Below are 144,179 nucleotides of genomic sequence, written 5' to 3' on the forward strand. Positions count from 1 at the left end.
AAAAGTTGTTTAGCCTGTCTGGGAGCAAGACATCCTGGTCCGCGACGGGGCTGGTTTTCTTTTTGTAATCCGTGATTGACTGTAGACCCTGCCACATACCTCTTGTGTCTGAGCTGTTGAATTGCGACTCGATTTTGTCTCTGTACTGGGACTTAGCCTGTTTGATTGCCTTGCGGAGAGAATAGCTACACTGTTTGTATTCGGTCATGCTTCCGGTCACCTTGCCCTGGTTAAAAGCAGTGGTTCGCGCTTTCAGTTTCACGCGAATGCTGCCGTCAATCCACGGTTTCTGGTTTGGGAATGTTTTAATCGTTGCTGTGGGTACGACATCGTCAATGCACTTCCTAATGAACTCGCTCACCGAATCAGCATATTCGTCAATATTGTTGTTGGACGCAATGCGGAACATATTCCAATCCGCGTGATCGAAGCAGTCTTGAAGCGTGGATTCAGATTGGTCGGACCAGCGTTGAACAGACCTGAGCGCGGGAGCTTGTTGTTTTAGTTTCTGTTTGTAGGCTGGAATCAACAAAATGGAGTCGTGGTCAGCTTTTCCGAAAGGGGGGCGGGGGAGGGCCTTATATGTGTCGCGGAAATTAGTATAACAATGATCTAGGGTTTTTCCAGCCCTGGTAGCACAATCGATATGCTGATAGAATTTTTTGTGTTGTGTTTAGTTTTGTGTTTAGATTAGCCTTGTTAAAATCCCCAGCTACAATGAATGCAGCCTCAGGGTGTGTGGTTTCCAGTTTACAAAGAGTCAGATAAAGTTCGTTCAGGGCCATCGATGTGTCTGCTTGGGGGGGAATATATACGGCTGTGATTATGATTGAAGAGAATTCCCTTGGTAGATAATGCGGTCGACATTTGATTGTGAGGAGTTCTAGATCAGGTGAACAGAATGACTTGAGTTCCTGTGTGTTGTTATGATGATCACACCACGTCTCGTTAATCATAAGGCATACCCCCCCGCCCCTCTTCTTACCAGAAAGATGTTTGTTTCTGTCGGCGCGATGCATGAAGAAACCAGCTGGCTGCACCGACTCCGTTAGCGTCTCTTGAGTTAGCCATGTTTCCGTGAAGCAGAGCACGTTGCAATCCCTGATGTCTCTCTGGAATGCTACCCGTGCTCGGATTTCATCAACCTTATTGTCAAGAGACTGGACATTGGCGAGTAGTATGCTAGGGAGTGGAGCGCGATGTGCCCGTCTCCGAAGCCTGACCACGAGACCGCCTCGTTTGCCCCTTTTACGGCGTCGCACAGGGTCGCCGGCTGGGATCAGATCCATTGTATTGGGTGGAAGGCAAAACACTGGATCCGTTTCGGGAAAGTCATATTCCTGGTAGGAACCATGATGAGTTGACGTTAATCGTATATTCAGTAGTTCCTCCCGACTGTATGTAATGAAACCTAAGATTACCTGGGGTACCGATGTAAGAAATAACATATAAAAAAACAAAATACTGCATATTTTCCAAGGAACGCGAAGCGAGGCGGCCATCTCTTTTCGGCGCCGGATGTATCTTAGTGCCAGCCTCTGACTGTGGTGGTATGTAAACAGCTAAAAAGAATAAAGATGAAAACTCTCTCTGTAGGTAGTGTGGTCTGCAGCTTATCATGAGAAACTCTACCTCAGGCGAGCAATAGCTCGAGACTTCCTTAGATATCGTGTACCAGCTGTTGTTTACGAAAATACATAGACCGCCGCCCCTTATCTTACCAGATGCCTCTGTTCTATCCTGCCGGTACATCGTATAACCAGCCAGCTGTATGTTGATATTGTCGTCGTTCAGCCACGACTCCGTGAAGGATAAGATGTTACAGTTTTGAATGTCCCGTTGGTAGTTTAATCTTCCCAGTAACTCGTCCATTTTATTGCATGTTTGCTAGCAGATTTGAGGGAAGTGGGGGTTTATTTCGATTGCCTCCGACTTCTCAGAAGGCAGCCCGCTCTCCGGCCTCTCTTTCTCCGCCTCCTCTTGAAGCAGATCACTGGGGTCGGGGCTTGTTCCCGAGGGAGCCGTATATCCTCCACCTCGGGCTCATTAGAGTCGTGAAAGAAGAAAAAGGATTCTGCTGGTCCGTAGTGAGTAGTCACAGTCCTGATGTCTGGAAGTTATTTTCGGTATGTAAAAAAATTGTAAAAAAATAAGTTACAAACAACGCAGATAAACGAACACAAAACAGAATCGGTTGGTAAAATGTAAAACGTCTGGCTCCTGCTCCGGGGCCATCCGTGTGCAATAATAGTGTTTACATGATTTTTAAATTACTTTATTGAGCTTCACAATCAATTTGAGATACTTTCGGATGATTTGGACATGATATGCGAAAAATGCTAATATCGGTCCCATGACTTGAATGGGATTTGTGCCACAAATGCTAAAACGTTAGCATGTGGAAACTTCCCCACTGGGATTTACGATTTCACAACCGGTAAATACCACCTTACCACTTGGTTGGAACGCAGCATTAGCCACTTGACATCCTGGTCAAAACATTTGGATGACGTTTCATATCCGTGTGGACAGAGAAAATGGCGGAAGTGGAGGAGACAAGTAAACTTATGGTAAGAAGAAAGCACATAATGTAACTATTCGTGTTCATATATACAACATTTACATAGTATACATTAATGTTTTTATAGGCGTGGTGTTAATATTAAATACAGATGAGGGAATGTCAACATTGGTGTTGAAGTTAGCTAGCACTACACAAGGAAAACGCTTGCAGTAACATTGTTGTATGTTCAGTAAAGTCACCATACATGCAAAAGTTCTCAATGGCTTCCAAAACCTAGAGAGAGAATTGATTAGTTTTTTAACGAGCCATGTAAACAATGGCTCGTTGCAGAACGAAGTAAGAGGGAGAACAGTAGCTATCTAACGTTACTGTATTATCTGTCTGTTTAGCCAAGCTAGCTCTCCACCATGCATGTGCCAACAGCAGCACCCAAACCAAATATTGTAATAAGACCGCATTGAATTATCATGAAGAAACTAAATTTATAGCTAAGCTGAAATAGAATAATCGGTTGTCATTATTGAGAGCCAAATGTATAATTTATTTGTATCTATGTTTCTTATTTCCAGTTTGCAGGTCTGTCAGATGTGTCCATTTCAGGGGACATTCCTGTTGAGGGGGAGATCAATGTCCCTGTTGGAACACCGAGTCAGGACAAAGAATACTCTACACTGGATGAACCTGTCAAAGACACCATAGTAAGATTTCCCTCTTTGTGTACATACTTGAATCTTTAAAGGCCTAGTGCAGTCAAAAATGTGATTTCCCCCTGTGTTTTATATCAAATTGTACAACAGCTGATGAAACTAACACTGTAAAAGTGTGAAAGATTTATATCAGTGTTATTGCCTGATAGTTGCTGATTGAAAATACAATCTACACAGGACCTTTTAATCAGCAGGTTTGCATGGATGGGAGTGTCGGCTTGTAATTATTTCGCCACTATCGCCTATTTATTGCCTTACCTCCCTTATCCTACCTCATTTGCACACATTGTATATAGACTTTTTCTATTGTATTATTGACTTTTGTTTATTCCATGTGTTGTTGTTTGTGTCGCACTGTTATGCTTTATCTTGGCCAGGTCGTAGTTGTAAATGAGAACTTGTTCTCAACTAGCCTACCTGGTTAAACAAAGGTGAAATAAAATAAAATTTGATTAGTTTGATTTTATCCTTCCACCAGACGATATAGTCGGGGGCAAAGGCCAGTTGTTAGTTGTGAAGTTGCTAACCAAACAGGCTGGTCATGAATTATTTTGGGATGTTTTGACTAGAGGTCGACCGATTATGATTTTTCAATGCCGATACCGATTATTGGAGGACCAAAAAAGCCAATACCGATTAATCAGACAATTTTTAAAACTTTTTTATTTGTAATAATGACAATTACAACAATACTGAATTAACACTTATTTTAACTTAATATAATACATCAATAAAATCAATTTAGCTTCAAATAAATAATGAAACATGTTTAATTTGGTTTAAATAATGCAAAAACAAAGTGTTGGAGAAGAAAGTAAAAGTGCAATATGTGCCATGTAAGAAAGCTAACGTTTAAGTTCCTTGCTCAGAACATGAGACCATATGAAAGCTGGTGGTTCCTTTTAACATGAGTCTTCAATATTCCCAAGTAAGAAGTTTTAGGTTGTAGTTGTTATAGGAATTATAGGACTATTTCTTTCTATACGATTTGTATTTCATATACCTTTGACTATTGAATGTGCTTATAGGCGCTTTAGTATTGCCAGTGTAACAGTATAGCTTCCATACCTCTCCTCGCCGCTACCTGGGCTCAAACCAGGAACACATTGACAACAGCCACCCTCGAAGCAGCGTTACACATGCAGAGCAAGGGGAACAACTACTCCAAGTCTCAGAGCGAGTGACGTTTGAAACGCTATTAGCGTGCACCCCGCTAACTAGCTATCCATTTCACATCGATTACACCAGCCTAATCTCGGGAGTTGATAGGCTTGAAGTCATAAACAGCTAAAGAGCTGCTGGCAAAACGCACGAAAGTGCTGTTTGAATGAATGCTTAAGAGCCTGCTGCTGCCTACCATCGCTCAGTCAGACTGCTCTATCAAATCATAGACTTAATTATAACATAATAACACACAGAAATACGAGCCTTAGGTCATTAATATGGTCGAATCCGGAAACTATCATCTCGAAAACAAAACGTTTATTCTTTCAGTGAAATACGGAACCGTTCTGTATTTTATCTAACGGGAGGCATCCATAAGTCTATATTCCTGTTACATTGCACAACCTTCAATGTTATGTCATAATTACGTAAAATTCTGGCAAATTAGTTCGCAATGAGCCAGGCGGCCCAAACTGTTGCATATACTCTGACTCTGCGTGCAATGAACGCAAGAGAAGTGACACAATTTCACCTGGTTAATATTACCTGCTAACCTGGATTTCTTTTAGCTAAATATGCAGGTTTAAAAAATATATACTTCTGTGTATGGATAATTTAGAAAGGCATTGATGTTTATGGTTAGGTACACGTTGGAGCAACGACAGTCCTTTTTCGCAAATGCGCACTGCATCGATTATATGCAACGCAGGACACGCTAGATAAACTAGTAATATCATCAACCATGTGTAGTTATAACTAGTGATTATGATTGATTGTTTTTTATAAGATAAGTTTAATGCTAGCAAGCAACTTACCTTGGCTTCTTACTGCATTTGCGTAACAGGCGGACTCCTCGTTAGGCAGGTGGTTAGAGCGTTGGACTAGTTAACCGTAAGGTTGCAAGATTGAGCTGACAAGGTAAAAATCTGTCGTTCTGCCCCTGAACAAGGCAGTTAACCCACCGTTCCTAGGCCGTCATTGAAAATAAGAATGTGTTCTTAACTGACTTGCCTAGTTAAATAAAGGTGTAAAAAATAATATTTTTTAATTAATTTTTTTGTAAAATCGGCGTCTAAAATTAGCGATATCCGATTGTTATGAAAACTTGAAATCGGCCCTAATTAATCGGCAATTCCGATTAATCGGTCGACCTCTAGTTTTGACCCAGTCGTTCATTCTATTCATCCCATGTGTAACGGCAGCCTTCCTCCTCTTCGTCTGAAGAGGAGGTGTAGCAGGGATCGGACCAAGACGCAGCGTAGTAGGTGTCCATGTTTTAATAATAATCAACTGAACACGAACACAATACAAAATAACAAACGTGGCAAAACCGAAACAGTCCTATCTGGTGCAGAGAACACAAAGACAGAAGACAACCACCCACAAACCCCAACACAAAACAAGCTACCTAAATATGGTTCCCAATCAGAGACAATGACTAACACCTGCCTCTGATTGAGAACCATATCAGACCATACATAGAAACGGACAAACTAGACACACAACATAGAATGCCCACCCAGCTCACGTCCTGACCAACACTAAAACAAAGAAAACACAAAAGAACTATGGTCAGAACATGACACCATGATGCTATGCTAAACAAATCATTGGCATGTAGCTAGCTAGCATAGGTTCAATGATGATGAGAGACAAGAACTTCAATAAATAATGTTTTAATAAATATTGTATAAATGGGCAACAAGAACTTCATCAAATAATGATTTGTTAAATAATGTATAGATAAGCAAAAACCAGCAGATTGTCAAGTCAATAATATAATATAACATTAACGTTACTTATGAAGGCTAGCTAGGCAAATTATGTTACTCCTCCTTTGCTAGCTAGCTAGCCAACTACACACAATCGCATCAAGCAACTGAAATAACAGCAAGCTATGTGCATTTTCTTTGGATATATCCATTATAATGATCCCGATAAATTAATTATCTTGTCTCAGAGAAGCTGCCAGTCTCGTCACAGTCATACATGGCACGGTGGAGACGGCAAAAATAAACTGCAACATGTTGCACAGGTCAGATGGGCACACAGCGAGGCTTACATTAACCTCCGCTGTACCAAACCAAATGCTAGGCAAGAAGCATGCGGAAATAATGTCTTGACTCTTTTTTTTTTCAGGGGAGATTAAGTTTATGAATGCCTGGTTGGGCTGCGGGACAGTGGATGCCCATTGTTACTTGAATTTTAATTTAGGCATCTTGCGGGAATTATTGCGAATAACTCCCTGCTATCAACCAATCAGCATCCAGGATTTGAACAACCTGTTTTATAATTAAGTGATAATGCCCGACAATATGGTGTTTGGCAAACCGTGATAATATTTCCTCCAAACACCAGCTAAGAGGGCATTATCACTTTTATACAACGGGTTACCAACGTATTCAAATAATGATTGACATATTTTCTTTTCAAAACTATTCATACTATTTCATCCTTCCACAAGATATTGTCCCGACACAAATCTAGGGTTGCTACCCAAGCCGGCTGGACATTCGTTCTATCAGTTCGGTTGCCAGAGACGCGACCCAGTTGTTCATTGTTTTTGTTCTGTATCTATGGATGTGACCCAGTCATTCTTTCTAAATGTTCCATTGTCATACTGGCTGGCAACATTCTTATCCCATGCTTGCTAGCTAGCCAACTACGGCTAGCAAACAGTCACTTCAAAAAGTGCATGAAGAATAACAGCTGCATTTGCATTTGTTTAAGCTGTTTTCTAGTAACATTTATTTGGATACATCCATAACAATGAGCTAATGAGGTGTGATTTCGCCTGACATAGAAATTGTGCTCTCTCATCAGGACACTGTTGTTTAGTGGAGCTAGCTAACAAGACCGCTAACACAATCACTTCAAACTGAAGCTGGAAAGACTGCAAACTAGCTGCACTTCGTTTCTTTTTACCTTTTTTCAATTGACATTTCTTTGTATATATCCATAAAATGATGCCAGCTGATGCATGATTTCTACTCCCGACACGTTCATTACTATGGGACAGCAGGAGATGGAATTTGAATATTGAAACAATGTTGAAATGTCAGAGAGACAGTCTGCAAGATTTATACAAATCTCCGCTGTTGAAAACAAGATGTTAGTTTACAAAACCTGAGATAATGTCTAGATGTTTTTTATAGTGGAGATCAAGTTTATTAAGTGCCTGGCTGGGCTGATGAGACAGTGGATTGTGCTGTCAGATGGAACAGAGTAAATCAGCATTTTAACATCAGATTTAGCTGGTGGTAACTTGTGGAATAGACACCAGCTGGAATGCACTTTTAACCAATCAGCATTCAGGATTAGACCCATCTGGTGTATAATAGACCAATAACAAAGAGAGTTCCAAACCTCTCTGCCAATAACGGCTAGTTTTCAGTTTTCCCCTCCCACTCAGACCACTCTTATTCTTGCTTGAGAAATAGTTTTTTGCTAAAAAGCTATTTTTGCCTATTTGAAATCTATTACAGCAAGGTACTTTTTACCCGGAAATTATTTGATAGTGATATAAAAATGTATGCATTTAATGACACCTTTAATTTGGCCCTTCCCTGATACATGGCATTTTAAAATCTCTTCTAAAATCTCCCTCATGCCTCATTTACAGTTGCGAGATCTGAAAGCAGTGGGGAAGAAGTTTGTTCATGTGATGTATCCCAAGAAGAGTTCAGCGCTACTGAGAGACTGTGAGTACTGTGTATTTTGAAAGATGAATTCATCTTTTAAACTATTCCAACACAATGAACAAGTGGTGTTATATGATGTGACATAGCTGTATCTAACTTGGTAATATATTTAACCAATGTGTACAAGGATAACAGTATAATGATATGAAAAACATTATATTAAATGACATTTGTAGTAGTACCTAGGAAAATGTGTCAAACAAAATGTGCCAGGTGTTTTAATATTATTTTAGCTCTCTCCAATACTACCTAGGGAAATGTGACAATGCTAAATGTGTTTGATGTTTTAGTAGGAATATTGTGTTTACTTCGTCTTCTTTTCCAGGGGACTTGTGGGGACCGTTATTGCTCTGCGTGACACTGGCTCTGTGAGTATTCACGTTTCAATGTAGTAGCAGAATATAACTGCTAACACTCTTTGAGAATGAAGGATGACTACAGAAGGATGAGCTATGGATTGATAATGTTTCCTTCCTGTTTTTTTAGGATGCTGCAGGGGGGTTCAGTTGACAGTAAGGATGACGGAGGGCCCCAGTTTGCAGAGGTGTTTGTGATCATCTGGTTTGGATCTGTCATCATCACACTGAACTCGAAGCTGTTAGGAGGCACCATGTACGTGTCTGTCATTTCCAACTGCCCAACTTTATAGCTGGCTTCCAATCATTATAGTGAAATTATTCCAGTATAAAAAAATTTGACATGAGAGCATTTTAACATGCAAATACTGTAATATGATTAGTTCCTTAATTTAATTTATTAATTGAAACCTTGTTTAAAAATGCCTGTTTTCCCTCCCTCTCTAGATCTTTTTTCCAGAGCCTGTGTGTGCTAGGCTACTGCATCATGCCTCTGACCGTGGCAATGGTTGTCTGTAGGCTAGTGCTGCTAGGTGGGTCTTGGGGGTTCAGCTTTATCGTCCGACTAATTGTGGTCACAGCATCATTCAGTTGGTCCACGTTTGGTAAGGAAGGTCCTTTTCATAAGGAGACAATTATATTTGTTTAAATTTAGTTGGCTATATTTATTGGTGCAAACACACCTCTACAAACACATTGACTGTTTGCAGTCATACTGACTTCCAGTAGGTGGAGCTGTTGTATAAAGATTCACCTTCTAATGTTCCTCATAACATTAGTACTACATTTGAATATATTATTACTGTCTAATCTTATCATAAAACAAGTCACTGATAACTCATGAGTGTATGTATGTATATGATTTCCCCCCAGCCTCTACAGCTTTTTTAGCAGATTGCCAACCTCCCAATCGCAAAGCTTTGGTGGTGTATCCTGTCTTCCTTTTTTACTTCGTCATTGGATGGATGATTTTCACATTCTCACCATCTGCGCAACGGTGGACTTATCTCTAAACTGAACTTATCCCAATCCTTTTGGAATAGAAGGATACAAATCAACACCATGCCATTTGTGAAAGCTGAGTGGAGTGTTGGGAGTACTTTTGATGGAAAACATTGTATGTTTCTTTGGAGCAACAAGGAAAATGGTGAGATATTAACCATAGTGCACAATGCTTTGCCTTTTTCTCTTTTTTGTGGCTCTATTATTGCTAAGCATAGCTAAGAAATACAGTGGAGTACAATGGACAAAAGAGTCAAAGTGAGTCCCTATAAGGATGTCAGAAAAGCCTATCTGCTTGATTAAACAAGCTCTCTGTGTCTCACATGAAGAGATTACTTATCTAAATTTTTTCCTGCCTTGAAAATGATCTTACAATACCAACTAAGGTTCCTACACTAAGCACATTCCCCACTGTAATGTTAATAATTCATAATAACATGTAGACTAGCAGGAATAATGGGGACCATGCGATCTATATTGTATGTGTCATGGTCTATTGCCATTTACTTCTGAATATGTGATGCCAGTATGTATACAGTACACTGCCTCACTACATCCTACTGCATATGTCCTATCACTCAAACATTGCTTGGAAACAGGTTTCTGTTTTATTTGGGAATAAGTAAAACATTTTCAAGTAGTATTATCTTATTCAGAAGGTAGGATTTGATTATCCACGGATAGTAAGTGGCAGTGTTGCTTGATTTTGATATGAGCAACCTAAAAAGTATGTAGGTGGCTGTAGTTTACATTTTCACATTTTTACTTTCACAAAGTTATGTTAAAATATATCTATACATTTCCAGTTCTCTTTCAATATTTGAATGTCATTCTATTAAAACAGAAATGCTGTAAAAAAATAAATAAAAAAAATAACAATGGCACCCTCCAAAACCTGACTCATTTCTATTTGTTTCTATAATTGTGTTTTTATTTCAATTTTGTAATACGGTACAAAATCAGGGATTCCTGTCTAAAAGACATTGATGGAATCAGAAGCTAAAGGGGGAATGATGGTGGAATAAGGTTGGTATACTTGGTACACTTGGTATACAAATTTCTTCTGTCACTAGCGATATAGCTCAAATTTTATGCAAGAACTCTGGACTACACCAGCAGCAGTTAAACTGAAAAGTATATTTTGATTAGTTTGATAGCCTGTCAGAAGCCTCTGATTGTTATGGGTAAGTTTGCCAGCATATGTGTAGCTCCTGACTGTTGACTCAAGGCCTGTGTGTGAAGAGAAATTATTTATTGGGAGTATAACCTCCCCAAATACCTGCCCTGAAACCTCTTAAGTTTGTATTCTGTTAAAATAAAGCCCCTCTAGAGATTTTTTCTTCTGAAAATCATAGCACTTTCAAAACTCCAAGCAATGCAAATGTGTCTGTTTCCATGATGTTTGTACTTTCATATAACACTGTAAACCTATAATAACTAACGGGAAGTAAATGCATCCATTTCCTTTCAAATTAATCGTTTTTGTGAAGCTACTTAGGCTACATGGTGCTGAATTACGGTGAGTAGTCCCTCCCCACAGCTGCCCATGTCCCTTAATGTTGATGATATGGTTGTTACTGACAAGAAGCACATGGCTGAGCTCTAATCACTTCATTAAGTCAGGATTCCTATTTGACTCAGCCATGCACCTTGCCTGTCTAACATTTCCTCATCACACACCCCTTCTAATGCGACAAGCCCCGATGCTCCTCCCTCTTTTCCCCCTGCCCCGCTACAGAGTTTTTCCCTGCAGGCAGTCACTGAGTCCGAGGTGCTAAAGGAGCTCCTTAAACTTGACTCCCAAAAACCATCTGGATCAGATGGTTTAGACCAGGCCTGGGCAATTATTTTTCATGGAGGTCCATATTAGAATATATTTTTTGCCATCGCGAGCCAGAATTATATTACAGGATTATACATCATGTGTATGACTGTGTTGACAGATCTATCTACTGTAAATCACATCCAGATATGCAACTTATTTAACTTTTTTAACATGCACAGAAATAAACCACATCCATGTTCCCCTCTTGGTAGGTATTTTCATTATTAAACATGCAGTGAACTACACAGAGGCAAAAGTACGCTGTGCATTCAGCACCACAGACAGAACTCTTGTTAATGGCTATGCACAAAAACACAAGAAAGAGAGAGAGCTCAACATTACATTTAAACTACTCAATCAGTGTGAGGAGTGAAGTCTCTGATGGGTATTGAATAGAGCAGTGAAGTCAGTTTCTAATGTCGCTATGCGCATGATTGCTGAGAGGTGAGAGACAGTAAAATAAGATCTGTGCCTTGACTTGTTATATTTCATCACTGAAAATGTCTGTTCACATACATAGGTTGACCCAAACACTACAAACATCTTCTGAGCATGACTACTAATCTTTGGAAAGTTTTGTTCATCGAGAGATGTATAGAACCTCATAAGTGACATTGTTTTGAATAGTTCTCCAATCACTTCGTCAGACTGAAGATCGATAAGCTGAAGTTGCAGGTCAGTGGTGGCGTTATCCACATTGAAGATGAAATGAGAGGAAACCAACACCATGCCATTTTCCAACACTTTGAAATCCTCAAAACGATGAGAAAACTCACCGTTCAATTCTCGCAGCAGCAATGTATACTTCTCCCGCTGGTCATCTGATAGGGAACATACTAGTGGTGTCGGAAGGTGGGTGAGATTGTTGGCTTCTACTTGGCGGGACAGGAGTAGTACATTTCCCTTGAAGGCGTTGACAAGGCTGTATATCTGATGTGCAAAAAGGCCCTTCCCTTGCAGTTTGGAATTCAGTTCATTCATGAGGGCCAGGATGCCCACGGTGAAGGAAAAATCAGCCAACCATTTATCTTGCAGTTGAGGGAAATCCACATATTTTCCTTTCATTTGCAAAAACTCATCAATCTCCAACTTCAGGTCAACACCCTTTTAAGCACCTTCCCAAAACTCAGCCATCTCATGTTTGTGTGGTAGGGGAGATCTGCATGACCCGACTATCTCTTCCAACAGGGAGACAAACTGCCTGTGGTTTAAAGATTTTGCTCTTATGAAGTTTACCACTTTAGTGACTGTATCCACAACATGGCTCATTTTCAGAACACATTTACAGAACGAACACCTGATGAATAATGCAATGCAGGAAAATCATTTTCTGATCTGGGTTGAGTTCAGCTACTTGATCTTGTATCCTTTTCAAAAGGCCAACGTTCTTTCCTGTCAGGTTTGGGCACCCGGTGCGAGTGGTCAGACTGGATAACTTTTCAAAACGTATTAACCTCCTCCAATAAACCTTTCCCTGTGTTTGTGTTCTTCATTGACAGCACTGAAGCAAGCTCCTCTGTAATTTAAAAGTCTGGGGTTATGCCTCGTAAGAATATCAACAACTGCGCCGTGTCATGTGCATCACTGCTCTCATCCTGGGCCAAGGAGAAATAGATGAAATCCTTTACCTTTCAACTGTTGTTCCATATTCTCTGCGATGTCCTCAACACGCCGTGTCACTGTTCGTCTTGACAGGGAAACATTTTCAAACAGCTCTTTCTTGTCGGGACAAATTATTGCTGCAGAGTCAATTAAACATTCTTTAATGAATTCGCCCTCAGCGAATGGCTTGCTATGTTTAGCAATTTTGTGGGACAGTACATAGCTAGCTCTCTCAATTCTGTCGTTTGCTGAATGCAGTTGCTGAAGTCCTTGCTGCTTTTGCAACTGAAAAAGCAACTCTTTCGATGCACTTGCCCTCTCCTCAGAAGACATTTTCCTATGCTTCATCTGGAATTCATCTTGGCCATGTTCTGTTATAACCTCCACCCGGCACAGCCAGAAGAGGACTGGCCACCCCTCATAGCCTGGTTCCTCTCTAGGTTTCTTCCTAGGTTTTGGCCTTTCTAGGGAGTTTTTCCTAGCCACCGTGCTTCTACACCTGCATTGCTTGCTGTTTGGGGTTTTAGGCTGGGTTTCTGTACAGCACTTTGAGATATCAGCTGATGTACGAAGGGCTATATAAATAAATGTGATTTGATTTGAATAGTCAGGAGAAGTTGTAGTCTTTAAGACAGCGATGCTCTCTTTGCACACTAAGCACACAGCTTTCCCTGATACCTCAATAAATAAATATTTCGATGTCCACTCTTGCTGGAACACCCTACATTCATTGTCTACTTTCCTTTTCTTTGAAATCTTAAACTCATTTTTGCACGATTTCTAGCTAGCTACTATTTGTAACTGTGACGTGTGTCAGCCTGTCAGTCACTCTGTCCTCGTGCAGTTGTTATTTATACGTGCCTTCAAAATAAATGTTCCACAAGCGGTGGGAGTTGAATCATTACACAAAGGCGAGTATTCATTGGGCTTTTCATTTGAATAACAAATATGTTTTTCAAAACTTTACTATTGCAAATTCTTTATGTGATATGAGAATGATTCCGCGGGCCGTATTGAATCAGGTCACGGGCCTCATACGGCCCCTGGGCCGGCCTTTGCCCAGGCCTGGTATAGACCCTTCCTTCATTAAGGTTGCTGCCCCTATCATTTTTAACCTGGCTCTTCTCTGGGGAGGATCCCATTGCTTGGAAGGCAGCCATGGTGTGTCCTTTATTTAAAAGGGGAGATCAAGCTGATCCTAACTGTTATAGGCCTATTTATATAGTGCCCTGTTCATCAAAAGTGTTGGAAGAATTTGTCAATAATCAACTGACTGGCTTTCTTCATGTCAATAGTATTCTCTTTGGTATGCAATCTGGTTTCTGCTCAGGTTATGGATGTGTCACTGCAACCTTAAAGGTCCTCAATGATGTCACCATTGCCCTTGATTCTAAGCAATGTTGTGCTGCTATTTTTATTGACTTGGCCAAAGCTTTTGATACGGTAGACCATTCCATTCTTGTGCGCCGGCTAAGGAGTATTATGTCTCAGGGGTCTTTGGCCTGGTTTGCTAACTACCTCTCTCAAAGAGTGCAGTGTGTAAAGGCAGAACATCTGCTGTCTCAGCCACTGCCTGTCACCAAGGGAGTACCCCAAGGCTCGATCCTAGGCCCCACGCTCTTCTCAATTTACATCAACAACATAGCTCAGGCAGTACAGTCTGGCCTCTCCCCGGATTTTGTGTTAAACACTCTACTATTAGTGTCCAATAATCTTTCTCAGCCATTAACCTTGTTCTGAACACCTCCAAAACAAAGGTCATGTGGTTTGGTAAAAAGAATGCCCCTCTCCCCACAGGTGTGATTATTACCTCTGAGGGTTTAGAGCTTAAGGTAGTCACCTCATACTAGTACTTGGGAGTATGGCTAGATGGTACACTGTCCGTCCTTCTCTCAGCACATATCAAAGCTGCAGGTTAAAGTTAAATCTAGACTTGGTTTCCTCTATTGTAATCGCTCCTCTTTCATCCCAGTTGCCAAACTAACCCTGATTCAGATGACCATCCTACCCATGCTAGATTACGGAAACGTAATTTATAGATTGTCTGGTAAGGGTGCTCTCGAGCGGCTAGATATTCTTTACCATTTGGCCATCAGATTTGCCACCAATGCTCCTTATAGGACACATCACTGCACTCTATACTCCTCTGTAAACTGGTCATCTCTGTATACCCATCACAAGACCCACTGGTTGATGCTTATTTATAAAACCCTCTTAGGCCTCACTCCCCCCTATCTGAGATATTTACTGCAGCCCTCATCCTCCACATACAACACCCGTTCTGCCAGTCACATTCTGTTAAAGGTCCCCAAAGCACACACATCCCTGGGTCGCTCGTATTTTCAGTTCGCTGCAGCTAGTGACTGGAACGAGCTGCAACAAACACTCAAACTGGACAGTTTTATCTCAATCTCTTCATTCAACGACTCAATCATGAACAGTGTTACTGACAGTTGTGGCTGCTTTGCGTGATATATTGTTGTCTCTACCTTCTGGCCCTTTGTGCTGTTGTCTGTGCCCAATAATGTTTGTACCAGTCAAGCAGTGAATATCAAACACAGATTCAACAACAAAAATGTAAATCTAGGGTAAGAGCTGAAAATGGTTGTCTAGCAATGATCACCAACCAATCTGACAGAGCTTGAAGAATTTTGAAAAGAATAATGGGCAAATATTGCGCAATCCAGGTATGGAAAGGTCTTCGAGACTTACAGTGGCTTACGAAAGTATTCACACTCTTTGGCATTTTTCCTATTTTGTTGCCTTACAACCTGCAATTAAAATATAGTTTTTGGGGGTTTGTATAATTTGATTTATACCACATACCTACCACTTTGAAGATGCTAAATATTTTTTCTTGTGAAACAAACAACAATTAAGTACAAAAAAACTGAAAACTTAAGCGTGCATAACTATTCACCCCCCCAAAGTCTATACTTTGTAGAGCCACCTTTTGCAGCAATTTCAGCTGCAAGTCTCTAGGGGGTATGTCTCTATAAGGTTGGCACATCTAGCCACTGGTATTTTTGCTTATACTTCAAGGCAAAACTGCTCCAGCTCCTTCAAGTTGGATGGGTACCGCTGGTGTACAACAATCTTTAAGTCATACCACAGATTCTCAATTGGATTGAGGTCTGGGCTTTGACTAGGCCATTCCAAGACATATACATGTTTCCCCTTAATCCACTCAAGTGTTGCTTTAGCAGTATGGTTAGGGTCATTGTCCTGCTGGAAGGTGAACCTCCGTCCCAGTCTCAAATCTCTGGATGACTGAAACAGGTTTCCCTCAAGAATTTCCCTGTATTTAGTGCCATCCTTCAATTCTGACCAGTTTCCCAGTCCCTGCCGATGAAAAACATCCCCACAGCATGATGCTGCCACCACTCTGCTTCACTGGGATGGTGTTCTCAGGGTGATGAGAGGTTTTGGGTTTGCGCCAGACATAGCGTTTTCCTTGATGGCCGAAAAGCTCAATTTTAGTCTCATCTGACCAGATGTTATAACATCTTCAACAAACAGTGTTCTAGAAATGTCCCTCAAGCAACACTGTTCTTTTTCTGAGTGGACATGTGCATTTACTGGTACAGGTCTGTTCAATTACCAATGTGCTTTTGTATTAGGCCTGTCTCTTATAGCAAGCAACACACATACACATTGTTTGTAATGAAAACAAAGACATGTAATGAATGCATGTAGTGTAGAAAAATGCATTGCCAAAAGGCACTGTGATGAATTCCAAGAGGACCTGAAAATTTCTAATTATGACTGGCATGCAATCCCCACCAGGTCAAGTGTTTTCGCATAGATGACAATGATTATATTGTTGCCATCCCCACAATATAGAAAAAAATCCATTATTGTCATTGTTGTCAGCTCGCCATTAATTCTGCATTATGTTTGTCATTCTGCAAGGTGCTTGCTTCTCTATGCATTTACGATAGTGCCACAAACAATACATGTGTGTTCTATATTCTGCATGTAGTCAAGAGTGAAAGACATCTGATTGAAGATCACAAATCATTAGTCATTTCAAATTCAATCAAATGTATTTTTTAAAGCACTTACTTCAGCAGTTGTCACATAGTGCTATACAATTCAAGGGTTCTTTGAGGACTCTATGACATTGTAACCACGTTTATGCTATTGTTGGGGATAAAAACACCAGATTATGCAGTCTTTGAGTTTTGTTGACTTAATATATTGGAAATCCATAAAAATACAAAATATTCAGATACTTGGAAGCCAAAGACACAATGTTGATCGGCATGCTTGCTCTCATCATGACAGGCCTGAATGACAATATTAATCAAAATATGTGTGCTATCCTGGTTAGTTGAACACACAGTATTGTATGTGAGATGGGGCATAGAAATATAACAATATTGTCCATTGTTCTGTTGTAACGCATCACACGGTGTGTGGGTATAGCATGGTTCCAGAGGACATTCCGTGGCCTTCGCACATTGAGACTTCAGTGCATTCTATATCAGTCAACAGTTGTTTATGTGTTCACTCGTCATTGAGATTCGTAAATTTTGTATTTTCCATTACTGGGGGCTGGGAGGATTATGGTCTTAAATTGCTTAGAACTGTCATGAAATCCCTTCAGTAGTTCTGATACACTGTGCTTCCGCTCCTGAACAACAGAGAGAGAGACAGATACTGCATGCCGAGCCCCGCCTAAGCCACAGTGAATCCAGCCATCTATTGGTTTCAGAGCTACATTATACTGTATGCTGTTATTTGAGTGTCTTTTTTTTTCCATTTCCATAGTCCAGTGCTTCAGCCATTGGTATGCATAAAGCATCCTTTGGATCAGGCTTGTGCTACTGCTGTGATTTACTGTCCCAAGCCCTGCCCACTTCCCTCAGCCTGCTTCTCAACATCCTGCCTCCCAGCTCCAGCTCCAGCTCCAACTCCAGCGCTGGGCTGTGGTGGACACTGAACAGCCATGCAGGACCCAGCACCTTTGGCCCCCCTGTGAGTTCGGATACAGGACCTGGGACCTTTCATAGGACACCTGAACATGGCCTTTTTCAGCTGTTTGTGCTCATTGTTTGGAAGAGCAAAAGTAAGAACAATAAACTTTTAAAAAGTGTAAAATATGTTGGTACATTGTTTGAAATGTGTACCGGTAAAGATAAGAATGAATGTGATAAAGATAATCGGTTTTTAAATGTAGATTTAAGTATTTATCATACTCCAACTGTGTTTTGGTCATGTATGGCTCAGTTGGTAGCTTGCAACGCCAAGATTGTGGGTTCGATTCCTAGGACCATCCATACGTAAAAATGCATGCCCGCAAGACTGTAAGTCCCTTTGAATAAAAGCGACTGTTAAATGACATATATTATTACTATATATTTTGTATTTAATGGGTTCCTCTGCTTTTTAAGAAGTCATTCTAACTCCTTGTAATAAGAAACACCTCACTTATTTTTTTAATAAACTACATATGTATATAGTTGCAATTATATACTATTGTTCAGAAAGAAACATTTAAATAGGAGAGTTCTCATAACTTGCTACAGTTTCATAGAAGTGGTCTGTTCAGCATGTGACTCCCAAAGTAACGGACATTCCGGGCAGTTGGGAGTGGGTGTAGGAATGGAGTGAAGGCTGGCTTGTTTTCAGTGAGCATGCTCTCAAGGAGGTGTTAGCCCAGAGTTACCGCAGCAACGGGATTCAAATGTAGCCTTTCACAAGCTTCCACTTGCAGCCAATAGTGCTCCTTTTAGAAAGTTCTGACATCATTGAAAAGGTAAGATCATAATATAAGGCTGGAACTACACAGAATAGTTGATTCTTTGTTGAATAAATGTCACAGTCTACTACATTTCTCAAGTCTTACTTAATTTGTCTAATTTCACTTCAAGAATGTTGTGCCTATGACCCATATATAACAAAGTTGTAACTTAAATAATGTTTTCTAACAATGTATTGACAACACATTTCAAATACATATCATACGTTAGAAAATAAATAAAGAGTTACTGCACTTGATGCTGCAAAACATTCCATCTGAAACATTCCAAGTATGGAAATGACATGCTCTATTTTCCTTCTTTCAGGTGATGTCCTCATCATGGGGCTACAAGAGAGCAGGTAAGGATAAAAGACTGACTATCATTCAGAGAATTTTTTTTTTTAGAGCAAAGCATTGAGAGCAAAATATGTGCATCTCTTTTGTGATTGTTGGTTAATCAAATTGTCTACTCTATCTAGAAGTGTATAACCATCAGCTGGTCTTCTCAAAGAAAAACATAGCCTGGTATTAAATAAATTGCAAATAGTAGCCAATGATTTATATATAAACTACTTGACTGACAAAGAACGCTGTTTTGAAGTCACCGCACCTCCATCTTGGCACTCCTCCCACCATTGTAAAAAATAGTTTGGATGCTATAGAAATGCATTTACAAATGTCTACATTTGTTTTTGCCATAAGTATTATATTACAAACAGCTAAATGCATACATTTAAATTATATTTGTAAGCTAAACAAACAAAAAATATTATATACAGTACCAGTCAAAAGTTTGGACTCACCTACTCATTCAAGGGTTTTTCTTTATTTTTACTATTTTCTACATTGTAGAATAATAGTGAAGACATCAAAACTATCAAAAAAATATTTTATATTTGAGATTCTTCAAAGTAGCCACCCTTTGCCTTGATGACAGCTTTGCACACTCTTGGCATTCTCTCAACCAGCTTCACCTGGAATGCTTTTATAACAGTCTTGAAGGAGTTCCCATATATGCTGAGCACTTGTTGGCTGCTTTTCCTTCACTCTGCGGTCCAACTCATCCCAAACCATCTCAATTGGGTTGAGGTCGGGTGATTGTGGAGGCCAGGACATCTGAGGCAGCACTCAATCACTCTCCTTCTTGGTCAAATAGTCCTTACACAGCCTGGAGGTGTGTTGAGTTATTGTCCAGTTTAAAAACAAATGATAGTCCCACTAAGCGCAAACCAGATGGGATGGCGTATCGCTGCAGAATGCTGTGGTAGCCATGCTGGTTAAGTGTGCCTTGTATTCTAAATAAATCACTGACGGTATCACCAGCAAAGCAACATCAAACCTTGACTTCCATGCTTCACGTTGGGAACCACACATGCAGAGATCATCCGTTCACCTACTCTGCATCTCACAAAGACAGGGTAGTTGGAACCCAAAATCTCAAGTTTGGACTCATCAGACCAAAGGACAGATTTCAACCGGTCTAATGTCAATTTCTAGTGTTTCTTGGCCCAAGCAAGTCTCTTCTAATTATTGGTGTCCTTTAGTAGTGTTTTTTTCGCAGCAATTCGACCATGAAGACCTGATTCACACAGTCTTCTCTGAACAGTTGATTTTGAGATGTGTCTGTTACTTGTGAAGCATTTATTTGGGCTGCAATCTGAGGTGCAGTTTACTCTAATGAACTCATCCTCTGCAGCAGAGGTAACTCTAGGTCGTTCTTTTCTGTGGCGGTCCTCATGAGAGCCAGTTTCATCATAGCGCTTGATGGTTTTTGCGACTGCACTTGAAAAAACGTTCAAGTTCTTGAAACTTTCCGGATTGACTGACCTTCATGTCTTAATGTAATGATGGACTGTCATTTCTCTTTGATTATTTGAGCTGTTCTTGCTACAATATGGATTTGATCTTTAACCAAATAGGGCTATCTTCTGTGTACCCCCCCTACCTTGTCACAACACAACTGATTGGCTCAAATGCATTAAGAAGGAAAGAAATTCCACAATTTAACTTTTAACAAGGCACACCTGTTAATTGAAATGCATTCCAGGTGACTACCTCATGAAGCTGGTTGATAAAATGCCAAGAGTGTGCAAAGCTGTCATCAAGGCAAAGGGTGGCTACTTTGAAGCATCTAAAATATTACATACATTTTGACTTGTTTAACACTTTTTTGGTTACTACATGATTCCATATGTGTTATTTCATAGTTTTGATGTCTTCACTATTATTCTACAATGTATAAAATAGTAAAAATAAAGAAAAACCCTTGAATGAGTAGGTGTGTCCAAACTTTTGACTGGTACTTTTGACCGAAAAGTATTCAGACCCCTTGACTTTTTACACATTTTGTTACGTTACAGCTTTATTATAAAACGGATTAAATAAATAAAAATCCCCAGCAATCTACACACAGTACACCATAATGACAAAGCAAAAACAGGTTTTTAGAAATGTTTGCAAATGTTTTAAAAATAAAAAACAGAAATACCTTATTTACATTTTCAGACCCTTTGCTATGAGATTTGAAATTGATCTCAGGTGCATCCTGTTTCCATTAATCATCCTTGAGATGTTTCTACAACTTGATTGGAGTCCACCTGTGGTAAATTCCTCATATTCTAAAATGGATTAAATAGCTTTTTTCCCTCATCAATCCACACAAAATACCATATAATGACAAACCAAAACGGGTTTCTAGAAATATTTGGAAATTTCTAAAAAATGTAAAACTGAAATATCACATTTACATAGGTATTCAGACCTTTCACTCAGTACTTTGTTGAAGCACCGTTGGCAGTGATTACAGCCTTGAGTCTTGTTGGGTATGATGCTACAAGCTTGGCACACCTGTATTTGCGGAGTTTCTCCCATTCTTCTCTGTAGATCCTCTCAAGCTCTGTCAGGTTGGATGGGGAGCGTCAATGCACAGCTATTTTCAGGTCTCTCCAGAGATGTTCGATTAGGTTCAAGTCCGGGCTCTGGCTCGGCCACTCAAGGACATTCAGAGACTTGTCCCGAAGCCACTCCTGCGTTGTCTTGGCTGTGTGTTTAGGGTCGTTGTCCTCTTGGAAGGTGAACCTACACCCCAGTCTGAGGTCCTGAGCGCTCTGGAGTAGGTTTTCATCAAAGATCTCTCTGTTCTTTGCTCCATTCATCTTTGCTTCCATCCTGACTAGTCTCCCCGTCCCTGCCGCTGAAAATCATCCCCACAGCATGATGCTGCCTCCACCGTAAGAATGGTGCCAGGTTTCCTCCAGACGTGACGCTTGGTATTCAGGCCAAAGAGTTCAATCTTGGTTTCATCAGACCAGGATTTTTGTTTCTCATGGTCTAACAGTCCTTTAGGTGCCTTTTGGCAAACTCCAAGCGGCCTGTCATGTGCCTTTTACTGAGGAGTGGCTTCCGTCTGGCCACTCTACCATAAAGGCTTGATTGGTGTAGTGCTACAGAGATGGTTGTCCTTCTGGAATGTTCTCCCATCTCCTCAGATGAACTCTGGAGCTCTGTCAGAGTGACCATTGTGTTCTTGCTCACCTCCCTGACCAAGGCCCTTCTCCCCCGATTGCTCATTTTGAGTTAGTAAGACTTAGGTGGTTCCAAACTTCTTCCATGTAAGAATCATGGAGGCCACTGTGTTCTTGGAGACCTTCAATGCTGCACATATTTTTTAGTACCCTACCCCAGATCTGTGCCTTGACACAATCATGTCTCGGAGCTCTACGGACAATTCCTTCGATCTCGTGGCTTGGTTTTCACTCTGACATGCACTGTCAACTGTGGGACCTTATATAGACAGGTGTGTGTATTTCCAAATCATGTCCAATCAATTGAATTTACCACAGGTCGACTCCAATCAAGTTGTAGAAACATCTCAAGGATGATTAATGGAAACAGCATGCACCAGAGTTCAATTTCGAGTCTCATAGCAAAGGGTCTGAATACTTATGTAAACAAGGTATGTTTAGGTCTGTTTTTTATTTTTAATACATCTGCAAAAATGTCTATAACCCTGTTTTAGCTTTGTCACAATGGGGTATTGTGTGTAGATTGATGAGGACATTTAAAAAAAATAAAAAAAAAATTTAGAATAAGACTGTAACGTAAGAAAGTGTGGAAAAAGGGAAGGGGTCTGAATATTTTCCGAATGCACTGGACAATTTATTGAATTCTGGACATGGGTTATATTAGCTTCTGACTGAACATCACTTGTTGTTCTTCTTCAAAGTAAAAGTCTACACTGCTGTTTTAAATCCGCTATGCATCAGGATTTGAAGGACAATTATAGCCATGAACTTAATATCCCACACCACACCAGAGAGTACTGTAGTAATCTATGCATTGTGTGCCATTCCTTTCTTGGAAGGTGCACATTTCCATTTTAGAGTGAGCTTTATTGCAGCAGGAAAGTCTGAGAGATGAATTCAGTATATCTTAATTGAATACAGGACATAACTACAAATGACTTCACAGACTACATCTGGAAAAGGCTCTAGGTCATGAAGTTTCAGAAGTCAAAAGAAAGTTATAACGGACAAGGGTTGCTGCTGAGAATGGATAGTGAAACTTGTAATGGTTTTAAATCAAAGTCCCCAACTTTTCAAACTCAAGACTGCACGCATAAAACAAGTGCTTTATTGCAAAGGAATTTAGACCACCAACATGTTGCAGGTAAATTGTGAAAGTAGGCTATGCCTAAGTCTGTAATTGCTTAATCTATTAAATAGGCAACTACCGCAAAACATCAATTATGACATTTTTTACTACCAGGCGGTCTTCACAGCTACACTTTCCACTCAATTAATGGCTGCAAATCCTGATCAACCTATTCATTTTAGTTTAGTTACTGGGAAAGGATTGCACATCAATTTAAGCTATGGTATTGTCGCCTACAACAGAGTGCTGTTGAAGACAGAGCTATAGGCTATATTAAAATATGGATGCATCCAGATGATCCTGTAATAGCTTTAGCTCTGTCTAAAGAAGGCTCACCTTTGATCGACAGCCTCCAAATAGGAAGCTACCCAGGGCACCCATTCATAATGCAGCATTCACAACACAACTGTCTCTCATGAGCTAGCTGTGTTATCATGTATGTATTTGCTAATAAACAGAAAGACATGCTTCTCATACTGTGAAATGCAACAAGATGAGCAGTCCCATTTGTTTCACATTTTTTCATTATATTTGTCATTTACTCTCATCCTTTTCCTTTGAGCCTATTTGAACTCAGTTCCATAGAAGATATATGATAGGCTTAATAAAGCAACAGCTGCTCTCCAATCACAGGCTCAGGTTTAAAGGCCATGGTTTCCCTAGGGACAGCCCAGTGCCATTAATAACATAGTGAAGGGCTGAGGGTGGTGCTTTTTCTACTATAAAAGATTTTAGAGATTTAAAAAAAGCATAGATCTAGATGAGATTAGAATTGTCTCCTTTAAATAACACTTCAATGACCTTATTGCTACTATGGTCTTCAATGTTTAGGGAAAAAGCTATATGGGTGGATTCTGTCCTAGTCTCGTGCATAGGACTTGATGTCAGAATGTAAATGTACTGCAAAGCAGGCCTACCTAGCTGTAATTGCAAGGGCTCTGTTCAGTGAACATTATAATTTAAACCTCTTATTTATGGTAATGCTCTTTCTCTGACAGTTGCACAGGTGATTACAATCATGTGGAAATGTTGTTGATCATTGTCTCTATTCTATATCCCTCTTGTGAAAGTGTTTCTCCTCTATAATATCACAGACAAAGCATATTCTATAAGAAGTGCAGGAGCTCAAGCAGTAGAATATTTGAGGTGCTAGTACTCAGCTCCGGTGAGCTCTTACCCAAGTTAAGCACTAGGTGGGCACACAGCATCACATGGACTACCCACTCTGAGGAATGACAATGGTGTGAGGTATTGGGCACATGTCATCCTGGTAGAGGAAGAGATATAAACAGTGTATGGTCTGTTCTTTATGATTGATTTATGATTGATTTGTAGTTACTCCTTCTGTTCCAAAATTGAAATTTGAGGAGCAGGTTCATGACCCATGTGAGAAATGTGAGTGTTTGTACATATTGAATGTTTGTGTGTTGGAATATTACCGCAGGGTATATACAATTTTTTGGAACAATTTTTCGAAAGTAAGGTTTAATTACGCAAAGAAAAAGATCAGAGAAGCAGACCGGTGTTTAGGAAGATTATGACATTATGACATGTTCTAGTCTACCAGCCTCCTCTAACAACTCATTTCCTGAGAGGTCAGCTCTTCTGTACCACACCTTTTCCTTTTGCTGTCTGTGTTACATATTCACTGTAGTTTCCCAGAAGGCCATATCTCCCTCTGAACCCATCTGCCGGTATGCAAGGAAATGTCTGTCATGGATTAGTCATAGAAATGGAAAATGAAAAGAGAGAAAGTTCCAAACTGCTTCTGAACTTTGATCTGATCATGAATATCAGGCCCTAATGGCCTTTCCTCGGGTAGATTTAGCTTATCTGGAAACAGTTATGAAGAGTATGCCATCATATAGTGTGCTATTTCAAAGCTTTATGTGGATGGTTGAAGGTTAAACTTGTTTTGCTCTACAATACGATAACAGCTAGGTCCGCTGGCCTTGAGCTTGACCTCTCAAATGGCAAAGATACTGTACAGACAGGGACAAAACAAGTAGAAGGAAAATGATGTGAAGAAGACTGCAGACAGTATTTCAGTATGTCATTTAACCCCACAAACCCCACACAAACACCCCCAAGAGTGATGTCAAGTATTTGTATTTGTATTTATTATGGATCCCCATTAGCTGCCAAAGCAGCAGATACTCTTTCTGGGGTCCAGCAAAATTTAGGAAGTTTATACAATTTTAAAACATTACAATACATTCACAGACTTCACAACACACTGTGTGCCCTCAGGCCCCTACTCCACCACTACCACATATCTACAGTACTAAATCCATGTGTATGTATAGTGTGTGTGTGTGTGTGTGTGTGTGTGTGTGTGTGTGTGTGTGTGTGTGTGTGTGTGTGTGTGTGTGTGTGTGTGTGTGTGTGTGTGTGTGTGTGTGTCTGTGTCTGTGTCTGTGTCTGTGTCTGTGCCGATGTTTGTGTTGCTTCACAGTCCCCGCTGATCCATAAGGTGTTTTTTAAATCTAAATTTTACTGCTTGCATCAGTTACTTGATGTGTAATGGCTCTGTGTAGTACTGTGTGCCTCACATAGTCTGTTCTGGACTCTGGACTGTGAAGAGACCTCTAATGGCATGTCTTGTGGGGTATGCATGGGTGTCCGAGCTGTGTGCCAGTAGTTTAGACAGACAGCTTGGTGCATTCAACATGTCAATACCTCTCATAAATAAAAGTAGTGATGAAGTCAATCTCTCCTTCACTTTCAGCCAGGAGAGATTGACATATTAATATTAGCTCTCTGTCACGGTTCTCTAAAGTAGAACCCAGAAGCAGACCAGGACAAGGAGAGTAAGACGAAGGTGAGTATTTATTTACAAGTTTAAATGCAGTGATAGAAAAATCCAAGTAGCGGAGCGGGCAGCGGAGGTGAGTTGATGGAATTGAGTAAGCAGATCCAAGGAAGTAACTGAAGTCACCGACGACCAGGTAGGGATGGGATGAGTGTTCCGGGTGAATGACTGTAGACAGAAAAAACGGAGGTAAGTTCAAGGCAAGCAAGACGTACAAAACAACAAAACAAACTCTATCAAACTGGAGGCTGATACGCTGGCACAACATACTGTTCATGGCTAACGATCCGGCAGGGAATGGATGTCAGGTCAGCGCTTATGAAGTGGAGGGGTGATGATCAGGACCAGGTGTGCAGATAGCTGATGGGATACAGGTGCGGGTACTCAGAGATCCTCCAACTAGCTACGTCGCCCGGCAACCAGACAGGGTGCGTTCCAGGACACCGGAAAAAACACTCCAGGACAGAACACAGGCAAAAACAGACTCAGGAAGCGGGATTCGTGACAATACCGCCCCTCCGACGAACGCCACCGGGCGTACTACCCGGAGCGCCAGGGTGAAGGCGATAGAAGTCACGAAGCAGGTCAGCATCAAGGATCTGACGCCGAGGAATCCAACTCCTCTCCTCTGGACCATATCCTTCCCAATCCACAAGATACTGGAACCCTCGACCCCGCCGTCTGGAGTCCATGATGCGGCGCACCGTGTAGGCAGGACCACCTCCGATCGTCCGAGGGGGAGGAGGACGAGGAGGAGGGGGCAACAGAGGACTGAGGAGAACCGGCTTGAGGCAGGAGACATGAAAGGTGGGATGTACTCTAAGCGTTGCAGGCAACTTGAGTCGAACCACAACAGGATTAATGATTCTCTCTACCACAAACGGACCAATGAACTTCTGTGACAGTTTCTTCGACTCAGTCCGTAGAGGAAGATCCCGTGTTGTCAACCAAACCTTATCTCCGACGGTATAAGCAGGAGCAGGAATACGGCGACGATTCGCCTGGATCTGATACCGGTCCGAAACTCTAAGGAGGGCCTTCCTGGGCCTATGCCAGGTCCGGTGGCAACGACGAATGTGGGCCTGGACAGAGGGAACCGAGAGATCCCTCTCCTGAGAAGGAAACAAGGGAGGTTGGTAACCATACAGGCACTGGAAGGGAGACATCCCAGTTGCAGATGAAGGGAGAGTATTATGGGCATACTCGACCCAGGGTAACTGAGAGGACCAAGAGGTGGGATCAGAGGAGACAAGACAGCGCAGCGTGGACTCCATCTTCTGGTTGGCTCTCTCCGCCTGACCATTAGATTGGGGGTGAAAACCAGATGTGAGACTGACTGTAGCTCCAATGGCCAAACAGAAAGATCTCCAGACAGCAGAGGTAAACTGAGGACCACGGTCAGAAACAATGTCACTGGGCAATCCGTGGACCCTGAAAACCTCCCTAACAAGGATCTCGGACGTCTCAGTGGCAGATGGAAGCTTGGAGATGTGGACAAAGTGAGCGAACTTACTGAATCTGTCCACAATGGTCAGAATGACCGTGTTCCCAACAGAAGAGGGCAACCCTGTGACAAAGTCCAGGGCCAGATGCGACCAAGTTCGCCGGGGAATAGGTAGGGGGTGAAGAAGCCCAAAGCTGGGCCGATTGGTACTCTTATTCTGCGCACAAACAGGACAAGCGGCAACAAACCTCCGGGTATCTTCTCCCATGGCAGGCCACCAAAATTGTCTGCGCAGTAGCGCCATAGTCCGGGCAACGCCAGGGTGACAAGCTATCTTGCTGGCGTGGGACCACTGAAGGACATCAGAACGGACCGACTCAGGCACGAACAACCGACCGGGTGGACCGTTACCGGGGCCGGGCTGCGTCCGAAGGGCCGCCATCACCTCCTCCTCAATCCTCCATGTAACGGCTCCCACGACAAGGTTCTGGGGAATAATCGTCTCAGTCTTGGCCCCACTCTCCTCCGTCTTGGAGAACATCCGGGACAAGGCGTCCGCCTTGCCATTCTTCGACCCAGGTCGGAACGTCAGGGAAAAATTGAAGCGTCCAAAAAACAAAGCCCACCTGGCCTGACGGGAGTTGAGACGTTTAGCCGATTGCACGTAAGCCAGATTCTTGTGGTCAGTCCAGACCACAAACGGTTGCTCCGCTCCCTCCAACCAGTGACGCCACTACTCCAAGGCAAGCTTCACAGCGAGAAGCTCCCGGTTACCCACATCGTAGTTTCTCTCAGCTGGTGAAAGACGACAAGAGTAGAAGGCGCAGGGATGGAGTTTACCGTCAGTGGAGCTACGCTGGGACAGGATGGCGCCCACCCCCACATCAGATGCGTCCACCTCAACAACAAACTGACGGGAAGTGTCAGGTTGAGAGAGAATCGGGGCGTTGGTGAATCGGCTCTTCAAGTTCAGAAATGCTCGGTCTGCCTCAGGAGTCCAACAGAAAATTCTGGTGCAAGACGTCAGAGCAGTTAAAGGGGCGGCCACCCGGCTGTAATCACGGATAAACCTCCGATAGAAGTTCGCAAATCCCAGGAATCTCTGGAGCTGCAATCTCGTACCGGGCCGGGCCCAATCCCGAACCGCCCGAACCTTCTCTTGGTCCATCTTGATCTCACCCCTGGAGATGATGTACCCGAGGAAGGATGTAGTGTGGGCGTGAAAATCACAGTTCTCTGCCTTCACAAACAGACGGTTCTCCAATAACCGCTGCAGGACCTGCTTAACATGCTGGATGTGGCTGGAAAGCTCCTTGGAGAAAATCAGGATGTCATCCAGGTAAACGAACACAACCAGACCGATCATATCCCTCAGCACGTCATTCACCAAACTTTGGAACACTGCTGGAGCGTTGGAAAGTCCAAACGGCATCACCTGGTACTCGAAATGTCCCATAGGTGTATTGAACCCAGTCAACCACTCGTCCCCCTCTTTGATCCGAACCAGATGATACGCATTGCGTAGATCAAGCTTCGTAAACACAGTAGCACCCTGTAAAGAATCGAAAGCGGAGCTCATCAAGGGCAGGGGGTACTTGTTCTTGACCGTAATATCATTCAACCCCCGATAATCAATACACGGTCGAAGAGAGCCATCCTTCTTACTCACAAAAAAAAATCCAGCTCCCAGGGGTGATGACGAGGGACGAATGAGACCTGCAGCAAGAGACTCCTTTATGTAGGTCTCCAGGGCTTCCCGCTCAGGTCGAGAGATACTGTATAACCGTCCCTTGGGAAAGGCAGCTCCAGGGAACAGATTAATCGTACAATCATAAGGTCGGTGGGGAGGAAGTGACTGAGCCTTCTGCTTACTGAACACCTCACCCAACTCGTGATATGTTTCAGGAACCAGGGACAAATCAGGAGGAGCAGACTCACTGACCCGACTGGGGACAGCATGAGAACAGGCAGTCCTGAGGCAGTTAGCATGGCACTCAATGCTCCAACTAGTTACCTTTCCAGTCACCCAATCGAACGAGGGATTGTGTTCTCTTAGCCAGGGGTATCCAAGAACCAGAGGAACATGGGGGGAAGGCAAAATGAAAAAAGAAATAACCTTTGAATGATTCCCCGACAACAACATCTTAACCGGTTCAGTCCTCATAGTGATCCGTGCCAGACTACTGCCGTTCAGAGTGGTTGCTTCAATGGCTTCCGGTAATTGCTCCTTGGAAAGCCCCAACTGTTCCACTAAGTCGGCATCAATGAAGCTGTCATCGGCACCTGAATCGATGAAAGCGTTAATCGCTAAACTCTGATTCTTATTTATGAGGGTAGCAGGAAAACGAGGTCTGACAGGGCTCTTGAGAGGTTGAAACTGGCTCGCTAACAAACCTCCCAAACTTAACGAGCCGAGCAGTTTAACGGGCGCTGAGGACAAACGGAGATGTAATGTCACGAGCTACCACAGTAGAGGCAGCTGTTGGTCTACGTTGGCGCTCGTCCTTAGTTAACCCGTGCCGCCCCACTTGCATAGGTTCAGGATCTGGCGGCAGGACTCCTCCACTAATCCCGTGTGAGGAAACATGATTAACACCTTCTGGTCCACCTCCTGACCCGAATGGTAACCGAGTAGCTGATTGATTGGACCGGACCCACTGCTTCTCCCTCCTTCTCTCTCGAACTCTGTTATCCACCCTAATAGATAATGCGACCAAACTGTCCAGGTCACAAGGCTCCGGATAGGAGATCAGCTCATCCTTGAGTTTCTCCGACAATCCCTGGTAAAAAGCCGCTTGTAGTGCCTCCTCATTCCACCCACTCTCCACAGCCAATGTCCAGAACTCAATCACAAAGTCTGCCACGTAACGAGCTCCTTGGCGAAGAGAGAACAACCGCTTAGCTGCGTCCTTACCTCGGACTGGATGGTCAAAAAGCTTTCTCCATACTCCTGGTATGACGCCATGCAGGTGTCCTGTTGTTCCCAAACAGCTGAAGCCCATTCCAAAGCTCTACCACGCAGCAATTCAATAACAAAAGCTATCCTAGCCTTGTTTGTGGCGTAAGAGTGGGGCTGCAGATCAAACACTAAACCACACTGCATAAGAAATGAACGGCATCTTCCCAAATCCCCTTCGTATTTATCAGGCGTCGGTACCTTGGGCTCACGGAAGGAAACCGCTCCAGAAGCGGCAGGTGAGAGGGGTGAAACAGGTGGTGGAGAATCCGCCGGCAAACTGAGCTGATCCTGGATACTCGCCAAGCTAGCAGAGAAGTTCTGGACTGAAATCGCTATCTCCTGTAGCGCCGTGCTGTGTTGTCCCAATATCTTCCCCTGATGGGTAATGGCATGTCGAACGGAGTCCAGGTCCGCTGGGTTCATTCCGGGCCGGATCGTTCTGTCACGGTTCTCTAAAGTAGAACCCAGAAGCAGACCAGGACAAGGAGAGTAAGACGAAGGTAAGTATTTATTTACAAGTTTAAATGTAGTGATAGAAAAATCCAAGTAGCGGAGCGGGCAGCGGAGGTGAGTTGATGGAATTGAGTAAGCAGATCCAAGGAAGTAACTGAAGTCACCGACGACCAGGTAGGGATGGGATGAGTGTTCCGGGTGAATGACTGTAGACAGAAAAAACGGAGGTAAGATCAAGGCAAGCAAGACGTACAAAACAACAAAACAAACTCTATCAAACTGGAGGCTGATACGCTGGCACAACATACTGTTCATGGCTAACGATCCGGCAGGGAATGGATGTCAGGTCAGCGCTTATGAAGTGGAGGGGTGATGATCAGGACCAGGTGTGCAGATAGCTGATGGGGTACAGGTGCGGGTACTCAGAGATCCTCCAACTAGCTACGTCGCCCGGCAACCAGACAGGGTGCGTTCCAGGACACCGGAAAAAACACTCCAGGACAGAACACAGGCAAAAACAGACTCAGGAAGCGGGATTCGTGACACTCTCTGTGTATACTACCGTTCAAAAGTTTGGGGTCACTTAGAAATGTCCTTGTTTTTCAAAGAAAAACACATTTTTGTCCATTAAAATAACATAAAATTGATCAGAAATACAGTGCAGACAATGTTAATGTTGTAAATGACTATTGTAGCTGGAAACGGCAGATTTTTTATGGAATATCTACATAGGCGTACAGAGGCCCATTATCAGCAACAATCACTCCTGTGTTCCAATGACACGTTGTGTTAGCTAATCCAAGTTTATAATTTTAAAAGGCTAATTGATCAATAGAAAACCCTTTTGCAATTATGTTAGCACAGCTGAAAACTGTTGTTCTAATTAAAGAAGCAATAAAACTGGCCTTCTTTAGACTAGCTGAGTATCTGGAGCATCAGCATTTGTGGGTTCGATTACAGGCTCAAAATGGCCAGAAACAAAGCACTTTCTTCTGAAACTCGTCAGTCTATTCTTGTTCTGAGAAATTAAGGTTATTCCATGCGAGAAATTGCCAAGAAACTGAAGATCTCATACAATGGTGTGTACTACTCCCTTCACAGAACAGCGCAAAGTGGCTCTAACCAGAATAGAAAGAGTAGTGGGAGGCCCCGGTGAACAACTGAGCAAGAGGACAAGTACATTAGAGTGTTTAGTTTAAGAAACAAACGCTTCACAAGTCCTCAACTGGCAGCTTCATTAAATAGTACCCGCAAAACACCAGCCTCAACATCAACAGTGAAGAGGCGACTCCGGGATGCTGGACTAGAGTTCCTCTGTCCAGTGTCTGTGTTCTTTTGACCATCTCAATCTTTTATTTTTATTGTTCCAGTCTGAGATATTACTTTTTCTTTGCAACTCTTGCAAAAGGGTTTTCTAATGATCAATTAGCCTTTTAAAGTGATAAACTTGGATTTATTACAAGATTTAATTGAGGTTCAGGGTTTAGTGAGTGTTTTGTTCCAAATACAATGCTTTTAATATTAGAAATATGTAGGGCTAACTTATTCCTTGTCACCCACTCTGAAACTAATTGCAGCTCTTTGTTGAGTGTTGCAGTCATTTTAGTCGCTGTAGTAGCTGACGTGTATAGTGTTGAGTCATCTGCATACATAGACACTCTGGCTTTACTCAAAGTCAGTGGCATGTCGTTAGTAAAAATTGAAAACAGCAAGGGGCCTAAACAGCTACCCTGGGGAATTCCTGATTCTAACTGGATTGTATTTGAGAGGCTTCCATTAAAGAACACCCCCTGTAACTCTTTATCCACATTATAGCAGGGGTTGTAAAGCCAAAACACATTTTTCCAGCAGCAGACTATGATCGATAATGTCAAAAGCTGCACTGAAGTCTAACAAGACAACCCTCACAATCATTTTATCATCATAATTTCTCTCAGCCAATCATCAGTCATTTGTGTAAGTGCTATGCTTGTTGAGTGTCCTTCCCTATAAGCACGCTGAAATTCTGTTGTCAATTTGTTTACTGTGAAATAGCATTGTATCTGGTCAAACACAATTTTTCCAGAAGTTTACTAAGGGTTGGTAACAGGCTGATTGGTCGGCTATTTGAGCCAGTAACATGATGATACAAGTGCTGAAAGCACCATTTTATCTTGAACAATAGTATGTGTATTTTGTCTTGGTTTTTGTGATTTCCAGATGTTTTCCCAGTCGTACATGACAGGGATGTACAGTGCCTTCAGAAAGTATCCACACCTCTTGAATTTTTCCACATTTTGTTGTGTTATAGCTTGAATTTAAAATGGATACAATTTAGATGTTTTGGTCTCTGGCCTACACACAATACCCCATAATGTCAAAGTGGAATTATGTTTTTTGGCATTTTTACAAATGAATAAAAAATGTAAAGCTGAAATGTCTTGAGTCAATAAGTATTCAACACCATTGTTACGGGAAGCCTAAATATGTTCAGCAGTAAAAATGTTCTTAACAGATCACATAGTAAGTTGCATGGACTCTGTGTGCAATAATAGTGTTTAACATGATTTTTGAATGACTACCTAATCTCTGTACACCACACATACTAATGGCTGTGATGGGAGAAAACTGAGGATGGATGAACAACATTGAAGTTGCTCCACAAGTCTAGCCTAATTGACAGAGTGAAAAGAAGGAAGCCTGTACAGAATACAAATATTCCAAAACGTACATCCTGTTTGCCACAGGGCACTAAAGTAATACTCCTGAGTGGCTCCCGAGTAGCGCAGCAGTCTAAGGCACTGCATCTCAGTGCTTGAGGCGTCACTACAGACACCCTGGTTTGAATTCAGGCAGTAACACAACCTCCCGTGATTGGGAGTCCCATAGGGCGGTGCACAATTGGCCCAGCGTCGTCCGGGTTTGGCCGGTGTAGGCCGTCATTGTAAATAAGAATTTGTTCTTAACTGACTTGCCTAGTTAAATAAAGGTTAATTAAAAAAAAAGTTAAATACTGCAAAAAAATGTGGGGCAAATCCAATACAACACATTACTGTGTACCACACTCCATACTTTTAAGCATAGTGATGGCTGCATCATGTTATGGGTATGCTTATAATCGTTGAGGACTGGGGAGTATTTGAGGGGGGAAAAATACAGAATGGATCTAAGCACATGCTTTCCACCAGACACTGGGAGATAAATTCACCTTTCAGCAAGACAATAACCTAAATCACAAGGCCAAATCTACACTGGAGTTGCTTACCAAGAATACAGTGAATGTTCCTGAGTGGCCGAGTTACAGTTTTGACTTAAATATACTATGGCACGACCTGAAAATGGTTGTCTAGCAATGATCAACAACCAATTTGATAGAGCTTGAAGAATTTTGAAAAAAATAATGGGCAAATGTTGCACAATCCTGGTGTAGAAAGTTCTTAGAGACTTACAGCTGTAATCACTGCCAAAGATGCTTCTACAAAGTATTGACTCAGGGGTGTGAATAGTTATGTAAATTTGATATTTCTGTGTTTCATTTTCAATAAATTAGCAAAAATGTCTAAAAACATGTTTTCACTTCGTCATTATGGGGTATTGTGTGTAGATTGGGTGAGAAAAAAATATTTAATCCATTTTGAATTCAAGCTATAACACAACAAAATGTAGAGTAAGTCAAGGGGTAGGAATGCTTTCTGAAGGCACTGTATATTGTTTCCTCTCCTCAGATCTGGCTTGTTGGCTTGTTTCAACAAGTCTGCTGTGTGAACAGAGCTCACACAGCCTACAGTTCCTACCCCTTGGTTTGATAACATTTGTGACAGCTTCAGAGATATGTTTAAATAGTTGAAATAAATAATTATTTCAGAGGTGTCATAGATTTTAGAAGTTAAACAAGAAAGTTATTTACTGAAGCTCTGAAAGGACAGCCAGGGAAACAGTTTTAGGCCTAAATTTAGGGTAGTTAAGTAAAAGGAATAAAACATATTATAATTATGCAATCAGTTATAGTTTGAAAGGAAGAAATTGAATCATCTTTCTGTATTAAAGTTGTGGTTTTTAGGGCTGTGTTAGAGTTTGCGAAAGCTTGTAATTCACCCCCCCCCACTAGCTCAAATGGTATGGCCTTCCTGGAGGGGGGTGGGGTGTCTGAGGTGGGACAGTTGTTCAAGAGGAACCAGATGGTTTTCAGCATGAATGGGGTCATGAAGGGCAGGTTCTGTTAGGCTGGTACAGTTGTTCGCATATAGAAAAGTAGCGATAACTGGAATCCCTGGCTTCAGTTCCCTTGCTTGGTTTCTTTTGCCTGCTTGAAACTATTCTTCTTGGATTTTTGTAACTAACTCTCAATCACTTATGGAATCTGTAAAGTTTTGACCTCCACCACCAGGCTACTGTTGAGTGTTTTGGGCTTCAATTCCCTTTTTATTTGTTAATGAGTGGTCGGACTAAGTTTCAGCAACTGCTCGGAAAAAATGGTGAGTATGAGACTTATCCTTTCTGAAAATATGATCTTATTTTTAGTTAGTTTATTTACATGTCAGTATATTATGGAGACCCATGGAGAGAAAAAGAGAGGGACAATTTAGAGCATATGATTGATTTCTTCTTATTAAAAAAAGTTCAGAAAGATCTATTAAGATTTTACTGATTAAGAATTAAAAACATAGAATGAAAGGTATGATTTAGAAAGGTTATGATGTGCTTTGAAAAACATCATGTTCTGTCTTCTAAAGAAATTATATTTTTAGAGTCATTATACAGCTGTATCTACTTCTAAATACATTCTGATTCATTTTTAAAGCCCATTGTAGTGAACAATTAAGCAGATTTGAACCTTATGCTAATTATATATTATCATGTTATATGCCTAACCATAATGTTAAAGCCATCTACTGTGTCGAGAGAATGAGACCTTTGAACTCCTGATGTCACCACACACGCTGAATCCTGCTGGAATTTTAATCAAATGGAAATGTACAGTAAGACTTGTTGATCGTGTGGGCTTTGAACCCTTGGTGATCAATGGCTTGCATTGTGGTAGCTTAGCCGTCCACTGGAAAGTTGGGTATGAAACAATGGCAGCCTTACATCTCCTGCGAACAATACCAATTATTCAGTTTTGAAAGAGAAATGGGAATACAGGGATTTGTGGTCACTGAGAGAATATCCCCTCTCTATCTTTGGACCACTGTGTTTTTCTTGTGTTTATGGTGAAGTACTGATAATAACATTTGCATTAATTCAGTGAATAATAAAAGTTGTTTGAAATCGAAAGTTAGATTTTTTTAAAGGTATAAAATGGTATCAAATATAAATGGTATGAAAAAAGGCACACGCATTTCATTCTTCTATTTGTAGATTTTTAGGTAATACATTGAAGAATGGGGACCTTGAACCACAGCAAGGCTTTTTAGGTCAATCACAATGTTGCCTAATTTATTTTCTGGTTTTAATAGTCCTCAGAACTTCCCCTGAGAAGTACAGCAGTCAGAGAAGAACATGATCATTAGATAGCACGTAAACGATTGGTTATATAGTAATTGATGCCCTCAGCAGCACAGAGAACACACTATATTATAAAATATGCAGAGCACCTTAGGACACTCTGTGGTATAAACGTCTCCCTTTGTGTCAACACTCCCTCCCAGTGCTGGGGATTTCCTGTCGGCCATTAGCCTCCCATCCATCCTACCCCAGTCTGCCCCGCATGGCTCTCTCTCTTCTCTGTGGTGTCAAACCATCTTCTCCTCAGATGAGGAGTTTAAACAGAAGCAACACCTCCACCACCAGAGAGACAGACACCTCTCCTGATCAGTACTCTCTCCCCCAACCCAACCCAGAGATAGGCACCGACCGTTCTGCCCCTTTGCTCACCTCACACCCAGACAGGGAAACAACAGCTCGCTCTGTGGTTAACCTTCACTTCACTCTTGATAAAAAGGCAGCACTCTGCTCCCTCATAGAGAACCAGGTCTTCCCTGTCTAACCTTCAAGTCAACTTGACAGGCAGGCAGGAGAAAGATAGGCAGGCAGCCCTCCTGCTCACCTCTCACCCCCAGAACGATAGTCCTCCCTTCTGTTCACCCCCAACCCCTGAAGAGACAGCCACATTTACATTCAGACACAACAGTCATAAAATCTATAGAACGTGACTGGTCAAAACTCACAGTCTAATCAAGCATAGCAACAAGTCTCATAAAAATGCTTTGCGTCACCTTCTGTCCAACTTTCAAAGTGCTGATGAATGAAAAGACTGTTGTTGAAGTGTCTGTAATATGATTTACAGGAATGCAGCAAATCCCCTTATTTTTTTGTAAACATCTGCTAGCAATTTAAGGAGTTCAATCATCACTTGTAGAAATTCAGTATGGCATCCATATTATATACTTAATTAAGCTTGTTGATGGCGGCAGTGAAGTGCAGAAGTCAGAGGAGAACATGATCAGTGTTCCCTTGTAAGGAGCTCTGAATGACGACTTGTTAATACTGCCCAAGTCTCAGCTGTTCAGGTATCTGATGGTGTCAATGTTCAGTGGTCGGCTTCAAGCTTCAGCATGAGGGAAGGGCTAGACTCCAATTGGCAGGGGGCTCAAATGAAAACCGTAGAGAAGGAAAACCAGATGGTAGCGCTGGTCAGGATGCTGCACTTTCCTCAAGGCAAATCTGTTTGAAGTTTCAACAGCTTTCCTGCTGCTTCTCTGACTGATTACAGGGGAGGGACAGTCGATCTTTAGAGATGAGAGGAAGGATATGGAATATTATACTATTTTTGCAGTGATGGAGCTTTCTGACATACAGTACCAATGGGGGATTCCTCTAAACGTCAGTCACTGTAGTAGTTTCTTTGTTTTTCTTCTTGGGTGTCTTAGGTTTTGACTTTCCTGTTGGAAATTAATCATGTTGCTTACTGACCTCAAAGCAGAGAGGATTCTGTTGGTTTGGCTTAAATACGTAATAGAAACCCATGAACTAAGAAGGCATGAGGCTAACCAAGTCTCAATGGTAGAAGTGTATGTCATGTAGCTATTTTAGTTTCAGTGGGTGGCTTGTACTGTTTGAGTATGTATTCAATGAGTAATCCCAATGAGTCTGCATATAGGCCACAACTGGCCTTTTCCTGGAGCCAGTTTGCTGTAGGGTAGGGCAGTTAGGGAGGAGATATCTGCATGGGAAGGAAGCATGGCTTCCCCGGGGACCCACACAGCTCACTCTACAGGTCTTTCAGCTTGGAACTCATGAATTAAAGAGAGGTTCCTTACAATTATACTCATCATCTCAATAATGATATAGGCCACACAGATTTAGTTCATGTTCCTTTGATATCAATTGTGATGTTCTGAATAACTGAGTAGACTGGTAATTTGGCAATTGTTCAGATAACGCTCTATACCTTCTGGAAGTTGGTGTTGCGAAGACCTATTTCACAAATTCTCTTTTACTGCTGGAGTTTCAGGCTTTCCCTGGTGGATAGCACAGTGCTTGAGAACACAGGCCTCAGTTATGATATCCAGTCGGAGCTCTGGGTGTATGGGAGTTAAGGAATGTCATAAGGAGGTGGAGTCTCCCGGAGAGGAAAAGAGAGGGACAATTTAGACGTGAGTCAAACATACAGAGTAGTCTATAGTACAGTAAACTGATGCAAGAGGTCTTTGTGGGAAAGGCTCACTGGTTATTGTATGTCCATTCATTACCTTTTAGATAAACTATCTTCATATAGAGCGAGGTACTCACACACACAATCTATCAATTGTCTCTCCATTAAAAATCCAACGTTGTAGGCTACTAGTTAAATATTTACTAAGCAGGAAGATGAATGTACAATTTTACCATCTTAACCATTTTCTGAATTTTCAAAGCATGGGTTGAATTTCATGATGGGCTTCATTTGTACCCTTCCGAGGATATGTTCTTCACATATTAGAATTTTGTGTTCAGACCTCATAAATATGTTCTATTTACCTCGTATGTTGCCAGGTAGTTATCTGAACCAACCTTATTGCTAAAAGGCCACATTGACAATCTACCAGAGGCAGTAATATCAGTGCATCCACATATCCCACCCAGATGAGGTCTTACAGACGTGTTTAGTTTCTATGAATTTTTGCCTGTGTCAAGCCAATGTCATGTACCAGTAGTGAGAGTATTGTTAAAGTGTGGCAAGTTGTAAAGCCAAATAAAATGATAAACCAACTTGATAGATAAGCCTCGGCTTTGCCTCTGTGCATTGGGGTCTTTCATTTGGCCATCATAATTGCCTTCTATCAGGCTCTCCGAATCTGGTTGGAGGAATATGTATAGTGAAACTATTGCGGAACTTTTGGCTTTATGTAACAAGTCAAGTCATAGCAAACACCTAACTTTTCATTTAGAAGACATACTTAGGTTGTAACTGTAGTACAATACATCTGTCTGTGTATCTTTATGCGTTATATTTTTTCCTTTTCAGAACTGGAGGCTAAAGAAGCTTGTAATTGGCTGCGGGCTGCTGGATTTCCGCAATATGCCCAGCTCTACGAAGGTAATCAATAGATGTCCCTGTGGTTTATGGACTCTAGACTCTATAATGGTCAACCAAATTAATATGACTACTATGGTCCAGAGAGACTCGTTGTGTTTGGTTAGCTCCTACAGTACAGACAGGTTTGCATCAATGAATGCACAGTCCTATAGTAAAATGAAACAAACCACATTTGCTGCTATATACACAATGTAATCATCTCCCATCACCAATTACTGTACTGTGTTAGAGGATGTTAGAGCTAAATTTGGGTACCAAAATATACCTGACTGTAGGCCACAAGTCACTTATGATGCAGAAGCTGTCAATGAGCAGTGTTATTTGCCTCCACTCAGCAGTCTTCTAATCAAGCTATCCCCATGTCTAGCAAACACGATCATTTAACATGCTGCTTTCATCAGGTTGAAAGCTAATTTACAGTGGGTTGCAAAAGTATTCACCCCCCTTGGCATTTTTCCTATTTTGTTGCCTTACAACCTGGAATTAAAATAGATTTTTTTTTGTATCATTTGATTTACACAACATACTTTGAAGATGATAAATATTTTTTCTTGTGAAACAAACAACAAATAAGACAAAAAATCTGAAATCTTAAGCGTGCATAACTATTCACCCCCCCAAAGTCAATACCTTTTAGAGCCACCTTTTGCAGCAATTACAGCTGCAAGTCTCTCGGGGTATGTATCTATATGCTTGGCACATTTAGCCACTGGGATTTTTGCCCATTCTTCAAGGCAAAACTGCTCCAGCTCCTTCAAGTTGGATGGGTTCCGCAGGTGTACAGCAATCTTTAAGGTCATACCACAGATTCTCAATTGGATTGAGGTCTGGGCTTTGACTAGGCCATTCCAAGACATTTAAATGTTTGCCCTTAAACCACTCAAATGTTGCTTTAGCAGTATACTTAGGGTCATTGTCCTGCTGGAAGGTGAACCTCCGTCCCAGTCTCAAATCTCTGGATGACTGAAACAGGTTTCCCTCAAGAATTTCCCTGTATTTAGTGCCATCCATCATTCCTTCAATTCTGACCAGTTTCCCAGTCCCTGCCGATGAAAAACATCCCCACAGCATGATGCTGCTACCACCATGCTTCACTGTAGGATGGTAGTCTCGGGGTGATGAGAGGTGTTGGGTTTGCTCCAGACATAGCATTTTCCTTGATGGCCAAAAAGCTCAATTTTAGTCTCATCTGTTTGGGGAGTCTCCCACATGCCTTTTGGCGAACACCAAACGTGTTTGCTTATTTTTTTCTTTAAGTAAATGTTTTTCTTCTGGCTACTCTTCCGTAAAGCCCAGCTCTGTGGAGTGTACGGCTTAAAGTGGTCCTATGGACAGATACTCCAATCTCCGCTGTGGAGCTTTGCAGCTCCTTCAGGGTTATCTTTGGTCTCTTTGTTGCCTCTCTGATTAATGCCCTCTTTGCCTGGTCCGTGAGTTTTGGTGGGCGGCCCGCTCTTGGCAGGTTTGTTGTGTTGCCACAGTCTTTCCATTTGTTTATAATGGATTTAATGGTGCTTTGTGGGATGTTCAAAGTTTCGGATATTTTTTTATAACCCAACCCTGATCTGTACTTCTCCACAACTTTGTCCCTGACCTGTTTGGAGAGCTCCTTGGTCTTCATGGTGCCGCTTGCTTGGTGGTGCCGCTTGCTTGGTGGTGTTGCAGACTCTGGGGCCTTTCAGAACAGGTGTATATATACTGAGATCATGTGACAGATCATGTGACACTTAGATTGCACACAGGTGGACTTTATTTAACTAATTATATGACTTCTGACGGTAATTGGTTGCACCAGACCTTATTTAGGGGCTTCATAGTAAAGGGGGTGAATACATATTATTTTTAGAATTTTTTTGAAACAAGTTGTTTTTTTCATTTCACTTTACCAATTTGGACTATTTTGTGTATGTCCATTACATGAAATCCAAATAGAAATCTATTTAAATTACAGGTTGTAATGCCATAAAATAGGAAAAACTCCAAAGGGGATGAATACTTTTGCAAGGCACTGTAATTGCAATACCCAATCATTATTGAACGAATCGCATTCTCTCAATTTGTTGGTTGTGCAATGCATATTCTATGGAGAATGAACTCCACAGGTAAATCATATATCAAAGTCTGACAAATTTGAATTGCCCAAAGTTCAATGTTGATAATTCACATGAATCAGACATGAAGGAAATGCACCACTGCCAGTCAGAATAAGCTGTAGTGAAAGACAAGAGTGAAAGCATTATGACTAAACCTTGTTTATGCTTGCAGTTGGTTGGTGGTACTGAATATGTTAACAAATAATCTCCTTATTCTCAGCCTTAATCTTAACAATCTTAATTGTTTATCAACTTTGTTCTAAATGCCAGGAGGTAGTACTCATCAGATATAAGGAAAGCACCCTCTCCTAACAGTGTAGCCTCTGCAAAAGGGAAGTAGAGAGAAACAAAAGCTGGAAATGAGAAGCCTCTGGAATGTTGTGTGACGAACAGTTTTCTTTCTCTAATATCCCTACGCACACAAAAATAGCCCCTCGTAAAGCCACATAGAGTTTTTAATCACTTTTTACAGTTTTAATCAAACTGTTGTAAAAAATTTATGAGATTTGGAGATTAGTCCATAGCATCCAGTCATTGATCAGTATAATGTCAAACAGTATAATTTTGCTGATTTAGTCGCGAATACATAATACTGTATAAAATGCATGCATTGCCAAGGACTGCAGGCAGCATGTCTCAAAATGAATGTCTGCACATGCCCGGTTGGCATGAATTTTATATCATAGACATTTACATTTTAGTCATTTAGCAGACACTCTTATCCAGAGCGACTTACAGTCGTGAGCGGATACATTTTTATACTTTTTTCGTACTGGTCCCCCATGGAAATCGAACCCAGGACCCTGCCGTTGCAAGCGCCATGCTCTACCAACTGAGCTACATGGGACCACCTTTAATGTTTAAAAGAGAGTAATATTTATGACCTCAGAGGTTGGTCGTGTTTTCCTAGAACCTGACCAAATCACCCAACAGTATAACCTACCCGCAAAACATACATTCATAAATTTGATGTGGCCATATGTTGTTATTCTGGTGTCTTTGGTGCCGAGAGAGTAAAGTTCCCATAAATAAAAAGTCTAAACACATCTATTAACATATCCACCTCTCTTGATCTGCAGCAGGACAGTTTCCTTTAGACATCTCCTCTGTGAAAAAAGACCATGGGTTTCTGGACCAGGATTCACTGAAGTCACTATGCAGGTAAGACATTCACATTTCCATTACCTTTCACGTCTGCATCCAAGTCTCATGCTATGAGGTATGCTTTGCATTGTTAGTAATGATTTTGCAATTCTTAAAAATGAAGTTGAATTCAAATGATTTGTATTTGTTTTCTGGGAAGTATAGGAGTCCCACTATAATGATGTGGATTGTTATCGTTGCTATTATAAATACAATAAATTATTTTAAATTTTTTGTTTAGAATATTTACAATAATTATACATACCCATATACATCTTTTGAGGTGTGATAAAGCGGGTTTTCACTGCTGGTCATTAACTCAAACATCAGTTGCACAAATCTATAAAAAAAATAATAACTCTGTTGAACAGCGTTCTGGTTGGTGGCAAACTATAACTTGAGTTGATAGACGTGTGTGTGTGTGTGTGTGTGTGTGTGTGTGTGTGTGTGTGTGTGTGTGTGTGTGTGTGTGTGTGTGTGTGTGTGTGTGTGTGTGTGTGTGTGTGTGTGTGTGTGTGTGTGTGTGTGTGTGTGTGTTTCTGTGTGTGTAAGAGCAGTAGAGACATGGTGACTGAATTTCGAATCAAATCCCAATAAATCACCTGAGTTCCCAGAGTCACCATGCTGCCAGGTTGTCCTCAGAGGAGTAGCTATGAATCTATGCTCTCCGAATACAAATATACACTTCTAAAACATATAGGACAGCTGGGCATTCCAGTAAATATGTAATTGAGAACATGGCATGTATTTTTTTTATTTTTTTTATTTTACCGTTATTTTACCAGGTAAGTTGACTGAGAACACGTTCTCATTTGCAGCAACGACCTGGGGAATAGTTACAGGGGAGAGGAGGGGGATGAATGAGCCAATTGTAAACTGGGGATTATTAGGTGACCGTGATGGTTGAGGGCCAGATTGGGAATTTAGTATGACTAATCAAATGTTTTTTAAGACAGCACATTTCTTATGAAAAGAAAATGATTGAGTGATATTGTTACATTGATTAGCATTAATCAGTGATATGTTTAAGACCAGTCTTATATCTCAATAATTATTGGAAAAAGATTGTCAATGTCTTAGCTTGTCTTCAACACCAGAATAAATAATGAAGGCAGAGAGAGGCCTTCGATATGATACGATACGATACAATAATGATAAAGACAAACTTTTTTACTGTCTACCAAGTTCCAACTATGGAAACTTTGAGCTGTAAGAGAAAGGTTGAACTGCTGTCTGTCTTCAGAAAAATGACATGAATCAAGCATAAAATTAAATGTGTTAAAGTTCACTGTAGACTTTCTGACTTGAAATTTATGAAATATAATTTGACACATTTTTCCTAAATAAACCTGTTAGTGAAATGCCTCACATACAGACTCATTTAAATCTGTGGTGCAGCAATTGACATAGTGTGAAATTCAGTCTGGGGTGGCGTGATGTAAAAATAAAACCGCCTGGCTCAAGGCCTGCATATCTGCATACTCTTGCTCTGAAAAAGTAATGCATTTTGAGCCACAACGATGTGTGAGCCTTCTTGATTTTTTTTTTTCTGGGACGGGGGGACGGGGGTTGGCATATGTGTTTTCATTCACTATCAAGTCGTGTGGGACCTAAAATAACCCCTTAAAAATATAAACTAATGCATGAGATGCCATCTGATCTGCAACACAATTACTAAGGGGAGCCATGGGAGTAGTCCTTGAAAAACATACAAAATATTACACATTGACATGAAAAACATAATGTTTTGTTTTTGTGAATAGTGACAATTCTATTTCTTATCAACTAACAAGCTAAGCGACCTATCTAACCAATGATATGACCCTATTTTTTTGTTATTGTTAAGAAATTTGAAACAGAGAATACTGCTATTGTCAGATAATTTATAGATAGCTATCTACACTGAACAGAAATATAAACGCAACATGTAAAGTGTTGGTCTCATGTTTCATGGGCTTAATTAAAATATCCAAGAAATGTTCCATATGCACAAAAAGCTTATTTCTCAAAAATTGTGTGCACAAATTTGTTTACATCCCTGTTAGTGAGAATTTATCTTTTGCCAAGATAATCCATGCCAGGTGTGGCATATCAAGAAGCTGATTAAACAGCATGATCATTACACAGGTGCACTTTGTGCTGTAGAAGGCCACTCTAAAATGTGCAGTTTTGTCACACATCACAATGCCACATATGTCTCAAGTTTTGAAGGAGCATGCAATTGGCATGCTGACTGCAGGAATATCCACCAAAGCTGTTGCCAGAGAATTTAATGTTAATTTCTCTACCATAAGCTGCCTGGAACGCCATTTTAGAGAATTTGGCAGAACGTCCAACCGGCCTCACAACCGCAGACCACGTGTAACCACGCCAGACCAGGACCTCCACATCAAGCTTCTTCACCTGCGGGATCGTCTTAGACCAGCCACTCGGACAGCTGATGAAACTGTGGGATTGCGCAACCAAAGAATATCTGCACAAACTGTCAGAAACCGTCTCAGGGAAGCTCATCTGCATGATTGTCGTTTTCACCAGGGTCTTGACCTGACTGCAGTTTGGCGTCGTAACTGACTTCAGTGGGAAAATGCTCACCTTCGATGGCCAATGGCACGCTGGAGAAGTGTGCTCTTCACAGATTAATCCCGGTTTCAACTGTACCGGCCAGATGGCAGACTGCATGTATGGTGTCATGTGGGCAAGCAGTTTGCTGATGTCAACGTTGTGAACAGAGAGGTTATGGTATGGGCAGGGATAAGCTATGGACAATGAACACAATTGCATTTTATAGATGGCAATTTGAATGCACAGCGATACCGTGCCGAGATCCTGAGGTCAACTGTCGTGCCATTCATCCGTGGCCATCATCTCATGTTTCAGAATGATAATGCACAGCCCCATTTCGCAAGGATCTATACACAATTCCTGGGAGTGGAAAATGTCCCTGTTCTTCCATGTCACCAGACATGTCACCCATTGAGCACGTTTGGGATGCTCTGGATCGACGTGTATGGCAGCGTGTTCAGTTCCCCCCAATATATAGCAACTTCACACAGCCATTGAAGAGGAATGGGACAACATTCCACAGGCCACAATCAACAGCCGGATCAACTCTATGGAAAGGAGATGTGTCACGCTGCATGAAGAAAACGGTGGTCACTGACTGGTTCTCTGATCCACGCCCCTACCTTTTTTTAAAGGTATCCGTGGCCAACAGATGCATATTTGTATTCCCAGTCGTGAAATTCATAGATTAGGGCCTAATTTATTTATTTACATTGACTGATTTCCTTCTATGAACTGTAACTCAGTCAAATCTTTGAAATTGTTGCACGTTGCGTTCATATTTTTGTTCAGTGTAATTTGAATTGGCACTGCACTTGTAAACAAACCAAATATTTTGATATTTCCTGTGTTTTTTCATTTGATCTCTTTCATTTCCATGTAGGAGGCTGTCAACCTTGAACAAGTGTGCCTCCATGAGACTAGAGGTCCATTTTCAGTGCAAACAGGTGAGTAGACCTGCACATAAGATCTGTCTGTCTCAAAGTTTGTTGTGTGCAGGCCAGCCACTAGATCCACTGCTATAGCTTGTTACATGTCTCTCTGACTTTCACAGTATATCTGAGTTTGCTTGACGGCCTTGTATATTACAATTGTTTTATTTTACATTGTACATGCACAAATAAGTATATATTTGCTTTGCACTTAGACATAGCCCTTGTCAATGCAAATGATAATTCCATAAACATGTTATAAAATGGTCTCTAATTTGTCTATCATCTGATGCAGAGTGAAGACTCTGAGGAGGATGACCTGTGTGCCATCAGTGACCGCTGGGCATTCCAGCGAGAGAGTAAGACATGGTCCCGTCTGCGTACCCTCTCCCCACACATCTCCCCTAGCATGGAGGTCCACTCCTCCACCACCCTGCACCCATTGAGGGCCTCTGCCAGTAGTGAGAGCATCCTGAGTGACTTCAGCAACCTGGAGGTCACCTCCACCCACAGCAGTAGCAGCCTGAGTGTGAAGAGTGACAGAGGTACCACGTCCAGCAACCCCTACAGTCAGGTCACCAGCACGGCAGAGCCCTACACCCTTACCTCCCACCATGACTCCCATGGTTCCCACTCTCCCAATGGATCCGCCTGTGAGGACCAGCCTGTGTCTCCCAAAGACCTACTTACTGTTCCTGTCAGCAGAGAGAAGACCAAGAGGTGTTCCAATACCTTCCTGAAGAGAATGGAGTCGTTCAAGAGAAAGGATAAAGAGAGGGAAGTGACAGATGGCCAAGTTGTGACCTCTCCGCTGCAGTTCCCTCTAACCCCTGGCAGTTTGCATTGCACTTCCAATGAAAGTCTACCTGGTTTAAAAAACAACACTACAGAAAAGAGCAGTGTAAATTACAGCAGAAAAGCCCATACTATCTGTCGTACAGGCCGTAGGTCCCCAGTTGTGGACAGAGCTAATGCGAAGAGCAGTTGGCTCTATCTAGAGGACTATGACATGGCAGGGTGGAAGGGGGCTAAACAGGTTATTCAGAAGAGTGGCTATAAAAATGGACTGGATTGTCTGGTTCATCTGCCAATGGACCACAAGCCAGGCACGTTCCCCAAGTCCCTATCCATCGAGAGCCTGTGCACTACTTCCACCTCTCATGAGCTGCGTGAATGGCAGATGGAGGACGTAAACCTCTCCCTGGGCAGCAGTCACGAGTCCCAGGAATTCAACATGTTTCCTATAAGAAGAAACTCGTGTTCCTCAGTGGGGAGCATCTATGACAATGTAAATGAGGCTAGTGGCAGTTCAGACGAGTTGAGAGAAAAGGTCTTTGAGCACCTGGATGATATCCTTCAACATGTCCATGGCCTTCAGCAGAATATAGACCAGTGGTCCAAGAAGGTGTGTCAGGAGCTCAGTGACAAGCATGAGGAAGAGGAGGACACTGACGAGACCAGAGAAACAACATTCTCCTCCAGCCTCCATTTTGAGGAGCAGTCTATGTCAGATGTAGGCACGATGGCCAGTGACTACGACAGCACAGGAAACTCTTTGAATGAGGTGGAGGATGTTGAGACAAGAGAACGAAGGGACTCAGGAGTGGGTGCTTCCTTAACCAGGCCAAGCAGGTAAACATACATTGTTAAACATAAAGATGATAACATGTTCAGGTTCATCAATATTTCACCAAATGTCAAATAGCTCTTGACATTTAGACAGTATAATAGTAAAAACACATAAATTAATTGATTTAATCGCCTCTAAGATATACCACAAATGGACACTCATAGCATCGCTACAGATCAAAACATTGACCTTTATTCCCAATACATTTCCCCTCTCTCTAGGAAGCTACGGTGGCATAGTTTCCAGAACTCCCACAGACCGAGCCTGACTTCAGCCTCCCAGGAAATGAACCGCCAGTCAGCCGCTCAGCTCAACCTTCTGCAAAAGTTCTCTCTGCTCCGGCTCACTGCTATAATGGAGAAATACTGCGAACCCAACAAACATGGCTGGAGCTGGTGAGTGGAGGGCCCTTGGGTGTGGAGAGTGGAGATTGAAATATAGATAAAAGGCAGAGACGTAGGGAAGTGCACTCTATTATACTGTCCTTTTCATATGCATTTAGTCAGGGCAGAGAGTATTGTTTTGTGGTAAGGATATTGCTTTTTAAAATGCATCATATACATTTTTCCATATGGCAAGGTCTTTGATCTACATTTATGCAGCTAATGTATAGTAGTATAAAAGGAAAACCTGATTTCCATAAAGAAAGCTGTTAAAAAGTTAGATTTGTAAAATTTCGCAACTGTGTCTCATTCAGCCTCTTATTTCTCATGCGGATGACTCTTGCTTCTCAAGAATCAATCACATCATACACAAAGAAACCATTATCTATAATTGCAGTGGCCGTTTTAGCACACGCTCAGTTAGCAGGTTTTATTCTCCACCCTAAAAGGTTCAAACTTTAATTTCTCTTGCATCATCAGCCATGTGCTGTCACCCAATTAGGCTTCATCCCTTAGTGTAAAAGCATTATGTGAATATGCATCAGACAAAATTGAAACCGTTTTGTTCCAAAATAGACTGATTAGGATTTGGAGATAGACCAAACAGTTTTCATCCAAAAAAGACATCAGGTGTCCAAGGAGAATATCTAATGCTACCTGTGGTGCTGTTTGGGTAGTTTCTGCCTTTTTTCCACTCATTTGAATGACTACCAATTCACCCACAACTCATCCAAACAGATTTCATCCAAACAGTTCAAACAGTTTTCATCCAAAAAAAGACATCAGATGTTCAAGGAAAATATCTAATGTTACCTGTGGTGCTGTTTGCATGGTTTCTACCCCTTTCCCACTCCGTTTAGACTACCAAATCACCCACAACACATCCAATTTGACAAGATTACATGTATTTCAGGTAACAACCTTTATGGTGATATCTAGATGAAAAGATTGAATCTAGTCCCCCTTTTCCTGTGTTTTGGCAGGTCTATTCCTAAGTTTATGAAGAGGAGTAAGGTCCCTGACTACAGGGACAAACAGGTTTTTGGTGTTCCACCAATCATCAATGTCCAAAGGAGTGGACAACCCCTACCCCAGAGCATCCAGCAGGCCATGCGCTACCTCCGCAGCCAATGTCTGGAAAAGGTAGTCACTCTCATCCCCTCAAAGTAAACGTTCCCTCATGCTACAGTGTGTGTATAACCTTATGATTTTAGTATGTGTTCCACTCCAGATATGTTATGTTACTGTATTTCTATTGTAGTGAGATTTCATGTACTTGGTGATACATTATATATGATAATGCATTGAAGTTTATGAATAATGCTAATACACCAATGACAGTATCAACTGTTTTTTTACTCCTATTCCTGTCAAGGTTGGCATTTTCCGTAAGTCTGGGGTGAAGTCTCGGATCCAGACTCTGCGGCAGCTGAATGAAAATTCCCCAGACCACGTGAGGTACCAGGGCCAATCAGCCTACGATGTGGCCGACCTGCTGAAACAGTACTTCAGAGACCTGCCTGAGCCTGTCCTCACCACCAAGCTCACTGAAACCTTCCTGCAGATCTACCAATGTGAGTCAGTGGCTCTAAGTGCTCCCCTCTCATCCACTCTGGGAAGCTCTGAACCCCTGTGTCTGGTTTAAATTGCCCTTCAGCATACACTTATCAGATTGAAATCATTGACTAGATAAAGTCTCCTTTGACAAGTCAATCAACTAATTGATAGGCACAGTAATCATACTGTACTCTATGATGTCCTCCAGCTAGGATTTTACAGCTAGAGTTAGGGTTTATCGAGGTTTTGCAAACATGGCATTAAGTTACTGTCTGTATTTGATGTCTGGTTATGATGTACATTAAATGTCTACTGCTATAATTACCAGGTGCATTCAAATGTCATCAGTTTCGTCATCAGTATCATGCTAAGATCTTAAAACCAACATAGCAATTCACATTCAGATGTATCTGTCATGTGTGTTTCCCAGGTGTCCCGAAGGACATGCGACTTCAGGCGGCCCAGGCTGCAGTCATCCTTCTGCCTGACGAGAACCGGGAGGTACTGCAGACCCTGCTCTACTTCCTCAGTGACATCGCCTCTGCTGAGGAGAACCAGATGACAGCTGGTAACCTGGCCGTGTGCCTGGCCCCCTCCATCCTACACCTCAACATCTCCAAGAAAGAGGGCACCTCCCCTAGGTATGTACTGGTATTCGTGTTTCTGTGTATGTTTTCATCATGGCATGTTTTGATTTGAAACTCCCTAGAAAGGCCAAAACCTAGGAAGAAACCTAGAGAGGAACCAGGCTATGAGGGGTGGCCAGTCCTCTTCTGGCTGTGCCGGGTGGAGATTATAACAGAACATGGCCAAGATGTTCAAATGTTCATAAATGACCAGCATGGTCAAATAATAATAATCACAGTAGTAGTCGATGGTGCAACAGGTCAGCACCTCTACCGCTCCTGCTGTCTCTAGAGAGTTGAAAACAGCAGGTCTGGGACAGGTAGCACGTCCGGTGAACAGGTCATGGTTCCATAGCCGCAGGCAGAACAGTTGAAACTGGAGCAGCAGCACGGCCAGGTGGACTGGGGACAGCAAGGAGTCATCATGCCAGGGAGTCCTGAGGCATGGTCCTAGGGCTCAGGTTTTCCCGAGAGAGAGAAAGAAAGCAAGAAAGATAGAGAGAATTAGAGAGAGTACTTAAATCACACAGGACACCGGATAAGACAGGAGAAATACTCCAGATATAACAGACTGACCTTAGCCCCCCGACACATAAACTACTGCAGCATAAATACTGGAGGCTGCGACAGGAGGGGTCAGGAGACACTGTACCAGTCAAAAGTTTGGACCCACCTACTCATTCAAGGGTTTTTCTTTATTTTTACTATTTTCTACATTGTATAATAATAGTGAAGACATCAAAACTATGAAATAACACATATGGAATCATGTAGTAACCAAAAATGTATTCTTGATACACGCGGGAAACTGTTGAGCGTGAAAAACCTAGCAGCGTTGCAGTACACAAACTGGTGCGACTGGCACCTACTACCATACCCTGTTCAAAGGCACTTACATTTTTGTCTTGCCCATCCATGTCTCAGTTGTCTCAAGGCTTAAACATTTTTTGTAACCTGTTTCCTCCCCTTTATCTACACTGATTGAAGTGGATTTAACAAGTGACATCAATAAGGGATCATAGCTTTCCTCACACGTAAAGGTGGTAGAAGTTTTAGGGAATTAAGTCAGAATACGGTGTATCTGTAGACACCAGTGGCAGTCGGTGCCGTTTAATATGAAGGAGCGTGATAAAAAAACTATTATGAGCATTGCCTTATTTTTGTTACAGCATATTGGATGACTGTCATTCATATTCCATTCACCCAGCACAATGTAACATCGATAAGCTTGGGCTACTACATGAACATTTCCTGTACCCATCATGAGGTTGCTTCAACCTAGCTTGTGAATGAAAGTTTACAATGTATGTGCACAGGTTGAGAGAATTTTGAGTAGTCAAGGTGACAGACAGTGACACATTCAATAGCGCCTTGAACACTCTTGCCTGCATCTACAGTAGCTGATCTAGGGTGTGATCATCAGTCCAACAGTTGTAAATGAGAGCTATTATTGGACAAATTCAGTTATGTTCATTCCCGTTTCGTTACGTTTGTTTCCATTTAAGAAGCGTTTTTCAACAGAATCTGCGGAATGAATACACCACAATCACACGGGAACAGTTCACTTTCATAGCAGCCACATAAAAACAGCATGAACATTTTGCTCATGTATATATAATTTCTTCTCACAACTATCTACGCGCTCTCCTCCTCTCACCTCTTCCCTTCACTTGTAGACTTCAGTGCACAACACATCAGCTGTCTGTGACCAGGCAAATAAAACTTTCCAAGCCAAACCATATCATGACAGCTAAACGCTATACACAGCCTACATCATTGTCAAGTCATAGTCAACTAGAACTGACGTGTTAGTAAACCCACTACAATCATGCAGTACAGTGTAAAGTCAAAAAATGGTTTAGCAGTTACACAGGCAGGACCCGGTGGCAAGAAATTAATTAAACCAAAAGCTTGCCTTGACTTGGAAGAGTTCTAGTGTTGGATAGCCATAGCCAGCTAGCTAACATAGCATCCCTCTTTGTTTGAGCCGGGTGTTTGAGTAGGCTGAGCTAGCTAGCTGCATAAGCAGTTTAGCAGTTACACCGGTCGGCCCCGGTGGCAATAAATGAATAAAACCAAACGTTTACCTTGACTTGGAAGAGTTCCAGTGTTGGATAGCCATAGCCAGCTAGCTAATATAGCATCCCTGTTTGAGCCTGGTGTACACTAAACTTGCTAGCTGCATTGGCTAGCTAATTGAAAGTTTTTTAAAAATACAACTAAATACAGCTAGCTCTCTCTCTTGCTTCTCCTAAATTTTGGAAGAAATTAATTTGTACAAAACTGTTCAACTCTTGTCTTTCTCTCTCTTTGAGTCAACTACTCACCACATTTCATGCACTGCAGTGCTAGCTAGCTGTAGCTTTCAGTACTAGATTAATTCAGAGATTAATTCTCTGATCCTTTGATTGGGTGGACAACATGTCAGTTCATGCTGCAAGAGGTCTGATAGGTTGGAGGACATCCTCCGGAAGTTGTCATAATTACTGTGTATATCACGTTTCAGGTAAGACCCAAATGCAGACTGTGTTGAAGTAACAGTGTTTATTACAGTAACAGGGGCAGGCAAACGACAGGTCAAGGCAGGCAGGGGTCGATAATCCAGAGTAGTGACAAAAGCACAGGATGGCAGGCAGGCTCAGGGGCAGGCAGAGGGGCAGGCAGGCGGGCTCAGAGTCAGGACAGGCAAAGGTCAAAACCAGGAGAGCGAGAAAAAGAGAGACTGAGGAAAAAGAGAGACTGAGGAAAAGCATGCAAATACAGTATGTCTTGACAATTAACTCACAGTGTAAAGCACCAAGTTCCTGACATCTACCACCACTTTCACTGTAAGTTCAAATCCCTCAGGGAGTGATCATTCTTCCTTCTAAATTTTGATTTTCAATTGCAGTCATCACCTTGAAAATTAAGAATGAAGATTTCTTCAGCCTTGTTCACAAACACTGCTAGGGCCTTATAATCATACAGTATTATAATACATATATTGATTGCATAGATGTGTATACCTAAATGTAGGCCTATATATTTTTATATGCATTTTTGTAATTATGTACTTCGTTATTTGACTTCAGGACCAAGAGTGGAGTGACATTTCCTTAAAAAAACTTACCCTAAATGGGTTTTGAACTCAACAACTGTCTTAGCGGACTGTGCCACCAACCAGTTATGGTAGTTGGGTGAAAAAATGCAAACACTTGACAAGACTACCATCGTCTTTGATTTCATTTTACGATGGATGTAGCTACGTATAATCCTTGTAGATGTTATTTTTTTGTAAAAGCACATAGATGTGTACGAAACGGTAAGCAAAAACATGGAATTCTGTCATATATCCAGAAATGTGCATTACGGCCTTTTGAATTTTGTGTAACATCAGTAGCATTGTCAAGGAAGCATCATGCAAATTAGGGCTGCCAAACAGTTAACATAATTAATTAATGATGATATGATATTACGGTTTGTTTCACATTCATCTCTGGGGATCATCTAAAACAATTGCTAAAGGTATTTAGAATCCCCTTCTCCAAACGGATTACTCATTTACCTAGCTCTTATCAATAGCTCATAAATTTGAATGTTTTTCATGGCATTTTCACCATAAACAACACAAAAGTCACTGTAACATACATCTATTAATGCTCCCAATGTTTAAGTAGGCCTACTTCCTCTGATCAATGTTCTTGAAGTTAAACACTTGCGTGCAAGCGCGCACACACACACACAGTACGTCCAATCGGCCTCACAACTGCAGACCACATGTAACCACACCAGCCCAGGACCTCCACATCCAGCTTCTTCACCTGCGGGATTGTCTTAGAAAAGCCACCTGCAAAACTGAGGAGTATTTCTGCCTGTAATAAAGCCCTTTTGTGGGGAAAAACTCAATCTGATTGGCTGGGCATTGCTGCGCCCCTGCCCAGTCAAGTGAAATCCATAGATTAGGGCCTAATGAATTTATTTCAATTGACTTATTTCCTTATATAAACTGTAACTCTGTAAAATTGATTAAATTGTTGCATTTATATTCTTGTTCAGAATGTTAGGAATTCCACAGAAGATATTAACAACAGACCAGCTAGGTCTGAGTTCATGTAAAATATAATAGCTACAGCTTTTAGATCTAGCCTAGGCTACTTATCCATGTTCTTCAACTTGAACTAGTCACAAGCTGCTACTTCTACAATTGGGATAACTTGCCAAATCTTTTGATCTGAGAAATAAAAGTTTTCCTTCAAAATTGTTCTTCAAAATTTGCAGGCATAGTGAACCAAAATAGACTAACAGCACTACCTGAAAAGGTATCTGTGCGTTAGAGACCTGCCTAACGGTTTCCACTAGTCACAGTAAAAATTGGCTATATCGAGAGAAAAATGGGGGAACAAATGCTTTTTGGTTAGGTTAGGCATAAGGTTAGTGTGGTTAAGGTTAGGGTTATGTGTAAAATCAGATTTTAAGAAAATAAATGGTAAAAATAAGCAGGGCTTGTGGCAACTAGTGACGACCCTCTAACGCCGAGAAAGCCCAGATTCAAACTCACTAGCTCTGCAACCATTATAATGCCAAAATACGTTCTTTGATCACCAAATATATGGAGTTTCGGTGCGCAACTATCTTAATTTTGTCCCATTACGGCCGGTATGTACTTCCAAAATACTGTGTGCTGAATAGTCATTTATTTCCGGCTGCTTGTAAAAATAAATGTACACCTTTTTTGCAAGTACATACCGGCCGTAACGGGAGTAAATTAAGATAGTTGCTCACCGAAACTACATATTTGGTGATCAACGAACACATTTTTACATAATAACGCTTGCAGAGCAGGTGAAGAGGAGTTTGAATCTGATATTGTGGAGCGTTAGAGAAGGAGTTCAGGGCATTCGAGAAGTCTAGATTCGTTTACCGCTACCGAGCCTGTCATGTGCTGTGTTTAAAAGGGTCCGTGCGGAAACACGTGCGCTTAAAAAGGTCAGTGCAACCCGCAATTCGGGGGGTTCCAGCATGTGGGCATTCCTGCATCTACAAGAACACCCCAACATCTTTATGCTTGTGTGACACTTTTGATATTCTGGATTTCCCCTGATTGTGGGATTAAAATGTGGGTAAAAATGGAAATAAAAGTATTATCTGATTTTTTCAGGGACAAAGGACACTGTCTACCGCTGTACTAGCTAGCTACCACTGTTGCCCCCAGCTCCTGTGTACCGGAGTCCTTTTTGCTAGCTATATATAGCTAGCACAGTGTCGCCCCGCCTGCTTTGTAACGGAGACCTCCTACTAGCTTGCTAACACATAGTGTCTTTCGCTCCTGCCTGCCGAACATCTGCCCTCCCTGTCTTTACCAGAACTGCAGGAATACAGTGCCAGAAAGGCGAAAGCGATGGACACTGTCTACCGATTTACTAGCTAGAGAGCTAACTTCTTCTGTGGGGTTTATCGGCAGTTGGCATCCAACGTTATAGTGCAACACCACGACATACCGTACTGGAAAACCCCCACCTCCCCCCTGTCCACCGGAGTCTTAGCTTAAAAATGGACCAATAAAAGTATAAAGAGGGGTTCCTGCAGATGCAGGAATGCCCACATGCAGGAACGCCCCGGTTTGCAGGCCGCAGTTGCAGCCTTCTCATTAATGGCATCCCAAAAAATCACGCCATTAAAAATGTTGCGTGTTATTAACGCTTTAACTTTGACAGCTCTATTCAAAATATATCGGCACACTCCAGCACATTCCACTTATCAAGACCATTGGTAACAAACTAATCCAAGCAGTTGGATGGTTTAACATTCTCCCTCTGGTGGCCAACTTGACCTTTAACAAATGCAATCGATGATAGCTCTACCGTTTAAAGTATAGGATAGGTTAATTAATTATTTAGTTACCAGATTTAATTATCTGCTCAGCATCGTGGCTAATTGTGCCAGGTTTTCCTATGAGAAAAGCTAGCAGCTATCCATTTAAGACCAATGGCTTAAACCAATGGTTTTAGCAAAAGCGTTGGATCAGTGGTTTTCCTCTGGGCTAAAGAAATGTACGAACTGCTGCATATTAACATCCTCATGGATGTATCATGTCAAAATAAAGCCCAAACAAAATTACAGATGACTGACAGTGTTGGACCATTTCATTTCCTCTTGACTATTTCCTCATCAAAATGCTGCATATTAACAACATTGTACTGCTGTTGAACTCAAAGCTGAGAGAAGGATTGTGATGTGTGTTGACTATGTTCCATCTTTGTGGAAGATTAATCCACCAAAGGGGGGCAGGGGGAAAACCGGACCACAAGGACCTGAGTGAGAACATGGCTGCCACTCAAGGACTCAGCCACATGATTGTGGAGTGCAAGAAATTATTCCAGGTATTATACATAATATATGCACAGTCCTTGAAGTAAAATAATCTATTTTCTGAATAGGATGATCCCTCAGAACAATCAATCTCTAACGAAACACCACCCACATGCATTGACTATTTATTGTCCAAAAAATGTGAGCCATTTGAAGAGTGGTTTATTTTTAGAAAGCATTTATTTAAGAATAAATGAAATAGACATGGTTTCACAGTTTACAGTGTATAGAGTAAATGCTATGTCGGATATGAACTTGATGTACTTTCACAGAGGAATTCAGTAGGCTGCTCTATATGCACTGTACATGACAACCGCTTTATATGTATTTTTATTAATTTAAAAAATAACCCAGTTGACCTCTAATTTGGTGCGACAGATCCCTCATGAGATGATGCTGCAGTCGCGGAACTCCTATGTCGCAGCAGATGCCCAGCCACTCCCTCTCCACGGCTTGGGCCTGAACATGAAGGGCGAGCCTGTGGATTACAGAGCCTACCTGGAGGATAATATCCAGGCTCTACTGCGGGAGTCCACAGAGAAGAGCAAAGGATGGCACAGCGCCCTGGGCCCAGAAAACACAGAGCTGACATACAAGAAGGTACTGCTCAGTGACACTGCTGCATACTGATACTATGCTGTCTGTTATCATACAAAACCAGAATGTACTGCTCAATAACACACTAGTGCAGAGGTCGGCAACAGGCCCGTAGGCCAAAACCGGCCTGCAAGTGATTTTATTGGGCCCAAAAAAATTTTGCTATGATTTTAGTTTTTGGTCAACATTTTGTTTTTCTTTAGGAAGTCTGTTCCCAAATATTCCCACAAAAAAAAGAGACATATGTGATCATGTCTCAATGTTATCAAGGTATGAAATTATTGTTATTTTCAAATACAATCTCTCTTTGGGCTTAGTTGTGGTCAATTTGCAGTGTACACATTTTATAATTATTTTCTACCCCCCAGACCATTCGCTCCGACAACAATCAGCTCGCAGCTGGATCTAGTTGCCTCCCCCTGCACTAGTGCATACTAATATTAATGTTGTCTGCAGGTCATTCAATCACAGGTCCATGTTTGTCAATGTTGTTATATTGAAGATACATTTTGCTTTGATTTTGCCCTGCATTGTCACAACAGTATGGCCTTCAATCATAGTATGATTGGAAAATGTTTAATTTCCTTTTTTACCTTAAGCCTCCATGGATCATTTAATTTACCATTTGGCATAGCTTCTTTGGCTGTTAGAATGAAGTAAATTCTGTCCATTTTGAAGAGTGATGGCATGTTAGCTCGCTTGTTAAAGCTACAGTATACTTTTCAGTCCTGAACAATAATCTCACAATCCATTTGTTCTATTCAGGTAGGGGACGGCCATCCCATCCGTCTTTGGAAGGTGACCACCGAGATCGAGGCCCCGCCCCAGACAGTGTTGCACAGAGTTCTGCGTGAGCGCCACCTGTGGGATGACGACCTGCTCCACAGCCATGTAATCGAGGCTCTAGAGAACAACACAGAGGTGTATCACTATGTGACAGACAGCATGGCACCTCATCCCCGCAGGGACTTCGTAGTGCTGAGGTACACATGGAGGACGAGATTAGCTCATCAATAATTGTTTGTCTTGCCTGGGGCTCTATCCAAGGCTTCATTTGGAGACATTGGTGGAAGGGCAGAGTGGCCAGAAGCCAATCATACATATGTCTGCCCTTTTCGCAGGGGTAGTCAAGTTGTCAGTTCAGTAAGGTGCGGTATTAAAGGCCCAGTGCAGTCAAAAATGGTTGGAATAATACTGTGAAATTGTGAAACTTATGATAATGCCATTTTAGTGTAAGATCTGTTGAAAAGACTGCCTGTTTTGGTGGGATGGAGTTTTGGCCTTCCATGGGGATATCAATATGTTGTAAATTAGTTAATACACCAATAGGAAAGAGAGTTCCAAACCTCTCTGCCAATAACAGCAAATGTTTTGTTTTCCCTTTCCCACTCAGACCACTCCTAGAGAGTTCATGACATTTTCACCATAAACAACACAAAAGTCACTGTAACATACAGCTATTAATGCTCCCAATGTTTAAGTATGCCTACTTCCTCTAATCAATGTTTTTGAAGTTAAACACTTGTGTGCACACACACACACACACACACACACACACACACACACACACACACACACACACACACACACACACACACACACACACACACACACACACACACACACACACACACACACACACACACACACACACACATACTCAAGTACTGTTAAAGCTTCAGGCATTCTAAATGAGTGTTCTCCTAATTTCTGATTGGAGGGTTGACTATAAGAAAGAATAACTGGCTCTTGTTTGAGAAATTGCCCTTTGCTAAGAATCTATTTTGTTTCTTTTATTACCATTTTAACTGAAAATAATCACAGTAAGGTACTTAATTGTAACCCAGAAATGATTTCATATTGAGATGAAAACTGCTGCATTGGACCTTTACATCTTGCCTCAGGCTGTTGATTTAAACCAAAGATGACAGTAATGACCCTTGCTGTATTTTTCTCCTGCTTAGGCGGTGGTGTAGTGACCTTCCTCAGGGCCTGTGTCTGCTAGTGTCCTCCTCTGTGGACCATGACAATGTGCACCTGGAGGCAGGGCTACGGGCAGTGCTGCTCACCTCACGGGTCCTGATTGAGCCCTCAGGGATGGGCCGGTCCAGGCTGACGCATTACTGCAGAGCAGACCTCAGGTACGGATCCAGCTTCTCATCTATGCATTCATTTCCATTGGACTGGACTCATGTATTTCAATGATGATTTAAATGGCTAATTGATTAACTGCCTATGAACATAGTCGGTACATAGTTCATCTGTAAATAGCCCACCCAATCTACCTACCTCATCCCCATATTGTTTTTATTTACTTTTCTGCTCTTTTGCACACCAGTATCTCTACTTGCACATCATCATCTGCTCATTTATCACTCCAGTGTTAATCTGCTAAATTGTAACTACTTCGCTACTATGGCCTATTTATTGCCTACCTCCTCACACCATTTGCACACACTGTATATAGACTTTCTTTTTTGCTGTTGTGTTATTGACTGTACGCTTGTTTATTCCATGTGTAACTCTGTGTTGTTGTTTGTGTCGCACTGCTTTGCTTTATCTTGTCCAGGTCGCAGTTGTAAATGAGAACTTGTTCTCAACTAGCTTACCTGGTTAAATAAAGGTTAAATAAAAAATAAAATAAAAAACAACATGTTGACCTAGATCTCATGCAATTAATTTGGAACTTTCAAACATTGGCATAATTACCATTCAAATAATTATGCAACATAAACATGTTGTGTGAAAGCTCTAAAAAAAAACTCTAATTCCATTGACATTTCCTTCTGAGGAGTGGGGGTACCTCCCCTGCTATTGAATTGTGTAACTGTATACACATTTCTTATTTGACCCTTTGTTGTAATTTTTCAGGGGACGATCACCTGAGTGGTACAACAAAGTGTTTGGCCATCTCTGTGCGGTGGAGGTTGCTAGGATACGGGGCTCCTTCCCTGTGCTGACAGTGAAAGGAACCGAGACAAAGCTTTGAACTTTGAGAAGGACCGCCGGTCCACTTGAGACACGTGCTGCCTACAGCACACAATGACTCAAATGAAAGGTGCCTATCTGTAGCATTATATTACATCTGCCTGATAAACACTCCAGTGTCATTAACAGGGGACTGTCAGGATGTGGACTCTCACTCAGATTGCACTGATGCCCCATGAGGAGCCACTGAGGAAATGTCAGCAATATTTACAAATCTAAACCAGCCTATGCATTAACTGACCCTAAACCATTAAAACGTACCTTGAAAAAAATAAAATAGACAGTTTCTTTATGCAAAAGCCATTATTTTGAAATCTTTATGAGTCCCACCGCGACATCCATGCGATTTGGACTTTTTATCCCTTTAACATCATGTGTTTGAGCTACAGATCTCTGGGTTGTACTATTTGATTCATCTATTTCTTCTGCGTCTGTGTGATTAACGGGGCTGAGCTAGAGCGGAGTCTGTGAGACTGGTGGATCCCGAAAGGGCCCGGGGCCGGATCTTTTTACAAAGTAAGAGAGAGTCCGAATGGTTTGAGCTACACTATTAAAAGCTATCTATGAAAAGCTGGGATTCTCACAAATACACACATGTAACATGTTTTGCTTTATGACACACAAGCTACACAACAGGTGTTAGAAGGTAAGGGGTTCTTCTACATAGAAGATCATAGGAAATCCCAGGACATAGCGTCTATAATGCTGTAATAAGCACACATAGTTGCTGTCACAAACTCCACAAAGTTGTCACTGACTAGTTGGATATTAATTTCCCACTGAGCAAACCATTTCTGTGCTTACAGCATTCATATCAATTCATCTTTATCCGGTTTTTGCTTTGGCTTTAATTTTTTTATTGACTTTTGACAATAAAACACATGAATGCAACTGTTTATGTCACATTGTTGCCCTGGTTGCCCTGAAAAGAAAATGGTTAAACACTTAATTGTGAAGCTAAATATAAGGGCTGGACATGCAGATAAATGAAAAGCCGATATTTGCTGGTGTCTCGGGACTGAAAGGGTTATTAATGCTGACTTATCAAAACTTATGGCAATGATGCCAAAATGCCATGGAATGTTTTTAGCTGCAACTAGCTTTACACAATAATTCAGGAGAGCTCTATAGAAACCATTCATGTTTGTACTGTATGCTATGCAATTTCTTCATGATAAATTCACAGAGCTAATATATTTTACTATTGTCATTAGATGTGTCTCAAACTTGAGAATGGCACCTTACCTTGCTATTTCAATAACTAGCCTCAGTGTTGATAATGCAAACATACTTAGATGTTAGAGAGAAAAGGGTTTGTTACTGAGGCTCCTTAGTGGGTGGTAGTGTGTCTTAAAACACTGTGCATTTTCAGGCCTTGCTTCAGCCCTACATTCTCAGTAACTGTTTATTTTACTCAAGTGTTTATCATAAGAGGGACTTTACTCTGGACTTACTGTTATGTCTCTTATTTTTTCTCTTCTCTTTAAAGACTAACTGGTTAATAACCTCCTCTCACTCTAATTTAGCTATTGCTTAGCTGCTGAGTTATAGGGATCATTCTTCTTCCTCAGATCTTCAGAAATTTAGAAATAGGAACAGAGCCACTTGTGAAATAGGCAAACATCTGTCCACCAAGCACCAAACTATAAGATATAAGCATGGAGCGCAAACATTTGCATAATTCACACTTTGATGTCAATTTAAGATTTATTCATGAGTAATTGCTTGTGTCAGGATTTGCGATCACAATGAGAAGGGACAAGGATCATGACACGCTCAAAAGTGGACAGACAACCTGAGCTTTAGACAGCATTTGTGTAGATTGCTTAATTACTGTGTGTGTCTGCAGTATTATTGTATTTTATTGTGTCTCAGTAATCCGTGTTTTATTTATGTCTGTATGAATGAGTCTTTGTATGAGTCACAGGAATGTGACTACCTCTGTCTGTACAGAATCGAACCATTGACGTATTTTTCTGTTGGGCATTATGTACAGGAATGATTTTTAATTAGATCTAATCTTAATCTGAGTTATGCAATGGGTGGAAGTGCAATGACTGAATGCAATTAACTTTTTTCAGTGTTTTCTTATGCATATGCTTTACATACATACATTAATAGCCCGTACACCTAAATGGGATTACTCCCACTGAATAACTAATGCAATGAACATAATTTAAACAATTGTGGGGAAGAAATAGCCATAAACACAAGTATTACATATCTGTGAACTACAGGGTAGTTTTGAGTGAATACCTTTTGTAACATAACTGGCCATTGTATTGTACTCAATGAAGCAGTTGTAAATAACTTGCATTTTAGCCCACAACAATGTGTTCATCTTATTTGTCTCATCTATTACTATTTACTCTTCCTTTACTACCTATTTGTATTACACTGCTCTGACTGTAAAATAGAGTAGAAAATCAATAAACAAATATTGAAAAACGAATGAATGTTCTGGCTTTGTGAAATATGTAATTTCTCTCCCAAACCTTTTTCTCCCTGGACCTTTTTCACCTTCATCATTTGTTTCCAATTGTCACAGTGGAGCTTCAGAGGCAAGTAGTAACATTGCATCTGAATGTCAAATTTATCAACCTAAGCAAATGTCACACCCTAAAACCCAAAACGCCTCACTCATTTACACCTTTTCAATTCCATATATTTTTTCAATTTTTTTTCAATTATACACTTATACAATACAATTTGTGTAATATCAATTGTGTATGCAAAATAATTTGTGATTCTGCACATCTGTGTTTACAATAACTGTATTCACACAAAACATTTGTTAATAAATTGGTTCGCAGAAAACATGTTCTCTTGCTGGTAAAGAATGATTACAAGAATACATCTCTCCCCCTATCAAATAAGGACATGGGTAGCCAACCCTCCTCCTGGAGAGCCTCTCAGTATGCAGGCTTTGCTCAAGCCCTGCTCAAACACACTGATCCTACTTATCAGAAGCTTAGCCAGATCTTGATGTTTTAAATTTAGTGTGTTCCAGAAGAGCTGGAAAAAAAGCCTGCATACCCAGGCAGTAGCTCTCCAAGAGGACTGTTGGCCAGCTCCCTGACTGAGAGGGTCCTTTTCGTTAAGGGGGAGCGCTGGGGTTCTGGTAAACTTCAGATACTTTTTGGGATGTTTCCCTGAGCCCAGCCTGTTTGCACTTGGCCTTCAAGCAGAGTTTGAGTTTCTCCTGGAAGGAGCTGGCAGTGATGGTGTATAGAATGGGGTTTAGGGCACTATTGATGGGCAGGATGAAGATCACCACCCATAGAACGATCGTTCCTGGAGGACAGGGAGGAAGAGGAGGAGAGGGTGGAGGAGGAGCCGGAGGAAGAGGACGAAGAGTTCACAAAGATTAAACATAATGATAGCAATTTAATTGTAGTAATCATGTAACCACATGTATCTGGTTTACCTGCTATTTCCACTCGTAAAAGGGAGAGGATCTTTAGGATGAATATAGGTGTCCAACACATGGCATCTGTGAAAACGATGAAGAAAAACCTCTTGGCTATAGAGACCTCCTTGTTGTAGACAGACTGTCTTGCTGTCTTGGCTGTTTTCTGTACAGAGTAAAACATGCTGGTGTAGGAGAAGACGATCATGATGAATGCAAAGAGATTCAATCCTGAAAGACAAAATGTGAAAAGCATGCTTTCATTACACTTTACAATATACCCGTCTTAACATATGTATTGAATAAAACAAAATTATGTCAGTAAAACCACAATTCGCGAAAGGTATTGCATAATTTGCTGAAATTTGGTATCTATCGTTTCTCATGGAAATTTGAACTGATTGGAACTGACTATAACTAATTGGTATATAATAAGTCTAGCTGAGATCTAAGATGATGATGATGAGATTATAAACCCTTTTTTTCATGGCAGTTTCATGTCACCCCAGGGAAATACATGGAACACAATCCAAGGCCTGTGCAATTCCAACCTCATCTTATATTATCCCCATTATCTTGTTGATTCACCACCATCAGAGCTGATTCCTATCCCAGTGAGCACAATACATTTTCAAACAAAAGGACACATTTTCAAACAAAAATATGTATTTTCAGCGTATTTTTTTATGTGCTTAGACGAATGTTCCTCTTACCCAGAAATATTCCAGTGGAGTAACATCGGGCCCCTGGTTTCTCCATCTCATCTGAGTGAAGTGGAAAACACACTCCATTCCTGCCGTAGTAATTCCCGAACGTCTGCTTGTCCCATAAGGGAATGACGGCAATAATGAAACCCAGGACCCAGATGAAGATGAGATAGCAGAGCGTCTGTTTACGTCCGGCTCTGTAGTTGTGGAAGGGGAACACAATGCACAGGTACTTCTCCAGAGTCATGTAGGTCAGAAGCATGACTGACACCTCAGTGGACAGCATGGCCAGACAGCCAATCAACTGGCACTGCAGGCTCTCCATCCACAGCTGGGCATGTCTGTTGTACTCTCCACAGTACTTGATGTCAAACGCACCGATGAAGAACAGATAGACTCCCATGAGGCAGTCAGCACCTAACAGATATAGCATGGATTTCAGGGATCTTAGTAAGTATACTTTGTTATGAGAGGAGTTTTATGAATCTCAATAAATAATGAGTTACCTAAGTACAAGGTAATGAGAAGTGATTGCTGCCCTTGTTGTGGTGAGGTATTCTACTCACAGCACAGTGATATGATGGCCATGGTGTGGTGCTGGTTTTCAGATGCAATGCAAGACCTCAGGCAGATCACAAAAATGTTGCCGAAGCAGATGATGAAGGCCACCACCCACACAAAAACACGAAGGATGATGTTCGCAAGAAGATTCTCAAATGTTGAAATTCCGTCAGTGTTTGGCTTGCAACTTCGCACATTAGGAGAGTAGCCACAGTATTCAAATTTCTTAAAATAACTGGGTCAGGAAAAAGATACAAAAAATATCACAATTAATCACCTTCGAACAAACTTCTGAAGTTTTACTTTTATCTTGATATGTTTGACAGTTTATGAAGAGAGATTATCTAACAAATGGATACAGTTATACAGAGTCCTAAACTGCCCTCTAACTAGGCTTTGGTGCTTTATATGCAGTGTGGACCTGACCTGTGGTGACTAAACTTTATTGTTGATTAAACATTATTTGTAGTAACAATACCTCACTGTACACCAAGCAATACAACTGTTAGGAGTCCATTTACTGTATAATGGCCTAATTAAGCCTGTATAACCTGCTAACAAGTCGCTGATCCACTCATTTGTAAGTAGCTTAACAAACACTTTTAAAAAGTCCTGTATTATGCATGCACAAGAAGCCATGAATTCATTACTTGTTGGTAGGTAATTGGCAATGAATGTTTAGACATTTACGCATGCTATATTTATTCCGTGTTTTTACCCTGCAAAGTAAGCTTATAACACACTATTAAATGAATTAAATCCCAATTAGAAGCTTCTACATGCTTACTGTTTATACAGTATGAAATAAAATGTTGTTGACATAAGAATAATAAATGAAGACAGAGTATATACTCACATATGGGACAAGTTGCTAAGAGAGCGAAACATCTGAATACTGATGTTTGGTATTTCAACCTCCTCTATACTCCTGAGGGGAGCAAAAACGTTACTCTTTCTCCAATTCCCTAAAGCTAGTAGACCATGACACATAAGTACTGTATGAAATAAAAACTATTACTTACAGGGATTGTAAATTGACAAACATGTCAAACTGATCATCATAGATATGAGTTAGAGGGTTATTTGAGATGTTCCTGAGAGAAGAGGGGGGACATCAATACAGAGCAGATAATATCACTTTGATTTATCACCCCTGTCTCTGTGGTCAACATGGCCTCAAGGCCAGGTTGATGGAAGACTCATTGAACAGTAAAGTTAATAAACTGCAACTCAACAATATAAAGTTAGCATTTCTCCTACTTGATCGTACAAAGTGGATCAAACTCTTTCAGGAAATCCATTCTAAGTAACAATAACATCTTTCAAAATAGTATATACACTGAGTACACAAAACATTAAGACACCTGCTCTTTCTATGACATAAACTGCCAAGGTGAATCCAGGTGAAAGCTATGATCCCTTATTGATGTCACTTGTTAAATCCACTTCAATCAGTTTAGATGAAGGGGAGGAGACAGGTTAAAGAAAGATTTTTAAGCCTTGAGACAATTGAGACATGGATTGTGTGTGTGCTATTCAGAGAGTGAATGGGAAAGACAAAAGATTAAAGTGCCTTTGAAAGGGTTGGCAGGTAGCCTAATGGTTAAGCACGTTGGGCAAGTGACTGAAAGGTTGCTGGTTTGAATCCCTGAGACCTGGTTTGAATCTATGTGCCCTTGAGCAAGGCACTTAACCCCAATTCCCCTGGATAAGAGCATCTGCTGAATGACTAAAATGTAAATGGGTATGGTAGTAGGTGTCAGGCGCACCGGTTTATGTCAAGAACTGCAACGCTGCTGGGTTTTTCATGCTTAATAGTTTCCCGTGTGTATCAAGAATGGTCCACCACCCAAAGGACATCCAGCCAACTTGACACAACTGTGGGAAGCATTTGAGTCAACATGGGCCAGCATCCCTGTGGAATGCTTTCGACACCTTGTAGAGTCCATGCCCCGATGATTTGAGGCTGTTCTGAGGGTAAAAGCAGGGGGTGCAACTCAATATTTGGAAGGTGTTTTTAATGTTTGGTATACTCAGCGTATATTAGGGCTAGGATTCAAATAGCAATTGGATATACTCACAACTGTTTTAGGTTTAGAAGATTTCTAAACATAGTTGAGGAGAACTCCTCAAATTTGTTTACAGATATGTCCCTGGAATGATAAAAAAATATTTTCAACAATGAAATACATTACTGTATTTGGACATTTTACAACATTATTTGACCCATATAATGTTGTGTTAAGTATAGTTAACTCACAGGTCTATCAGGTTTGGCATTCCAAAAAATATTCCCTCCTCAATGGTTTGTACTCTGTTTTTTCGAAGAGCCCTGCAAAATAAATGTCCCTGTAAGTGGTAATTGTTATTCAAGAACCTACTAACTAGACCAATTACATGACTTGAATAGTAGTAGGGCCTGCAATAATTTACATACACTGCTTGTTAGATTTTATTTGGAGTTGAATCTGTATAGTAGGTATATCCTAAAGAAATTGGGGACTAATTTACATAAAAGCAAAACAAATTCTTTCCTCCCACTAATACCTATCAAACTCAATTTGATGTGTTGCTACTCATCCCTCACCAGAGGAAATCAGTCCAGCCTCAATAATCGCACATCGAATGTGGATCAAGTGTTCAAGTGTTCGTCTGCTGGTTCGGCCACTGTGTTTTAGGGACCACTCAAAATGTTTCACCTGATTCTGCAATTAAAATTGATGCGCACTCTGCAAATTACATTTAGAGGTGATAAGTACTCTCCACCAGCACACGCTATTGGTGTCTGGGCACTTCTCAAATGCATACTCCGTGTGTACGTATTTTGAAGCAGCCATCGATGCAAGCTTAACGGAAAGTATGCACAGAAATATGATGCAACCACGTAAAAATCAATGGCAGATATTATTTGAGCGGAAGCGAGAGAAAATACACTCTGACTTCGGAAAAAAATGTTGCCTATTCACGTCTTATATGTTGCCTGACAACAATATTTTATCTTGATGTGTTAATAAATACAGTTTATTAGGAATGTATTCAGACCTGTTAACTTTTTCCACATTTTGTTATGTTACAGCCTTATTCTAAAATTGATAAAAAATGAATTTTTCTTCCTTAATCTACACAAAATACCACATAATGACAAAGCAAAAACAAGTTTTTGGAAATGTTTGCAAATGCAAATGCAAAAAAACAAAACAAATGGATACAACATATTTACATAAGTATTCAGACCCTTTACTCAGTACTTTGTTGAAGCACCTTTGGTAGCGATTACGGCCTTGAGTCTTCTCGCTACAAGCTTGGCACACCTGTTTTTGGGGAGTTTCTCCCATTCTTCTCTGCAGATCCACTCAAGCTCTGTCAGGTTGGATGGGGATCGTTGCTGCACAGCTATTTTCAGGTCTCTCCAGAGAAGTTCGATCGGGTTCAAGTCCAGGCTAAGGCTAGGCCACTCAAGGACATTCAGAGACTTGTCCCGAAGCCACCCTTGCGTTGTATTGGCTGTGTGCTTAGGGTCGTTGCCCTGTTGGATGGTGATCCTTCGATCAGTCTGAGGTCCTGAGCGCTCTACAGAGGGATTTCATCAAGGATCTCTCTGTACTTTGCTCCGTTCGTCTTTCCCTCGATCTTGACTAGTCTCCCAGTCCCTGCTGTCATCACCATGCTTCACCGTAGGGATGGTATTGGCCAGATGATGAGCGGTGCTTGGTTTCCTCCAGAAGTGATGCTTGGCATTCAGGCCAAAGAGTATTGCTTTCATCAGACCAGAGAATCTTGTTTCTCATGGTCTGAGAGTCCTTTAGGTGCCTTTTGGCAAACTCCAAGCAGGCTTCCATGCGAGGAGTGGCTTCTGTCTGGCCACTCTACCATAAAGGCCTGATTGGTGGAGTGCTGCAGAGATGGTTGTCCTTCTGGAAGGTTCTCCCATCTCCACAGAAGAACTCTGGAGCCCTGTCAGATTGACCATAGGGTTCTTGCTCATCTCCCTGACCAAGGCCCTTCTCCCCTGATTGCTCAGTTTGGCCGGGCAGCCAGGTCAAGGAAGAGTCTTTGTGGTTCCAAAATTTTCCATTTAAGAATGATGGAGGCCACTGTGTTATTTGCAATCTTCAATGCTGCAGAAATGTTTTGGTACCCTTTCCCAGATCTGTGCCTCGACACAATCCTGTCTCGGAACTCTACGGACAATTCCTTCGACCCCATGGCTTGGTTTTTCTCTGACATGTGCTGTAAACTGTGGGGCTTTATATAGACAGACGCAATCGCAATCACACTGCACACTGCCCTAACCCATCTGGACAAGAGGAATACCTATGTAAGAATGCTGTCTCGACCCCGCCCTGTGCAACTGGGTCCTGGACTTTCTGACGGGACGCCCCCAGGTGGTGAGAGTAGGAAACAACATCTCCACCCCGCTGACCCTCAACACTGGGGCCCCACCACCCATGACTGTGTGGCCATGTACGCCTCCAACTCAATCATCAAGTTTGCAGACGACACTACAGTGGTAGGCTTGATTACCAACAACAACGAGACGGCCTACAGGGAGGAGGTGAGGGTCCTCGGAGTGTGGTGTCAGGAAAATAACCTCACATTCAACGTCAACAAACAAAGGAGATGATCGTGGACTTCAGGAAACAGCAGAGGGAGCACCCCCCTATCCACATCGACGGGACAGTAGTGGAGAAGGTGGAAAGTTTTAAGTTCCTCGGTGTACACATCACGGACAAACTGAATTGGTCCACCCACACAGACAGCGTTGTGAAGAAGACACAACAGCACCTCTTCAACCTCAGGAGGCTGAAGATATTCGACGATATTCGATATTCGACCAAAAACACTCACAAACCTTTACAGATGTACAATCGAGAGCATCCTGTCGGGCTGTATCACCGCCTGGTACGGCAACTGCTCCGCCCACAACAGTAAGGCTCTCCAGAGGGTAGTGAGGTCTGCAGAACGCATCACCGGGGGCAAACTACCTGCCCTCCAGGACACCTACACCACCCGATGTCACAGGAAGGCCAAAAAGATCATCAAGGACAACAACCACCCGAGCCACTGACTGTTCACCCCGCTATCATCCAGAAGGCGAGGTCAGTACAGGTGCATCAAAGCTGGGACCGAGAGACTGAAAAACAGCTTCTATTTCAAGGCCATCAGACTGTTAAACATCCATCACTAACATTGAGTGGCTGCTGCCAACATACTGACTCAAATCTCTAGCCACTTAATAATTCAAAATTGTATGTAATAAATGTATCACTAGTCACTTTAAACAATGCCACTTTATATAATGTGTACATATCCTACATTTCTCATCTCATATGTATATACTGTACTCTATACCATCTACTGCATCTTGCCTATGCCGTTCGGCCATCGCTCATCCATATATTTATATGTACCTATTCTTTTTCATTCCTTTACACTTGTGTTAATAAGGTAGTTGTTGTGAAATTGTTAGATTACTTGTTAGATATTACTGTATGGTCGGAACTAGAAGCACAAGCATTTCCCTACACTCGCACTAACATCTGCTAACCATGTGTATGTGACCAATAGAATTTGATTTGATGTGTGCATTTCCAAATCATGTCCAATCAATTGAATGTACCACAGGTGGACTCCAATCAAGTTGTAGAAACATCTCAAGGATGATCAATGGAAACAGGATGCACCTGAGCTCAATGTCGAGTCTCATAGCAAAGGGTCTGAATACTTATGTAAATAAGGTATCTGTTTTTTAAAATATATATACATTTGCAAGCATTTCTAAAAACCTGTTTTCACTTTGTCATTATGGGTATTGTGTGTAGATTGATGAGGAAAATGTCTTATTTAATCTATTTTAGAATAAGGCTGTAACGTAACAAAATGTGGAAAAAGTGAAGGGGTCTGAATACTTTCCGTATGCACTATACAGTCGTGGCCAAAAGTTTTGAGAATGGCACAAATATAAGTTTTCACAAAGTCTGCTGCTTCAGTGTCTTTAGATATTTTTGTCAGATGTTACTATGGAATACTGAAGTATAATTGCAAGCATTTCATAAGTGTCAAAGGCTTTTATTGACAATTACATGAAGTTGATGCAAAGAGTCAATATTTGCAGTGTTGACCCTTCTTTTCAAGACCTCTGCAATCCGCCCTGGCATGCTGTCAATTAACTTCTGGGCCACATCCTGACTGATGGCAGCCCATTCTTGCATAGTTAATGCTTGGAGTTTGTCAGAATTTGTGAGGTTTTGTTTGTCCACCCGCCTCTTGAGGATTGACCACAAGTTCTCAATGGGATTAAGGTCTGGGGAGTTTCCTGGCCATGGACCCAAAATATTGATGTTTTGTTCCCCGAGCCACTTAGTTGTCACTTTTGCCTTATGGCAAGGTGCTCCATCATGCTGGAAAAGGCATTGTTCGTCACCAAACTGTTCCTGGATGGTTGGGAGAAGTTGCTCTCGGAGGATGTGTTGGTACCATTCTTTATTCATGGCTGTTTTCTTAGGCAAAATTGTGAGTGAGCCCATTCCCTTGGCTGAGAAGCAACCCCACACATGAATGGTCTCAGGATGCTTTACTGTTGGCATGACACAGGACTGATGGTAGCGCTCACCTTGTCTTCTCTGGACAAGCTTTTTTCCGGATGCCCCAGACAATCGGAAAGGGGATTCATCAGAGAAAATGACTTTACCCCAGCAGTCCAATCCCTGTACCTTTTGCAGAATATCAGTCTGTCCCTGATGTTTTTCCTGTAGAGAAGTGGCTTCTTTGCTGCCCTTCTTGACACCAGGCCATCCTCCTAAAGTTTTCGCCTCACTGTGCGTGCAGATGCACTCACACCTGCCTGCTGCCATTCTTGAGCAAGCTCTGTACTGGTGGTGCCCCGATCCCGCAGCTGAATCAACTTTAGGAGACGGTCCTGGCGCTTGCTGGACTTTCTTGGGCGCACTGAAGCCTTCTTCACAACAGTTGAACCACTCTCCTTGAAGTTCTTGATGATCCGATAAATGGTTGATTTAGGTGCAATCTTACTGGCAGCAATATCCTTGCCTGTGAAGCCCTTTTTGTGCAAGGCAATGATGACGGCACGTGTTTCCTTGCAGGTAACCATGATTGACAGAGGAAGAACAATGATTCCAAGCACCACCCTCCTTTTGAAGCTTCCAGTCTGTTATTCGAACTCAATCAGCATGACAGAGTGATCTCCAGCCTTGTCCTCATCAACACTCACACCTGTGTTAACGAGAGAATCACTGACATGATGTCAGCTGGTCCTTTTGTGGCAGGGCTGAAATGCAGTGGAAATGTTTTTGGGGGATTCAGTTCATTTGCATGCAAAGAGGGACTTTGCAATTAATTGCAATTCATCTGATCACTCTTCATAACATTCTGGAGTATATGTAAATTGCCATCATACAAACTGAGGCAGCAGACTTTGTGAAAAAGCAATATTTGTGTCATTCTCAAAACTTTTGGCCACAACTGTACATGCTGTGTTCATTTTGGCATGTTTACCTGCCATCGCAAACCCATAATATGTCAATAGGGCAAACTGGATAGGTACTACTGTTAGCTAGCCAGATAGCCAATAAAGAATTATCAGCTAGCTAGCTACCCACAAATAATTGACGTCTACCCATTAGTTTTAGATCATTTTTGCCTGTTCATCTGTCTGGTTAGCTACCTTAATACGATTCATATACAGCTAGCTTGTGGCGAAATCCTGCACGAAGCCTTCACCGTGCGCTGCCAATTTAAGAGGGCATCAGCAGTCAGAAAGGATAAAATAAAGATAGCTCTTCTGGCTCTCTGGGAGGGAGTTTTCGGCCGGCGCGGGAGTTTGATCAGGGTGTTCAATGCTGCAGAAGTCTTGTTTATTTTCAGCGTGCTGAGTTTGTAAAGTGTTTAACTCGATCATCGGTGTTACCGCTCTAGACCGTGGTTGCTATCTTTTGGGACCACACCAGTTATTGATCGCATGGATTAGTAGCAACATTGTTTGCGAAGCTTTGACATACAAACAAACAAACCATCAGACAGACAGACAGTGTAACGGCAAGCCTGAAGTCAATAGCTAAGACCCTCTCTCTCTCTCTCTCATCTCTTTATCGCTCCAGTGCTTTTCACTGCAGCAGACTTTCTTTTTTTCAATGTGCTTCCCTTTGATGTTCAGTGTCGCTGGACTATTATTGCCCTGCCAGAAGTATTTGGGTTGACATTTTACTTAAAAGGGAGGTTACTTGCAAGTTTGTGTATTGTTATTTGAACTGTATTGAGGTGGTGTGGTACTAATTACATATGGCCGAGAAGATTTTTTACATTTTATGGCCTTTGTTTTGTCTATGAACACCCACACATTCATACCCTCTGCACTCCTCCACTAGGAGTTAATACAGATTATTGCAAATCCTCTAATGTTAATGACTGGGTTCTGTCTTGTAAATTGTTTATATGAAGTTGCCGTTCAATTGCTCTGCCATTATTATTGGTTGGGTTACCCCTGTGCTGGGATGTGTGTTTTTATATGGTGTGTCTTATCTTTTCTCTCCACTGGCTATCTGGCAAACAGGCTACACTATAGGCAGTCTCTTCTGCTGATGTGTGTGGGTCTGGTAGTGGTACTCTCTCTATCCTACTCTTTTCCTTTCGGCAGGGTTAATACCTGCCTGGCACCCGAACAAAATCTTTATCTTTACCTCTCTCTAACAATCCCGCTACAGAATTGAACAATCCCACTACAAGCTGATAGTTATGAAGTAAAACGTTTGCTTTGTGTATCTTGTTTTGTCTCTATTGCCATTGTCCTGGTTGGAAGAAGGTTCAGTGAATGGAGAGGTGCAGTGTCAGGTAATACAGTAGCGGAAATGCTAGTGCTTCTCAAATGTAGTGTTTTATGAGTTCTCCACACTCTGGTCATCACAAGAACGTACTCAATGGAACGTCCTCGGAGAATGCACTCGGAGCATGAGAGTATTAAGCATGGTAGTATGCATATTGAGAAACACTCAAAGAGTCTACCAGAGGATTTCCAGATTCTCGACCCCACATGACCTCCACCATCACCTTCAATTGAGAGAGCTAAAGCATGAAACACTAAGAATCTCACTGCCGATAGGTAGGCTGTTCCTTCTCTTGCTAGAACAAAAGCGGTACCTGCTGCTTGCTGACCTGGTAGCGGCGAACCCGATTCTACTTGTTAAATTGCAATAGAGAGAAATATTAAAGGCGTCTTTTTGTAGGCACTAACTCCGCAATGGTTCGTTAAACAAAGTCTAGGGAGAACATGAATGGAGTTTTTATAAACACAGGTTCAAGAGATCTTATGTTTTGTTCTATGAGATAATCTTCATTAGCTTACGTCACTTTTTGTGAATTTGGAAGAATTTCTATCATTTATAAAAGCTTCATAAATTATAAAGGTCAAGTTAACTGACTGCTATTATCTCTATTATTCTACAATGTAGAAAATAGTAGAACATCTCATGGAACAAAACGTGTTAACCTCAGATTGTGTTAACCTCAGACCTTATTTTCGGTGTTCATCCCAAAACCCTATTCTTTCCCCCATAATGATGGCTGAACGAACCCAGAGACGAAGAGGAAGAGAGGCCCAACTCGGCGGTAATCTCTCTCTCCAGCAGGTGCCAATTTTTCTTTGAATCGCCAACCAAGCAAGGACCTTTTGTATGGTCAAGAAAAACATGTATGGCTTATTTGCTACTTGAGATTTATTTGATCAAATAGAAGTTTCATAACACTAGTTGTTACAAGTGTACTGATATACAGTACCAGTCAAAAGTTTGGACACCTACACATTCAAGGGTTTGTCTTTATTTACTATTTTATACATTGTAGAATAATAGTGATGACATCAAAACTATGAAATAACACATAGTTAGAAAAAAAGTGTTCAACAAATGAAATATAATTGAGATTCTTCAAAGTAGTCACCCTTTGCCTTGATGAAAGCCTTGCACACTCTTGGCATTCTCTCAAACAGCTTCATGAGGTAGTCAATTGTAATGCATTTCAAATAACAGGTGTGCCTTGTTAAAAGTTAATTTGTGGAATTTCTTTCCTTAATGCGTTTGAGCCAATCAGTTGTGTTGTGACAAGGTGGGGTGATATACAGAAGATGGCCCTATTTGGTAAAATACCAAGTCCATATTATGGCAAGCTCAAATAAGCATCATTACTTTAAGACATGAAGGTCAGTCAATCCGGAAAATGTCAAGAACTTTGAAAGTTTCTTCAAGTGCAGTCACAAAAACCATCAAGGGCTATGATGAAACTGGCTCTCATGAGGACCGCCACCGGAAAGGAAGACCCAGAGTTACCTCTGCTGCAGATTTCAGCCCAAATAAATGCTTCACAGAGTTCAAGTAACAGACACATCTCAACATCAACTCTTCCGAGACTGCGTGAATCAGGCCTTCATGGTCGAATTGCTGCAAAGAATCCACTACTGAAGGACACCAATAAGAAGAGACTTGATTGGGCCTTAGAAACACGAGCAATGGACATTAGTCCAGTGGAAATCTGTCCTTTGGTCTGATGAGTCCAAATTTGAGATTTTTTTTGCTTCCAACCGCTGTGTCTTTGTGATGCAGAGTAAGTGAATGGATGATATTCGCATGTGTGGTTCCCACCGGGAGGCATGGAGGCAATGGTTTAGGGGTGCTTTGCTGGTGACACTCTCAGTGATTTATTTAGAATTCAAGGCACACTTAACCAGCATGGATACCACAGCATTCTGCAATGATACACCCTCCCATCTGGTTTGCGCTTAGTGGTACTATAATTTTGTTTTTCAACCGGACAATGACCCAAAACACACCTTCAGGCTGTGTAAAGGCTATTTGACCAAGGAGAGTGATGGAGTGCTGCATCAGATGACCTGGCCTCCACATTCACCCGACCTCAAACCAATTGAGATGGTTTGGAATGAGTTGGACTGCAGAGTGAAGGAAAAGCAGCCAACAAGTGCTCAGCATATGTGGGAACTCCTTCAAGACTGTTGGAAAAGCGTTCCTCACGAAGCTGGTTGAGAAGAGTGTGCAAAGCTGTCATCAAGGCAAAGGGTGGCTACTTTGAAGAATCTCAAATATAAAATATATTTAGATTTAACACTTTTTTGGTTACTACATGATTCCATATGTATTATTTCAGTTTTGATGTCTTCTATTATTATACAATGTAGAAAATAGTATAAATGAAGAAATACCCTTGAATGAGTAGTTGTCCAAACTTTTGACTTGTACTGTATGTAGGACACTTGAAATCCCATTAACTTTGAGAAAAAAACACATTATATTGGAGTTGTCTCGAGATGGCTATACATTTTAATGAAATGAGGCTAGTAGCATAGCATCTCTCGCAACTGAATACAGGTGATTGATGTCAACAACCCTAATCGAATATTTAAAAAAGGATTACAATGATGCGGGAGCTAGACAGCTCACCATGCCACTTTGTGGACAATGACTCCCATTCTTAGGGCAGAGAGACAGGTACGTTGTCAGTATATCCATAATCTTTGACGAACCAGAGGTAACTCGTTTTAGGACTACAAGCTGGTGAGCTATCCTCGTCAGTATCCAAAAACTAGACTTTGAACCAATCGGAAAGCACAAATCCTCACGTTGGGGAGCCAACAATTTTAGAAAAAATAGGTAATTTTCCTTTAAACTAGCTAACCACTGTAGCTTGATTAATTATAATTAAATCACAATGGATTAGGTAGTTTCCGTGAATCAGATGCCTGCGTTAGCTGCTGAGTTAGTGCCTTGTCCTTAGCTAATCAGCTACCTATGTTGTTGTGTGAATATTGTGTGAATAGCAAATATACTAACGTTAGCTAGCTAACTAAATATTTGGCTATGTGCTGGCATTATGGGATTATGAGAGAATTAAATTGTTTCTTTGTCATCTTGCTAGGTAGTAATCTAGCTGTAGACATCCGGCTAGTATCAACAAGGGCTTTCTATAAAATAGCAAAATGATTGCAGATAGCTTCGAATCTAGACCATAAGCAATACGCACAGATATGCATTGCCAAGCAATTCTATTTTAAGGCTGAGTGGCTGACGACTTCCAAGGTCATGGTTGTGTGAACACAAACAGGTTGACTGCCGACACTCTGTTCAGAGGTGTTAAGTACTTTAGGCAGTCAAACTTTTGACAATCCTACCGGTGTCTGAGCTTTAATACACCCCACACATTTCAGAATTTTTCTTCCCTGACTGTACTGATTGCCTCTAAGGCCATGTGTGATGGAGAGAGTAATCACCAATGATAGAAACTGCCAACTTAATGTGTGTGGGCTCCAATGGTCTCTCTCCCTCAGACTGAATTTCATTACCAGCTGTAATAGTGCAGAGGCTCCAGACTGAAGTACATAGCTTTAGCACCAGCGCCACTTACCAGTATGGCTTTTACAGCAGGAAATTTGTCCTTAGGGTAGGGCAACATTTATTTTGAAATATAAATCATATGAAAACCAAGCAAGTGTCTTCTTTCATTGCGTTCATCTCTCTAGTGTAGTTGTAATTGTTGTAAAATAATTTAATGACTGTAAAGGCATTCTATGCAGTTGGATTTGGTTCAAAGATGTCAAAATATTGTAAAGGAGTTGAGGACGATATCTATTTTTAATTAAACAAAACTCACAATACTGTCAGAGTGGTGCAGTTTTGAAAGCTGGAAACCCACAAAGATGATATCCTGTTCCCCTCCAGTTCTCTGTGAAAAAGATGTCAGGCCATTCTGGCATTAATTCATGATATCAACATCAGTATCTGGTAGTTGGTAAATACTCAAAGTAGTGTTTTAATGAGAAAATTGTACATTTCTGAAAACAGATACTGTTGCAGAGTGATTATGGCAAACATTCATAAATAATAAACATGGTTATGAGGAAACATGATTTAAGCATTATCAAATACAGTAAAATATATTATCCATCATAGTGGGTTAGATGTTATTCTGTTACTTACAGCCAGTTTAATCTAGGCATTTCCAGGCAGACAGATTTCTTGGGGATGGATTCTAGGGAATTATTCAGCAAAGACCTGCAGCCAAATTAAATTTAAAAGAGTGTGTTGGTTAAATGATGCAAATCTCATGAGCTCTTAAAGTGAGAAGCACAGTGGCAATTGATACTTACAGGAAAAATAAAGATTTCAGGCCCTCAAACGATTTCTGTCTCATAGATGTGATTCTATTTTCGTCAAGAATCCTACACCCAGAGGAAACAGAGAAATATATCCATTTGTGTCCTACTCCAACCTTGACATCTATGTTTGTTGACTTTGATCATGTAATCGTCATGAGTTTCACATCCGTCACATTAGACAAAATGAATAGAGAGCCTCTGCAGCTATACGTGAGCTATAATCACTGTTGTCAAAGAACCGTCTTAGGGGGCATTGGTACATGGACCCTGATATCATACCATCATGTATCACACATGAGGATTGTTAGCTACACCATAAATGTCACACGGTATCATACCTTATCCTCATTACTTTCTTGGGAAGATAGTGCAGCACAAACTGAGGCATTCTCTGAGGCAGAGAACGAAGCTGGCTTTAAACAGATCAAGATTTTGGCAAATTGTATGTCTGTGCAGTTTGACGGAAGTTGGCGGTAGTTTCAGGAGCAATAGCTAACTAGCGTAATGAGTGGAAGTCTATGGGATCAACTGGTGTTAGCGCACTCTAGCTAGCTGATCCCATAGACTTCCAGTCATTGCGCTAACGCTAGTTAGAAATCGCTCCAGAAACTACCTCCAACTTCCTTCAAACTGCACACAGAGACAACAATGGTGTCCATGAGTTCATCTGTCTCTGGGTATATAGCAAAAAGGGCTTAATTGCAAAAATCTCAAACTATCCCTTTAAGGTCAATGAGAACAACTGCCCAGTGCAGCACATTTTCCAACAAGATGTTTTTGTATCAATGAGATAAATACTGTCTACAAATCTCATGAATCCCACTGACACACTGAAGCATTTCCTAATGAAGGTGTCTTTAAGGTCACTGAAAAAAATTCTCCACACCAGTTCACTTACAGCCACTCCAGGTTCGAGAGGTCTCCAAAAATGCCAGCCTTCAACGATGTAATCCGATTCTGACTGAGAAATCTTAGCACAGCAGGCCAGTTTTACAGGGAGGGAAAAACATACATCAAAGGGGATGAGGATGTACATTTTAAGATGAAAAGCCAGATAATAATAATGATAATAATAATAATATAGTAAAGAAAACAATATTGACAAAGGGACAGTTGTAATTGCAGATCTTACTTCTCTGTAATTGCAGATTCCACTGCTTGCAAGTAATATGGAATGTGGTAAGGTAGGGTAACACATCCACCTGTTCCTCATGCAAACTCTATCTGAGACTATTAGGACAGAGCACTAACACATTTTCCTTGTCATTGTTTGTTTCCCACAGCCTTACACCGATAACCCCCTGGGACCCTCAGGAATGCAGAGGAGAGACACTAAATCAAATCATGTTTTATTTGTCACATGCGCCGAATACAACAGGTGTAGACTTATCTGTGAAATGCTTACTTACGAGCCCTTTCCCACTAACATTAAGCTGGATGTGAAAATAGCTGTGACAAGTGAAAAGTAGGAGTAGTTGATTTTGCTGTTAACTATCCAAGACTATCTGTCAGAGTGACTAGTATATAATCTCCAAGATACCCTGTCCTCTGTGCAAATCCTGACAGAGTAGGATGAAAGGTTTTCATGTCTTCCTTTTAATTACAGACCAGCCGAGCTTCATCTGATTTATGTCTTCTAGACCTGTGCACTTCACACATCTTAGGTTTGAATAGAAGGAGAAAGACTACAGTATCTGAATCTATTTACACTTCTCAAGGATGCGCCAATAAATGAGTCAGTGTATTCATTGACTGGTTCTCTTTGATTTCCCTACATATTTTGTTCTCAAGGAGCTCAACATACATTGTTGGCCCACTTACACATCCTACAGTATTACATACTACATAACTTACAATACCTTTTCATGAAGTGTGATGTAGGGCAACCATTAGTGGTGATGTAGGGATGTACGCATGGTACCGCAGGTCAGACCATGGCCCATAATGAATTAGGACTTACAGTCTTCTTAGTGAGTAGAGTCCTGAGAATGCCTGCTTGGAGATTCTTTTGATCCTGTTGTCTTCCAGGTGTCTGTGGAAGAGAAACATATTCAAAGGTTTTAATGACAAAGCCCTGGTATAATAAGAAAGAAATAAGATCTCATCAATAATGAGACACAACTACATGATGATTGTCAGAGCGAGGATAAATATATTGAGGATTATGTTAGTATGTGACAAACACCACTTTCTTAAATGGACAACTTTCTTACAACATTGGCTTTATCATTCAGTTGAATGGAGATACTGTACCATTCAAGGCCACACATTGTTGGTGGATGCTGTATACTCTGTTTATGGTGTAACAAAGAGAGACTGGGCAATTATTTATGTAGGACATTCCACAAAACATTTGAACATTCAACAGAAGTGGCTCTTGAAGGTAAAGGTACCGCTACATTTTGCCTTTTCATAAGTATGGATGAATAGAAACATTTACTGAATTCATAACTTTTTTAACAAACAAATTATTTGGTAGCATTTTATTGTCCAGGGTTTTAAACCCTCTTTGTGATTTGAATGAAGACTAATTCACATTAGACATTGCATGCATTTAAAGGTCCTGAACAGTCATCCTATTTCCCAAGTAAAATATCAATATTGGTTCCCGTTTTAAAATTATGTTTTAATTTTCTCAAATTCGGAGCATCTCTCATTTCCAACTATCAGTAAGGCTGAAGGACCAGGCTGAGTTGGTGGGAAGCTAATAGGCTGAGTTGGTGGGAAGCTAATAGGCTGAGTTGGTGGGAAGCTAATAGGCTGAGTTGGTGGGAAGCTAATAGGCTGAGTTGGTGGGAAGCTAATAGGCTAAATGGGTGGGAAGCTAATAGGCTGAGTGGGTGGGAAGCTAATAGGCTGAGTGGGTGGGAAGCTAATAGGCTGAGTGGGTGGGAAGCTAATAGGCTGAGTGGATGGGGAGCTAATAGGCTGAGTGGGTGGGGAGCTAATAGGCTGAGTGGGTGGGAAGCTAATAGGCTGAGTGGGTGGGACGCTAATAGGCTGAGTGGGTGGGAAGCTAATAGGCTGAGTGGGTGGGGAGCTAATAGGCAGAGTGGGTGGGAAGCTAATAGGCTGAGTGGGTGGGGAGCTAATAGGCTGAGTGGGTGGGAAGCTAATAGGCTGAGTGGGTGGGAAGCTAATAGGCTGAGTGGGTGGGAAGCTAATAGGCTGAGTGGTTGGGAAGCTAATAGGCTGAGTGGGTGGGGAGCTAATAGGCTGAGTGGGTGGGAAGCTAATAGGCTGAGTGGGTGGGAAGCTAATAGGCTGAGTGGGTGGGAAGCTATTAGGCTGAGTGGGTGGGGAGCTCACCTTGACTGACAGTTCTTTGAAACTCCTATGTCAAGCAACTTGGACACAATGTTGCAGTGAGATCATCTCAAGCAAACAAGATTGATATTGCATGCAACATCCAATCCTGTCATACATCACATCATGGTTTCACAAATTATTTGGTTGTAACAGCATTGATATAAACAAAATTCTGGTGGTAAAATGTATAGCCAAAATGAAACTGCCAGCACTGTTATATCAAGCTAGCTATGTAGCTCAGTTCATGTTGGACAATTTCAGTTGAAACTGGACAGGGAAAGGTCTGGGTTCACTTCATAAATTATACATCTCAGGATTGACATATCCCATCTGTTGCAGTTCGCAGAGGCACTGACAGGTGTGTTGACATGACAACTGGGTGGGAGTTCCGAATAGAATCATAGCCTACATTTTTACCCCTCTTTTTCCATGCAGGATGGATGAAGACCTAGCTAGACAGTAACTAGCTAACACCAGACACTTATAGTTTCCCCCTTTATCTGTATCTTTGACAGAAAGCATAGGCAGCAGCTCTACAGAGATGAGATGATGACTTGGAATGAAATAATAAAGTCATCAAATATTTTTTTTAACATACACAACAACTGAAATATTTTATTTAAGTAAATGTAAAGTAAATGTAATGTGAATAAATTATGGTTAACAAGTGATAATCAGTACTGGGCATTCACTACCATCATGGTACTTTTATTAATTGTTTTATTCTGTGTTAACAGAATTCAGCCCACATAATGCATAGTGCATTTTTTATTTATTTTATTTTTTACATTAATCAAAACTGTGATTTTTTTCATAATCGAACCGAAACCGAACCGACCTCAAAAAGCACTAATTGCTCAGTACTACCTGGAGGCAGAACTGAGCGATTTCCCTTTAGATATTACAGCTGCAAAGTCAAAGTTGGCTATACTGTAAAAATTCAATTTGCTTTTTGGTCTTAATTTAAGGTTAGGGTTAGCAGTGTGGTTAAGGTTAGGTCTAAAATCTGATTTTATGACTTTGTGGCTGTGCTAGCTATTGACCACTGCATAGCTGCCTCCAGAATAAGATTAATGACGAGAAATGCTAACCTGCCCAATAATCAAACTTTACCAATGTACCAGCAACAGTAATTTTTCATACTTCGGTCCATCCCATTTGATCTGGTTTCACCCAAATATCATCCAAATTGAAGAAAAACATGTTTTGGACTGTTCAGGACCTTTAAACAGATTGAACATAAACACTTGTCAGAGTCAGTGCAGAGAAAGAAGGAAAGGTCAAAAAGGGTTTCACACTCACAGTCTCTCAAGGTGTCTGTAGCGGATGAACTGGTCTGGTTGGAGAGCTGTTATCTGGTTGCTGTTCAGCTCACTGAGGGTAGAGAGAGCTGCTAGTTTGACTGCTAATACAGCATCATAGATGTACACATTTTGTCCAGATGCTACAATTTTTTTTATTTTTTTTATTTTACCGTTATTTTACCAGGTAAGTTGACTGAGAACACGTTCTCATTTGCAGCAACGACCTGGGGAATAGTTACAGGGGAGAGGAGGGGGATGAATGAGCCAATTGTAAACTGGGGATTATTAGGTGACCGTGATGGTTGAGGGCCAGATTGGGAATTTAGCCAGGACACCGGGGTTAACACCCCTACTCTTACGATAAGTGCCATGGGATCTTTAATGACCTCAGAGAGTCAGGACACCCATTTAACGTCCCATCCGAAAGACGGCACCCTACACAGAGCAGTGTCCCCAATCACTGCCCTGGGGCATTGGGATCTTTGTTTAGACCAGAGGAAAGAGTGCCTCCTACTGGCCCTCCAACACCACTTCCAGCAGCACCTGGTCTCCCATCCAGGGACTGACCAGGACCAACCCTGCTTAGCTTCAGAAGCAAGCCAGCAGTGGTATGCAGGGTGGTATGCTGCTGGCCAATAGGAATACAATAGGATAGGAATAGGATAGGAATACAATAGGAATCTACTCTAGCAATCCCAATACCTATAACTGTGCTCTGGTGTTAGACTTCACAAGGGTAGGAATCCAGTCTACTCACAGAGATGTTATATTGGAAGACACAGCTGGGACGCTGAGTAGTCCCTTTTTGTTACAGTTAACTCTCCTGGCCTCACAGAAGCATACCTCTGGGAACACGTCCAGCACTGCAGAAGAGAAGCACAGAAGAAACATGCACACACATGCAGATAAATGCCCCACATACCATTTCCTGGAATTATTGTTTCTTAGAATTGCTCAAATTTATTTAGACTATTTACGGTAACAGAATGATGTGAATGGATGACCTCAATGTATGATTTCAAATGGGTTGATACATTTTTAGCTTTAGTTAATGTATTAATTTAAAGCAGTGCAACATTAGATATGTAAATAATTGCATTTGCTTCTGAAAATGTATACTCACTGCATTCCTTGGACTCTTCAACATTTTTCTTCATAAAGGCATCAAAAAGATGTGGCCACCCGCTGTTGTCCACTGTTCAGGGAAAGATGATAGAGACATATTTCATTTTTGTGCATTTGTACATCTTTGTGCGGAACTTAATTGTGTGAAGTTATCAACATGTTTGTTCATATTTTGTGTGACCTTGACAAATTGCTTGATGAATATCTCAGTACAGATGCATTGAAGCAGAAATTAGTCTTCTAAATGCTATCTTATTTCCCCCACCCCTGCCCTCCCTCCCACTTCAACAACCAGACACTGCACACTAAACATCTGTTTACCCTCCTGAAGCTGCTGTGGTTCAAGACTCACCACAGTTCTCCTCATCAGCTCCATTAGCACAGTCCTGGACCCCATTGCAGTGGTAGAGCTGGGGCAGGCACACAGACAGGTTGCCACAGGGGAACTGGCCCAGTGGGCAGACATCAGCACCAGAATAGAGGCTGCTGTCTGTGGATGATTCTGGAGGAGACACTCAAACATATCTGATTCAATCCAAAACGACGTTAAACAACTTTCTTATTCAGGTGTCCGAGAGCATGGCCGTATTTTGAGTATCAATGGATAGAAGCAATCAAAAACAAGATAATGAAGTCATATAGGCGATATCAGGCGGTGTCAGAGGGAGTCCCAAAAATGGTCAGTCTCCAGCCACCGAAGCACTAGTTCTCTCTAATACCGCATGACAAGTGGTACCATTACACCAAGTCTAGAACCAACAGGACCCTGAACAGCTTCTACCCCCAAGCCGTGAGACTGCTAAACAAGACTGGTAAATGGCTAACCGGACTATATGCATTGACCCTTTCTCTAATTCTCTTACACTGATTCTATTCACACACAATGGACTCTACTCACACATACTTACACTGACACCCCAACACACATATACAGTACATAGGCCCACACACACATGTGCATACATGCATACTGACGCCAAACACACAAGCACACACTTTCACACTCACCAAATACACTGTTGCTACTGTCTGTCTAGTCACTTTACCCCTCCAAATTTTGTTAGTACAGCCTGAAATAAAAATGTATTAAAGTATGTGTTTTTTCTCACACATCTACAGTGCCTTCGGAAACTATTCAGACCCCTTGACTTTTTCAACATTTTGTTACGTTACAACCATATTATAAAATGTATAAATTAAAATAAAATCCTCTGTAATCCACACACAATATCCCATAATGACAAAGTGAAAACATGTTTTTAGAAATGTTTGCAAATTTATTACAAATCATGGTAAACAATTTTTACACCCAAACTTATTTAGGCTTGCCATAACAAATGGGCTGAATACTTATTCCCTCCAGATACTTCAGCTTTTCATTTGTAAGTCATTATTACACATTTCTAAAAACACAATTCCACTTTGACATTTTAGGGTATTGTGTGTGTGTGTGTGTGTGTGTGTGTGTGTGTGTGTGTGTGTGTGTGTGTGTGTGTGTGTGTGTGTGTGTGTGTGTGTGTGTGTGTGTGTGTGTGTGTGTGTGTGTGTGTGTGTGTGTAGGCCAGTGACAAACTCTCAATTGAACCCATTTTAAATTCATGTCTGTAACACAAAAAAAATTGTTACACAATAAAATGTGGACAAAGTCTTGTCACTCATTGTTATTCACTGTGTATTTATTCCTTTTGTCACTATTTATATAATAATTTTAAAAAGTTTAATCTATCTTGACCTTTGCATCATTGGAAAATAACTTGTAATATTTAATTTGACATAGAAAATACAGAGAAATATGACATGTAAAATGTATGAAAAACTGAAAACATTGTATGAGCATAATGGCTTTGTATATGGCCTGCTTGGAGGTATCAGGAAACAGCTAAGTGAACCTATTTGTTAGTGTCAAATTTCATATAGACACCATAGATTTATTCTAAATTATGCATGACATTTATTGAGCGCCTATGGTTAAATACAGTGATTTAAATAAAAACAAATGAACAGGCTTTTTGATATATAACAAGTAGACAGTCCTACATCAAAGACCTTGATGATACATGACATCTATGATTGTCACGTTTTTACCATAGTTCTTGTGTGTTTTACTTGTTTTAGTGTTTGGTCAGGACGTGAGCTGGGTGGGCATTCTATGTTGTGTGTCTAGTTTGTCTGTTTCTATGTTTGGCCTAATATGGTTCTCAATCAGAGGCAGGTGTTTTGTGTTGTCTCTGATTGGGAATCATATTTAGGTGGCTTGTTTTGTGTTAGGGGTTGTGGGTGGTTGTTTCCTGTCTTTGTGTTCGTTTCACCAGAGAGGACTGTTTCGGTTTGCCACGTTTGTTATTTTTGTATTGTGTAAGTGTTCACGTTTATCGTCTTTATTAAATATGTTGAGCACAAACTACGCTGCGTCTTGGTCCGATCCCTGCTACACCTCCTCTTCAGACGAAGAGGAGGAAGGCTGCCGTTACAATGATGGTAGTTTTGCCTTCTTGTCAAGATGTCTGAGTTCGAGATGCTGTCAGGTCACATGACTGATGGAAGCTGTGCTTAGAACACTGACTGATCTGCCACCCCTCGTGTGACCTCACAGCCTCAAGACGTCACGCAGGTTCCCCTTCGTTCCCCCACATTCCCCATAGTAGCAGTGGAACAGCTCCGGGGGTGGGATGGAGGTTTTTCTTCTAAATTATTACAACAGTTTGCCACACGTGTATTAAAAAATAAAACACTTTATACAAGTTCACTTTACTGTTAAATTGTTTGTATTTGTAGAACTGAGATACCCAAAGGAATTAAGACAAACAGTTTATTACTGTACATTTAATTTCACACAATGCACATCGTAAATGTGATGCTCTGCATAATCACAAGCAACATCCCACTTTGCACAAACTGCTTGACTCAGTCATTTCATTATAATTTGTCAACCTATTGCTACGTGGAAAATACATTGGATTTGAAAAAAGTCGATTGGAAGTGTTGTTTTTAGGGTGACTTTTCAACCACAGGATTATTTCATAATGCTAACCAAATTTCAATATTGACAAACCTTGTATAAAATATGTTGAATTTGTACATCTAAAACATCAGATCTTCAACGTTATATCCACTATCAGTCTGGGCAGCTCCTCCTACAGAATAATTTATCAATCTACAGCTACCCTTTGGACACCCAGCCAAGGTTTTAACCAAGCCCTGCTTAGCTATGCTATTTGTCACCGACTATTACCAATGTGCTATCGTGAGAATGATTGTTGAGAGAACTCAACTGAAAACAAGATAGATTCCCTGTTGCTATCGAAGTCATTCCAAAGGGTAGGTTTAATAAAGCAAATTAAATGTGACCATACTTTATCACTCATATCAATGATCATCAACAATTGTTTCAATTAAATCCAGAATTCAACTAAAAACATTTGTTTTGGTAAAAACAGTAGGATAAATACACATGTAGGTAGAATCCGATTTCAAATGTAATGAAATTTAATATTATACAACAGATGTGTCTAATGTTGATTGGTAAAACTGCATTCTAGACGGTGTCCATTCCACAAGTAACCACCGGCTAAAACTATGATCTTAAAATGACTTACTCTGTTCCATCTGACTGTGCAATACACTGTCTCATCAGCCCAGTCAGGCAATTTATAAACTTGATCTCCACTATAAAAAGCATCTAGACATTATCTCACATTTCTTTTAGACTAACATTAAGTTTTCAACAGTGGAGATTTGTATAAACCTTGCTGTCTCTCTGACATTTTGTACATTGTTTCAATATTAAAATTTGATCTCCAGCTGTCGCATAGTAATGAACATGTCGGGATGAGACAGACAGGCAGGCAGCTTTTCGCAAAAATCATGAATTAGCATAATTTTTATGGATATGTACAAAGAAATATCAATAGAAAACAGTTAAAATGAAACGAAGCTAGTTTGCAGTCTTTCCAGCTTCAGTTTGAAGTGATTGTGTTAGCTGTGTTGTTGGCTAGCTCCTCTGAACAACAGTGTCCTGATGAGAGAGCACATTTTCTATGCCAGGTGAATTAGCATTGTTATGGATGTATCCAAATAAATGTCACTAGAAACAGCTTAAACAAATGCAGCTAATTTGAAGTTTTCTGGCTGCATTGTTTGACATGACTAAGTTAGCGGTAGTTGGCTGGCTAGCAAGCAAGGGATAAGAACATTGCCAGCCAGTATGACAATAGAACATTTAAAAAGCGAACGACTCGGTCGCGTCCAATAGATCCAGAACAAAAAGACTAAATGACTGGGTCGTGTCTCTGGCAACCGAACCGATAGAATGAATGACCAGCCGGCATGGGTAGCAACCCTAGATTTGTGTCGAGACTATATCTTGAGGAAGGATGAAATGGTCCCGTGTGGCTCAGTTGGTAGAGCATGGCGCTTGCAACGCCAGGGTTGTGGGTTCAATTCACACGGGGGGACCAGGATGAATATGTATGAACTTTCCAATTTGTAAGTCGCTCTGGATAAGAGCGTCTGCTAAATGACGTAAATAAATTAATCAAAATCACGTTTTTAATTCAAATATGTCAATCATTATTTTAATATGGTAATCCATTGAATAAAAGTGACAATGCCCTCGAAGCTGGTGTTGGAGGCTATATTGGCATGGTTTTCCGGCCCTCGAAGAAACAACACCCGTGCCAATATATCCTCCAAACACCGGCTTCGAGGGCATTATCACTTAAATATTGAATTGTGTTTGGTTGTCAACACAACCAAATACCGACAAGGAGATGTATCTTCTGCTTGGATAGTTCCATCTGTGCCAGTGACTGAATTAATAATTGATATGTTGGATTTATGTCTAAAATCAAATCAAACTGTAAAAGGTGCATTTCAAATTGGATTTGATTTTGTCCTGTCATTTAACTTATATATATTGGTTGAGATAGAGACGTGAATCCAAAATTATACATTTCTAGACATACTGGAATTAAAGGCAGACTAAGTCAGTGGCACAAGTGGAACTATCCAAGCAGAAGTTAAAAATCTTTCAAATATGGATATTTGTCTGCATTGTCAATCAAACACAATTCACTATTACTTTTGTAATACAGTATATAGCCTAAAGTTAAGGCTTTTAAACTAATGAAACGTTCAACTGTAAAATGAGTACCACATCCAGGGCCACATTGAGGTTACTGTAACTATACATTTCTTCTTATGTAATCATATATGAAGTGTACGTGTTCAAGATAGTATGCATAGGTTTTCGCAAGACTGGAGAGATCTTCACAATTGCTGTAATAATCTGTGCAGAATCTTGAACGGCATTGATCACTTGCACCATGTACTTGTCATGTAATCTCAATTGCAATCCAGGTCATTTGGTTCTGCTATTAGATGAAGCACAGTGATAACACTGTTGTATAAATAAGCAACATATCAGACATTGTTTATCCATTGGAATTTGGTTGTGCTTTCAGATGGTTGAAAGCATAATGATAACACATTGAAAATTCAACTAATTTTGGCTGTCTTTTTGAGTGGGTGAATTATACACTCAGTAGCTGGTTTATTAGGTACACCCATCCAGTATCGGGTCGGACCTCCCTTTGCCTCCAGAACAGCATGAATTCTTCAGGGCATGGAAACATTGCTCAATCGGTATAAAGGGACCTAACGTGTGCCAGGAAAACATTCCCCACATCATTACATCACCACCACCAGCATGTGCCATTGACACCAGCCAGGATGGGGCCATGGACTCATGCTGTTATTTGCCATATCCTGATGATTCAAGAACTGGGATTTGTCAGACCAGGCAATGTTTTTCCACTCTTCAAATGTCTAGTGAAGGTGATCGCATGCACACTGGAGCCGCTTCTTCTTGTTTTTAGCTGATAGGAGTGGAACCCGGTGTGGTCGTCTGCTGCAATAGCCCATCCGTGACAAGGACTGACGAGTTGTACGTTCCGAGATGCCGTTCTGCGCCTTTATTTGGGGCCCGCCTGTTAGCGTGCACGATTGTTGCCATTCTCCTTAGACCTCTCATCAACAAGCTGTTTTCACTCACATTATTGCTGCTGACTGGATGTTTTTTGCACCATTCTCTGTAAACCCTAGACACTGTCGTGTGTGAAAAGCCCAGGAGGCCAGCCTTTTCTGAGATACTGGAACTGACAATTGTACCATGCTCAAAGTTACTTAGGTCACTAATTTTGCCCAGTCTAACGTTCAATCAAACATTTTTATTTATTTAACTAGGCAAGTCCGTTAAGAACAAATTCTTATTTACAATGACAGCCTAGGAACAGTGGGTTAACTGTCTTGTTCAGGGACAGGAAGACAGATTTTTACCTTGTCAGCTCAGGGATTAGATCTAGCAACCTTTCAATTACCAGCCCAATGCTCTAACCACTAGGCTACCGGCCACCTCATGACTGTATGTAGTGTACCTAACAACTGGCCACTGATTGTAGGTTGTAATCTCATTGATCAACGTCTCTGTCAGACGGTGAGTGTAGCTGGTGCATGAAGTCAGGCGCAGGAGAGCCAAATGAGTGAGCAACGTACTTTACTCAATAAAATAAAGGCACACGGTTCAACAAATACACTTATATGACCCAAAAATATGACCAAAAAACTAATGGTAAACATTACGCACGGGTGAACACAGCACCCGTCAAAAAAAACAGCCATCATACCAAACTGAACATAGAAATAAACAAGCACAACAAACATGGGGGAAACAGAGGGTTAAATACATGAACATGTAATTGGATAATGAAAACCAAGTGTGTAGAAAATAAAGACAAAACCAATGGAAAATTTTACATTTACATTTACATTTAAGTCATTTAGCAGACGCTCTTATCCAGAGCGACTTACAAATTGGTGCATTCACCTTATGATATCCAGTGGAACAACCACTTTACAATAGTGCATCTAACTCTTTTAAGGGGGGGGGGGGGGTTAGAAGGATTACTTTATCCTATCCTAGGTATTCCTTAAAGAGGTGGGGTTTCAGGTGTCTCCGGAAGGTGGTGATTGACTCCGCTGACCTGGCGTCGTGAGGGAGTTTGTTCCACCATTGGGGTGCCAGAGCAGCGAACAGTTTTGACTGGGCTGAGCGGGAACTGTACTTCCTCAGAGGTAGGGAGGCGAGCAGGCCAGAGGTGGATGAACGCAGTGCCCTTGTTTGGGTGTAGGGCCTGATCAGAGCCTGAAGGTACGGAGGTGCCGTTCCCCTCACAGCTCCGTAGGCAAGCACCATGGTCTTGTAACGGATGCGAGCTTCAACTGGAAGCCAGTGGAGAGAGCGGAGGAGCGGGGTGACGTGACCAATTTGTAACGTGACCACAAAATGAAAGAAGGATCAGCGATGGCTAGAACACCGGTGACGTCGACCGCCGAACGCCACCCGTACCAGGAGAGGGACCGACCTCGGCGGAAGTCGTGACAGTCTCAACCAAATATTACCCAATTATCCACGTTGAAATGACAGGGTGTGCGCAGTGGGATACCACACGAACTCATTCAACAGTTTAATTTCCATAAACATGTGGTTCTTTTAATCATACATTGCTTCTGTTCAGCGCAGTTACTAAATGTGGGTCTTACATTAGTGCTTTTCTTATCATAAAACAACAGCAAGTCCTTCCATGTTTAACACTATTTCACATTCTGCAAACAATCACTGCAAAATACACGACAAGGGGAATCCAAACAAAATCTGTATCTAAATGAGTCTACTCTATAGAGACACTAATGTATTCAGGAATGCTGTGTGGCATCACACTGATACAATTTCCTCATCACCTTCCATCCACACTCATTCTCAGGAGATAGTTTTTTTCCTGTTTATTTTTAATAATGAATGTGCTTCTGAGTTGAGTTGGATTTATGCATACAATAAGCTAGTTATGATTCTCATCTACTGTGGGAGATGTACTAATAATAATACATATGATGAATACTAATCATTTTTGAGCAGAAGGGTTATTCCTGTGGTGAAAAGCATTTTCTTTGGCAGTGTTTCAAATTGTACCCTCTATGGTACCTTTTGTTGTTTTGATGCATAAACTAACATTCAGTACTCATACAATAATGATGGTGATGAGAAACCATATAGGTAACAGATATAATTATTATCCAAATGGGTTAATACATGATTAATTGTATGATACTCATATTCAGAATCATAATTACTGTTACCTTAATGTTTAAAACGCTATTTTGAGGGAGATGTCATACTTAATGGACTAACGCAAAACAAGTATAATGTAATGCTGCGTGTCAATGGCCCCATTATACTCAGGAGGGAAATTCATATATTATTTAGCAGACATTCACAGGCAATTCAAACCATCCGTGTATGTAATCACAAATCAGCTGTAATGATTTTAAGTGCCATACATTAACAGTTTGATTCAACTTCCTCACTTTTCACTAATGAGAATGAAGTGCACATTATTCATAGATTCAGGCAAAATCAAATTATTATTCTGTCTGTACAGTTTTTATCCTATTATTGATACTCAAATGAACTGACTTACCTATGACGTCTGTCAGAGAAATATAAATGAGGATGCATAAAGGGTGCATTATAGGAGCCATAACGAGAGGCATCTCTTGCTGTAGTCCTGATCCAAGTGATCGCAAGCAAGCCTGAGGCTCCACTGTCAGGTCTCTCAAACATATAACCACTTGCAGTTAAATGCGTGCAGTGCAGAGCACATACAGTACATACACTCTCTCTCTCTCTCTTACTCACTCACTCTTTCTCTCTCAAACACACACACACACACACACACACATTGCATTGGCTGAACATCCACTCATATAATTACTCTGCCAACGTGTCAGAAAACAATACAACAATAGCTGGTGATCTCTTGACTACCTACCTGGTACTGTACACTGCATGAGAAAACAGGAGCATCTCATATTGAGTCAATAGTATAATTTATTGTCTGGATGAGTAGCGGTGTCTCATCTATCATAAAAAAGACTGAATTTCTGCCACAGAGTGACATCCAGTTTCAGATTTAACAGTTTTTTCAAAAGGGATTTACAGGGATTTTGTATTTCTCAACTTTTTACCTGCTTTTTTACAAAATGTGTTTTTATCACTTTGGTACAATTTTCAGAAGTATGTTGTCAAATTTCACAACTCTTAGCACAAAACTTAAAACAAATCATCACAACTTTAAGCACATTTTCAATTAAAATGGTCCACCCACACAGACAGTGTGGTGAAGGTGACGCAACAGCGCCTCTTCATCCTCAGGAGGCTGAAGAAATTTGCCTTGGCCCCGAAGACCCTCACAAACTTTTACAGATGCACAATTGAGAACATCCTGTTGGGCTGTATCACGGCCTGGTACGGGAACTGCACCGCCCGCAACAGCAGGGCTCTCCAGAGGGTGGTCCAGTCTGCCCAACGCATCACCGGGGGCTCACTGCCTGCCCTCCAGGACACCTAGAGCACCCAATGTCACAGGAAGGCCAAAAGGATATACATGGAATCACTGGTCACATTAATAATGGGACACTAGTCACTTTTTAATAATGTTTACATACTTATTTACTCATTTCATATGTACAGTACCAGTCAAAAGTTTCAACACACCTACTCATTCAAGGGTTTTTCTTTATGTTTACTATTTTATACATTGTAGAATAACACAAATGGAATCATGTAATAACCCAAAAAGTGTTAAATAAATCAAAATATATTTTATATTTGAGATTGTTCAAAGCAGCCACCCTTTGCCTTGATTTTTCACCAAACCTAATCAGGGTTTCATCTAGAAATACCTTTCATATTGTCACGTTCCTGACCTTATTTCCTTTGTTTTGTCTTTGTTTAGTTGGTCAAGACGTGAGCTGGGTGGGCATTCTATGTTATGTGTTTCTATGTTGGGTTCATTTTCAATTAGCCTGATATGGTTCTCAATCAGGGGCAGGTGTTTTACGTTTCCTCTGATTGAGAACCATATTAAGGTAGGCCGTTCTCACTGTTTGTTTGTGGGTGATTGTTCCTGTGTCAGTGTTTGTGCCACACGGGACTGTTTCGTTCGTTCGTTCGTTCGTTCGTTCGTGTATACGTTCCTGTTCGTGCGTTCTTGTTTTATGTTCTCAAGTACAGGTCTGTTCACGTCGTTTTGTTATTTTGTATTTTGTCAAGTGTTCTTCGTGTTCGTCTTTTGCAAATAAATCATTATGTATTCAACCCACGCTGCATATTGGTCCGATCCTTGCTCATCCTCAGACGAGGAGGAGGACGAGCGTTACAGAATCATCCACCAACCAAGGACCAAGCAGCGGGGTAACAGGCAGCGGCAGCAGGAGCAGAGTCTGGATTACACTACGTGGGAGGAGATCGACAGGTGGGCGATCGACCCAAGGAGAATGCCGGAGCCCGCCTGGGATTCTCTGGAGCAGTGTGAGGAGGGATATCGGTGAATGGAGGCAGCACGACGACGCGGTAGGAAGCCTGTGAGTCAGCCCCAAAAAATTATTGGGGGGGGGGGATACAAGGGGGTGTGGCGAGGGCAGGTAAGAGACTTGCCAACTCCCCGAGCTTACCGTGGAGAGCGAAAGTACGGGCAGACACCGTGTTATGCGGTAAAGCGCACGGTGTCTCCTGTACGTGTGCTTAGCCCGGTGCGGGTTATTCCACCTCCCCGCACTGGCCGGGCTAGATTGAGCATTGAGCCAGGTGCCATGAAGCCGGCTCAACGCGTCTGGTCTCCAGTGCGTCTCCTCGGGCCGGCATACATGGCACCTGCCTTACGCATGGTGTCCCCGGTTCGCCAACACAGCCCAGTGCGGGTTATTCCACCTCCCCGCACTGGTCGGGCTACGGGGAGCAATCAACCAGGTAAGGTTGGCCAGGCTCGGTGCTCAAGGGAGCCAGTACGCCTGCACGGTCCGATATATCCGGCGCCACCTCCCCGCCCCAGCCCAGTACCACCAGTGCCTACACCACGCACCAGGCTTCCTGTGCGTCTCCAGAGCCCCGTTCCTCCTCCACTCACTCTCCCTGTGGTGCGTGTCTCCAGCCCAGTACCTCCAGTTCCGGCACCACGCACTAGGCCTACTGTGCGCCTCAGCCGGCCAGAGTCTGCCGTCTGCCCAGTTCCGCCTGCACTGCCCGTCTGCCCAGTTCCGCCTGCACTGCCCGTCTGCCCAGTGCCGCCTGCACTGCCCGTCTGCCCAGTGCCATCTGCGCTATCCGTCTGCCCAGCACCGTCTGAACTGCCTGTCTGTCCTGAGCCTTCAAAGCCGCCCGTCTGTCAGGAGCCGCACAACAACATTTAAAACATTCCCAAACCAGAAACCGTGGATTGATGGCAGCATTCGCCGAAACTGAAAGCACGAAACACTGCTTTTAACCAGGGCAAGGTGACCGGAAACATGACCGAATACAAACAGTGTAGCTATTCCTTCTGCAAGGCAATCAAACAAGCTAAGCGTCAATATAGAGACAAAGTAGAGTTGCAATTCAACGGCTCAGACACAAGAGGTATGTGGCAGGGTCTACAGTCAATCACGGATTACAAAAAGAAAACCAGCCCCGTCGCGGACCAGGATGTCTTGCTCCCAGAGAGACTTAATTAACTTCTTTGCTCGCTTTGAGGACAATACGGCCCGCTACCAAAACCTGCGGACTCTCCTTCACTGCAGCCGAAGTGAGTAAAACATTTAAACGTGTTAACCCTCGCAAGGCTGCAGGCCCAGACGGCATCCCCAGCCGCATCCTCAGAGCATGCGCAGACCAGCTGGCTGGTGTGTTTACGGACATATTCAATCAATCCTTATCCCAGTCTGCTGTTCCCACATGCTTCAAGAGGGACACCATTGTTCCTGTTCCCAAGAAAGCTAAGGTAACTGAGCTAAACGACTACCGCCCCGTAGCACTCACTTCCGTCATCATGAATTGCTTTGAGAGACTAGTCAAGGACCATATCACCTCCACCCTACCTGACACCCTAGACCCACTCCAATTTGCTTACCGCCCCAATAGGTCCACAGACGACGCAATCGCAACCACACTGCACACTGCCCTAACCCATCTGGACAAGAGGAATACCTATGTGAGAATACTGTTCATTGACTACAGCTCAGCATTTAACACCATAGTACCCTCCAAACTCGTCATCAAGCTCGAGACCCTGGGTCTCGACCCCGCCCTGTGCAACTGGGTCCTGGACTTCCTGACGTGCCGCCCCCAGGTGCTGAGGGTAGGTAACAACATCTCCACCCCGCTGATCCTCAACACTGGGGCCCCACAAGGGTGCGTTCTGAGCCCTCTCCTGTACTCCCTGTTCACCCACGAATGCGTGGCCATGCACGCCTCCAACTCAATCATCAAGTTTGCAGACGACACTACAGTGGTAGGCTTAATTACCAACAACGACGAGACGGCCTACAGGGAGGAGGTGAAGGCCCTCAGAGTGTGGTGTCAGGAAAATAACCTCACACTCAACGTCAACAAAACAAAGGAGATAATTGTGGACTTCAGGAAACAGCTGAGGGAGCACCCCCCTATCCACATCGACGGGACAGTAGTGGAGAGGGTAGTAAGTTTTAAGTTCCTCGGTGTACACATCACGGACAAACTGAATTGGTCCACCCACACAGACAGCGTTGTGAAGAAGGCGCAGCAGCGCCTCTTCAACCTCAGGAGGCTGAAGAAATTTGGCTCATCACCAAAAGCACTCACAAACTTCTACAGATGCACAACCGTAAGGCTCTCCAGAGGGTAGTGAGGTCTGCACAACACATCACCGGGGGCAAACTACCTGCCCTCCAGGACACCTACACCACCCGATGTCACAGGAAGGCCATAAAGATCATCAAGGACAACAACCACCCTAGCCACTGCCTGTTCACCCCGCTATCATCCAGAAGGCGAGGTCAGTACAGGTGCATCAAAGCAGTACAGGTGCATCAGTCTCTCGGTCCGAGAGACTGAAAAACAGCTTCTATCTCAAGGTCATCAGACTGTTTAACAGCCACCACTAACATTGAGTGGCTGCTGTCAACATACTGACTCAACTCCAGTTCACTTTAATAATGGAAATTTATGGAAATTGATCAAAAATGTATCACTAGCCACTTTAAACAATGCCACTTAATATAATGTATATGTATATACTGTACTCTATATCATCTACTGCATCTTGCCATCTTTATGTAATACATGTATCACTAGCCACTTTAAACTATGCACTTTTATGTTTACATACCCTACATTACTCATCTCATATGTATATACTGTACTCAATACCATCTACTGCATCTTGCCTATGCCGTTCTGTACCATCACTCATTCATATATCTTTATGTACATATTCTGTATCCCTTTACACTTGTGTGTATAAGGTAGTAGTTGTGGAATTGTTAGGTTAGATTACTCGTTGGTTATTACTGTATTGTCGGAACTAGAAGCACAAGCATTTCGCTACACTCGTATTAACATCTGCTAACCAAGTGTATTTGACAAATAAAATATGATTTGATTTGATTTGAACCTAAATGTATGTAAACTTCCGGCTTAAACTGTATATGGATTTTGAAAACTACAGAAATAAAATGTGTTTGTGTTTGTAAAGTATAAACATCTAAATTACATGTATGATAACCATACATAATGACTACTCATTGTTGCTAATTGATTTCACAGTGGTAACTACAATTGGTCACCATATACAGTATATATACAGTATATATATATTTTTTAAATTGGCTGGTATCTGAGCTCCATTTTTTAGTTGAGTTTATTAAATCGACCATTAAAAAAACTAAAAAACCAAGCACACATAAAACGTGAAAAAGCCTTACATGCACATTAGTAAAATCATCGAAGATATCACAATAAAGTCTGAGACTTATTTCCATTGTGGTCCCTCTGTCTGATAAAAATACACCTTATGGAACAGCGGGGACTGTGAAGTAACAAACAGGCACAGACACATGCATGCACACACGATAACATACGCACTATACACACGTACACATGGATTTTTCGTTGTAGATATGTGGTAGTGGAGTATGGGCCTAAGGGCACACAAAACAGGTTTGTACTAACCTCTCCTGTCTCAGCCTCCAGTATTTATGCTGCAGTAGTTTATCTGTATGTGTCGGGGGGCTAGGGTCAGTCTGTTATATCTGGAGTATTTCTCCTGTTTTATCCGGTGTCCTGTGTGAATTTAAGTATGCTCTCTCTAATTCTCTTTTTCTTTCTCTCTCTCTCTCTCTTTCTCTCTCTCGGAGGACCTGAGCCCTAGGACCATGCCTCAGGACTACCTGGCATGATGACTCCTCGCCTTTTGAGAGAAACAACAACCAGGTGAAACAACTGCGGGCCGATTATGTTCAGGTATTACTGTTACTATTTGATGTTCATGCTACCTCACAATATCCTATTAGAACTATACTGTAAAAATAACTAACCAAAATATATCTTTAGAGGGTGATGGTGCTTGATACTGCTGTGAACCATCACAAGTATATCTTTGTTGATGAAGCAGGCTTCAACCCTGCCAAAACTCGGTGCCATGGGCGGAACCTCATCGACCAATGTGTAACCGTCAAAGTGCCTGGACAACGTGGGGGAAACATCTCCATGTGTGCAGCTATCTCTGAAAATGGTCTGGTAGGAAGATGTTGTGGTTCCACCCTCCTGGCCATGGATGAGGCATGCGATGACATCATTGCAGACCAATGTCAAGCTTGGATTTGTCATGCCATAAGGTTTTTCCTGCGGTGTGTGAACAAGGAAGACATTCCCTGTGATGTGGATGAGAATTTATGGCCAAATGCTCAAGACAGGCTTGATGAAAATTAATGAGTGTTAAATGTTATGTTTTATTTTAATTAATTTCATTTGTTTCATATATTTTCTTACATTTGATTACAGACAGTACACCTATGTTGCAATTACATCTGGAAAAGTATGTTTTTTTCTCATGAATGATTGTAGAGACTGTTTTCATTGATCACACCTTTGATGACACATTGAATAGATATTATGGAAATTATAGATTTACTGTCAATTTTGTTGGGCAATGTAAGTGTATTGACTAATGGGCTCCTGAGTGGCGCAGTGGTCAAAGGCACTGCATCTCAGTGCAAGAGGCATCACTACCGTACCTGGTTTGAATCCAGCCTGTATCACATCTGGCTATGATTGGGAGTCCCATAGGACAGTGCACAATTGGCCCAGTGTCGTCCAGGTTTGGCTGGGTAGGCCATCATTGTAAATAAGAATTTGTTCTTAACTGATTTGCCTGGTTAAAACAATTTGAAGAATGTGTAATTTACAGTACTAGCATATTTCAGCACTTCTAAGGAAACACATTATGTTGTGTATTGGTTTAATCACCAAAACCATTCATTACATTTCACAATAAACTTATGTTGAATCAATTGTTGTGTGGTGAGAGGTGTTTACAATCCAAATGAATGACAGATTTTGAATGAAAGACTGGCTGCGTTACAAGTGTGACCAGTTTGGAGTTTTATACTAAAAGTTGTGAAAATGTACCACGTACATAGTACCAAAGCGATAAAAAAAAGGTTGTTATTTTTACTTCAACACCGCCACCTATCGGGAGTGCTGGACAAGAAACGTTTTATATACGCCTTATATACGCTTTTATATGACGTACTATTGTCTACGTAATCATTAATCGACAAGCTAGCAGCATATAAAGCAAAACGTTTTTTTTTTTTTTTTTTTTAGATAAAGCAAAACGTTTTTTGTCTATTGAGTTTTTGCTTACCCCGTTTGCCCAATTTCAAGTAGCTAACTTTAGGAACAATGCCGAAAGTCGTCTCACGAAGTGTTGTTTGTTCAGACACCCGAGATCGAGAGGAATACGATGACGGAGAAAAGCCTCTTCATGTTTATTATTGTCTGTGCGGGCAAATGGTGTTGGTTCTCGGTGAGTAGCTAACTAGTTAGCAGTTATCTAGCTAGCCATAGTAGTTAGCAAACGTTGGCTAGCTCTAGTATTCAAAATGTGTATAGGAAGTTCTGTATTTGATCTATAGCTAGCTAGTTAATCAAGAATAACATGTCATAGAGAGAGCGCTAGCTAGCTTTCCGGGTAAACGTGGCCCTAGGTAGGTAGGTAGCTAGTTAGGTAACTTAGCTGCTACCACCACCACCACAAATGTTAGCTTAGCACTAGCCAACAGTAGCTACCTCGGCCAATGTGTTACACAGGCTGATAAGAGTCAGGGAAGTTACATTGCGGATTTTCACAGTCAATTACCTAGACAGGAGAAAGCTTTCAAGTATTTCATCACACCACAGCCTTTAGTGCATCTATTTTCTTTGACCTCAAACCATCAGTATCACGCGCTGTTTACAGGGTGTAATGTTATTTCCCGTGAGTATTGAATAAGCAGACAATGTGTAGGGTTATTTAGGATGCCTATTGCCCAGCTATAAAGTGGAGGTGAATAAGAATGTTGTTTCAGGTTTTTTATATTGTCTTGTTTAACCATAGAGAACTTATGGAAACTTATGGTTTCACAATATTGAGCTACCTTAGAGAAAATACAGCCTGTTTTTGCAGACTTGTCAAATGTTGTATTAGGACACGAAACTGACATGCCATCATGTTATTTCCGCTTGATTTTACAGACTGTCAACTGGAGAAACTACCGATGCGGCCACGAGACAAAGCAAGAGTAATAGATGCTGCCAAACATGCACATAAGTTCTGTAATGTAGAAGACGATGAGAATGTTTACATAAAAAGGTACTAAGAAATTCACTGCTCATCTTGGTCTACTATCTAAATATCATGCTGATGAGCCTTCCACACCACCCATCTATCATTATTCATCAGTTTGATCTCAAATGTGAAAATTGCTTTGTGGTATTTGGCAACTTAATTTCGGTTGGTAAATGTGTTACTGAAAAAATGCCCAAAATATGAAACGTATGCAGATTGGTATTGTTTTTTTCATCACAGGGCAGAGGGGATTGAAAGGCAGTATCGCAAGAAATGTGGAAAGTAAGTTTGATTTTTAGGTCTCACAGTTGAACTGTAGGTCAAATAGCCTACTCTTAATCAACTTTGAGACTAATATAATTGTTATATGCTGTAAAATTATTTATAACTATTGTTCAGTTACATTTTATGTAACCTTTTCTTCTCTCCTGGTCTTTGGTCCTCATCCAAAGCCTCTGAACCGCTCCTCAGTTCTCAGCCACAATTATAAATATAACACAAAAAACTTTAAGAAAATGGAAGAGTAAACTCAAGTGAACAGAAAAGAATACAAATGTTACATTTCAAAATGGACTGGCTGACCTGTCTTCTTTTGTTCTGTGTCTTTCTGAACAGGTGTGGCCTACTTCTTTTCTATCAACACCAAATTAAGAATACTCCAGTTACATTCATCGTTGATGGAGCTGTTGTCAAGTTTGGCCTTGGGATTGGGAATACCAGTGTCTACAGTCAAAAGCCAGAGGCTCCTAAAAAAGTCAGGGTATGTGACACGTTTCCTCAGATTTTCAGTTTTGTAGTTAAACTAATAATTTGCATTCATTACACAGTAATAGTATATTTTTTTATTTTCTTCCCAATTTCGATCTTGTCTCATTGCTGCAACTCCCCAACAGATTCCGGAGAAGCGAAGGTGGAGTCATGCGTCCTCCGAAACATGACCCGCCTAACCGCGCTCCTTAACACCCACCAGCTTAACCCGGAAGCTAGCCGCACCAATGTGTCGGAGAAAAAACTGCCCAACTGGCGACCAGAGTCAGCCTGCTGGCACCCGTCCCGCCACAGAGTCGCTAGTGCGCGATAAGCCAAGTAAAGCATCCCCAGCCAAGCCCTACCCTAACCCGGACGACACTGGGCCAATTGTGGGCCATCCTATGGGAGTCCCAGGCCACGGCCGGTTGGGAATGAACCCGGGTCTGTAGTAACGCTTCTAGCACTGCAATGCAGTACCTTAGATCGCTGCGCTACTCGGGAGGCCCAGTAATTGCTTTTTTATTACATGATTGGTCCGAAAAGTGTAAAGGCTTAGTGTGTAAAATTTGTCCATTGTGCTGTCAGTCAGTATTTCTGAGCAGACAAAAAGGACATGAAATCCCATTTATGTTCCCAGGCTTCATTAATAGCCCAACAGCTATAACTTCAATGAGGAAAAATCAGATACAAATGTTCCTTTCCTTGCGTTTAGAGTTTTTTAAAAATTCATCCTTATACCAGGTAATGATGACAAAAAGGACCAAAGACATGGGGAAATTCAGCTCTGTCACCGTGTCTACCGTTGATGAGGAGGAAGAGGAAATTGAGGCGGTAGGTTTGCAGTTATGGTGTTTCTTGTGTTTGTGTTGAAGATTACATTTTGAATTGTTTAATTAAATCTTCAGCCTGAAGATTATATGCAAGTAATTTTCCCAACCCTAAAATGATGTTGCTGGATGAACATGTGCTCAGAAACAGTAGAGATGATTATACAATACATATTATTGTTTGTTTCATCTTCAGAGAGAAATTGCTGACTCGTATGCCCAGAATGCTAAAGTGATTGAGAAGCAGTTGGAAAGGAAGGGGATGAGCAAGAAGAGACTACAAGAGCTGGTGAGGATTCCAATTCCATTCCTGTCAAGTGTTTGAGCTTTATCCTGATCCTAGTGTGTGATCTTAATAGGATTTCTGACTCAGTTACCCAGTGTACACAACCATACAACTTATGTATTGGTCATACACTTAAGGTATACATGTAACATTTCAACCTGCAACTAGTGCCAAATATCAATTACATACAGTGCATTCGACTTTTTCTACATTTTGTTACGTTACAGCCTTATTCTAAAATGGATTATAAATAAAAAGTGTTACTCATCAATCTACACAATACCCCATAATGACAAAGTGAAAACAGGTTTATTAAAAAAACAACGTATTTACATAAGTATTCAGACCCTTTACTACGAGACTCGAAAAAGCTCAGGTGCATCCTGTTTCCATTGATCATCCTTGAGATGTTTCTACAACTTGATTGGAGTCCACCTGTGGTAAATTCAATTGATTGGACATGATTTGGAAAGGCACACACCTGTCTATATAAGGTCCCACAGTGGACAGTGCATGTCAGAGTAAAACCCAAGCAATGAGGTCAAAGGAATTGTCCGTGGAGCTCCGAGACAGGATTGCGTCGAGGCACAGATCTGTGGAAGGGTACCAAAAAATGTCTGCAACATTGAAGGTCCCCAAGAACAGTGGCCTCCATCATTCTTAAATGGAAGAAGTTTGGAACCACCATGACTCTTCCTAGAGCTGGCCGCCCGGCCAAACTGAGCAATCTGGGGAGAAGGGCCTTGTTCAGGAGGGTGAACAAGAACCCGATGATAACGCTGACAGCTCCAGAGTTCCTCTGTGGAGATGGGAGAACCTTCCAGAAGGACAACCATCTCTGCAGCACTCCACCAATAAGGCCTTTATGGTAGTGGCCAGACAGAAGCCACTCCAAAGTAAAACGCACCTGACAGCCCGCTTGGAGTTTGGCAAAAGGCACCTGAAACAAGATTGGTCTGATGAAACCAATATTGAGCTCTTTGACCTGAATGCCAAGCGTCACGTCTGGAGGAAACCTGGCACCATCCCTACGGTGGAACATGGTGGTGGCAACATCATGCTGTGGGGGTGATTTTCAGCGGCAGGGACTGTGAGACTAGTCAGGTTTGAGGGAAATATGATTGGCGCAAAGTACAGAGATATCCTTGATGAAATCCTGCTCAGGACCTCGGACTGGGGCGAAGATTCACATTCCAACAGGACAACAACCCTAAGCACACAGTCAAGACATCGCAGGAGTAGCTTCGGGATAAGTCTCTGAAAGTCCTTGAGTGGCCCAGCCAGAGCCCGGACTTGAACCCGATCGAACATCTCTGGAGAGACCTGAAAATAGCTGTGCAGCGATACTCCCCATCCAACCTGACAGAGCTTGAGAGGATCTGCAGAGAAGAATGGGAGAAACTCCCCAAATACAGATGTGCCAAGCTTGTCGCGTCATACCAAAGACTCAAGGCTAGAATCACTGCCTAAGGTCCTTCAACAAAGTACTGAGTAAAGGATCTGAATACTTATGTATATGTGATATTTACGGTTTGATATACACTGCTCAAAAAAATAAAGGGAACACTTAAACAACACAATGTAACTCCAAGTCAATCACACTTCTGTGAAATCAAACTGTCCACTTAGGAAGCAACGCTGATTGACAATAAATTTCACATGCTGTTGTGCAAATGGAATAGACAAAAGGTGGAAATTATAGGCAATTAGCAAGACACCCCCAATAAAGGAGTGATTCTGCAGGTGGTGACCACAGACCACTTCTCAGTTCCTATGCTTCCTGGCTGATGTTTTGGTCACTTTTGAATGCTGGCGGTGCTCTCACTACTGGTAGCATGAGACGGAGTCTACAACCCACACAAGTGGCTCAGGTAGTGCAGCTCATCCAGGATGGCACATCAATGCGAGCTGTGGCAAGAAGGTTTGCTGTGTCTGTCAGCGTAGTGTCCAGAGCATGGAGGCGCTACCAGGAGACAGGCCAGTACATCAGGAGACGTGGAGGAGGCCGTAGGAGGGCAACAACCCAGCAGCAGGACCGCTACCTCCGCCTTTGAGCAGGAGGAGCACTGCCAGAGCCCTGCAAAATGACCTCCAGCAGGCCACAAATGTGCATGTGTCTGCTCAAACGGTCAGAAACAGACTCCATGAGGGTGGTATGAGGGCCCGACGTCCACAGGTGGGGGTTGTGCTTACAGCCCAACACCGTGCAGGACGTTTGGCATTTGCCAGAGAACACCAAGATTGGCAAATTCGCCACTGGCGCCCTGTGCTCTTCACAGATGAAAGCAGGTTCACACTGAGCACATGAGCACATGTGACAGACGTGACAGAGTCTGGAGACGCCGTGGAGAATGTTCTGCTGCCTGCAACATCCTCCAGCATGACCGGTTTGGCGGTGGGTCAGTCATGGTGTGGGGTGGCATTTCTTTGTGGGGCCGCACAGCCCTCCATGTGCTCGCCAGAGGTAGCCTGACTGCCATTAGGTACCGAGATGAGATCCTCAGAGCCCTTGTGAGACCATATGCTGACACATGCACATTTGTGGCCTGCTGGAGGTCATTTTGCAGGGCTCTGGCAGTGCTCCTCCTGCTCAAAGGCGGAGGTAGCGGTCCTGCTGCTGGGTTGTTGCCCTCCTACGGCCTCCTCCACGTCTCCTGATGTACTGGCCTGTCTCCTGGTAGCGCCTCCATGCTCTGGACACTACGCTGACAGACACAGCAAACCTTCTTGCCACAGCTCGCATTGATGTGCCATCCTGGATGAGCTGCACTACCTGAGCCACTTGTGTGGGTTGTAGACTCCGTCTCATGCTACCACTAGAGTGAGAGCACCGCCAGCATTCAAAAGTGACCAAAACATCAGCCAGGAAGCATAGGAACTGAGAAGTGGTCTGTGGTCACCACCTGCAGAATCACTCCTTTATTGGGGGTGTCTTGCTAATTGCCTATAATTTCCACCTTTTGTCTATTCCATTTGCACAACAGCATGTGAAATTTATTGTCAATCAGTGTTGCTTTTAAGTGGACAGTTTGATTTCACAGAAGTGTGATTGACTTGGAGTTACATTGTGTTTAAGTGTTCCCTTTATTTTTTTGAGCAGTGTATTATACATTTGCAAACATTTCTGAATCAGTTTTTGCCTTGTCATTATAGGGTAGTGTGTAGATTGAGGGGGAATTATAATTTTTTTGTCCATTTTTGATTAGGGCTGTAACGAATCAAAGTGGAAAAGGTGAAGGGGTCTGAATACTTTCTGAATGCACTCTACATACCAGCAGTAGCAAAGGAATAGAAATCCACAAATAAAATATACTTTTTTAGAATGCTCCAAATCAGACCTTTTTTTTTAAACCCAACTAGCCTGGTGTGTGCCCTCGTGAAACTTCCTGTATCACAATTTGGTTCTTATTCAAAGTTGACAACAATAGCAGAAACATTAGCCATACAAATCTTCTTCACGTCCTGTCAATGGATGTTTTTTGGATTATGATAAGGTAAGAAGCAATTTAAAGCCATTATTATTTTTTATTTTTTTTCCCCTTTTCTCCCCAATTTTCGTGGTATCCAATCGCTAGTAATTACTATCTTGTCTCATCGCTACAACTCCCGTACGGGCTCGGGAGAGACGAAGGTCGAAAGCCATGCGTCCTCCGAAGCACAACCCAACCAAGCCGCACTGCTTCTTAACACAGCGCGCCTCCAACCCGGAAGCCAGCCGCACCAATGTGTCGGAGGAAACACCGTGCACCTGCCTGGCCCCCTCGCTTAGCGCGCACTGCGCCCGGCCCGCCACAGGAGTCGCTGGAGCGCGACGAGACAAGGATATCCCTACCGGCCAAACCCTCCCTAACCCGGGCGACGCTAGGCCAATTGTGCGTCCCCGCACGGACCTCCCGGTCGAGGCCGGCTGCGACAGAGCCTGGGCGCGAACCCAGAGAATTCAAAGCCATTCTAACCTTTTCTAAGCAGTGTCCTTAAAAAACCCCAAAGAAATACAAATAATTGCTAAAATATTACGTGTTCCTTTCAAAATCCCTACAGGCCCAATGCAACTTATGTCACCATCAAATCATTTCTGGGTAACATTTTTGTACCCTACTGTTATAGTTTTCCATTAAAATTGTAAAAAATAAACAAATGGCTTGGCAGAGATTCTGAACTTTTTTGTTAATGGTTTATTTAAGCACTAAGACCCGAGGGGGTGTGGTATATGGCCAATATACCACAGCTACGGGCTGTTCTTAAGCACGGCGCAACGCGGAGTACCTGGATACCGCCATTAGCCCTGGTATATTGGCCATATCACAAACCCCCGAGGTGCCTTATTGCTTTTATTAACGGATTACAAACGTAATTAGAGCAGTACAAATAAATGTTTTGTTGTACACGTAATATACCACGGCCAATCAGCATTCAGGGCTCCAACCGCCCAGTTTATAATAAAGCGTATACCGCCTGGTGATGTCACCAGCCAAGCCAAAACTCCACCCATGCAAAACCTGCTGATTAGAAGGTCCTGTGTATATTGTATTATCAGGAAATAACACGCATTAAATTTGTTTAGACTTTACAGTGTTAGTTTCATCAGCTGTTGTACAATATGATTCAAATCACAGGGAAAATATAATTTTGACTGCACTGGGCCTTTTTTAATATACAATTTTAAAAAGTATTTCTATCAACAGGCTGAACTGGAGGCAAAGACAACCAAGATGAAAGGCACCCTCATCGATAACCAGTTCAAATAGTGGGATGTGAGAAGCAGGACAGTTGTACATACTTTTTAACTCAAATGTACATAGAGATTTGCACTCTATGGCCCCTTTGAAATGTATTATGAAGCATTTTGGCTGTTTTATATACTGTAAGAAAATGTATGTTGATTTAGAATTAAATGTGGAGCAGTGACATACAGTAATGTTATTTTGAATTTGATTTGTCTATTCAGCTGAGAAATAAAATGTGCTTGAATTAAGTATTGATGATTGAAGTACTATCGCACTATATATGGAAACCACAGCAGGAAAAGTGGTTCTTATGGATTTAACAGGAATGCACACTTACATGAGATGAATTCCAATTTGTATTATTTTCTCACAACTGTTCTATAATGTGCATGTTTTGTGGATCCCAGGAAGAGTAGCTGCTGCACGTGCAGTAGCTAATATGGATCCTAATAAACTAAACTCAGAGAAATTTTGAAACTTTTGATGGCCCCTTGCCAGGTAGAGTAGCTTGCCTTTGACTGACCCAAGCCTCTATCCGTCTAAGACTCCATCGAGTTGCATGATATCATAGTGCCTTGCAAAAGTATTCATCCCCCTTGGCGTTTTTCCTATTTTGTTTTAGTACAACCTGTAGTTTAAATTGATATTTATTTGGATTTCATGTAATGGACATACACAAAATAGTCCAAATTGAAGTGAAATTAATTTAAGTGTCACATGATCTCAGTATATATACACCTGTCCTGAAAGGCCCCAGAGTCTGCAACACCACTAAGCAAGGGGCGCCATGAAGACGGAGTACTCCAACAGGTCAGGTACAAAGTTGTGGAGAAGTACAGATCAGGGTAGGGTTATAAAAAAAAATCTGAAACTTTGAACATCCCACGGAGCACCATTAAATCCATTATTAAAAAATGGAAAGAATATGGCACCGCAACAAACCTGCCAATAGAGAGCTGCCTACCAAAACTCATGGACCAGGCAAGGCGGGCATTAATCAGAGGCAACAAAGAGATTGGAGTATCTGTCCACAGGACCACTTTAAGCCATACTCTCCACAGAGCTGGGCTTTACGGAAGAGTGGCCAGGAAAATATCCATTGCTTAAAGAAAAGAATAAGCAAACAAGTTTAGTGTTCGCCAAAAGGCATGTGGGAGACCCCCCAAACATATGGAGAAGGTACTCTGGTCAGATGAGACTAAAATGTAGCTATTTGGCAATCAAGGAAAATGCTATGTCTGGCACAAACCCAACACCTCTCATCACCCCGAGGACAATGTTTTTCATTGGCAGGTACTGGGAAACTGGTCAGAATTGAAGGAACGATGGATGGCGCTAAATACAGGGAAATTCTTGAGGGAAACCTCTTTCAGTCTTCCAGAGATTTGTGACTGGGACGGAGGATCACCTTCCAGCAGGACATGACCTTAAGCATACTGAAACATTTATATGTCTTGGAATGGCCTAGTCAAAGCCCAGACCTCAATCCAATTGAGAATCTGTGGTATGACCTTAAAGATTGCTGTACACCAGCGGAACCCATCCAACTTGAAGGAGCTGGAGCAGTTTTGCCTTGAAGAATGGACAAAAATCCCAGTGGCTAGATGTGCCAAGCTTATAGAGACATACCCCAAGATACTTGCAGCTGTAATTGCTGCAAAAGGTGGCTCTACAAAGTATTGACTTTGGGGGGGTGAATAGTTATGCACGCTAAAGTGTTCCGTTCTTTTGTGTCTTATTTCTTGTTTGTTTCACAAGAAAAAATATTTGGGTCTTCAACGTGGTAGGCATGTTGTGTAAATCAAATGATACAAACCCACAAAAAAATATATTTTAATTCCAGGTTGTAATGCAACAAAATAGGAAAAATGCCAAGGGGGGTGAATACTTTTGCATGCCACTGTATGCTGTGCAGTAGAAACCTGTTATCATGCCTGCTGCTTACAGCAATGTCCAGAGAGAAATGCAGTGGTAGCAGCTTCATATCTATCTCCTGAAAAATATATGCTTTTTAATAGTTTAATTTGATCAAAAAGGTTTTGATATGAATTGAAACTGCAAGAGAAAGTGGGGACTTGGGAGATGATGTCAGGTGGAATTCACTGAACTTTACCACACTCCCAGATCAATTGTTTTAGCGTCAAAATGCTATGAAAGGTTTTCACGAAGCATCTTACCGAGGCTGTACATTGAGACATCTGAGATCAAACGTGTCTATTAATGAGTGTAAGGCAAATACAACCATATTCCGCAGTTATGATTATACCAGGAGGAAGGCATGAATTTGAAGTACCCTCTATGCATGAGAGGAAACAGCCCTTGTTGAGCAGCATGTTAAGGGAAAAGGTTATCCCTACTCCAGCTGGTTTGGACTGGGACTCGCTTAAAAGGCAATGAGGATGTGAAGTTTAGGAAAGTCACTCATGTACAGGTAATGAGAGCTGAGGCAGGCAGATTTTCAATAAGTACATTTACATGCACACTAATAATTCGATAATAAATGGATTATGGCAGCAGGCAGACTATGCAATAGTCATGTAAACACATTACTCTGCTTGTCTTAATCGGCGTAAAGTCAAAATTGAAGTAAGCATACACCGAATAAAACACCTGGTTTTCTGAGCAATCTTTCGAATTATTAGGACATCTAAACACCTTAATCGGCGATCCAGCGTTGTATTTGTTCTGCGCATGTGCTAGTACGAGCTGAGCAAACCTCCCTCTTTAGTGCTAGTGGAGTGTGTTCAGAACAACTGAATGTATGAGTAGTAGAAGTCGTTTTCACTTAACTTTATATGTCCGATTCAGAATCAAATATGCTTCCCAAAAAGAACATGTTTGCTTCTACACCTGCATTGCTTGCTGTTTGGGGTTTTAGGCTGGGGTTCTGTACAGCACTTTGAGATATCAGCTGATGTACGAAGGGCTATATAAATAAATTTGATTTGCTGTGGTAGAACGTTTATTTTGATTGGCTATTTTCTGCATTCATCAGAGTGCCATCAGTTAGCTTGATTTCAGATTTGTCCATGTAAACAGGATTATTAGGGAAATCTATCTTCTTGCAAAGCATGTACATGTTTTAATCAAACTATTTTATTAATCTATCAACAATAATCGCGTTATTGTGTGCATGTAACAATACTCAGGTTGTAAATAAAACTCAGGGATCAAGTCTAAATTGCTACACTACACTAGCAGCTGTGTATTAATAAGGGGTTTATACCCTACATTTAATCAATTTTAGGTTTTTTGATTAATCCTTGAAACCACTTAAAGTTGTCTGGCTGTGCAAACGAATGCAGTATGATAGGACTCAAAATAATTGCTCAAGGGTTAACCAGAGTATGGATGAAGGAAAAGTCACTGCACCCAATTAATGTACAAAATATTATGTTTTAGAGAATATTGTTTTTGAGGACAGATCTTATCCACTATTTACAGAACAACCACAGGCTAAGTCATAGACTGTATTGTATGCCAATTTACAGGACATAATTACAGTACATGCATGAATTTACAGTAGGTCTACAACTATAAATATCCCCAAAGTATAACAAACCTAAAATGTTACAAAACGTGATTATAATTGACAAAATAATCAAACAATATACGTATATTGACAGATTAATAAACTTCTCTCTTTTTTTGTGCAAATGTGTGGATGTTGATGTTTTTTGTTCAGTATGGGATAGGAGAGTTCTGGTAGCAGCCTGTTTTCATCGGTAGGATGTTCTCCAAGAGGAAATAGGAGTTTCTACACAGAGTAAAACTTGTTTATTGCCTGACGATTGATGTACTAGAACAGATTAACCGTTTACAGAGCTCGATTGCCACCTGGTGGTGTACAGAAGCACATCCATCCATGTAATAAGAGCAATGTGTAGATCAGTATTTAACTAAAGCAGTAGCATACATGTTGTACAAATATGTGAAATAACTCAGTTTTTCCTAGAATAAATCATTTCCAGCAATAATGAGTGCAAGAAGTGTCAGCTGTATAAGGAGGAACAGGGACATGTCGAAATAAGAACTGTGGTGTTCAATACTGACAAGCTGTCATCCTAACTTAATGGGGTATGTTAAATTGATCTGTTTTTATAGGACATGGGCTTGCTGAGGGGAGGAGAATGCATTATTGTCACCTTATAGCCACCGCAGCTGTAGTGACCAAGCTGGACATCTAAATTAGACCATTACGATTGAATTACAGCCTACATTTTGTAGAAGTGTTTTACCATTACGCTTTTATGTTCTCTAATTGTAGATTTTATCTATTGTCTTCGTAGGGTTTTACTATCCTATCAATCAATAACATTGTTTTTTAAAGCCTTTTTTACATCAGCAGATGTCACAAAGTGCTTATACAGAACCCAGCCTAAACCTCCAAAGAGCAAGCAATGCAAATCTAGAATCCTGGTGGCTAGGAAAAACTCCCTGGAAAAGCTGGAACCTAGGAAGAAACCTAGAGAGGAACCAGGGTTTGAGGGTTGGCCAGTCCTCTCCTGGCTGTGCCCAGTGATGATTATAAGAGTACATGGCCATTAAGGTCAGATCGTTCTTCAAGATGTTCATAGATGACCAGCAGGGTCAAATAATAATCACAGTGGTTGTAGAGGGTGCAACAGGTCAGCACCTCAAGAGTAAATGTCAGTTGGCTTTTCGTAGCCGAGCATTCAGAGGTCGAGACAGCAGGTGCGGTAGAGAGAGGGAGGGAGTTGATGATACTATGATGATCCTACTTTACAACTGCTCAGCAGCTGACAACCAATAGACTTTTATCATATAGCTCCACTTGGTGGCAGCATTAAATCAAAGTTGTGTTCTGGATATTGATGAGACTGTTCAAGGAGAAGTGGAACTACTCATTTTATTTTGATTTTAGTGGTCAAAGGGTTATCAAGCCAAGTAACTAGGCAAAATCATTGAAAGATGTTTGTACATTGAATAATGTACATTGGAAATAAATATGTAAGCCTACTCAGTTTACCAGTGCCCTTTTTAATTGAGTCTTTGCAATGAAGTAAAACAAAATATCAGTATGTTGGAATAGGAAACTTAACACAATTTCAAAAACATCAGGGCTAACTAACAGTGTTGTCAATCCTAAATGACAGGGGGGGAAAAAATCATGATTGGGTGCAATCAGTACCCAGCACGGTGTCCTATTACAATTACATACCCAAAATTGTCATGCCTGCACATTTCAAAACACAATTAGGTTATAAACAAGATTTAAGCTTGAGTGTTCGCTAATTTGTATTGATTGCTTGGGTAAAAGCGCCAGAATTTTTGAAGTAATAACTATACCAGTTGTTTGTATTTTCAAGGGGAAACATTTTTGGATCAGCGCCCTCAATTTAACTTTGAAAAGCAAATGTATTTTGGATAGGTTCTAAAGAACTGCAACAATGTTTCATACGATGGTGTATACCTGGAGTTGATTCATAATTCTACACAATCTGATGATACGATGGTGTATACCTGGAGTTGATTCATAACTCTACACAATCTGATGATACGATGGTGTATACCTGGAGTTGATTCATAACTCTACACAATCTGATGATACGATGGTGTATACCTGGAGTTGATTCATAATTCTACACAATCTGATGATACGATGGTGTATACCTGGAGTTGATTCATAACTCTACACAATCTGATGATACGATGGTGTATACCTGGAGTTGATTCATAACTCTACACAATCTGATGATACGATGGTGTATACTTGGAGTTGATTCATAACTCTACACAATCTGATGATACGATGGTGTATACCTGGAGTTGATTCATAACTCTACACAATCTGATGATACGATGGTGTATACCTGGAGTTGATTCATAACTCTACACAATCTGATGATACGATGGTGTATACCTGGAGTTGATTCATAACTCTACACAATCTGATGATACGAAAATTCAAAAGGTTGCATGCAGTTCGTGTTTCATTTACAGGACAGTGTTATTGTGTTTGTGATAATTTTGTCTAAAGCCTACTAGCACAACTACTAGCACCACATTTCAGTCAGAAGTTCTCTGCTCTGCTGACTTTCATGTGTTTCTAATTGACCTTTTCTCCCTCCATTATTCCCTGTATCCCTGGGGGAGATCAGTTCTTATTCTATCCATCCTGCATTACAGGAAATAGTCACATCATCGATGTGGAGCGATACTGCAGTGTGTTAATGGTAGGGGGTGATACTTTCGAGAAATCTGACACTACAAGCAATCTTGCCAATATTGGCATGCATTACATATCAGCACCAGAACGTATAGATGAGATTACATGTACACTACATGACCTAGAGGTTGAATATCAGATCAATTCAACAGGGACTAATGAAGTGGGTTAGGCCATTAATATAGGAAATGATGGCATGAAATGAATTATTCACGTTTGGAGAATTGAGTGTGTAACTCAAAACCACGAAAGTGCAAGTCCAGCATGTCAAGTAACAACAGACTGAGACCACAGACCAGGCATTTACCCAGTAAATGAGGAACCTTTTCCCCAGTCTTAATCTTTGTTGTTTTTAATGGCTCTTAAACTGTGAAGACAATACAGAAATCATGCCATAGTGGTACATTGATGTACATTGATGTGTGATTGCCTCCAAATTGGGCCAGTCCAGGTGTATGTCAGTCCTGCAGTTTTCCACTTAGTGTTCAGGTGTAGAAAAAAAGTTACATTGAGATACATTTGGAGAGTCAATAGCACATTTCATGCATCTTGGAATATGGACTAGAGGAGAAATACCTAAGCAATGGAATGGCAAGAAGCCCTGTTCAATATTTGCAAACACAGTAATATATCTATAACACAATTATCTAGTACCACCCATAAAGTACTTCACAACAAGTGAGCGTAACAAGTCTCAATAGAGATGCATGATGCTGTGCTGTCCTTGGTGCTAGCTGGTGATTGAGAAGACAGGAACAGTGGGGTTCTCTCTCATGCTGCCCTGTGGAGATAATGGCTCACTGATGTGGTTAATACAGACGGCCACCAGTCTGCAGCCTCGGTGACATCTCAATCAAGCGAGAAGGGCACCTTGTTGATACACAATTAATCCTCTCATTACTCGTGTGATCAGGCCTGCCTCACCAAGGGGCCACGCATTATGATCCGATTAGAGAGCAGTAATTGGGGGAGGGATCACATGCTCCTTTTGTTTCACTGGGAGGGTGAGTTCCTGGTTATCACTATCACACACTATCTATCTGAACAGTGAGGCTTTGTAAACAGACATGTACGCTCGGTCAGTCAGATGGTACAAATGAATTAATCAAATCAAATTTTATTTGTCACATGCACCGAATACAACCTTACCATGAAATGCTTACTTACAAGCCCTTAACCAACAATCCAGTTCAAGAAATAGAGTTAAGAAAATAAACTAAAGTAAAAAATAGAATAAAAGGTAACAAAATAAAATAACAACAACGAGGCTATATACAGGGGGTACCGGTACCGGGTCAATGTGCGCGGATACAGCTTAGTCGAGGTAATTTGTACATGTAGGTAGGGGTAAAGCCATCCACAGTACAGTTACAGTACAGCTATTGCAGTAAAATTCAGTAAAATTCAGATTAATTCAAGTTGATTAATGTTAAATTAATTTGTAAAGTATAGGCCTACAGTAGGTTTCTTGTCTGAATACCAATATGTATTGCTATACCTATTCCAACATGAATGTGAGAATTACAATCAAAGACAGTTTTTGTCATTGCATGCAGTAAGTACACCGTACTGTCTTTTGACAGTAACATTTAATCTGTCTGTATATATTGAGCTCTGGTTCATTGCATTGTTGATGGAAATATTTTCATTATCATGTATCTTGTCAAATATAGTGAATTATTTCATGACATGTAAATATGGTGGATGTATATCAAACAACAAACTAAACTATTATGTAAATCAAAACATTATGCACTTCCATTTCTAAATTGCCATGAATGTATCATATCAAAAGAGAAGAATGCCTTTGAGATGAAACCAGAGAGAGACTCAATGGATGCAATGACATATGACTGTTAGACATGGCAGATGTCTCTTCAAGTCCCAATGGAGCATTTACTATTCATTGATTTACACCCTAAGATCAAAAGGGCTTTATTTTACAAGACGATGTGTATCATGTCATTGCTGATATTAAATATGTTTCTGGCCCAAAGTTAATCCCCTAGTCCAAAGTGATGGGAAGAAAAAAAAAATACATTGAAAATCCTATCTTGCATGGACATTCTCTGTACTCATGACTATAGCATGCCATCTACTGGCTTGCTTGCCATGTCGTATGATATTTGGCTTGCTGCTGAGATCCCCATAGTCCTATGAAACCTGCCTTCCAGCCCTCCAGAACCTCAACTTAGCTACAGCTTATGGGAGGTTTGGATGGTGGACTGGCTTCCCACAACACTATCAATTATCTGCCCATGTAATTAATCAGCCTGCAGTGGATTCTCTATGCCATGAAAAAACCTTGCCTCCTGCAGAACAGATAAGTCAATCAAACAAACAAAGCTCTTTAAAAATGAGCACAGGCCTACTGCAAAACACTAGTAAACAACAGCTACTAGGCCTATAGCTGTATAAAACAACAAGTGATTAAAATATGGTCATTTGTTACTTAATTGTAATCTATCAACTTTCAACATTTGGTCAGCTTTCTGAGCAAAGTTGCTTCTATGTAGTCTAGTGAAACTGCCAATGAAACAAAAAACATTGGAGAGGACCCTGCTCGGACCCCTTACATAAGCAAACTGTTTATTTTGAAATAAATAGACATGCAAGTTTTGGATTACAAGTTCAAGCGGCAAGCCTTTTGTGCTCTCAATTGAGGAGCATTCGTGTGGAAGTGATACTTCCTGACATTGGGCCCACATGAACTAAGTTATGTGAAATGGACCTCATCAGCACCAATCATATCAGCTCCTCTGAGACAGTGGGAAACTGGGAATGCAAGCTCTGCTAGCGACCTAGTTGGGATCTTAAAGAGACAAAGGCACATTTTGTTTAGGAACATTTCTTGACATCATGCTCGGATTAACATTTAGAAAATGAAGAGACCATACAGTGCATGTATACGAAGCTAATAAGCACCGTGAATCAAATCAAATCAAATGTTATTGTCACATGCTTCATAAACAACAGGTGTAGACTAACAGTGAAATGCTTACAGGTCCTTTTTCAACAATGCAACAATAAATAAAACAAATAAAAAGTATATAACTATAAACAGTGACACGAGTAATAAATACAATATAAATACTGCCCTTGTGGAAAACCTTTAGAAGGGACAGCGCTGTCCATGGACTCCCATACTGAAAGCCACAATTATTATATTCTTTCTGACAACGTGTTAGTGAAATCTCAGATAGGGACTGACATATATCAACCTGGCTGTATTGACCTGCAGCAATGTCCCTCGCCGACTCTGTCACATGACATCACCTGTTTTTCTGTTTCAGCTAATAAATAGCATTCTGTCCCCTGCTCCAGACTGCCCCTGTGGCACACTCTGTTAGAGGAGTTGTGTTAGCTACAGTAACTTAAAAACAAAAGGAAAGCGTTGCCAACCCCACCAAGTCTATAGTCTAAAGTGAAAACAAGGCCCCATTTTAAGAATGCTGCTCAACTGTTGCAATTGTGACATGCTAATGTATAATGATCAGCTTGGACTCCTGGCACAGGGAGAAAAAAAATGTCATACTAGTAACTGTATACATGTCTAGTTTTAAATGAACTGTTTGGTCCTGGAATTTCCATGAAGCTAACAATGACCATGCACTCATGGCAATCAAAAATAACAAAACAAAAACTAAAAAGTTAATTAAATATTATACATATGCCAAAGAATGCAATATCAACATTTTTGATAAATTATTGGACTGAATTACTGATAAATTCTAATTTGATGATTTCAGTATTTTTCAATTGTTGCTTTTACAGCTTCTGTGCCGTTTATATAAAGTCTGGTTTGTACCTAAACAGAGAACTATACAAATGTATGTCAACACATTACTGGCATACTTTACTGTATGTTCCCTGACCCAATCTAACAATGACAGGTTAATAGAGAAGGGAACCAGGCAGCTGTTAGTGGAGCCTAGCTGAGTGCTGCTGATCAGGATGAGGGAATGATTGGATGAGATGGCTCCCCTAATGGATGTGAAAACATGATCTGCCTCCATATCTACTGTGGGAGCACATAGGAGGAAATTAATCTTCCACAGGAACATGAATTTAAGAGGAAAAGTAATCAAACCCTCACTGCTCAACAGAGGACTCATTATATAGGTACTACAGAGACATGAAGTGGGTCTCTACGAGCAGACATGAACATTAAATGAGACAGCAATATTAGACAGATAATCTATTTTTACAATGGTATATGTGGGATAGGGAAAAAAGTAGTAACTCAATTACTGTAGGAGGGCTGTATCACTTCAACTGTACATAAAATAAACAGCCTGATTTAACACATTATACTGTATAAACATACATTTACAACAATTTACAGCTATGATTGAACAAAACATATATAGTCAAAATAAAATTACTGCGATTATCTAGATGTTTAGCTACTTTGGGGCATGAAAAGTAGTAGTTAGGGTTGGATTGACAATTACTCACGCTATTTGAAACATTAGTGGGAAGGGAAATTGTTGGGACCAATCCAGTTAGTTTGTGATGCACCAAGTAACAATCTCAAAAGCCTTCGTCAGTTTAAACTACAGAGAGAGGATTATTTCCCCAGCCTTAGCTGTTGTTTTATTTAGTCCTCAAATGTTAGACGATAACCCTAATAACCCTCATGCCTTGTGTTCCCTTACCACTGCCCTCTCAACAACCTTCAAAAAGGTACCATGTTTTTGGAATCTCGCCCTCAGGGCTAGATTGAACTTGCTGATTAATGGGTGCCATAATTTCTCCTTGTACCTTTTTCTTTTCAAATGCATTTTTTCCCTAGGCAGACGTGTAGCCTGCATGACCTCAGCGCAGGAACCACATCTGCTCAGTGCACTTTACACTTGGTAGGGCATGCTCAGAAGTGCACCTCTCACTGCTTTGACCTGAAGGCCTTTTATGTCTCACTCTCACTGTGTCATGCCGCTCAACAGAACAGGGGTCCGGGGCACTGCTGTGGCTGCACCATGACACTAAACACCAGTAAAGGATTTGTTACACCTTATAATAATTTTCATGAATAAGCCAATATACATTTTTATAAAATGTTAATAAATTAGTAAATATTTAATAAATAATTATACATTTTAGAAATGAATTTGAATGCTTTTAACATTATTTAATACAAATATTTATACATAATGAAATACACAATATGTAATTAGTACAATGTACATTATTTATAAATCATTTGTTAGTGCTTATTCATGACAGTTGTTATTACGTTTTACCAAGGGTTTTTTGGGCAGGTGGAAGAACTTTTGTTACACATTGTGATTATTTTCACACACACCCCAAAAGCAAAACAATCTTACGGAGAACTTCTCATCTCACTTAATTTTTCTCCCTCGGGTTAACTTGAGCATTCACACTCTCATAAAACATTTTTTTATATTAAAATGTACTTTTAAATCTCTTAATAATTTGTAGACCAATAAATGCAAAAAGGAATATAAACATGTTAAAGTTCGTTTTTTTTTTTTTTGTATTATAATTTTTTAGAGTGATTGGAATTCACATCGCTCCATTAAATAGGGTTGTTTTTCCTTTCCTTATGTTCAGTTCATTTTGATTGTAGACCGTCATTGTAAATAAGAATTTGTTCTTAACTGACTTGCCTAGTTAAATAAAGGTTAAATAAATAAATAAAATTTTCAAGGATATCTGCACAGGGAATCTTTTTTTTTCTTCTTTTCCGTTGTCTCTTCTAATCATATTCCCTAATTTCTGCCATCTACAGGGAAAGCAGAGGACGCGCCACAACCTAATGAATTCCACCTGGCCTTTCTTTATCTGCCTGGCATTATAAGTTTGAGAGCTGTGTTTTAATTTGTATTGAATAAACAATATGGGATTGTATATGCAATAATGCTATAATTATACCCGCGGGTTGTATTTCCTCAAAGGAAATTAAGCGGGCATGTCATCCTAAATCCCAAAATGCAATGGAAATTACTTCCAGATTTCACTGCATCTTAGAGTTCATGGTCTCGGACCACGCTGCATAGTTTTCTCAAAGGCTTCGTATCACCCTCTGTGGATTTATTCTAACCTCTTATAGGGGCACAGAGAGGTTACATGGAAAACTGTAAAAACAGAATGCCATATTGCCATGAATTTGCATACGCAGTGTAAAAATGGCTCTCTGGATCTCATAAATTCAGCTGACCCTATCAGGCTGTGGAGCAAGTCAAGGCGTGGCAGTCGTCTCAGGATTGTGAGCTCCCCTGTTAGTATTGGCATGCGTGAAGACCACAGAGAATGGGCTTGGAGCATGTTTATTTTCTTTTAACTGTCCCATCCCTCCCACTAAAGCTCTCTGGATTTTATGAGCTATACTCCCGTAGATTGTACTGTATTCTGGTGATGAAAATAATGTTTTCATGTGATTTGTTGTTCTTTTGTTTGAGTAACAAAGCATAAAGTTTGAGTCAGCTAACTTTATTTTAGGGGAGTTTTGTATCACTATCGCAGGACATACAGTGCCTTCCCGAAAGTATTCATACCCCTTGACTTATTACACATTTTGTTGTATTACAGCCTGAATTCAAAACTGATTAAATCTTTTTTTTCAATCTCACCCATCTTACACAAAATACCCCATAATGACAAAGTGAAAGCACGTTTTTAGGCATTTTTTTAAATGTCTTGAAAATGAAATATAAGTATGTATTCACACCCCTGAGTCAATACTTTGTGGAAGCACCTTTGCCAGCGATGACAGCTGTGTCTTTCTGGGTAAGTCTAAGAGCTTTCCACACCTGTATTGTGCAACATTTACCATTATTATTTGAAAAATTCTTCAAGCGCTGCCAAATTGGTTGTTGATCATTGCGAGACAACCATTTTCAGGTTTTGCCATAGATTTGTGTAGATTTATGTCAAAACTGTATCTCGGCCACTCAGGGGCATTCACTGTTTTCTTGGTAAGCAACTCCAGTGTAGATTTGGCCTTGTGTTTTAAGTTATTGTCCTGCTGAAAGGTGAATTCATCTCCAAGTGTCTGCTGGAAAGCAGACTGAACCAGGTTTTCATCTAGGATTTTGCTTGTGCTAAGCTCCATTCTGTTTCTTTTTATCCTGAAAAACTCCCGTCATTAACGATTACGAGCAAACCTGTAACATGATGCAGCCACTGTCACGATCGTCGTAATGATGAGACCAAGGCGCAGCATGCATAGAGTTCCACATAATTTTAATAAAGAGAGACTCACTAAACAAAACAATAAAGAACAACGAACGAAATGCGAAGCTATACAACTAGTGCAGACAGGCAACTAAACATAGACAAGATCCCACAACACAAATGAGGAAATGGCTACCTAAATATGATCCCCAATCAGAGACAACGATAAACAGCTGTCTCTGATTGGGAACCATATCAGGCCAATATAGACATACAAAAACCCCTAGACGTACAGAAACTAGAGTACCCACCCTAGTAACATCCTGACCTAACCAAAATATATAGAAAAACAGATATCTAAGGTCAGGAAGTGACAGTACCCCCCCCCCCCCCCCCCCCAAAGGTGCGGATCCCCGGCCGCAAACCTGAACCTATAAGGGAGGGTCCGGGTGGGCATCTACCCTCGGTGGCGGCTCCGGTTCGTGGCGTAGTCCCCGCTCCCTACACTGATCCCTCCGCTTCTGTGGAACCCGGACCATGGATCATCGCCGGAGGCTCAGAACTGGGAACCACTGCTGGAGGTTCCGGACTGTGGACCGTCTTTGGAGGTTCCGGACTGTGGACCGTCTTTGGAGGTTCCGGACTGTGGACCGTCTTTGGAGGTTCCGGACTGTGGACCGTCGTCGGAGGTTCCGGGCTGGAAACTGTCGCCGGAAGCTATGGACTGGGAACTGTCGCCGGAAGCTCTGGACTGGGAACTGTCGCCGGATGCTCTGGACTGGGAACTGTCGCCGGAAGCTCTGGTCTGTGGAGGCGCACTGGAGGCCTGATGCGTGGGACCGGTACAGGTGGCACCGGGCTGATGACACGCACCTCATGGCGAGTGCGGAGAGGAGGCACAGGACGTACTGGACTGTGGAGGCGTACTGGAGACCTGATGCGTGGGACCGGTACAGGTGGCACCGGGCTGATGATACGCACCTCAGGGCGAGTGCGGAGAGGAGGCACAGGACTTACTGGACTGTGGAGGCGCACTGGAGACCTGATGCGTGGGACCGGTACAGGTGGCACCGGGCTGATGACACGCACCTCAGGGCGAGTGCGGAGAGGAGGCACAGGACTTACTGGACTGTGGAGGCGCACTGGAGGTCTGGAGCGTAGAGCTGGCACAATGCGTCCTGGCTGGATGCTCACTTTAGCTCAATAAGTGCGGGGCGCTGGCACATGACGCACTGGGCTGTGAAGCCGTACTGGCGATACAGTACGTAGAGCCAGCGCAGGATATCCTGGTCCAAAGAGGTGTACTGGAGACCAGGAGCACTGAGCCGGCACAACCCGTCCTGGCTGGATGCCCATTCTAGCGCGACAAATGCGGGGAGCTGGAATGTAGCTCACCGGGCTATGAATGCGCATTGGAGACATCCTGCGCATCACTGCATAACACGTTGCCTGACCAGTCACACGCTCCCCACGGTAAGCACGGGGAGTTGGCTCAGGTCTAAACCCTACCTCCGCCAAACACCCCCCCCCCCCCCCCCCATTTTCTTTTGTTGAGCTGCCTCTCGGGCTTCCGTGCTAGCCGTGTCCCCTCGTATCGTCGCCGTTCCTCTTTCGCTGCCTCCGCCTGCTTCCATGGCAGGGTCTTGTCCCCTGCCATTACCTCCTCCCAGGTCCAGGATGTCCTCCACTCTCTTTTCTCTCGGGCCCAGGATCCCTGCTCCTCTTGAACACGCTGCTTGGTCCATTGGTGGTGGGATCTTCTGTCACAATCGTCGTAATGATGAGACCAAGGCGCAGCGTGCATAGAGTTCCACATAATTTTTATGAAGAGAAACTCACTAAACAAAACAATAAAGAACAACGAATGAAACGTGAAGCTATACAACTAGTGCAGACAGGCAACTAAACATAGACATGATCCCACAACACAAATGAGGAAAATGGCTACCTAAATATGATCCCCAATCAGAGACAACGATAAACAGCTGTCTCTGATTGGGAACCATATCTGGCCAACATAGACATACAAAAAACCCTAGACATACAAAAACAAGAGTACCCACCCTAGTAACACCCTGACCTAACCAAAATATATAGAAAAACAGAGATATCTAAGGTCAGGGTGTGACAGCCACCACTGTGCTTGAAAATATGCAGGGTAGTACTCAGTAATGTGTTGTATTTGTATTTTCCCCAAACATTACAATTTGTATTCAGGACATAAGGTGAATTACTTCTCCACATTTTTTGCAACATTACTTTAGTGCCTTGTTGCAAACAGGAAGCAAATGTTTTGAATATTTGTATTCTGTACAGGCTTCCTTATTTTCACTCTGTCAGTTAGGTTAGTATTGTAGGGTAACTACAATGTTGTTGCTCCATCCTCAGTTTTCCCCTATCACAGCCATTAAACTCTACATCTTTTAAAGTCACCATAGGCCTCATGGTGAAATCCCAAAGCGGTTTCCTTCCTCTCCGGCCACTGAATTAGGAAGGACGCCTATATCTTTGTAGTGACTGGGTGTATTGATACACCATTCAAAGTATAATTAATAACTTCACCATGCTCAAAGGGATATACAATGTCTGTTTTTTAAATTTGTACCCATCTACCAATAAGTGATATTCTTTGCAAGACATTTGAAAACCTCCCTGGTCTTTGTGATTGAATCTGTGTTTGAAATGCACTGCTCGACTGAGGGACCTTACAGATATTTGTATGTGTGGTGTACAGAGATGAGGTAGTCATTCAAAAATCATGTTAAACACTATTGCACACAGAGTGAGTCAATGCAACTTATGTCACTTGTAAAGCACATTTTTACTCCTGAACGTATTTAGGTTTGCCATAACAAAGGGGTTGAATGCTTATTGATTCAAGAAATTTCAGGGTTTCATTTTTTATTAAATTTGTTAAATATATACAGTACCAGTCAAAAGTTTGTAACACCTACTCATTCAAGGGTTTTTCTTTCTTTTTACTATTTTCTACATTGTCGAATAGTAGTGAAGACATCAAAACTATGAAATAACATATATGGAATCATGTAGTAACCAAAAAGTGTTAAACAAATAAAAATATAATCTTCAAAGTAGCCACCCTTTGCCTTGATGAAATCTTTGCACACTCTGGCATTCTCTCAACCAGCTTCACCTGGAATGCTTTTCCAATAGTCTTGAAGCAATTCCCACATATGCTGAGCACTTGTTGGCTGCTTTTCCTCCACTCTGCGGTCCGACTCATCCCAAACCATGTCAATTGGGTTGAGGTCGGGTGATTGTGGAGGCCATGTCATCTGATGCAGCACTCCATCACTCTCCTTCTTGGTCAAATAGCCCTTACACAGCCTGGAGGTGTGTTGCGTCATTGTTCTGTTGAAAAACAAATGATAGTCCCACTAAGCGCAAACCGATGGGATGGCATATCACTGCAGAATGCTGTGGTAGCCATGCTGGTTAAGTGTAGTTGAATTTAAATAAAATCACTGAGTGTCACCTGCAAAGCACCCCCACACCATCACACCTCCTCCTCCATGCTTTACGGTAGGAATCACACATGCGGAGATCATCCGTTCACCTACTCCGCATCTCACAAAGACATAGTGGTTGGAACCAAAAATCTCAATTTGGACTCGAACAGATTTCCACCGGTCTAATGTCCATTGCTTGTGTTTCTTGGCCCAAGCAAGTCTCTTCTTATTATTGGTGTCCTTTAGTAGTGGTTTCTTTGCTGAAATTCGACCATGAAGGCCTGATTCACGCAGTCTCCTCTGAACAGTTGATTTGGAGATGTGTCTGATGTTACTTGAACTCTGTGAAGCATTTATTTGGGCAGCAATTTCTTAAGCCGGTAACTCTAATGAACTTATCCTCTGCAGCAGAGGTAACTCTGGGTCTTCCTTTCCTGTGGCGGTCCTCATGAGAGCCAGTTTCATCATAGCGCTTGATGGTTTTACCGACTGCACTTGAAGAAACTTTAAAAGTTCTTGACATTTTCCGTATTGACTGACCTTCATGTCTTAAATCAACCTCTTAAGGATTAGCCCCTTTTTTAAATTTTAGCCTAAAATAACATACCCAAATCTAACTGCCTGTAGCTCAGGCCCTGAAGCAACGATATGCATAATATTGGTACCATTTGAAGGGAAACACTTTGAAGTTTATGGAAATGTGAACGGAATGTAGTAGAATATAACACAATCGATCTGGTAAAAAATAATGCAAAGAGAAAACTAACCGTTCTTTTGTATTTTTTTTTGTACCATCAGCATTGAAATGCAAGAGAAAGGCCATAATGTATTATTCCAGCCCAGCTGTAATTTAGATTTTGGCCACTAGATGGCAGGAGTGCAGTTTTAGACTGATCCAAGGAACCATTGCATTTCTGTTCAGAATGTTGTATCAAGGCTGCCCGAATGTGCCTAATTTGTTTCTTAATCATTTTCATGTTCAAAATTGTGCACTCTCCTCAAACAATTGTGTGGTATTCTTTCACTGTACTAGCTACTGTAAATTGGACAGTGCAGGTAGATTAACAAGAATTTAAGCTTTCTGCCAATATCAGATATATCTATGTCCTGGGAAATTTTCTTGTTACTTACAACCTCATGCTAATCGCATTAGCCTATGTTAGCTCAACCATCCCATGGAAGGGACACCGATCCCAAAGAAGTCTTTTACCAAATAGGGCTGTCTTCTGTATACCAACCCTACCTTGTCACAACACAACTGATTGGCTCAAAAGCATTAAGAAGGAAAGAAATTCCACAAATTCACTTTTAACAAAGCACACCAGTTAATTGAAAGGCATTCCATGTGACTACCTCATGTCACGCCCTGACCTGAGATATCTCTGTTTTCTTTATATTTTGGTTAGGTCAGGGTGTGACTAGAGTGGATACGCTAGTTTTTGTATTGTCTAGGGGTTTTGTATTGTCTAGGGGTTTTGTATTGTCTAGGGATTTTGTATGTCTAGGGTTTTGTAGGTCTAGGTAATGGTATGTTTATGGTGGCCTGATATGGTTCCCAATCAGAGGCAGCTGTTTGTCGTTGTCTCTGATTGGGGATCATATTTAGGTAGCCATTTCCCTTTGGTGTTTGTGGGTTCTTGTTCTATGTTTAGTTGCCTGTCTGTACTATTCATATAGCTTCACATTTCGTTTTGTTATTTTTGTTAGTTTGTTCAGTGTTCATTCTTTAATAAATAGAATGTACGCATACAACGCTGCGCCTTGGTTCGATTCATATGACGAACGTGACACCTCATGAAGCTGGTTGAGAGAATGCCAAGAGTGTGCAAAGATGTCATCAAGGCAAAGGATAGCTACTTTCTCTTGCATTTCAAAGCTGATGGTACAAAAAAATTACAAAAGAACGGTTAGTTTTTTCTTTGCATTAGCTTTTACCAGATCGATTGTGTTATATTCTACCACTTTCCGTTCACATTTCCATAAACTTCAAAGTGTTTCCCTTCAAATGGTACCAATATTATGCATATCCTTGCTTCAGGGCCTGAGCTACAGGCAGTTAGATTTGGGTATGTTATTTTAGGCTAAAATGTTAAAAAAGGGGCTAATCCTTAAGAGGTTTAACACTTTTTTGGTTACTACATGATTCCATGTGTTATTTCATACTTTTGATGTCATATTTATTCTACAATGTTGAAAACTAGTTCAAATAAAAACTATTGAATGAGTAGGTGTGTCCAAACCTTTGACTGGTACTGTATGTATAATTCCACTTTGACATTATGGGGTGTTGTGTATAGGCCAGTGTCAAAAACATCTCAATTGAATCATTTTTAAATTCAGGCTATAACACAACAACATGTGGAAAATGTCAAGGGGTGTGAATACTTTCTGAAGGCACTGTATGGCTGTAGAATCCAACCCTTTCACAATGATCAAATATGCTGAAGCTTGTCCAAGGACTTTTCCATTTGAAATCACTGAGGATAGATTTTTGAGGGGTCACTGCTGTTGTCCAAGCCAACTCCCACTGGGCACACTCTGGTTAAAACAACATTGTTTCCATAATTTAAAGGAAATTATGTTGAACCAAATACAAGTCCCTTTAAAAGAATATAATTAATTAACAGGCTTACTTTTTTATCCTGATTTGCTCTACTATATGAGCACACACCTCTAGTGCAGTAATATATTGCCGGTAATTTGTGTTACTGTTGGTTCTTGCCTTAACTGTTGTACATGGTTCCTGCCACAAGGGGTAGATGTGGTCATGTCATCGAGCTAGCAAGCCTCTCCATTATGTCATTAACTGTCTTTCACAAAGCGTTTTAGGTAGCAACAAAATACTCATTCAAAGTCTAATCTGAAGGATTTGCAGATCAATTTGTATATGCCCCTATAAACTGTATCACACCAGATGGGATCTATTTTTCTTTTTACATAAATCTCTTTATTTATGAGCCCATAAGTGGGAAATAATGTCTGAATACTTGGCCCTGTGATTACACCACAGGTGAGCCAAACAGACTAATATCATTTGCATGTGAATGAATTATATTAACACAGAGAGCCATCAATAGGAAATGGGGAATCCTTATCAGCTTTCATGGATATTAGTATGTTAATGTGGGTGGGCTCATTAATGAGTATTGCCATTTTCTTTTTGTACTCAGTATTAATAGAGTAAAGAAAAGGAGCAGACAGGACCATGCATTCAGGTTTTTTATCTCTGTACAGTAGGTTGTCTGTCTCTTAGCTAGTGAAGCTGTCTCACAGTGACTTGCTTTTAGTCTTTTCGAAATGCTCATCATATTTGAGGGTGAAGCCGCATTGGTTGCTCTCAGACTTAAAGAACATTTTCCATGATATTTATAGTTTTATGTAATGATAATCCCTTTTACATCAGTGGGACTCCTATCATTGACACATATACATAGCTTACCACTACAGAGCAGCCTGCAGGGGAAAGTTACTGCAGTTACACTACCGCTCACTTTTAATCAGTTCATTCTTATATGTAAAGGGAAAAGTGTTTGATCATATCCACTAGACACATAAACAGGCTCATTTAAATACAAATACTTTGTCCACATACTGTACATTGTCTATGTCCAGCCTCTCCTGATGCCACACAGATACAATTTTGAAACATTATGAAATACCAGTTGAATGCTTCCCCGTTACTGTAGACATAAATATTACAGGAAAGAGCCTAGCTCTTTATGAGAATAACTCAGACTCATACCCTAAATTGATCTGGGACATGCTGCTATGGCTTTTTACCAAGGTGTTTTATGCAAAGCTCTTGTCACATCTTCCTGATTGCACATTTGAAGTTGTCAGTTTACAGAGGTGTTGGGTTCTCCACTACTATTTATTGGACCAAGTAACCTGTGACCTGTTAAAGGAGTCAGACACATGTATATATTCTAAATAATGAATGCTAAGGCTTCACTTTAGATATTCTGGAAAAGATGGGCTTATTTTTAAGGGAATGAGATGGAATAGACAGATGTGTCGGTGTGATGTACATGCTTCCCCAAACAAAAGTTTCCCAAGGGAGGGGATTTCTGTGGAAAGTATCAAAGTCTTTCTATTTAAGGACTTAACAAACTCAAGCCTTTACCTCCTTCACAGTACTGGAATTGTAATCAAAATATGCCTGTTTACATATAAATCTCTAAAATGTCAACGCCTTTAACATACGATACAAATGGCACCTTTAACATGAAGTGACAAATGTGCAGGACCTGGGCAACAGCCATTTATTGGTTATTGATATGAATAAGCTAATAATACTTTCATCTGTGTTTTTAAATTTAGGAGGATACAAAAAGACTACTGCATACTCATTTACATATTCATTACTGTGCCAGCTAATTGATAAAAAGCTTATGAAAGCATGCTCTTTCTCATTAAGAGAAGGGATTTCATTTACTCAATGCTTTTTCTCCATTTCAGCCCGTCTCTATAACAGGATTAGCCTGGGAGTTAAGAACATTAGGGAATACCTTTGACATGTGTGAGCATTGGGCTTATACTGTCCTCTGTGAGAATAATGTACATTCAACTATATTAATATGTCCATTCAAATATTCATACAAACAGTACACTGAACAGTTAAATTGCCATAGAATATGTTATTTTTCTCAGGACCACCTAAAGCTGCAATACTGCCTTAATAGTTTTCCAGTACAGGTGCTCTCAATTAAGTCATTATCAGATTTAGTTGATCTGTGATGACCATTAAGTTTAACCGCATCAAATGAGAATTGAGAGCCATCACTGACTGTTTTAAAGTGCCATAGCCCCAAAGGAAGGCAAAGCCACTCTGACAAAATCATAACTGCACGTTCAAAATTTAAATTTCCAGGACGTTGAGACAAGGGTGATGTGAACACTTAGGTATTTTTATCACACTGTACAGGTCTAACCTTCACCTCCATTGGAAAGTGTCACAGAGCATCCCTGGCTCCTCAGAGACAGTTCCTGAAATTCTCCTCCATGTAAAATTCATGGCAATTGTGCATAAAAAATTACTTTGTAAAAAATGTAGTACTTTTAAATTAAGGGAGGCATAGTTTCAGAATGTGTCGGAGCCAATTGATAGTTGTGCATGTTTCCATGTCTTCTCATCATATTGGTTTCAAGCAGTGTTTGTATATTGCAAATGCTCCAGATGTGCTAGTTTTTGTCTTAGGGTTTTTGGCATTGTGTCAGTGTCAGTCATTATGTGTTAAGCTGTCCCTGTGGTAAAGCATCAATGTATAAGCACCTGGAGGTATGTCTCAGAGCTGGTCTGTGATGCACTGCACTGCTCGTATGCTAACCCAAAATATCACATCAGATATGCTAACCATGGCACCCTAGATCCAACATAAAAATGTGTGGCTGTTACCATGGCATGCAATACCATATAGGCCTAGGTTGATTTAGAACATCCTTCAATTAGCCACATTCAGTTGACCATAGCTATGCATTAGATGTGGCTGTAAAGTATACAGTATAACATACAGTGCATTCAAAAAGTATTCACACCCCTTGACTTTTCCACATTTTATTGTATTACAGCCTGAATTAAACAGGTGTCACTGGCCTACACACAATACCCATAATGTAGATTTTTTTTTTAATTTTTTTTACAGTTTTACAAATGAATAGAAAAGCTGAAATGTCTTTAGTCAATAAATATTCAACCCCTTTGTTATGGCAAGCCTAAATAAGTTCAGGAGTACAAATTTGCTTTAACAAGTCACATAATAAGTAGCATGGACTCACTCTGTGTGCAATAAGTGTTTAAACATGATTTTTGAATGACTACCTCAATTAACTGTAAGGCCCCTTAGTCGAGAAAGGGAATTTCAAACACAGATTCAATCACAAATATCAATGAGGTTTTCCAATGCCTCGCAAAGAAGGGCACCTATCGGTACAGGAGATGGGCAAAAAGAAAAAAGCAGACATTGAATATCCCTTTGAGCATCGTGAAGTTATTAATTACATTTTGGATGGTGTAGCAATACAATACACCCAGTCACTACAAAGATACAGGCGCCCTTCCTAACTCATTTGCCGGAGAGGAAGGAAACCGCTCCGGGATTTCACCATGAGGCCAATGGTGACTTTAAAACAGTTAGAGTTTAATGGTTGTGATAGCATAAAACTGAGGATGAATCAACAACATTGTAGTTACTCCAAAATACTAATCTAATTGACAGAGTGAAAAGAAGGAAGCCTGTACAGAATACATATATTCCAAAACATGCATCCTGTTTGCAACAAGGCACAAAGTAATGTTGCAAAACATGTGGCAAAGCAATTCACTTTTTGTCGTGAATATGTTATACCCCTGAAAAGGGGAAATATAGAAATAAATCACACAGAGATGTAGCTTTGGCTTCAAGTCACTTGTAAATGAGTGTTTTTCATATAAAATCACCATTTACATATAGAATGTTTCACAAATGCACAAAATATCTTCATGTAAACATGTATAAACTTGTATTAATTTGTATTTCGTGCTTTAGATTACATTACATTATTATTAAAGTTTTCCATTGCTCCCATTCAACCACACACACAGGAGCTGTGAGCGGGGTCTCTCTCGGGCACGCTCTGATCACGAAGTCACCTCGCGGAAGTGAGCAGCCTTCTAGCAAGCTAGCAAAATGGCTAATGGTGTCACGCTCGTCGAAAGGAATGGACCAAGGTGCAGCGTCGTAGGCGTACATTTTCCTTTATTAAATGAACACCAAACAAAAACAACAAAATACCAAACGAAACGCGAAGCTAATAATAGTGCTGACATGCAACTATCCATAGACAAGATCCCAAAAAACACAAAGGGGAAATGGCTGCCTAAATATGATCCCCAATCAGAGACAACGATAAACGGCTGCCTCTGCTTGGGAACCATAACAGGCCAACATAGACACACAAACACCTAGATGACCCACCCTAGTCACACCCCGACCAAACCAACATAGAGAATAAAAAGCTCTCTATGGTCAGGGCGTGACAGTACCCCCCCCCCCCCCAAAGGTGCGGACTCCGACCGCAAAACCTGACTCAATAGGGGAGGGTCCGGGTGGGCATCTACCGTCGGGGGCGGCTCCGGTGCGGGGCGAAGTACCCACTCCGCTCGCAGATACGTCTTCCTCCATGGCGGCTCTGGTGCGGGGATCGTCGCCGGAAGCTCCGACCATGGGTCGTCGACGGAGGAACCTGACCGTAGATCGTCGACGGGGACTCCGGACCGTAGTTCGTCGCCGGGGACTCCGGGCCGTGAATCGTCGCCGGAGGAACCGGACCGTGAATCGTCGCCGGAGGCTCCGGACCGAGAACTCCCGCTGTAGGCTCTGGACAGAGCAGTTTACCTATCACTGTACCTGTACACAGCCAATCTGTAAATAGCACACCCAACTACCTCAACCCCATATTATTACTTACCCTCTTGCTCTTTTGCACCCCAGTATCTCTACTTGCACATCATCATCTGCACATCTGTCACTCCAGTATTAATGCTAAATTGTAATTATTTTCGCCTCTAGGGCCTATTTATTGCCTACACGGTAAGAATAGTTTGCAATGCAAGACTCACCTGGACCGTCCTTTTCCTTGTTCGGGTTTCAGTTTGTAGATCAGAATGTCTTCTCCAACCTGGCGTACAACTGTGTGAATGTTTTTTTAAATTTTTATAATTTTTTTAATGTAATATCAGAAACGTACAATATACTTGCAGTGAAGCTGCTCAACAACTGCATCATACCAGTCATCCAACAGACTCCCATTCAGAGCGACACACAGAAGCATCCAGGGTCAATGTCCTGCTCAAGGGCACGTTGACAGATCTCCCACCAGGCCAAAAAACGTGAACCCGAACCCTCCAAGATCCCCCACAGTTCCCCAATAGCTGTCCCTCAACCATTCGAGACCCCTCCCACAGTCCCCCCCCCCAAGAAGACAAATACAAATAAAAAATACAATTAATTAAATTCCCCACCCCCAAGAACTCCCCGATGCACCAACAACCAAGAGAATGAACTAAAGAGAAAAGAGAAAAAGACAGAAGAAAACAGCAAACAACAATGCAAAAATATTATAATAAATAAATAAATGTTAAACAAAGGACATCAAGGACAACTAAAATCATAACAGCAATGCCAACTGTATATGTTTGTGTGCATGTCTGGCACTATTACAATGTATGTGTGTGTTCTTGTATGCGTTTATTTGAATGAGAGTGTGTAAGTCGCTCTGGATAAGAGCGTCTGCTAAATGACTTAAATGTAAATGTAAATGTATATGTAACGGTATTCATCGTCTGAAGAAGAGGAATCATCGGACCAAAGCGCAGCGTGGTAAGTGTTCATGCTTGTTTTATTAAAACTGAACACTATCACAAAAATAAACAAGAGAATAACCGAAACAGTCCTGTAAGGTGAAAACACTAAACAGAAATGAACTACCCACAAAAACCATGTGGGAAAAAGCTACCTAAGTATGGTTCCCAATCAGAGACAACGATAGACAGCTGTCCCTGATTGAGAACCATATCCGGCCAAAACAAAGAAATACAAAACATAAAATACAAAACATAGAAAAAATAACATAGAATGTCCACCCAAATCACACCCTGACCAAACCAAAATAGAGACATAAAAATCTCTTTACGGTCAGGGCGTGACAGTATATGCATGTGTACAAACACCTGCATGGCATCAGCCTCAGGCAAACTGGCATTTGTTGTCATTCAAACTTTTTATTATGTTTTATTTTCACTTTAAAAAAGTATCTTTGACCATCATTCTACCTCCCGCACAGCAACTCCACTCCCACTTGTCTCCAATTCCACATCCCAATCCTCAGCTTCCTTCAGCCCATCCCATCTATCTCTGCTGGCCACCCACTTCGGGTTTCTACGCAACACATATCTTTCAACTATGATGTGATGTTTAACGTACAATTTCAATCTATCTAATCGAATAGAATCCACAGACTGCGAGTTGAAGATAAATACTTTTACTAAGAGTATTAGTATATTAGTAATTGACCCACCCGGTCTCTCCAGGTCTTCTAACAGTACTATTTCTAGGGTCCATTTTAGATCAATGCTATGCATTTTCAGCCATTCCTGAACCTGAGACCAGAAACAGGTTACCTGAGGGCAATACCAAAATAAATGGTCTATTGATTCTGTATCCTCACAACAAAATCTGCAGAGCTTCGATGATTTTATGCCCCACATATTCCAAATTTTGTTGGTGGCAAGCATTCTATATAATAATTTTAGCTAAAAAGCAGGTCTTGAAAGCAAGTCTAGATTATTGCGTGTTTTTATATATCAACTCATACCATGGAATCGGTACATCAAAAATCTCTTCCAAACTATTTTGCAATCCGTATGGCACAGTTGTCAACATCCTGGTCCTCAAATGAAACTGGTATACTTTCCTATTTATGCTATTTTTATTCCTCCGCCAGTTGGCAGACAGACCAGTTCCCTACCTCCTCCCGCTACCACCTGCGTCCTCCATTTTTGGGGTAATGCTGTATTCAATTGGTTGTACTCTTGGATTGAACAGACCTTCCCGTACATTTCTGATAACTCCATGAAGAACATAACTCTACCATTCCAATTTACAATATAATTTAAGAACAAAATACAATTTTCAAACATATTTCCCATAAATACAGGTATTTTATCAACCAGCACATTTGAGTTCAGCCATAATATTTGTTGTATCTTTTCAGGGGGATGACATTGAAATTGTAGCCAGCTCTGCAATGCTTGTTTGAAAAAAGTATAATTTTCAATTTATCGAAAATGAGACATGGCAATCTGCACAAAGGCAAAAGGGCAATTTTTAAACAATGGATGAGCTTTTCTTAGTAATCTACTTGAGAACCATTTAGGGTTCACTTTTGAATAAGTGAAGCTTTTAGAGAGAGGTTTAGTGCTTTTATATATTTTTTATATATTTATTTTGTCTGGTTTAGCGTCCCAGATAAAGCGAAATATTTTTTGCTCATATGATTTGAAAAATGAATTATCAGAAGTAGGCAGCTCCATAAGTAAGTGAGTAAACTGAGATATGACTAAGGAGTTAAATCAGGGCAATTTTTCCATAAATAAACAGGTATTTACCTCTCCATGGTTGCAGGATCTTGTCTATTTTTACAAGTTTTCTATTGAAATTCATTGTGGAGAGCTTTGTGATATGAATACCAACTATGTCTACTTCACCATCAGCACATTTTATAGGTAAACTGCAGGGTAATGTAAAAGTTGTATTTTTTTAAAGATCCAATACGTAATGTTGTACACTTCACTCACATCATAATTAGGTTTTAGTCCAGAGAGTACAGAAAAGTTGTCTAGATCTTCAATGAGACATTGCAGGAATCTAGCTTGTGGACTTAATATAACACTTGAGTCATCGGCATACATGGACACCTTTGTTTTTAAGCCTTGGATTTCTAATCCTCTGATGTTGTTATTGGATCTGATTTTTAATAGCTAGCATTTTGATGGCCATAACAAATAGATATGGTGACAGCGGACACCCTTGTTTAACTTCTTTGGTATAGGGGGCAGCATTTTCACTTTTGGATGAATTTCGTGCCCATAGTGAACTGCCTCATACTCTGTCCCAGATGCTAATATATGCATATAATTATTACTATTGGATAGAAAACAAGTTTATAAAACTGTTTGAATGATGTCTGTGAGTATAACAGAACTCATATGGCAGGCAAAAACCTGAGAAAAAATCCAAACAGGAGGTGAAAATTCTGAGAGTGGTCGTTGTTAACTCCTCTGGACAATTCAAAACTCTCTGAAAAGTAGCCATTATTTACTATATTACACCTGGGGTTGCTATACATATTTTTCTACCCATTTTATAAGAGAATTACCGAAAATTAAAAAATCCAGGCATTTATAAATAAAATCCAGTCTTACTTTATCAAATTCCTTTTCGAAATTTGCTATAAATACCAGGCCTGGCTTCGTAGATGTTTCATGATGTTCTATTATTTCTAGTAGTTGTCGTATATTATTTCCAATGTATCGTCAATGTTAAAAACCTGTCTGATCAGGATGAACAACACCTGGTTAAACCCTTTTAATTCTGAGTGCTATGCATTTCGCTAGTATTTTTGCATCACAACATTGAAGTGTAAGGGGCCTCCAGTTTTTTAGACAGACTGGGTCTTTATATTTACCATCTGCATTTTGTTTTAATAATAGAGAAATCAGATATTCCTGCTGTGTACCTGACAGACTACCATTTCTATAGGAGTAGTTAAAACAATCTAACAATGGAGCTTTTAGTATATCAAAAAAGGCTTGATATAACTCTACCGGTATACCATCAAGCCCTTGGGTTTTTCCAGACTGAAAGGATTTAATAGACTCAAAAGGTTCATCCTCTGTAATTTGGCCTTCTCACTGATCTTTCTGTACATTTGTTAATTTTCAATTTTTTATATTATATGGAAATTCCTTACCGTAATCTTCATTCAGTGGGAGAGGGTGAGACGGAAAAGAGAACTTCTGCCTAAAATAATTAGCTTCCTCTTTTAAAATATAATTAGGAGAATCATAGATGACGTCTTCAGTAATGAGTTTCTGCAAATTCTTTTTGTTAGCGTTCCTGTTTTGGAGATTCAGGAAGAATTTTGTGCATTTTTCTCCATATTCCATCCAGTTTTCTTTTTTTTGTAATCGATGACATTAGATCGTTCTTGAATAAGTTCCTTCCTCAAGTTCTTTTTTTTCTCCTCTAACTTATTTTGTATCTCTGTAGTATCGTTTTTTTTGCTATCTACCTGTACTATTAGTTCATGGATTTCCCTTGTTAGTCTTGTCTTTTAGCTAGAAACTTATTTTTTATTATTGATGAATATTGAATTGAATGACCTCTGAAGGTACATTTAAAGGTATCCCAAACAATAAGGGGTTTGCTGAACCTATATTATACTGTAAAAATTCAGTTATAAATTAAGTTGTCCTCCAGTAAACTTTGATTAAATGTCCAATATCCCTGTCCACATGGAAAAACTATAAGTTGTGTGAATGCCAATTAGATGATGATCCGATCGCATTCTGTCTCCTATTAAAACTTTTTAAACCTTTGATGCAAGAGAGAAAGAGACAAGAAAGTAGTCAAGACAACTAGCTTGATTAAGTTTCCTCCATGTATATCTCACTAGGCCGGGTTTTTTTGTCTCCAAATATCCACTATTTCTAATGTGTCCATAATATTTGTGATTTCCTTAAGGGTATGGTGATGATAGTTTGTAGAGTGATTACATTTATGGTCCATTGAGGCACTTAACACTCCGACCATAATGATTTGATCATTTGTTGCCTGTAAGTTCAATTAATTGATATAAATGTTTTCAAAGAAGTATGGATCATCCTGATTTGGACCATATAGATTAATGACCCAAATCTCTTTTTTGTCCACTTTCATAATCAAAATGATCCACCTTCCTGGTGAATCATTCCTGACTATTTGCACATTCAGATCAAAATTTTTGTTAATTAATATCATCACACCTTTTAAGTTCCTTTGTCCATGACAGACAATTATTTCACCGCCCCATTCCCTTTTCCACGCAACTTCATCTAAGGATGTAGAGTGAGTTTCCTGTAAACAGTATAAAGTTGAAGTCGGAAGTTTACATACACTTAGGTTGGAGTTCAAATCATAATTATTCTGATATCCAAAGTTATTATGGACTCTGAGTTGCTCTGATTTGGGCTTCAAAGTGCTGATGGCAGATGCAGTTTTTGTTCTGAAAACATTTATCCAGGCCATTCTATAAGGCTGACTCAGTCATAGGCTATCTTTAATGTAGCTTTTAAACACTGACTTTGACTGCACATTTCATTAACAGTTTAGGAAGCTGCTAATGCTTTCATGCATCTTTTAAAACTGAAATTGTATCCATCTGGCACACACTGAATTATTGATAACATTAAAAGCACAGTGTAGTATGTTTTCAACGAGCCAATTGGGACTGTCAGATCTACCCACAAGTTCAGTACTAGAATGTAATCTTGAAATTCAAAGCAGAAGCATAATTTACCTAGTGAAGAAATCTGTTAATGCTGGTGCCATTCACTCTCCATGAAAAAGCTTTGTCCGTAACTTTTATTCATATTTACAAATGGTATAGGCCCTAGTAGGATTTTGTCAGGTTTTATGGATGACCTTTCCTCTTAATATGTGACTGACCTTCAAACTGAGACACTGCAGCTGCAGGTAACTCTTCCATCATCCTTCATTTAGAGTGTTCATTCGAGGTAAAGAAAACATTTTCTTACAACCAATAGAATAAGGACTCTAAATGTTTTACTCATTACTAGTCTTAGCAACAACAATAAAAAACTAAAGCATTTAGCCTTGCAGTAATTGCATCATGTTGTGTCCTTCCTCCTCTGTGGTCCTTGAACGTTTTGTAGGACACTAATGGAGCCGTCCCTCTGGGCCCATTACTACTGGCCTGTTTGCTGCTTTGATGGGGAACAGAGATTCAAAGAGCTCTCCAGATCAATAGGCTGCTGTGTTTAGCTTCGTCTGCAGATGAGATGTTAAAAACAAGAGGAGAAGAAAGCTTTAGGTAGGTAGCATGGTGTATGATGATGATGTGTTAAAGAGAATCTCTGGTGCTTTTGTGTACTTTTTTGGCAGTAGCTCTGGCACATCTACTACAACATCATACCACTTCTACAATAACATGCTATCACTTCTACTACAACATCCTACCACTTCTATTACAACAACATTCTACCACTTCTATTATAACATCCTACCACTTCTACTACAACATCCTAACACCTCTACTATAACATCATACCACTTCTACTATAACATCCTACCACTTCTACTACACCATCCTACTACTTCTATTACAACAACATCCTACCACTTCTACTATAACATCCTACCACTTCTACTACAACATTCTACCACTTCTATTACATCAACATCCTACCACTTCTACTATAACATCCTACCACTTCTACTACAACATCCTAACACCTCTACTATAACATCATACCACTTCTACTATAACATCCTACCACGTCGACTACAACATCCTACCACTTCTATTACAACAACATCCTACCACTGCTACTACAACATCCTACCACTTCTATTACAACAACATCCTACCACTGCTACTACAACATCCTACCACTTCTACTACAACATCCTACCACTTCTATTAGAACAAAATCCTACCACTGCTACTACAACATTCTACCACTTACCAACCCCAATTTCAAACATTACCTTTAATGTACTGTAACCCAAATGTGGTTTTGATAGTGCTGCCTTGGTAATATAAATATGTTATTTTACCTCTCTACATACTCTGTTGCCCCATAGCAAATAGTGTGTATTGAGCCAGTTAATGTAGCTGTCATGTATCTGAGCAATATGGTCCAAATACATTATATATACGCATTAATTTATGGCTGTGTGGAAAAATATGGTACATGACTACAATCAAGGGACAAATTAAGTTTAAGTTAATTCAAGAATATAATTTAGCTGTGTTCTGACTGAATTTGTCCCATGGATCAATGGAGCTATGGTTAATTTAGCTATCATAAATGAGCAAAACGTTATACTATTGACCTTTATGTTTTGCATGAAATAGATTGAACAGCAAATACTTTGGCCTAGTTATGCTATTGATTGTTATAAGCACTGTTTGTTTTGCTGATGTCAGAAAGACAAATGGGTCTGCTGGAGCTCACAATGTAATCCAGGAGTGAAAATATGTCTTAAATTGGTCACATTTTATGAGTCATTTGTCATTCTGTAGGCTTGGATTCTCTACTTACACAACCCTATTGTACAGTTAGTATCCACCAGCATAAAATGAAAACATTAATGTAATGAAAATACCATAAGTAGATACTATTAAACCAATTAAATTACCTTACTTTTGTTAGGACAACCATGGACCGTACTGCATGCAACTGTTGATTGCCATATGTTTCATGTCCTTTGAGGTTCAAAAAGTCAGTGTGTCCTTAGGAAGTGTTGAAAGCATTCCAAAAAACAATACACATAAATATTTGGGTCTAAAATCCCCAAGCAAATGTTATACATCCACAAATTGTTAACAAATTGTTCAAGCGGGAACATTAAATACACGTCCATCTGTTTATGACTTGGACAGTGTCTTTGATCTCATCTCTTAAGAGAGAGTGCCCCTGCTTCACTGTCCTCCAAAGGTAGAATCATTTAAATCACACTTATTCAACAGACTTTTCAAGAAGACGTACATCTTTTTTTTGTAGAGTTGGCAGGTTAAATGCATGTACACTCTTTAGTTTATTGTGTGTAATGATAACCAACTGAAGTAATAGTCCAGTCCACTCTTTGCAAACATTGCTCTGTGATTTTCCTGAAATGATTCATCCTAATTGCAATGGTTGTTGACCCTGCACAGACTTCATCCAGGCTTCCATCAAGAATTTATCAAGTTCAACTGAAGTTTCTGTACTCAAGTTCAAACTCTGCATTTGTGTATATTTTTAAGAGGTTCAGTCATCCAATTTACCAAGTTGTCATCCAGTATTTCCTAATGATCTTTTGCTAGCCAATGTGTTTAGCCAATAAAGTACCCATGGCCAGTCAGACAATGCCTTGTCAGATGAAATTGATTTTCATGCCTCGCTCCCAAGCACACAGAAACCATTAGGAGCTCCAGTTTGCAGGCATTCATAAACCCCTGCAGCAATGAGTTGTTTTTTGGGTTATCTTGTTTGCTTTGCTTATTTTGAATAGATCAGGGTCATGGTTGGAGGGGGCACAAAAGAAGCATGCCATAGCTGCAGGGCAGATGTAACATCCCTAATGGAGCCTCACTGTGATTTTCAGACCATGCCACTCTCACAAACAGACAGCATGAAGCCTTATAGTTCTCCAAACAGCGCTTTGTTTTGAGTGAATAAAAGCAACATTTTGGACATAGATATTCTGTCAATTGTTGGTTATCCTGTGCATTTAACAAGTGTATGGCAATTACTGTGTGTGTGTGTGTGTGTGTGTGTGTGTGTGTGTGTGTGTGTGTGTGTGTGTGTGTGTGTGTGTGTGTGTGTGTGTGTGTGTGTGTGTGTGTGTGTGTGTGTGTGTGTGTGTGTGTGTGTGTGTGTGTGTGTGTGTGTGTGTGTGTGTGTGTGTGTGTGTGTGTGCCTCATGTGTACTCGCTATTTCCTGCTTTCCTTTTCATACGAAGATCATTGACCCTGTAGAATTCCACCCAAGTTATAGACGGTTAATTCAGAACTCTAGGTCGCCCTGTGTCTCACACAGGATGCTATATAGCACACAGCTGCTTCACTTCCTGCCAGTGAATCAGGGACGAAAGAACCCCACACTAGCTAATGTAATGCCACAGAGAAATCTATTATCTAAGGGAACTGTCTCAACAGACTGGAGTGGCTGGAAGGTTGTATGTCCTTCAGGAGGCTGAGAGCAGCAGAACAACAGTGGGGTTCATGAACATGGTTACTGTCATAGATAAGCCCATTAAGTAACTGTACACAACTTACAGCCATTCAGGCAGACTTTATAGTAAGTATGAAGATTATGTTGGTATTTTTTGCAAATTAATTACTTTGCAGTTCCATTGTTTTCCATATTCCATATGGCCGGTAACCTTGTAGCATGGTCACAGTGTGTTATAGGTGAAAAACTGTGAAGCAGTGATTTGTATTAGGTTGATAGTCAGTGTAGACTTTTTCGAAAAAGACCTAGTTTTTTGCCTTTGTCAGTGTTTGTTGTATTTACAAGCTGTGGAATATTTGGAGGCGCTAATTTCACAGCTTTAAGGCACACATGCAGTGGAATAATCTGTGTGCTGTTGCAGTGACATAACTGGGCTGAGTTAGAGGGAGGGAGGGGCAAATAGGTCACAGCTCCAGCAGACAGCATATTGATTTCTAAAGGTTTCTATGGGAGTCATTGTTTCAGCTCTAGTTGTTCAGAAGGGTTGTAGGGTATTAATGGGCATAGCAGTGTACACTGAGCGTACAAAACATTAAGGACACCTTTCCAATATTGAGTTGCACCCCCCCCCTCTTTTGCCCACCGAACAGCCTCAATTCGTCGGGGCATGGACTCTACAAGGTGTCGAAAGCGTTCCACAGGGATGCTGGCCCATGTTGACTCCAGTGCTTCCCACAGTTGTGTAAAGTTGGCTGGATGTCCTTTGGGTGGTGGACCATTCTTGATACACAAGGGAAACTGTTGAGTGTGAAAAACCCAGCAGCATTGGAGGCGGCAGGTAGCCTAGTAGCCTAGTGGCAGGTAGCCTAGTGGTTAGAGCGGTGGACTAGTAACTGAAAGGTTGCAAGATCGAATCCCTAAGCTGTCATGGTAAAAATCTGTCGTTCTGCTCCTGAACAAGGAAGTTAACCCACTGTTCCTAGGCCGTCATTGAAAATAAGAATTGGTTCTTAACTGACTTGCCTAGTTAAAAATAAAAAATAATTGCAGTTTTTGACACAAACCGGTGCACCTGGCACCTACTACCATACCCCATTCAAAGGCACATAAATCTTTTGTCTTGCCCACTCACCTTCTGAAAGGCACACATACACAATCCATGTCTCAATTGTCTCAATGCTTAAAAATACTTATTTAGCCTGTCTCCTCCCCTTCATCTACACTGATTGAAGTGGATTTAACAAATGAGATCTATAAGGGATCGTAGCTTTCACCTGGATTCACCAGGTCAGTCTAAGTCATGGCAAGACCAGGTGTACTTAATGTTTTGTACACTCAGTGTATACTGTACAGTACAGGAGATTCACTTGCTTGTGAGTTGATCATTGAATGTGAGTTGATACCAACTCGACTACACTTGTGAAAACTTTTGATATCTTATCAACTGTAGGCTTTGAATACACAGATACACACAGTTTATACATAGCCTTACAGGTTATTTATCTGAAGTACTTTGGTGTATCAGACACAGACACCTCTAATGAGGTGAAGCTTAACATTTGATCAATGCCTCTGCTTTAATCCTGACCCTGTTCCAGGGCTCCTGCCTGTCATGCTCTGTCAGACCAGCCATCAGTCCAGGGGATTGATCTAGTGACAGGGACAAAGCCCAGTCCAGAGTACACAGAGCTCCAGGGCTAATTAATTATATTGGATGATCTTTGACATCAGTAACAGATACCACGGTATATCTATATGTGTTGTTGCTGTCATTGCTCAATGTACTTCAAATTAATTAGCCTATAAAAATTACATTGTTTGGATTATGGATTCAACCATCATTCCATCATTTTGTCTTTTATATCTAATGAGGTCTACTTCCAGAATGAGGTGTAATGTCAACCATAGGAAGTTATCCCTCATCTGTATAGTAGCAGGAAACATCTGAAATCTTCCCAGTGCATGAAGGGCACATCTAGGCAGCCATTTGCTTCTGTCGTCCCTGTGTCTCTTCTGGTGCTGAGGGCAGTGTTGCGTGTTACAGCTGCTCCACCACAGGCTGCATGAATTAAGCTGCTGCTACTCCCACAAGCTACTGAGCTCTCAAACCAGGAGGCTAATGCCTACATGCTCCGTCCTGTCAATCACACAACCAAAAATAAGTTAACTCAGTACTCCCTGTGGAGCACAAGGATGCACGCCTTGCTGGAGATGGACAGTCTTCTGACATTTCTTTTCCGTTGTTTTCTGCAGCCTTCACCCTCACAATATGCTGACTGACTGACTGTCTTTGCCCATATCCCTAGCAGTAAGTGTGGTGTGGTGTTTCATCTGGCTTAAATGAGAAGATTGTTGTGCCCAAAGATGCTCCTAAATAGCTGCTCATCATGTGTAAAATATGTATCATTAGCCTTCATGCGGGCTTAATTTGTTACCATTTGCCGTGAGGAGATTACAGGTAAGAGGACACTGCCCATCATGTGACGCAAATGGCAAAGTGATCACTTATGACATTACCTTGGCTCTGAAATGCCAACCCCCGAACACTATAAATTCTAAATGCTTGCCAGAGTGATGTATCATATACTTTAGTTTCCCTCACTTGTATTTTTAGCACTGCGTGACAGCCTAGCGCTGAAGTTGTAAAGTGTTATTGTTAAGACTCTTGTTTACCTTTCCTTGTTTCTTGCACTCAATGCATAATCATGCCATGCAGGCCTTGCTAGTCTCTTTGGATAAGCTGCCCAGTGAATAAATGTGTCACGACTTCTGCCGAAGTGATGCCTCTCCTTGTTCCTCTCCTTGTTCGGGTGGTGCTCGGCGGTCGAAGTCGCCGGTCTTCTAGCCATCGCTGATCCATTTTCCATTTGTCTTGTCTTGTTTTCCCACACACCTGGTTCTCATTTCCCTCATTATGTGTTGTGTATTTAACCCTCTGTTTCCCCCATGTCTTAGTGTGGTATTGTTTATTCTGTTTCATGTTATGCACACGTTAGTCTGTTGCGCTGGGTTATGTTAACCCAAATTGTTATTTCGTGTTTATTTTGCCGTGTGCTTTTGGTTCGCCTAATTAAAAGGCTCCGTTGGCTACCCAATATCTGCTCTCCTGCACCTGACTCTCTTACAGCCATTTACGCATACCTGACAAAATGCAAAGGTAAATAAGATAAAACATATACCCATAAACGTATCCACTGACTGCTGTGTTTTCACCATGCTGAATTGGTGACAGGTATTGTACTTTAGGCTATGAGCAGGAAAATATGTCGTAAGAAATTAGGTATATATATTTATGAGAGTGGAACAGGATCCTACAGAATCTATAACTGAAAGTGCTCATTTCGATTTTTACATTGTCAAGCAATATAATACAGTACAATATAATAAAAATGTTCTTGTTATTTTACAGAAGCATACTGACAGTTCATCAAGACAGTTCCATTAAATGATATCAACCAACTTCAAATGCTTGCTTGCAGCTGCATGACAATAGGTCAGAGCGCTGTTTAACCATGAGTAAGTACAGTAGAACCACTGAGCCCAGTCTCCAACTGAGCTTGGTCCTGAGCCGGTGGATGCCTGTGGAACATAAAATAAAGAAATTAACTCGCTGGCAGCCAATATGTGATAAACTGTCCCAGCAGCAGGAGGGGGTTTCATGAAGCGAGATTAATGACTTAGTTAT

The 144,179-nt window shown here is 41.1% G+C and overlaps 4 protein-coding genes across 5 annotated transcripts; 3 read left to right on the forward strand and 1 right to left on the reverse strand.

Moving 5' to 3' along the window:
• Positions 1 to 2,434: 2,434 nt before the first annotated feature.
• LOC139534870 (protein YIPF6-like) lies at positions 2,435 to 10,348 on the forward strand. Its single transcript, XM_071334370.1, has 7 exons — positions 2,435 to 2,570; positions 3,094 to 3,222; positions 8,018 to 8,096; positions 8,422 to 8,464; positions 8,583 to 8,708; positions 8,900 to 9,057; positions 9,326 to 10,348. The coding sequence occupies exons 1-7, from the start codon at positions 2,538 to 2,540 to the stop codon at positions 9,463 to 9,465; spliced, it is 708 nt and encodes a 235-aa protein (XP_071190471.1). The 5' UTR covers positions 2,435 to 2,537; the 3' UTR covers positions 9,466 to 10,348.
• A 7,461-nt stretch (positions 10,349 to 17,809) lies between these two features.
• stard8 (StAR related lipid transfer domain containing 8) lies at positions 17,810 to 62,756 on the forward strand. 2 transcript variants are annotated; one of them, XM_071334557.1, is made up of 15 exons: positions 17,810 to 17,952; positions 18,953 to 18,986; positions 39,374 to 39,445; positions 42,618 to 42,699; positions 46,127 to 46,190; positions 46,471 to 47,807; positions 48,027 to 48,200; positions 49,172 to 49,331; positions 49,564 to 49,762; positions 50,176 to 50,386; positions 56,616 to 56,730; positions 57,098 to 57,319; positions 58,082 to 58,299; positions 59,281 to 59,457; positions 60,188 to 62,756. In XM_071334557.1, exons 1-15 carry the CDS (start codon positions 17,908 to 17,910, stop codon positions 60,303 to 60,305), a joined length of 3,228 nt encoding a protein of 1,075 aa, XP_071190658.1. In that variant the 5' UTR covers positions 17,810 to 17,907; the 3' UTR covers positions 60,306 to 62,756. The 2 variants fall into 2 exon arrangements, with proteins under 2 accessions (XP_071190658.1, XP_071190659.1); XM_071334558.1 differs by lacking the exons at positions 17,810 to 17,952; positions 18,953 to 18,986 and adding an exon at positions 35,094 to 35,402.
• A 308-nt stretch (positions 62,757 to 63,064) lies between these two features.
• On the reverse strand, positions 63,065 to 92,575 carry LOC139535211 (relaxin receptor 1-like). The gene is made up of 18 exons (XM_071334563.1): positions 92,428 to 92,575; positions 84,246 to 84,395; positions 83,892 to 83,963; positions 83,526 to 83,631; positions 82,767 to 82,838; positions 80,116 to 80,187; positions 79,054 to 79,125; positions 78,147 to 78,218; positions 77,977 to 78,051; positions 77,651 to 77,722; positions 67,242 to 67,313; positions 67,063 to 67,134; positions 66,004 to 66,075; positions 65,838 to 65,909; positions 64,987 to 65,216; positions 64,427 to 64,837; positions 63,732 to 63,944; positions 63,065 to 63,598 (listed from the first exon to the last, which is right to left on the reverse strand). Exons 1-18 carry the CDS (start codon positions 92,498 to 92,500, stop codon positions 63,402 to 63,404), a joined length of 2,175 nt encoding a protein of 724 aa, XP_071190664.1. The 5' UTR covers positions 92,501 to 92,575; the 3' UTR covers positions 63,065 to 63,401.
• Positions 92,576 to 99,556: 6,981 nt separating this feature from the next.
• On the forward strand, positions 99,557 to 107,467 carry steep1 (STING1 ER exit protein 1). Its single transcript, XM_071334567.1, has 7 exons — positions 99,557 to 99,828; positions 100,536 to 100,653; positions 100,870 to 100,911; positions 101,245 to 101,389; positions 102,121 to 102,210; positions 102,403 to 102,495; positions 107,178 to 107,467. The coding sequence occupies exons 1-7, from the start codon at positions 99,705 to 99,707 to the stop codon at positions 107,238 to 107,240; spliced, it is 675 nt and encodes a 224-aa protein (XP_071190668.1). The 5' UTR covers positions 99,557 to 99,704; the 3' UTR covers positions 107,241 to 107,467.
• Positions 107,468 to 144,179: the final 36,712 nt, after the last annotated feature.

This window comes from Salvelinus alpinus, chromosome 1, assembly GCF_045679555.1.
Source record: "Salvelinus alpinus chromosome 1, SLU_Salpinus.1, whole genome shotgun sequence".
NCBI lineage: Eukaryota > Metazoa > Chordata > Actinopteri > Salmoniformes > Salmonidae > Salvelinus > Salvelinus alpinus.

Coding starts and splice junctions, on each gene's coding strand:
- stard8 (XM_071334557.1), top strand. CDS start 17,908: ATGGCCTTTTTCAGCTGTTTGTGCTCATTGTTTGGAAGAGCAAAA. Junction 48,201..49,171: donor AACAAACATGGCTGGAGCTG/GTGAGTGGAGGG, acceptor GTGTTTTGGCAG/GTCTATTCCTAAGTTTATGA. Junction 59,458..60,187: donor TACTGCAGAGCAGACCTCAG/GTACGGATCCAG, acceptor GTAATTTTTCAG/GGGACGATCACCTGAGTGGT.
- LOC139534870 (XM_071334370.1), top strand. CDS start 2,538: ATGGCGGAAGTGGAGGAGACAAGTAAACTTATG. Junction 8,097..8,421: donor TTCAGCGCTACTGAGAGACT/GTGAGTACTGTG, acceptor CTTCTTTTCCAG/GGGACTTGTGGGGACCGTTA. Junction 9,058..9,325: donor ATTCAGTTGGTCCACGTTTG/GTAAGGAAGGTC, acceptor ATTTCCCCCCAG/CCTCTACAGCTTTTTTAGCA.
- LOC139535211 (XM_071334563.1), bottom strand. CDS start 92,500: ATGCCTCTCGTTATGGCTCCTATAATGCACCCTTTATGCATCCTCATT. Junction 83,964..84,245: donor AGCTGATGAGGAGAACTGTG/GTGAGTCTTGAA, acceptor TTCCCTGAACAG/TGGACAACAGCGGGTGGCCA. Junction 65,217..65,837: donor CTTAGCAACTTGTCCCATAT/GTGAGTATATAC, acceptor TTCCTGACCCAG/TTATTTTAAGAAATTTGAAT.
- steep1 (XM_071334567.1), top strand. CDS start 99,705: ATGCCGAAAGTCGTCTCACGAAGTGTTGTTTGTTCAGACACCCGAGAT. Junction 99,829..100,535: donor GCAAATGGTGTTGGTTCTCG/GTGAGTAGCTAA, acceptor TTGATTTTACAG/ACTGTCAACTGGAGAAACTA. Junction 102,211..102,402: donor AGGAAGAGGAAATTGAGGCG/GTAGGTTTGCAG, acceptor TTTCATCTTCAG/AGAGAAATTGCTGACTCGTA.